Source organism: Salmo salar, chromosome 06 (assembly GCF_965601325.2).
Source record: "Salmo salar chromosome 06, fSalSal1, whole genome shotgun sequence".
NCBI lineage: Eukaryota > Metazoa > Chordata > Actinopteri > Salmoniformes > Salmonidae > Salmo > Salmo salar.
The window spans coordinates 27,044,264-27,180,965 of NC_138296.1; the positions used below are offsets into that span (position 1 = coordinate 27,044,264).

General features: G+C 43.2%; 10 protein-coding genes across 15 annotated transcripts; 6 read left to right on the plus strand and 4 right to left on the minus strand.

Annotated features, from left to right (window-relative positions):
* Window positions 1–14,236: 14,236 nt before the first annotated feature.
* Window positions 14,237–16,617, minus strand: smim10l3 (small integral membrane protein 10 like 3). Its single transcript, XM_014203098.1, has 2 exons — window positions 16,147–16,617; window positions 14,237–15,769 (listed from the first exon to the last, which is right to left on the minus strand). Exons 1-2 carry the CDS (start codon window positions 16,324–16,326, stop codon window positions 15,749–15,751), a joined length of 201 nt encoding a protein of 66 aa, XP_014058573.1. The 5' UTR covers window positions 16,327–16,617; the 3' UTR covers window positions 14,237–15,748.
* Window positions 14,237–25,946, minus strand: LOC106606734 (winged helix repair factor 1). Its single transcript, XM_045720011.2, has 6 exons — window positions 25,574–25,946; window positions 25,334–25,479; window positions 24,767–25,002; window positions 24,310–24,407; window positions 24,079–24,226; window positions 14,237–15,769 (listed from the first exon to the last, which is right to left on the minus strand). The coding sequence occupies exons 1-6, from the start codon at window positions 25,668–25,670 to the stop codon at window positions 15,745–15,747; spliced, it is 750 nt and encodes a 249-aa protein (XP_045575967.2). The 5' UTR covers window positions 25,671–25,946; the 3' UTR covers window positions 14,237–15,744.
* Window positions 17,019–23,632, plus strand: LOC106606735 (ras-related C3 botulinum toxin substrate 1). Of its 2 annotated transcripts, none has more exons than XM_045720012.2 (6): window positions 17,019–17,329; window positions 19,477–19,548; window positions 20,848–20,965; window positions 21,222–21,284; window positions 21,566–21,729; window positions 22,019–23,632. In XM_045720012.2, the coding sequence occupies exons 1-6, from the start codon at window positions 17,295–17,297 to the stop codon at window positions 22,077–22,079; spliced, it is 513 nt and encodes a 170-aa protein (XP_045575968.1). In that variant the 5' UTR covers window positions 17,019–17,294; the 3' UTR covers window positions 22,080–23,632. The 2 variants fall into 2 exon arrangements, with proteins under 2 accessions (XP_045575968.1, XP_014058572.1); XM_014203097.3 differs by having other exon boundaries at window positions 17,021–17,329; window positions 21,566–21,725.
* A 70-nt stretch (window positions 25,947–26,016) lies between the features above and the next one.
* LOC106606733 (decapping and exoribonuclease protein) lies at window positions 26,017–36,875 on the plus strand. Of its 3 annotated transcripts, XM_014203093.3 has the most exons (8): window positions 26,027–26,107; window positions 26,943–26,998; window positions 31,029–31,525; window positions 31,813–32,039; window positions 33,808–34,027; window positions 35,338–35,473; window positions 35,641–35,735; window positions 35,911–36,875. In XM_014203093.3, exons 3-8 carry the CDS (start codon window positions 31,035–31,037, stop codon window positions 36,059–36,061), a joined length of 1,320 nt encoding a protein of 439 aa, XP_014058568.1. In that variant the 5' UTR covers window positions 26,027–26,107; window positions 26,943–26,998; window positions 31,029–31,034; the 3' UTR covers window positions 36,062–36,875. The 3 variants fall into 3 exon arrangements, with proteins under 3 accessions (XP_014058567.1, XP_014058568.1, XP_014058569.1); XM_014203092.3 differs by lacking the exon at window positions 26,943–26,998 and having other exon boundaries at window positions 26,017–26,107; XM_014203094.3 differs by lacking the exons at window positions 26,027–26,107; window positions 26,943–26,998 and adding an exon at window positions 30,490–30,713.
* LOC106606740 (peroxisomal membrane protein PMP34) lies at window positions 36,646–45,612 on the minus strand. The gene is made up of 9 exons (XM_045720013.2): window positions 45,254–45,612; window positions 44,969–45,029; window positions 44,634–44,700; window positions 44,139–44,293; window positions 43,801–43,917; window positions 43,573–43,718; window positions 43,370–43,465; window positions 43,087–43,169; window positions 36,646–42,939 (listed from the first exon to the last, which is right to left on the minus strand). Exons 1-9 carry the CDS (start codon window positions 45,326–45,328, stop codon window positions 42,792–42,794), a joined length of 948 nt encoding a protein of 315 aa, XP_045575969.1. The 5' UTR covers window positions 45,329–45,612; the 3' UTR covers window positions 36,646–42,791.
* Window positions 45,613–45,980: 368 nt separating this feature from the next.
* LOC106606738 (ankyrin repeat and SAM domain-containing protein 4B) lies at window positions 45,981–54,529 on the plus strand. Its single transcript, XM_014203100.2, has 2 exons — window positions 45,981–46,288; window positions 52,670–54,529. Exons 1-2 carry the CDS (start codon window positions 46,128–46,130, stop codon window positions 53,829–53,831), a joined length of 1,323 nt encoding a protein of 440 aa, XP_014058575.1. The 5' UTR covers window positions 45,981–46,127; the 3' UTR covers window positions 53,832–54,529.
* Window positions 54,530–55,411: 882 nt separating this feature from the next.
* LOC106606729 (kelch-like protein 24) lies at window positions 55,412–69,484 on the plus strand. 2 transcript variants are annotated; one of them, XM_045720014.2, is made up of 12 exons: window positions 55,412–55,556; window positions 56,835–57,123; window positions 59,012–59,146; window positions 59,354–59,545; window positions 59,989–60,132; window positions 66,481–66,667; window positions 66,940–67,086; window positions 67,294–67,422; window positions 67,689–67,865; window positions 68,112–68,258; window positions 68,493–68,658; window positions 69,019–69,484. In XM_045720014.2, exons 2-12 carry the CDS (start codon window positions 56,854–56,856, stop codon window positions 69,188–69,190), a joined length of 1,866 nt encoding a protein of 621 aa, XP_045575970.1. In that variant the 5' UTR covers window positions 55,412–55,556; window positions 56,835–56,853; the 3' UTR covers window positions 69,191–69,484. The 2 variants fall into 2 exon arrangements, with proteins under 2 accessions (XP_045575970.1, XP_045575971.1); XM_045720015.2 differs by lacking the exon at window positions 59,989–60,132.
* A 1,640-nt stretch (window positions 69,485–71,124) lies between these two features.
* LOC106606728 (NHP2-like protein 1) lies at window positions 71,125–74,553 on the minus strand. Its single transcript, XM_045721283.2, has 3 exons — window positions 74,470–74,553; window positions 73,421–73,541; window positions 71,125–71,381 (listed from the first exon to the last, which is right to left on the minus strand). Exons 1-3 carry the CDS (start codon window positions 74,551–74,553, stop codon window positions 71,125–71,127), a joined length of 462 nt encoding a protein of 153 aa, XP_045577239.1.
* Window positions 74,554–76,558: 2,005 nt separating this feature from the next.
* LOC106606732 (cytochrome b-c1 complex subunit 2, mitochondrial) lies at window positions 76,559–94,925 on the plus strand. Its single transcript, XM_045720016.1, has 14 exons — window positions 76,559–76,678; window positions 80,631–80,723; window positions 81,135–81,284; window positions 81,428–81,492; window positions 82,419–82,475; window positions 85,930–86,054; window positions 86,278–86,375; window positions 86,477–86,534; window positions 88,776–88,871; window positions 89,027–89,226; window positions 89,464–89,544; window positions 89,645–89,721; window positions 89,905–90,058; window positions 94,579–94,925. The coding sequence occupies exons 1-14, from the start codon at window positions 76,646–76,648 to the stop codon at window positions 94,660–94,662; spliced, it is 1,371 nt and encodes a 456-aa protein (XP_045575972.1). The 5' UTR covers window positions 76,559–76,645; the 3' UTR covers window positions 94,663–94,925.
* A 3,889-nt stretch (window positions 94,926–98,814) lies between these two features.
* LOC106606731 (uncharacterized protein C16orf52 homolog B) lies at window positions 98,815–133,812 on the plus strand. 2 transcript variants are annotated; one of them, XM_045720017.2, is made up of 3 exons: window positions 98,815–99,902; window positions 119,888–120,100; window positions 131,955–133,812. In XM_045720017.2, the coding sequence occupies exons 1-3, from the start codon at window positions 99,797–99,799 to the stop codon at window positions 132,137–132,139; spliced, it is 504 nt and encodes a 167-aa protein (XP_045575973.1). In that variant the 5' UTR covers window positions 98,815–99,796; the 3' UTR covers window positions 132,140–133,812. The 2 variants fall into 2 exon arrangements, with proteins under 2 accessions (XP_045575973.1, XP_082832528.1); XM_082976402.1 differs by lacking the exon at window positions 98,815–99,902 and adding an exon at window positions 118,465–119,613.
* Window positions 133,813–136,702: the final 2,890 nt, after the last annotated feature.

The window sequence follows — 136,702 nt, forward strand, 5'->3', positions numbered from 1 at the left end:
TATTGAACCAGAGCATGGTGAATTGGTGAGCATGCTGTTGTTATTGAACCAGAGCATGGTGAATTGGTGTGTGTGTGGGTGTGATGTGTTTTGTGTGTGTGTGTGTGTGTGTGTGTGTGTGTGTGTGTGTGTGTGTGTGTGTGTGTGTGTGTGTGTGTGTGTGTGTGTGTGTGTGTGTGTGTGTGTGTGTGTGTGTATGTGTGCTGACAATGTTAGAAACTAGACTATTATATCATATTATCCTCTCCAATGTAGGCTATACTGCAGGACCTCTGCTTGGTCCAGTAATAAAAATACAGAACATAAGGATGCCTCTATGAGACAGGGAATGGTACTGGGTAGTGAATTGGTATCTGATTCCAAGCCCAGAACAAACACTCACACAAGCAGTGGGAACCAGCCAGTGTGTAGGCCAATAGCTGGGAAAAGACACACACACACACACACACACACACACACTCTCTCTGCGGCTGTGTTTCTACAACACACACGGTTTCAATTATCGCATTCCTGCCTCTTCAGAGAAAGAAGGGGGTCTCTCTTCCTGTACACATTACTCCAGGGGTCAAGAATGAACAGATGTTTTAATGTATTCATTCATTCTTTCATTTGTTTATTCATTGTGTCTTACAAAAATGTTCCAGAATTGAATGCTTCTTCTTATACAGAGAGACAATTGCGAAGACAAACCCCTATGTAGGCTATCTCTATAAACTAAAACGTATGGAGTGTGAAGCATCCAACAGTGAAGCTGATTTTCCTATAGTCTACATACTGTAGTTTATGTTTGAACAACATGTGAAACACAAAGGAATAAATGCAATTGTGTGTGAATATTCCTCACATCACAGATCCACCCTTCCACTTTGAGTGGTTCTAGAAGTCCTCTGCAGTCTAAACATTACATCAGCATGACACTACTGGGATATTATGACAACTAAAACCAGAACCAGAACTAGCTCAATCCAGAATGATCCAGAATGATCTAGTGTAGTCTGGTTGGGATGGAGTACTTGTTGGTTCACATGGCACATGATAAACTCTAATACCTCTCTGTTTGCTGGTTCTGTAAGTCATCCTTAATTCAACTGATATATACGCTCTTTGAAAAAAGGTGCTATCTACAACCTAAAAGGGTTCTTCAGCTGTCCCCATAGGAGAACCCTTTGAAGAACCGTTGTTGATTCCAGGTAGAACCTTTCTAGTTCCAAGTTGAACCGTTTTGGGTTCCTGGAACCAAATAGGGTTTAAGTTGAAACTAAAAATGGTTATCCAATGGGGACAGCCGAGAACCCTTTTGGAAGAGTCTACACAACGTTTTGAGCAGCATACTCTTTGTCACCTTTGACTTATTTCTGTGGTTGTTTATTTTCTCCAGCTCTTGTGTTAAATTGACGTTGATCAACACTCTCTTTTCAACCTTTAACACCACAGCAACTGAAACTGGAGCAACTGGGTTTAGAACTACGGTATAAACAGGGCCCTGAAGTTCCACCTGGATAACCCCACAACTCCTGGTGGATACCAAGTAGACCTGAGGGGGTGGTGGGAATGTAAACCATGGTCCAGTGGATACACATCCAGACATTGTTTGCTTTTTCTGCACTCGGACCTTCTGCGTACCCTGTGATGATCTAGACATGTTTTAATAGGAACATAATGCTGGGGGATCATGTCACTTAGCTTGGAGAGAGGAGAAGAAAGAGGAGGGGTGGGTCCTGGGAGAGCTGGGAAACGTGTGTGTTCCTGTGTTTAGTAGGAGTTTAGGGGAATGATTTGAAAAAAAGGGCACGCACAGGGAGATGGGGGACTTTTGGAAGGGGGGGCTCCCGACCAGGCTCTCAGTTTGGTGTGTGTGTGTGTGGGGGGGGGGGGGGGGGGGGGGTCCTGTTTGGGGCCCAGATGTCCAGACCAGGAAACTGTGTTTTCTTAGTTTTTCTCTCTTTCTCCATTTTCCACCGGGCGGACCAGTAGTTTTACATAGGTGGCGGATTCAAGCAAAGTATTCAACAACGCACAGCACACAGGCATGATTTGAATATTTTCTGTGCTACAGAAAATAGGCCATATGCATAATCTTAGTCAGTTTCTGTCATTGGTTAGCATGCTGTTGTTATTGAACCAGAGCATGGTGAATTGGTTAGCATGCTGTTGTTATTGAACCAGAGCATGGTGAATTGGTTAGCATGCTGTTGTTATTGAACCAGAGCATGGTGAATTGATTAGCATGCTGTTGTTATTGAACCAGAGCATGGTGAATTGGTTAGCATGCTGTTGTTATTGAACCAGAGCATGGTGAATTGGTTAGCATGCTGTTGTTATTGAACCAGAGCATGGTGAATTGATTAGCATGCTGTTGTTATTGAACCAGAGCATGGTGAATTGGTTAGCATGCTGTTGTTATTGAACCAGAGCATGGTGAATTGATTAGCATGCTGTTGTTATTGAACCAGAGCATGGTGAATTGGTTAGCATGCTGTTGTTATTGAACCAGAGCATGGTGAATTGATTAGCATGCTGTTGTTATTGAACCAGAGCATGGTGAATTGGTTAGCATGCTGTTGTTATTGAACCAGAGCATGGTGAATTGGTTAGCATGCTGTTGTTATTGAACCAGAGCATGGTGAATTGGTTAGCATGCTGTTGTTATTGAACCAGAGCATGGTGAATTGGTTGTTTTCTCCATCAAGTACAATTTATAGTAGATGTGGAGTAAATGTTTCTCTCCATCTCTCTTTCTCTCTTACCATATCTTTCACTCTTTCTCTTTTTCGGTCTACCTCTCTTTCTTCATCCACTCCTACCCTCTCTGTCACCCTCCCTCTCTCTGCCCCCGCTGTCTTTCTCCCTCTCTCTCACCATTTTTTTGCTCACTCTTTCTCTCCATCTCCCTCTCTCAGGTTGTGTTCCTCTCTATATAAATGTAATGTTTAACCCAAGCATGTGTGTGTGTGTGTGTGTGTGTGTGCACTCAAATGTGTGCATGCGATGTGTGTGCGTTCGTTTGTGTGTATGTTGTGTGTGTTGGAGCATGGGAGTCACCATAACGCTGGTATTTATTTGCATTCTTCACTTCTAGAATAATGGTGAATGAATCCACCCCAAACTGAAAGGCACCACATTTATTGGAACAAAAGCCAAAATGTCACCCAAGCCTGTTTGACTTCTTAAAACCCAACATGTGCTGGCCTTTCTGGCTGACTACCAGGGCCTCTCTCTCTCTCTCTCTCTCTCTCTCTCTCTCTCTCTCTCTCTCTGCCACTGCGGGCTGATGGCGGTTGCCGTATGCCCCGAAGGTGCCCATGGCAGTGCATCTGGCAGATTACGCTCTCCCTCACGTCAGACGAGAGGGCTGCGGCGCCCGGCGCTCCTGACCGACTTCACGTGACCTGATTGAGCAGTCAGAGAAACAGCACGACTTCATATGCTCCAGTCTCCACGGTAACACCAGGGGGCAGGTTAGTGGTTACCTCCCCCTTCAGCCGCCAACTCCCTAACTGTCGAACGACCCCCACACCCAAATTACCCCCTAGAACCCATTCACCTCATAATCCAGTCAGGCGGCAGCTGCATTACATACAGTATAGCTGTACAGTAGCTTCACACTGGCTTTCTATGGGGATTGTAGGGCAACATCTTTTCAATATTTATATAAACCCAGAATATATGATTTATAAAGCAAATGGGTGCATTGGATTAGTATTTGGGATGTTTGAGTACACACCACCAGTTGGACCAAGAATTCTGAAAGAGTCTTCACTGTAGGGGGTGCTGATAGCTGTCCTGGTTCACACATGTACCAGTGTATAGTGTGAAAGAGTGGAAAGACTGAGAAAGTCTTCACTGTGTAAATCAGATTGAGATGTAGTCCACAGTGTATAGACACATACTGTATATCCTAAATCTATATCATATCTATATCATATATATCATCTATATCATACCATTTGACTGATCAGAAAGTAACCAAACTACACGTCTTACACCAAACTGACCATAAGTCAGTGACGGAGTAGCTTCCTTTACATTGGAGAATGGAAGGAGGGCTTTCAGGAGGTCTGATACTCTCCCCGTTGGTCAGGGTTTGAATTGGCTTGTGGGTGCCCTAAAAATAGCAGTCTAGAACAACATCAATATCCTTTCATGCTTGGAGATGCCCTCATTTATTTTGGGAGTGTCCATTATACTCTCATGATTTGACCCGACACAGGGCCCGGGCAACACAATGGATAGACAGCAGTAGAACAGGTTGGTATGCTGTATTAGAGTGTTTCAATTGTGTGAATTTCTATGCTGACCTCACAGAGTGAATTTCCATGAAAATGAACTATATAAAGTTATCAAGTCAAGGGTTTCCATCATAACTAGGTTGATGATTCTCCTTCTTCATATAGGCTATAGCTTGTGGGCATAGACTGAGACAAGGGATATGGGTGGGGGATGGTGGAGTGATGGGGGATTTGGGTATGGGTGGGGGATGGTGAGGGGTGGTGATGGGGGATTTGGATATGGGTGGGGGATGGTGGGGGGTGGTGATGGGGGATTTGGGTATGGGTGGGGGATGGTGATGGGGGATTTGGGTATGGGTGGGGGATGGTGGTGGTAGTGATGGGTGGTTGTGGTTGTGGTTGGGAGTGGGGTCTGGGGTGAAGGTTGAAGGGGCGACTTCCTATCTTGTAAGTGGGGCGAGGGGAGTTCAGATACTCAATCCCAAATTGACCTTCAGCCACAACCCCTACATGCTTCATGTATATTTGAAAAGACTGGATAAGTATACTTATTGTCATTGTAAATAAGAATTTGTTCTTAACTGACTTGCCTAGTTAAATAAAGGTTAAATAAAACATTTATAAATAAAAATACTTATTCTGGTAATAACTCCATCTTGCCATATATTTACTATGGTAATACTGTAGCTTCATCTTGCCATATATTTACTATGGTAATACTGTAGCTTCATCTTGCCATATATTTACTATGGTAATACTGTAGCTCCATCTTGCCATATATTTACTATCGTAATACTGTAGCATTATCTTGCCGTATGAGGGGTATACTATAAAGCAAGAGCAATGACTTAGCCAGCTATACCAGGCGGTGTCAGAGGAAGGCCCTAAACATTGTCAAAGACTCCAGCTACCCTAGTCATAGACTGTTCTCTCTGCTACCACACGGCAAGCGGTACTGGAGCGCCAAGTCTAGGTCCAAGAGGCTTCTAAACAGCTTCTACCCCCAAGCCATAAGACTCCTGAACATCTAATCAAATGGCTACCCTGACTATTTGCATTGCCCCCCCTTTTACACTGCTGCTACTCTGTTATTATGTATGCATAGTCACTTTAATAACTCTACCTACATGTACATATTATTTCAATTACCTTGACTAACCGGTGCCCCCACACATTGACTCTGTACCGGTACCCCCTGTATATAGCCTCGCTATTGTTATTTTACTGCTGCTCTTTAATTATTTGTAACTTTTATTCCTTATCCGTATTTGTTTTTATTTTTTAAACTGCATTGTTGGTTAGGGCTTGTAAGTAAGCATTTCACTGTAAGGTCTACACCTGTTGTATTCGGCACATGTGACAAATAACATTTGATTTGATTTGATTAATACTCCTTAAACCACAGGCTAGACTACCGGACTGAGGTAGGAGTTGAGGAGGGTGGAGGAGAGGGGGGTCTGGTTTGGGCCTGGAAGGGGGATAGGGTGACAAATACTTCCTTCCTTATGGGGGGTGAAAGGGGATTGGGGGCGGGGGTCAGTCCATGGGTAGCAAGAAGGAAGGGAGTCCAAGGGGGGGCAGGGGGGAAAGTGGCTTAACAGAGGCCACAGGAAGCTCTGTGCGGCAGGACTTCCTCTTTATGCGTTGTTGCTATCCGACTCCAATCTCTTTCCACTTCTTTTCCAGCCATGGCCATCAGATCTGCCTGAAGTTTGGATCTCATCTGTCAAGGGCCCAAATGAGTCCCATGGTCTCTGTTGTTACTCTGTCTGGGTCTGGGTGGTCTGGGGGTATACAGAGACAGTACCGTGTCCAGGAACCAGAAACGTGTCAGTAAGTAAACCAGGTTCCTGTCATTGGTTATGTAACTACTGTACAAGTAGGTGTCAACGACTGCCTCCAAACACCTCTGGAATTTCCTCTTAATATTTATCTTCTCGTGATGCAGAATGCAGCTGTCTACCAGTTCTACCTGTTGTATGTGTTCATTAACACAAAGTACTGACAGATAGATATTGATACAGATGATCAGCCTGATTTAATGAGTTTTATTTTGACAATCTGTCTGTCTGTCTGTCTGTCTGTCTGTCTGTCTGTCTGTCTGTCTGTCTGTCTGTCTGTCTGTCTGTCTGTCTGTCTGTCTGTCTGTCTGTCTGTCTGTCTGTCTGTCTGTCTGTCTGTCTGTCTGTCTGTCTGTCTGTCTGTCTGTCTGTCTGTCTGTCTGTCTATCTATCTATCTATCTATATTGTTGTTGGTTCTCTATGCATGCTGTGTGTCAAAAATCAGCCAATCTTTGCCATCTAAACCATATCAGTCCTAATCAGGAAAGTAGCTCAAGGGGAATCAGCTCCGTGGCAGAGTATTTGACTAACGGAAAAAGGATATTACTATCATATGAAACAATAGTGTGATAGGTATACAAACACATTTAGATTCATTATGATCCCTCTAAAACCAATATATCTCTACCTGTTGTGGGGGTATGTTGGAACAAAAGCCAAAAAGCTGCAACATTGAATGCATTATGTTGGTGCAGTTTTTCATTAGTAGACTTCTGAGTGAGCCAAACATTTACAGTGTTTGTCACAGTCAAATGATGTGTACTACTAATAAATCAACTGTGTCATTATTGATAGCCATATTAACTTTTACAATATTGCATCATTCACCACTTCAGCTATGGGGTCAATTTAGGGACTATAGAAACAGAAACACACAAACGCATGATGAAACGTGATTATAAAAAACCCTCAAATGTAATACTAATACACACACTGATAAGATTGAAATGCTCTTTTGTGCTTATGGCCCATTTTAATCCCAACATGTTGGCAGGAGTAGAAGTAACATCACCAATCTCTCTCTCTCACTCTCTGCCTCCCTCACACACACACACACACCCACACACACACACACCACACACACAGACAGACACCGACACAGACACAAACAACTTTAATTCAGTTGCGAGGTCAGGTTACATGCAAAGTACCTGTCACCTGTTCTCATCCTTGTTCATACTTTGCACACTTTCATGCAAAAAGCTGGTATCATTTGCTTAACCATCAAGTGGACCCATATACTGTAACCAGCCTTGGTGCCAACGCATGGGCATGTTCAGCAGGAAACCGTTGTGGAGCATTTAAGATAGAAATGTCATGAATAGAGATGGCTTATTCTAATCTACATGGTTGCGCTACATAATATTTGTATTTCCACAATGCTGTGGCCTGCTCTGCTGAACGCAGCCAGCAGTACATTCATTCTACTGCCTCAAATAACATCAGTAATCTCATACTCATATCATTATTACCAATTCTCAATGTCCAACCCAGAAGGATCATGTGCAATCACAGTTTTTTACTAATGCATTTGAGATTACATGAACTGGATTCATGTTTGATTACATTTAGAATGGCTAATCCATTTTCCATGCATGGTGAACTTGGAATAGTAATGTAGGACTGTATCCTTTACAAATGCACATGAGAGTGAGTGAGTGACTGCCACTCTTGTTGATGATGTAGTAGTGTCCCTACAAGAAACGGACATATTTGAGGTGTTTTGTTAAGTAAACCAACAACAATGTCAGATTCTGATGTGAGGAAATCCAGTTCAGAGCATCCTATTATCAGCTTTCCCCCCTTCCCTTCACAAAGGGTCTGAATACTTACGTAAATAAAGCATTTATGTTTTTTATTTTTAATACATTTGCAAAAATGTATAAAAACCTGCTTTCGCATTGTCATTATGGGGTATTGTGTGTAGATTGATGTGGACATTTGCTGTAACGTAACAAAATGTGGAAAAAGTTAAGGGGTCTGAATACTTTCCGAATGCACCGCACCTACAGTCTACACCTACAGCAAGTTTACAGTACACATAAAAATACATAATTATCACATCTAAACAAAGTTCATTATCACCCTGTATTAAACACATGGAAAGCAGCATATGGACACACTCAGATACTCATGCACGGACTCACATGCCCCAATGCACAGAGACTATGCACCTGTGTGACCATGTATGAACAAACACACACACACACACCCCTCTGTAGCAGAATTATCACTTAGACACACACACACATCATCATCAGGCCAAATCACACAGAGAAGTAGCCTAAAGCTCACATCCTTGTTGCTATAGAACACATAGGACTTGCCTGGTTGCTATAGGACTTGCTTAGTTAAATAAAATAAATAAAAATAGAAGCCAGAGGCTAAATAGACGAGCTTCATGTTGCATCCTCCATGTTTTTGAGTGTAGCCTGTATACAAATGGTGGTTGACTGTATTTGAGGGGAAAGATTAATCTACTTCTTTATTTTTAAAATGTTTAATATAACCTTTATTTAACTAGGCAAGTCAGTTAAGAACAAATTCTTATTTACAGTAACAGCCTACCGAAGGGCAAAAGGCCTCCTGCGGGGACATGGGGATTAAAAATACAAATATAGGATAAAACACACATCACGACAAGGGAGACACCACAACACTACATAAAGAGAGACCTAGGACAACAACATAGTATGGCAGCAACACATGACAACACCGCATGCTAGCAACACAACATAACAACAACATGGTAGAAACACAAAATGGTAGTAGCACAAAATATGGTCCAAACATTATTGGGCACAGACAACAGCACAAAGTCATGAAGGTAGAGACAACAATACATCACGTGAAGCAGCCACAACTGTCAGTAAGAGTGACCATGATTGAGTCTGAATGAAGAGATAAAACGGTCCAGTTTGAGTGTTTGTTGCAGCTCGTTCCAGTCGCTAGCTGCAGCGAACTGAAAAGAGGAGCGACCCAGGGATGTGTTTGCTTTGGGTACCTTTAACAGAATATGACTGGCAGAACTGGTGTTGTATGTGGAGGATGAGGGCTGCAGTAGGAATCTCAGATAGGGGGGAGTGAGGCCTAAGACGGTTTTATAAATAAGCATAGACCAGTGGATCTTGCGACAGGTATACAGAGATGACCAGTTTACAGAGGAGTATAGAGTGCAGTGTCCTATAAGGAGCATTGGTGGCAAATCTGATGACCGAATGGTAAAGAACATCTAGCTGCTCGAGAGCACCCTTACCCCAATGTATAAATGACATCTCTGTAATCTATCATGGGTAGGATGGTCATCTGAATCAGGGTTAGTTTGGCAGCTGGGATGAAAGAGGAGCAATTACAATAGAGGAAACCAAGTCTAGATTTAACCTTAGCCTGCAGCTTTGATATGTGCTGAGAGAAGGACAGTGTACTGTCTAGCCATACTGCCAAGTACTTGTATGAGGTGACTACCTCAAACTCTAAACCCTCAGAGGTAGTAATAACACCTGTAGGAGAGGGGCATTCTTCTTACCAAACCACATGACCTTTGTTTTGGAGGTGTTCAGAACAAGTTTAAGGGCAGAGAAAGCTTGTTGGACACTCCGGGGAGGGGCCAGCTGAGTATAAGACTGTATCATCTGCATATAAATGAATGAGAGAGCTTCCTACTGCCTGAGCTATGTTGCTGATGTAAATTGAGAAGAGCGTGGGACCTAGGATCGAGCTTTGGGGTACTCCCTTGGTGACAGGCAGCGGCTGAGACAGCAGATGTTCTAACTTAATACACTGCACTCTTTGAGAGAGGTAGTTAACGAACCAGGCCAAAGACCCCTCAGAGACACCAATACTCCTTATCCGGCCCACAAGAATGGAATGGTCTACTGTATCAAAAGCTTTGGCCAAGTCAATAAAAAATAGCAGCACAACATTGCTTAGAATCAAGGGCAATGGTGACATCATTTAGGACCTTTAAGGTTGCAGTGACACATCCATAACCTGAGGGGAAACCAGATTGCATACCAGAGAGAATACTATAGACATCAAGAAAGCCAGTCAGTTGATTGATAAACAGGGCAAAATAGAAATTGGCCAATAACAGTTAGGATCAGCTTGTTCCACTCACTCTCTCTCTCATTCTGTTTCTGTCAGTCCATTATGTTAACCCTATTATTAAAATATTTTCATGTGGCAAATCCCAGAGAAATGAATCCATGTTCTTTTCCAAAGAGGAGGTGGAGGGTTCAGGGTTGCCACATGGAGAATTATAATGCAGTTGCCTTAGCAACCTTATGGTTTTTACATGTGCCTGCCATTGAAATACTCGGTCGGAAGTTTTCGTCCGGGTACAGTTTGCACTGTGCGAGGTATCCGCATTTTGCAGATGTACAAATCCAGAGTGCAAGCCATAGCAAAGGAAAGTGCCAAATTAGCCGTCTAAACTCAACTCCAGGATTTACGATGGAGTTGGCGGACTGTGTGGGCGGACTGGAGCGCCAACATTTTTATAAAAAACTACTGATTTCAGCACACAACAATGTCGTGTGTATTTGCGGTCTATTCTTTGGGTGCTGAAATCAGCAGGGGTTTTTTTTACAAACAAAATCACGTGATGTGATGTCGGAGGTCCAGTCCGCCAATATTAGTCATCACTCGTAAATCGTGGAGTTGAGTTTAATCGGCGAGTGCAAAGTAGGGCTGTTGGTGGGTTTACAGCATAATGTTTGTTTCACTGCACATTGACACTTTTACGTTACAAGTACATCTAGTTAAAGAGTTTTGGGGAGATTGTATCTGAGATGAGAAAAGAGGAGAATCAGAGAGCTGTTCGCTGCTAAAATGATGGTAGGACTAAGTCACCAGTGATAAACATTACTATTCACCAAAAAGCAAATTACTTATTTCGTCTCACTTCTATATTTTCCATTTATACTAGGTCTAGGGGGCATGAGTGATGTACTTTCAGCAAGAGTTGGGAAGGTGCTAAACTACCAGTGAGGAGCTGCTGCCACCGTGTGGACAAGCATAGAACAACAGCTGAGTCACTTGTAGTAAAGTCAAGATAAAGTATACCCTACCAAACAATTCTCCTATAAAGGATGTACTACCCAACAATTCTCACAAATTCTTAGCTCTTGGTGAGCTATAGGACAACTGCCATTATGAATATTCAATCCATATTCTGTTATGCATATTTAATACAGTATTATTGTTCCATTAGGGCAGGATCCACATTTACATAATGGGTACCTGGAAGAAAATGGAGGGTCATGCTTTTCCAATTTCAGTCAAGGGGAGGGTTAAGTTTTTTAAATCTAGTCCAGGGGAGGGTCGTGTAATTTTTAAATGATGAAATTTCAATATTTCTCAGTGTTTTAGAATTAGTTGCTTATTAGGCAATGTGTGTCCTGTGCCGCCCTTCATCTCTGATTCTCCACTGGGCGTGCAATTTCAAGTGTGCCTATAGGCTATTTAGTGTGGTCTCAATCAAATGATCCATAGCCTATAGGCTATTTAGTGTGGTCTCAATCAAATGATCCACAGCCTATTTAGTGTGGTCTCAATCAAATGATCCACAGCCTATTTAGTGTGGTCTCAATCAAATGATCCACAGCCTATAGGCTACAAAGTGCATGCTTGGAGAAGCACAGAGCAAAGTTATATTTCTATGATAGCTGCTGGGATGGTGTAAATAAAACTAGGCAGCATTACACACTGCCATGGATATTCCAACCCTGAGCCCTGGTCTGCTCTGCTCTTGCTGATCAAACACGTTTTTGTGTGCTGCCTAACCAATGGCTGTGCTGTTTAGGCCTATGGTGGCAGGTCAGGAGGAGTGTCAAAGGCTTCTTCCGAAAATAATTTTTGATTAGGCCTAGTCCAAAAAACTCACTATCTTGCGTGCGGACTAGCCTATAGTTTATTTTCTGTTCAGTTCGAGAAGGAGAGCGTGAAGATGAGAAGGAGGACAGGAGGTCAACTTTGATACCTTGCTACTACTATAATTGATTTGATTTAAAACAATATGTTTCTTGCCCATGATGTAGGCCTATTTATCAGAGTTATTGACCTCACAATAAGACAGATTCGAGTAACTTACATTGTGGTGCTGAAACTTGAAGCTGCAGCTGCAGCACAAGCAATCTAAAATGGACAGCTCATGGTGCTGAAAGTAGGCAAATTTGAGTAGGCATAATTCATTTCAACATCTTCATTTTAATTATACTTCATTTTCCTGACAACAATAGGGCTTTGTGTTGGAGCCTATTTCTACCTATTTAAGAAATAAGAGGTAGGCTTCCTGTTCGACAGACAAAATTAGGCTATAGGCTGCTATATCCATAAGCTATTAAGTTAAAACCGAGACTCGAAATTAAGGGGTATGAGAGGGTTTATCATAGGCCTAATTTTTATGAAAAAAAATGGCAAAAAGCACAGACCTACCTCTTGTTTTCTTAAGATTTTGAAGAAAATAAAATGGATCCGGTTATATAAAGTGATCTATAACAGCGATTTGGTCCGCAATGCTTTATGCTAGAAACAAGCTGTAAAATACCAAGGAAAGAATCCGATGCATATGGGGATATTATTGTTTCATTTCTTTGACATTCAGATGCTGAGCTACAATCTTCTATAGCCCAGGAGACCATTTTTTAAACTTTAATTCTGTCACTATCAATTGATTAAGCTATTCTATTTATGTACAATAGAAGATTGTGGCTCAGTTGGTAGAGCATGGTGTTTGCAATGCCAGGGTTGTGGGTTTGATTCCCACGGGGGGCAAGTACAACAAAAACTAAAAAATGCATGAAATGAAATGTATGTATTCACTACTGTAAGTCGCTCTGGATAAGAGCGTCTGCTAAATGACTAAAATGTAAAATGTTTAAACCCAGACAGATTTTAGGGAAACCCTAGCCAGCAGCTTACATTTTTCTGCGTCGGTAGCAGGTCTACTCTGTCTGGGGTGGAAAGGTAGACCTAACTTTTGAAAGTACTATGCTCAGATTCCTAATGGCGTCTCAGATTTTATTATTTGCAAATAGGAACAGTTCAGTTGCAAACAAGACACTGATTTGGCATTGGAGAAATATGTTAAGATGAACACATAGGACTATCTCTCTATCCATTCTTAGCTTGTAATTTCGGGAATTTAAGCGGTATTAAAACGATTCTGCTAATATGTACATTTTTTATAAAAAGCCATTTTTTCTTGGCCCTGCAAATACGATGAAAGATTCATGCAATGCCTTCACAATAAAGGAGATCTTTCCACCCCTACTCTTGCTATCAAAATTCCTGAGTTGCCATATAATGCTTACAGGATGAAGAACAGTTTCTAAAACTGCAAATCTAAGGTTCTGGTCTGTCCAGGAAGTGAGGGTAAACGGTAGGCATGTTCTCTGCTATTCACTTTGTTTAAATTATCATTTGGGTATAGAGGGTCACTTGTTTTTTTTCTAGCATTCAGGGAGGGTTTAGGTCAAATATGTTTTACTGAAGGAAGGGTGAACTATTTTCATTTCATAGGTCTGATTTTCTCCATGTAACCCTTATTATAAATAACGTTCACTCCCTTACAATATGGTTTCTAAGACAATCTTTAACAGATCAGCACCAGCTTTACCAATGGGTCATCTTGATTGCAGAGACAATGTCCTGCTTCATCATTAAGGGGATATGTTGAATTGACTGTAATGAAATTGTCTGAAATCCACTTTTAATTAAATTAATTGATCCACATTGTAAATTATCTGTGGGCTATGTAATCCATCTTGGGAGGATGAATGAATGACCTCAATAGTCACACTGTTCTCCTTTGAAATGGTATCTCTGCTATGCCCTCTGGTCACTCTCTAATAATAGATTGGATGAGATATACGGGTTAAATAACAGATTTAACACAAAAATCCTTACTATAGATCTTACCCACTTAAGTAAACATTACCATGAGGGTGTAGATCTTACCCACTTAAGTAAACATTACCATGAGGGTGTAGATCTTACCCACTTAAGTAAACATTACCATGAGGGTGTAGATCTTACCCACTTAAGTAAACATTACCATGAGGGTGTAGAAGGGTAGAGGGCAGAGGTTAGTGTTTTGTGTATGAATCCAAGATGAAGATTATAACCTAAAAGTAATTTCATAGAATATAAAATGACAGAAATAGTTGATTGTTTAATAATTTATTGTTTCCAAGGAGGTACAACCATATTAAATTCCTTACCCTTTTAATACAGTGACTCAAATGACAAAACCCACAAACACTTTACTGAGAGATAAGGACGAGTGCATACCAAAGACAAAATCATAAACCATTTATTTCAAATCTAAAATGCCACCTCGTTAGCTCCATTGACCAATACAGAGAAGTGGGTGACGTGTGTGTGTGTGTGTCATCAATCATTCCTTTCCTGGATCCTTCCTCTTTGCCTGACACCTACACTGCAACATTCCATTCCAAATCAGTGAGAAGAAGTGACACTAAGGATAGATGTACATTACACAACAAGCACCTTGCCATTTCTCTAACTGAAAGGTGACCGTACCCACACTGAAAGGTGACCGTACCCACACTGAAAGGTGACCGTACCCACACTGAAAGGTGACCGTACCCACACTGAAAGGTGACCGTACCCACACTGAAAGGTGACAATTTCTACACTGAAAGGTTGTAACAGTAGCCCTGCTGAGCTACACTGAAAGGTTGTAACAGTAGCCCTGCTGAGCTACACTGAAAGGTTGTAACAGTAGCCCTGCTGAGCTACACTGAAAGGTTGTAACAGTAGCCCTGCTGAGCTACACTGAAAGGTTGTAACAGTAGCCCTGCTGAGCTACACTGAAAGGTTGTAACAGTAACCCTGCTGAGCTACACTGAAAGGTTGTAACAGTAGCCCTGCTGAGCTACACTGAAAGGTTGTAACAGTAGCCCTGCTGAGCTACACTGAAATTTCTCCTCTTCCACTTTCCAACTCACTGCACCATCCTTCCATTTGCAAACAAACTTTACCAAAACCGCTCAAAAGAAATGCCCAAACCACTGAGAATAGAAAACATGCACTGGTTTATGTCATGCGGTGGAGATGCAAGCTAGTGGATACTTATGTTTCATTATGAGGGGAACTATATGACAAGTTTCCAGTTTTTCCTTCGGAGACAACAACAGATGAGCACTAATGAACACATCAAACAGAACTCTAAGAGGAAGAAGAAATAAGAAAGGTTCCAAAAACTTTCATTCCATTGTTGTCATTGTAATTTTTGTTTCTCAGTCCTCCTTGTGGTCTGCGACAAAAAGGCAGTGTTGAATTCCACTGGTCATCCTTTCCTATGTCTCCTCTGACCAGATGGGTAGCTCAAGAATCTCTGGTGGCGAGTGGCTGTGAGAGATATATCCCAGTACAACCTCACAGATCTCTGCACACCCCGGCGGCCATTGTTAATGACATCATCATGGTGTCCTTCCCAAGCAAAGACACTGGGTTCCTATGACAAGGGGTGGCTGAGACAACGGTCGTGTAACATTGCGCATTGTCATACTGGCCCCTGATACTAGTGCCCTCTTCCACATTGTTGATTGTGTGAGGTCTGCAGGGTCTCTTTGGGAAGTTGCGACTGAGGATGCCCACTAATGCGCAGAGTCAGGGGTGTTGGGTCCTCAATTGTGGAAGTTGTAACTCACTCAGTGAATCTCAATATGGACCTGCAAATAGGAAAAGACAAAGACAGTTAGCTAAAAATTGGAAATCTGACATATGGTGAATGTATGAAAACAAGAAATGACACTGAACAAAGCATGACGTGTCAAAGTGGGCAGTGGCTTTCTAAATCTGCCTCCTTTATGGTCGTGATACTGTACTTCAAACTTGCATTGCCAAACCTTATGCTGTGGCTTCTTAGACTAGCTAGCAAACTAGCAAATTACCTTTATTTTTTATTTAGCTGTAGCGTTAACAAACGTTAGCTAGCAAGCGAGCTAGCTGCTAAAATAGCTCAGTCAATCTGTGAAGATAAAATAATGTTCGCTCTAGCTAATTGTATGCACCGTTTAGGTGCAAGGTTAGCCAGGAATATGTTTACCTGTAATCGCACATTGAACATCATCGAAGCGATGAGGTAGAGGTATGGGAATCTGATTCGCAGTCGCCAAGCGAGATCAAAAAATATCAACAAAGTCCTCGTCAATCCTTTTGAAAACACCCCGTAAGTCCGACCAGCGGACCCCGAAAAACGGAACACTAAATAAGACAGACCCGCCATAAGACAATGTCTGCAACGGCGATTATCCACCGGAATCTTATTTACAAGTTAAGAAGATACAACAGTGCATACTGCCATCGTTGTCTGGAGTTTTTAACATTCATATTTTCGTCTTTTGACGAGGTACCCCACCCCAACCGATAAATCCACCCTTCCTTTCCCGTTTTGGTCAAACGGAACATTAACAGTGTGACTCACGGAAGTTGCAATGCAATGATATCCGGCAACGTCATCATTGTGTAACTGTCTATGGTGTCCGTAAATACGCTGTTTTTTTTTTTTAGAATATAATCATTTGGATAAATTAGTCTCTCTTATACTGTTCTGGTTACTAAGTATACCAGATACCTCTGCATACCATACAGTATAGCAATATATTATCTTCTGATAACTCCACACTACCTGAACACTGAAAAAGTTGTTCACACTTCTCAAATGTGTATTTTGGTACACGTTTTCAAACGGCTAACTTCTAAATAATTGTATGTATGTTGTGTGAAAGATACAAGTTCAAATCCCTTTTCTTAATGTGATGCTTCTTTCGTTTTATCACAATGTACTGTCTTTTGTTTTAGGATTAAACTACTGGACATCAGTGATTTCAATCCGTGCGTGGGCGTCTAAAGCAACCGGAAGTGACCCGGTGAACTGATAGTTCCGCACGGTTTTGCGACGTAAAACGCGGCTCTGTTTTTTCCTCAATGGGTGGTAGCAGCTGTTTGCTCCATAATTTCCAGTTGAGAAAGTATGGGAATGTAGCAAGATCACTTCAAAAAAATATATCTTATCGGACACTTTCGAAAAGACACACATTAACCTTGCCAATCAGTCTTATTTTGACCAAATAATTCCAGACATTTCAAGTTTGAACAAGTTCAGACAAAAGAGTGGGTAACTAAGCTAGCACCTAAGCTAGTAAACGGACTTAGCGACGCATCTGGACCAGTCTGGTAGTACGGTCCGGAACAATGCAGGCCATAAAGTGTGTCGTGGTTGGGGACGGGTAAGTTTATTAACGTTTACTAACTATAAATACACGATGTACCATTATAGCTAAGTAACTATCTATATTTGGTGTGAAAGTCAATAAATAAATAATATATCTAGCAAATGTGTTAACTTGCTAGCTAATGTTAGTTAGTTGAAAAGTTAGCTAAAGGCTAGGTAACTACCAAACTAACAGGTTCAACAATGACAATCCAACATTACGTAAGCAAATACATGCTTATTCTCACATTTGTTATTTGTGCAAATCAGCTGGTTTAGTCCCCGTCAATGGGACTAAATTAAGTTGGTGTGTTAACTTTATGAATTAAATCACTGCTCTACCATAGCTGTGTACATTCAGATGCTGAAACATGTCTATATTCTAGCCAAGTATCTCAACTCCGCTAACAATTATTATTTTGTTATTTACAATTCGATACTTGGAGTAAAATACGGATATAATGTTGCCCAAAAATTACTATCGATTTTCCCCCATCACTAGTAACTATACTTCGATACTTAAAAATGTAAATTATTAAACACTTACCGTGTACCTGTGTTTGTCCTTTGTTGTTGCAGGCCATTTGTTTGCTGAAATCATATTTTTTTAAATAAAATACAACCACCGACTGTTTCCCTGTTGCTGTATGATGGAAACTCCGGCCAATGCGCCAATTTAATCAACATGGAAACAGTCAGCGATTGTATTTCATGAATATTTTAATAAAAAGTAGGGCTTAAAGCAAACCAATAAAGGTACGCAACAGTGGACAAACATAGATACATGTAAACGTTTACAAATGTATATTTTTGAAGTATTGAAGTCGGAGGTTCCTTGCAAAAACTCCAGTCTGCACTCTGCTTCATGGAGGAGTTGAGGTACTTGGCAAGCTGTATTTGAAGCTTTTGTATTTTTTTGGGCTCAAGTAAACCTCGTCTCCAGTTTATTTCTGTCATTGTTTACTTGGTCATTTCATTGAATCTAAATTGTGAAAACAGCTAACCGGTATTCATCATCTTTGCCAGCAAGCTAATGTTTCCGTAGAAACATTTTCCAGGTGTGAAGTAAAGAGAGGGAAAGGGGATACCTAGTCACTTACCCACTGAATACATTCAACTATCCCAGACCATTACAGGTGGACTGACTCACTCTATATATGAATATTAATATCTGGATCATAGGGAGTATTTCATCTAGACTGTATAACTCCTTGATGTTTGCAGTTCCCAACCAAGTTAAATGGCCTCAGGTTAAACCTGAGGTGTGAGCGTGGTAATAAGACGTGGTGACTCACTGCACTTCACCGACCTCTGTTTGCTAACCAGGTAGATACAATGCCTTAACTAGTGGTTGGTAGGTAGGTATTACCCAACAATTAGGTAACAAACTTGGTAACATATTTTAGTTACCCTTGTGGTGCTTGGTCAAACCTGTTCCTCACCTGGCTGGTAGTTCGCCACTCAAATAACTGCACCTTTGGATGACCGTATCAGAAAAACTCTGATCTGTTTGGGCACTCCACTCATAATGTGTAGGAGGGAGGGGAGGGTGTACACAACAGAGTATGCAGCCTCTGGGCTGGGTGTGGTGGATATTGTAGGCAGCAGGAGAAATTAAAGCCCACACGTCATAGATGGAACCACGGCTGAACTGTTCTATTCTTTGATTTAAGGAGGTAATATAACTGTCCACTCCCATTTGTCGGCTAGCCTTTTATCTTTTGAAATAGTGACTAGGCCACATTTCAAAGAGTTACGGACTTGAGTTGGTTTTACTGAACCTCAGATCATTGAAAAAAAAGCAGGTGATCCTCTGAAATGTGTGATCATCAATGTATTAATGTGTAGAGGATGGCATTGCATGGCATCAGACATCTTGGCCGAGGCTAGGCCTACTCTCAACCTTACTCATTTGAACCAAGTCTCTGAGTTCCTGGCTGCAGGGCATACAATCGTTCAAGGTAGATTTTGAAGTGTGTGTTGTCCATCCACCCAGTTTCAAGTTCGGTAGGGACCTCAATGCCCTCTATAATAGACCATAGCCATGTCTTTAGCATGGTTCTTTCAGAGGATTGACATCGTGCTATAAAATTGGCATGTGGCATGCCCGCCTATGATTTGTTCCATAACATTGACATGTGCCTTTATTTTCTCCTCTTCCAGAGCTGTGGGTAAGACATGTCTGCTGATCAGCTACACGACCAACGCCTTCCCTGGAGAGTACATCCCCACAGTGTGAGTACCTCTACAGCCCCCGGCTGGGAGGCCTGGCCTGGGAACCCCCTGGAGCCAGACACCCCCAGCACCACACCCCTCTAATTCTCCCCTTGTCTCAGTCTCCACAACCATTATTCAGGCTAGGCAGGGAGGGCATCTCTACATAGCTGTCATTTGCCCCCCACCTAAACCTGCAAATAGGATTTCAATTGGATTTGGTGGGAAAATGTTTGTTGGCTGCTTGGGATGCTTATCATGCTAACCTGTGGGCCTTAGCATTACACCAGTAGTGTTTGCCAGCCAAGAGTACTTAGCATCTCTGAACAGGGTGCCAGGTGTAATTTGCTAAACAATTCTACATGTAGAATCACATGAAAATGTTGGCAGTCAGACGTCCTCTGGCGGGTTGGTCCCTAAAACATACTGCGCCGAACAAATGGCAGATGACCAGCAGATCAACATTCGGTGGGGTGTGTGCGCTCCCTTAGGGGAAGAAATACCTGGGGAAAACACGGCGATGTAAATTACCAGAAGGGTTTTTAGGTCTTATCAGACCTGGCACTAACTTATGTTGATCTGTATCAGTGACATAAACTGGTTTAGATAAGTGACCAGATGTTTTATTATTGATGGTCACTGGTCAGATTTACCAAGAGGTTTTCACCAGTTTGAACCAGTTCTTCATAAGAGGGACTACTGTAAAACATTCAAATGATAATATTAAAGGGGAAATCTGCAGCTGCTACTTCCATTTTTGGATTTATAAATGAATGAGAGAGACCCGTTGATTCTTAAAGAATATAACTGATTAATGCACTATGAGCTTAGTTTAACTGTCATACCCCAGCATAACCCAAAATGTATGCTTGTTTAACTCCAATGTTTGTAATTATTGTAAATGTATTCAACTCTTACCCCATGAGGTTTGGTGCCTGCTGGTTTTCTGTTCTACCTGATAATTAATTGCCCCCACTTGGTGTCACAGGTCTAAATTGGTCTGTAATTTTGATATCTTGGATGGTCAGTCCTTGCATCTATAGGTCAGTCTATGAATTTCAGTGGTTACATTTCTCCAGGGCCATCCTTCAACTTTCTACCAAAAGAGGTGGGGAGACGCTTTATTGTTTCACCTGTTGATTGTCCCTTTAAATAAGGATTACGAGCTTATGTAAAAATATCTAGAGACGTTCTTCTATTCCCTTATAGCACTTTAGGTTTTCACATCAAGGTAAATAGGATACACTTCTCTCTCCTTTGTTGTCTGCAGTTGATTATTAGCCTATACCCAAACTCATAGCGGTTGACTGATCCCTACAGGTTTGACAACTACTCTGCCAATGTGATGGTGGATGGAAAACCAGTCAACCTGGGCCTGTGGGATACAGCAGGACAGGAAGACTACGACAGACTCCGCCCCCTCTCCTACCCACAGACGGTAAGATTGACAGACCAGACATGCATTGCCATGGGAACAGCTGAAACTTACTATTGTTTTGTTTGAAATGAAGCCTTTGTGTACTTACAGGACATTCTGTCAAAAATATCCTAGTCCTCGTCTCTGTGGGTAGTAATAATAAGGACGTTTTAGATATAAGGAAACACACACCTTTGTATGTAAGGAACACTGTGATTACGGAAGTGATTATCACAGGTACTGACTGAGATTATTCCTCCTTTCTCTCTCGCTCCAGGATGTGTTCCTTATCTGTTTCTCCCTCGTGAGTCCTGCCTCGTTTGAAAACGTCCGTGCCAAGGTGGGTGCCCTGTTTGAAGCAACTCATCATAGCTCTTAAGAATTCAATACAAGGAGCTTGTCTACAACACAGGACATGATGTTCAGTTCAAACACATTTATATTGTTTAGCTCTATTTTTCAGAGTCATTTTGGAAAAGACAGTCCATTTTGATTCTTCATAAGATTACAGATTTTTACTGGTTATATTGATCAATATTTTGAAAAGTCATGGAAACTGTAATGACAAATTGAATGGGAACCCTATGAAAGTGATATGCCCGATGTGGTCTCTCTTCATAGTGGTACCCAGAGGTCAGGCACCACTGCCCCAACACGCCCATCATCCTAGTGGGCACCAAGTTGGATCTGAGGGACGATAAGGACACCATCGAGAAGCTCAGGGAGAAGAAGCTCACCCCTATCACCTACCCCCAGGGCCTGGCCATGGCCAAAGAGATCGGTACGTGTTCAGTGTCTATCAGTGACAATGAATGCAGGTTGAGGGAGTGTGTTTACTGTTAGGGACAGTTCATGCTTTGAATGCAGATGACCTTCTCAACCAGGAGAAAGTGGTTGTACTCATGCATTACTTAGGATGTAGTCATGCTTTCTGAGTAAGACTTTAGAAAGTGATGTCTCAAAGGGAGTGGGTGAAGAGTAACTGGCTTCTCTCCTGCTAGGACAGCACATGCACACCCTTCAGAGCCATGCATTAGTAGTAACAGTCTCCTCATACTCTCTCCTGTCGCTCAGGTGCGGTGAAGTACCTGGAGTGCTCGGCCCTGACCCAGCGCGGCCTGAAGACTGTGTTTGACGAGGCCATCCGGGCGGTCCTCTGCCCCCCGCCCGTCAAGAAGAGGAGAAGGAAGTGCTCCCTGCTCTAGAACCCCGCAGACAGGAAGTGTCAGGAAGTGTGCACTCGCCATGCGGGGCGGGGAGACGCAGACACAAAAGCATTTTACTTCCGAATCTTTCCTTCCTTTATATATTAGTCGCTACTAGTACAGCACTGGGACAAACTGTTCCTTTGTTAAAAGAAACTGAACATACAGATAGGTTTAGGAATGGGTTTTGATGACAATCTGAACCCAGTCCTTTTCTTTACATAGACACACATCACTGAAGTGTAAGAGATTCGAGAGGCCTTCTACAAATGGATTTAAACTTCTGTGAAAAGGATGCTGAAATGTTTTCTATTTGTTGCTCTTACACTCATAGTCCATATTGTTTGTTTACAGTCTTTAGAGGTTGTTTTGGGTGGAGCGTGAATTTGCCAAACTGCGTACTGCAGATATTAGAGCTGTACAGCAGACAGACACTAAACTTGTTGATCATTTTTTAGGTTTACCTCCTAACAGTACAGCTAATAATTTGGCATGATGCACTGCAGTTAATGGTTACATGGATAAGATGGCATTCTATTTGTGGGGTGGCATTCTTTATAACATGGAAATCCACAACTAGCCAAGTTAATAGCATCACCAGTTTTATTTTCACATCCAACTACTAATTAATGTACCATAAATCTAATTTGACTAGGACTGAGTTTGGGAAACACTGGTCTAGCTAACAGTGCTTTTTGTCGATTGGAAAAGGCGTGATCCTAAAGTATTTAATGGGAGAGCTGGTGTGCCTCGTTGCACGGTTGGACCTGTCAGTCAAAAATGTTGTATCCCCCGATCCCGCTCCTGCTGTGTTCTCCCTGTACTGTCTGAACCAAATCGTTGCCTGACAAAAACAAAGCTTGCGACTTTATATGAGAAGATTGGATGTGAGGACTGTTTTGGGTGTCGATGTGAGATAAAAGCACCTCTTATATTAGTCTTTGGCCATTTATCAGAAACCATTCATGCAGTGATTTCTTCTGTGTATTCTTTGTGAATAGCCCATTTGATTCACAGTAGCCACAACTACTTGGAAGGCAAAGGAGAGAGCATTTAAATGACTGAGGAATGTTCTAACGGTAACTAAGCTACAGTCAGTAATGACGTAGTGTGTATATATATATTCATCTTTGGTTATAATCATTTGCATTCAATTGGCTATTTTGTATTAAAAACATTCCACTGAAGTTAATCACTCACTGTATTTTTAAACAAACTATGAACGCTATATTGTTTACCAACTACAAATAAACCTTTAATTTTACTACAAGTCTAGCCTTTTGTAATTAATGCAGATGGCATGAAATGTGCTGCAAACACTGATACATATACATTTTTAGCATTTACATATTTGAACTACAAGATATGTAACTGTTGTTCAGGCATCAAGCTGCGCTCCAAATGAGCCAATGTGGCCCTTTGGTTTTATGGATAAAGCAATTTGTAACTTTTTTTGAGAACCATTAAATTTGAATTAAACATACCGTGTGTATTTACTTTGCCTTTACATTTGAGGTATTCATATTTGTCACAGTACTTTGCTTCTCAAGTGAGGTATTCATATTTACAGTAGTTACAGCACTTAGTGTTTAAGCTTTTTCTTAAGGACTGACATGCTATTGTACTTCCTCCTTTGAGGACTCTGAGTATGAGTATAGCTGGATAGTATAACTTAAAAGCCACGAGAAAAGAAAGGAACATGTAAGCTGTATACAGGGTTAGTGCCAGATGTACAATGTGCAGGGATACTGGATTAGTTGAGGTAGATATGTACATTACATGTAGGCAGGGATTAGGAGAAAGTGACTGGTATCAGGACAGATAATAACAGTAAACAATATGGCAGCAGCATTAGTGGTGGATGTGTGCAAGAGTGTCATGATGTTCAGGGAAAACTCTTGGTCCTACTGACATGAAAACCAGTCTCACCATTCTACTAGCTCGGCACCAATGATGTCATGGATGTGGTACTTGATCTGGAATTTAACCTGTGAGTTGGTCTGCCTCTCCTCCAGTTCTGCCTTTAAGACTTCGTTATATTTGGACTTCTTAACCATGCCCAGCACAGCTTTACGACCTGGGTCTGGGGGAGGAAGATAGTAAACAGTCAACACTCCATTAGCAAAGTAGTGCTAATAACTTCTTTGTTTGGTAGCTGACCCTGTATTAGGTACTTGGTGAATCTGCCAGAGTTGGGGATGGAGAGCCACCAGCTGCCAGCGTCCCTCACAGTCAGAACCCCCGACTTCACCAGTTGCCTGGGTGGGGGTGAGATATAGCACAAGTTATTAGTGACTCATTTACAATGGAGCAAATGAATCCAAGCAGAGTCTTTCAGATACATGAAAAGGATAAGATGCAGCATAGATGACCACCCTCTCAAACAATTTATTTTTATCTTACACACACAGTGCCGGTTTCTTGGACAGAGATCAAGCCTAGACCAGGACTAAAAATCATGTATAATAGAGAATCTCCATTGACATAGCCTTTTAGTCCAGGACTAGGCTTAATCTGTGTCTGGCAAACAAGCTATAGTAGAAACGCATTCAAACAAAGACTTTCAATACATGAAGAGACCAAGATAAATTTTTAAAAAAAGCATTTTTCCTCATACGTTATCTCTGAGTCTGTGAAGCGAAACTCCTTCAGCATTTTGTCTTTGTTGAAGCTCAGGTCATTGCAGGAGGGCAGCACTTTCTCCAGGAATTTATCCACTGTGCCCCGTGTCCCTCTCCCCTCCTCCCCAGCCAGGACTTTAGCCTTGTAGTCTGCAGAGAACACCAACCCAAAGGCCTCGGAGTCAAAGCCCAGCTGGAACATCAACAGCTCTCCCTGTTCCCTCAAGTCACTCTAACAAAGAGATGATGAAAATGAAGATGTTGGACATTAACATAGATGGATCAACCAAGGCAATGGTCTAAATTGACAAATTTGAATATTTCTCTAGGACTAGTAGTGTTCTTCAAACCCGGTCCTGGAGACCAACAAAGTGTGGAGGTTTTTGTTAGTAACCAGTACAGCGTCGTCCGGGTTTGGCCGGTGTAGGCCGTCATTGTAAATAAGAATTTGTTCTTAACTGACTTGCCTAGTTAAATAAAGGTTAAATAAAAATAAACAAAAACATTTGATTGAGACCACCAGGATTAAAGAACACTGCTCCAGCAATATTCATTGGGCTTACAAGCTGCCTGTCCACTTGGGTCCTATCATTGTGTATGCTGTAGAGTTGGTGTTTTAGGACAATTTGTGGAAGGGCGTCATTGAAGAGTTTGCGTGGGAATAATGTCATACGGTCCTGCAGGGTGGTTTTGACGTCCAGTGGTCCCTCTGGGAAAAGAAAGGGACAAGAAAGGAGACGGACAACAAGTCAAACACTGACACATTTAGCTAGCTAGCTACATTTAAGTTTGAGAAAAGGCACCTTCTCCATTGTTGACAGCTCCAAACTGCTTCTCATTGCCAACTCTTCGTTTGTTCACTTTAAACGTGTCTGATATAAGGGCCCGTTTTCTGTTCATAACTGAGGCATGAAAAACATTAACAATCGTTGTGGACTGCTAACGTTAGTGGCTAGCTACAGTAACTAGTTGTTATTATGAAGATAGACAGCAGCATGCTAACGTTCAAATAAACGAGCTTCTAGCCATTTGTCTACTAGGGTAACGTTAAACTTTATAATAACGGTATTATTACAAAACATTGGTTTGTTTTCCATAAGTATTTTCACTAGCAATAAAATGGATGTCCACACCTGACTTAAAGTAAGCATTGCTGTAGCAACTCCTTGTCAAACAAGATTTTCCAATCGTTTAAACATTCACCGGACAAAATGATTGTGTCAGAATGACAAGACAGCACCCGACTCCGAAACACACCGCCACCTATCCGTCAGCATCAACTATTACACATCCTGCAAAACAGAAGTAACGTTAGCTAGCTAGCTAATAAGACGGTGGTGAGTAAATTCACATTTAGCAAAATGAGTTGCATCTGCTTTGCTTGATCAAAACATAGAAAGTAGCATGCATAACATAATGTAGCATGCATGCATGCAGTTTGTGTTGAAGGGAACTGCTACTAAGTTAATACCATTGTGCATTTACATCAACTGTTAGTTAGCTAGCTAACTAGCTCGCTAGCCATGCATTTTCAATGCTGAACTTACATTGACTGGAGGGTAATGTAATTTAAAAAAAAATCTGTTATTACGTCTGATGTAACATATTACAGTATTTATGTAATAACCAATACAGTGATATTATCTATCTAGTCCACATAGCTACCTAATTTAGTTACGCTTGCTTTCAGCCAGTCATATGAGACAGCAGTGGCAGAAGCCGAAGGTTTGGGTCCGGTGTCTGTGTTATTGTTGTATACTGTATGTTAGTCGCTAGTTAGCTAGCCAGCCTACTTCTGTGGTTTGCATCCCAAAGGAGAGCGATGTCTAAAGATTTTCTAGAAAGAATGCAGTGTCCATGAATAAATAGGAAGAAGCAATGTGATTGACCCATTCTGGCTCTCCATCTATCCATCCTGTTCTGCCAGATCAGTTAAAGGTCCAATGCAGACATTATAAATTAAAAAAATGATAATATCAAATCATTTCTGGGTAACAATCAAGTACATTACAGTGATTGTTTTTGAATTAAAATGGTAAAAAAAAAACTGAAATAGCTTATTACCAAAGAGCAATTTCTCAAACAAGAATTTTGCTAGGAGTGGGGAGGGGAAAACCAAGCTCTTGGCAGAGAGGTTTGCAACTTCTTCTTCTTCTGTGGGTTTTATGGCAGACTGGAACCCCGAAAGGTGTTTTGCCGCCACCAACTGGATGGGTTGAAAAACCAAGGTAAAAACCAAAACCATACATGACATCGAAAACTAACTTAATCCACCCAAATAAAAATAGTACATTGACAAAAACAAAACAAAACAAAACTTGACCAGGCCAGGCACGACTCCAACACCACCATTAACTTTGCCGATGACACAATGGTGGTAGGCCTGATCACCGACAACGAGACAGCCTATAGGGAGGAGGTCAGAGACCTGGCCGTGTGGTGCCAGGACAACAATCTCTACCTCAACGTGATCAAGACAAAGGAGATGATTGTGGACTACAGGAGCAAGCACGCCCTCATTCTCATTGAGGGGCTGCAGTGGAGCAGGTTGAGAGCTTCAAGTTCCTTGGTGTCCACATCACCAACAAACTAACATGGTCCAAGCACACCAAGACAGTCGTGATGAGGGCACGACAAAACCTATTCCCCCTCAGGAGACTGAAAAGATTTGGCATGGGTCCTCAGATCCTCAAAAGGTTCTACTGCTGCACCATCGCGAGCATCCTGACTGGTTGCATCACTGCCTGGTATGGCAACTGCTCGGCCTCCGACCACAAGGTACTACAGAGGGTAGTGCGAACGTCCCAGTACATCACTGGGGCCAAGCTTCCTGCCATCCAGGACCTCTATACCAGGTGGTGTCAGAGGAAGGCCCTAAAAAGTGTCAAGACTCCAGCCACCCTAGTCATAGACTGTTCTCTCTGCTACTGCACAGCAAGCGGTACCGGAGCGCCAAGTCTAGGTCCAAGAGGCTTCTAAACAGCTTCTACCCCCAAGCCATAAGACTCCCGAACAACTAATCAAATTGCTACCCAGACTATTTGCATTGCTCCCTCCTCTTTTACACCGCTGCTACTCTCTGTTGTTATCATCTATGGATAGTCACTTTAATAACTCTACCTACATGTACATATTACCCCAACTAACCGGTGCCCCTGCACATTGACTCTGTACCGGAAGTAAGCATTTCACTGTAAGGTTGTATTCGGCGCGTGTGACTAATAAAATGTTATTTGACTTCCTTCCTTCAAATCTCAATATCTCCCTTCACAGGCTCTAGGGCCTGAGAGGGTGGTACGGCTTGTGACAATACTCCATCCTCCGCTGAGAAATATTTCAATCCCAGGAACCGCTCCGCCGCATCCACAATGATATCTATTTTCCTGGACTTTCTCTCCACCTTGGCAGTACCATTAATCACCATAGCTATAAAGGCCACAAAGTCCACCTTCTTAACCTTCAAAATATTTGGGTCCTGCTGGTGAAAGGCAACCGCTGCAGCCTGCAGTGAAGGCCTATCCACCACCATGGACTCAGCAGGAGCACCATTCGAACACTCAACCCTTTTAACAGCTGCTGCATATGAAATGCTCTGGACAGCCCTGACTTTGGCCACCTCATTCTCTTTCACCCTTGTCGGGCATTCCAAAGACCTGGCTTCATGGTTCCTACTACAATTGCAACATTTTCATCACTTTTAAAACACAACATGATCTTTTACACAACTTGGACATCTCGGGTTCTCCCTTCTGAAAACACTTGAAACATGTCCAAAAGCTTTACAGTGATCACACTGCATTGTTCTTGGGATAAATACTCTGACTCTGTAGTTTATATACCCCAACTGCACTTGAGTAGGGAGAGACTCCACAAAAGAACAGATAGACTTCACCTTTTCATCATTCACCACACGATTCATCCGACGTGCATCGACTTCCCACGAGACGCCAGATATTACCCCCTTGAGGAGTGCCCTGTTCTAAGAGACACACACGACATGTCAAACTTATCAACTCGGGTGAGACGCAACACACGCTCCTTCTGATCAGCAGAAGTACAAAAAAATCAAAACAAGCCCGCCTCTCGTGATCATCACAGCCTTCACTTTACCCAGCACTCTCCACCAGTTCGGATATAGTCAGGCCCATAAATATTTGGGCATTGACCAAGCTATTTTCATTTTGGCTCTGTATGCCAACACAAAGGATTTGAAAGGAAACAATCAAGATGAGCTGAAAGTGCAGACTTTCAGCTTTAATTTGAGGGTATTTACATCCAAATCGTGTGAACGGTGTAGGAATTACAGCATTTTTTATGTGGTCCCCCCCAATTTTAGGGGCTCAAAAGTAATTGGACAAACTAACAATCATAAATTAAATTGTGAGTTTTAATACTTGGTTGCAAATGACTGCCTGAAGTCTGGAACACATAGACATAACCAGATGCTGGGTTTCTTTCCTGGTGATGCTTTGCCAGGCCTTTACTGCAGCTGTCTTCAGTTCCTGCTTGTTCTTGTGGCGTTTTGCCTTCAGCAAGTGAAATGCATGCTCAATTGGATTCAGGTCAGGTGATTGACTTGGCCATTGCAGAACATTCCACTTCTTTTCCTTAAAAAGGTATTGGGTTGCTTTTTCAGTATGCTTTGGGTCATTGTCCATTTGCACTGTGAAGCACCATCCAATGAGTTTTGAAGCATTTGGCTGAATCTGAGCAGATAATATAGCCCTAAACACTTCAGAATTCATCCTGTTGCTTTTGTCAGCAGTCACAATATCAATAAATACAGGGGAACCAGTTCCATTGGCAGCCATACATGCCCTCGCCATGCTTCACAGATAAAGTGGTATGCTTCGAATCATGAGCAGTTCCTTCCCTTCTCCATGCTCTTCTCTTTCCATCATTCTGTTGATTTTTGTCTCATCTGTCCATAGGCTGTTGTTCCAGAACTGTACAGGCTTTTTTAGATGTTGTTTGGCAAACTCTAATCTGGTCTTCCAGATGGTTTACATCTTGTGGTAAACCGTCTGTATTTACTCTGGTGTTCTCTTGATTGTTAACTCTGACACAGATATACCTACCTCCTGGAGGGTGTTCTTGATCTGGCCAACTGTGGTGAAGGGTTTTTTCTTCACCAGGGAAATAATTCTCCTGTCATCCACCACCGTTGTTTTGCGTAGTTTGTCTGGCCTTTTGGTGTTCCTGAGCTCACCAGTGCGTTCTTTCTTTTAAAGAATGTACTAAATAGTTGATTCGGCCACACCTAATGTTTTTGCTATCTCTCCGATGGGTTTGTTTAGATTTTTCAGCCTAAGGATGGCTTGCTTCACTGGCAGTGACTGCTCTTTGGACATATTGAGGGTTAACAGCAATAGATTCCAAATGCAAATGCCACACTTGAAATAAACTCTGAACCTTTTATCTGCTTACTTGTAAATTAACTAATGAGGGAATAACACACACCTGGCCATGGAACAGCTGAGCAGCCAATTGTCCAATTACTTTTGGTCCCTTAAAAACGGGGGGACCACATATAAAAAGTGCTGTAATTCCTACACAGTTCACCCGCTTTGGATGTAAATACCCTCAAATGAAAGCTCATATTCATTATTTAATTTTAACTCCAATATGCTGTGGTAGACAGCTAAAATAACAATAATACCTTGGTCAATGTCCAAATATTTATGGACCTGACTGTATCAAATGGATTCTTCAAGATTAGTAATCCGATCAGCTGCTCGTCATTAACAAACCGCACTGCTACAAGATACGAAGGGTCTTTCTCAGCCCTGTACGCTATCTTGCTCCATTTTCCATTATTTTGGACAATATTCAAGTTCTCCTTGATTCTACCGCCATTAGATTCCCAATCCACATCAGTGTGTCCGCTTCCGCCATCCTTCCTCCTGTCAACAATCTAAGCCAACCCCGTCTGTTTTGCCCCAGGTTTGGAACTCCCTTTTTTATTGGTCTATTAATTAATCTACACCAGGCAGGCTAAAACTCCATCCCACCTAAATAGACTGACATTTCAGGCAGTCTTTTCAAACAGCTAAAAGGGCATTATCATTTTTTTATTTCACACACTTCAAAGTGTGGAAATATGTAAAAAAACAAACAGGAAAGTCACATTTGGACTGCTTTGGGCTTTTAATTAGGAGTAGTATACAAAAAGGAAAGATTGGAAGAGATTGAGTCAGACACAGACTATCAGATTGTTATTTGAATGATTATTAACCAGATATATTTGTCTCTTCCTAGATCACCATGGACCAACGCCACCAGTCCCACCACAGACCACAACATCCAAACTCCAATCACCACGACAACCACCAGTCAACATTCAAGAGAGACATGGATGACAGTGGGAGAGGTCATTTCCAACACAAGCGCTTCAGACCCGGTCAGAACCATCACCCGGCTGGCCCTTCAACACCCCCATCTAGCCCCCCAACCCAGAGCCTGAGCATACAACGACAGCTGTACGAGAGAGACTTCCCCTTATACAAACAGCCTGTGGAGGTGGGACATTTCTCCCTGGACTCTGAGCGCAGGTTTTTCAATGATGCCCGGCAGCTGCGTTACTACGTGGAGCCGGAGAAGAGTTGTCCTAACTTCGACCTGAGGGACGGGTACAGGAGCCGCTTCGTCAAGAGGGACGACAGGGTGAAGGAGAAATTGGACCACATCCTCAGATGGATCCTGGCAAACAGGTCCAAGCTGCAGTCGAAGGACACAGCTGCTTCTTCTTCCCCATGGTAAGCACCACTAGTGTCAGTTTAAGAGATGTTATTTTGATTGATACATTATTCATCAATAGCAACACCTTTCTGTGTAGTTATACAGATATAGGCCCACTAATTGTCAGTCATCAAGGCCATAAACATTTCAGAATGGGATCAGTTGTGATGGACACAATATTCAATATACACACACTCAATGTCCTCAGTCAATTCTGTGATTCCTAGTCACAAGGAATGACTGTGACTATATTAACCTGTGTGTTCTGACAGACATGTATTCTTTGATCGACCTCTCCTACCAGTGCATTAGGTGTAGACATTGTAACATGGCGCGGCCACCTAACCAAGCTGTTGACCACGCCTTATGAGACCCGGGAGGGCTGGCTGCTGGCTGTGACCAGGATGGGGGGGACACTGTACATCAGTGAGGTGGAGACGGAGGCTGCACGCCGGGACCGGGAGAACCGCACCGAGAGGCACGAGGAGATGATGTACTGGGGGTACAAATTTGAACAGTACACCTGTGCAGGTAGAGGATGGCTTCTTGTATTCCTCTTTTGCTGTATGCACTGAGTTGTTACAGTACCTTGCAAAAGTATTCATCCCCCTTGGTATTTTTCCTATTTTGTTGCATTACAACCTGTAATTTAAATAGATTTTTATTTGGATTTCATGTAATGGACATACACAAAATAGTCCAAATTGGTGAATTGAAATTTTAAAAATAACGGAAAGTGGTGTGTGCATATATATTCACCCCCTTTGCTATGAAGCCCCTAAATAAGATCTGGTGCAACCAATTACCTTCCGAAGTAACATAATTAGTTAAATAAAGTCCACCTGTGTACAATCTAAGTGTCACATGATCTGTTGCATGATCTCAGTATATATACACCTGTTCTGATAGGCCCCAGAGTCTGCAACACCACTAAGCAAGGGGCACCATGAAGACCAAGGAGCACGCCAAACAGGTCAGGGACAAAGTTGTGAAGAAGTACAGATCAGGGTTGGGTTATAAAAAAGATAAGAAACTTTGAACATCCCATGGAGCACCATTAAATCCATTATTAAAAAATGTAAAGAATTTGGCACCACAACAAACCTGCCAAGAGAGGGCCGCCCACCCAAACTCACGGACCAGGCAAGGAGGGCATTAATCAGAGAGGCAACAAAGAGACCAAAGACAACCCTGAAGGAGCTGCAAAGCTCCACAGCGGAGATTGGAGTATCTGGCCGTAGGACCACTTTAAGCCGTACACTCCACAGTGCTGGGCTTTATGGAAGAGTGGCCAGAAAAAAAGACATTGCTTAAGAAAAATATAAGCCAACAAGTTTGGTGTTCGCCAAAAGGCATGTGGGAGACTCCCCAAACAACATATGGAAGAAGGTACTCTGGTCAGATAAGACTAAAATGTAGCTTTTTGGCCATCAAGGAAAACGCTATGCCTGGCCAAACACAACACCTCTCATCACACCGAGAACACCATCCCCACAGTGAAGCATGGTGGTGGCAGCATCATGCTGTGGGGATGTTTTTCATCGGCAGGGACTGGGAAACTGGTCAGAATTGAAGGAATGATGGATGGTGCTAAATACAGGGAAATTCTTGAGGGAAACCTGTTGGTCTTACAGAGATTTGAGACTGGGACGGAGGTTCACCTTCCAGCAGGACAATGACCCTAAGCATACTGCTGAAGCAACACTTGAGTGGTTTAAGGGGAAACATTTAAATGTCTTGGAATGGCCTATTGAAAGCCCAGACCTCAATCCAATTGAGATTCTGTGGTATGAATTAAAGATTGCTGTACACCAGCGGAACCCATCCATGAAGGAGCTGGAGCAGTTTCGCCTTGAAAAATGGGCAAAAATCCCAGTGGCTAGATGTGCCAAGCTTATAGAGACATACCCCAAGAGACTTGCAACTGTAATTGCTGCAAAAGGTGGCTCTACAAAGTATAGACTTTGGGGGGGGGTGAATATTTATGCATGCTCAAGTGGTAGGCATGTTGTGTAAATCAAATGATACAAACCCCCAAAAAATGATTTTAATTCCAGGTTGTAAGGCAACATAATAGGAAAAATAGGGGGTGAATACTTTCACAAGCCACTGTATGTTGTGGTGGACTTTCAGATGATTGATTGCTGATGGTTTTTATTGATGGTTTTATATCAATATGACTTGAGATTGGTGTACAGTTCCTGGAAAGCCTACACCTAGAAATGCATAACATTTCTCATACTTGAGATGGTAGTTGGAGGCCTTGGATGGTTTTGATATGTCTGTAATCTTTTTTTAGATGACGCCCAGAGTCTTCCAGATCCAGGTGGGGTTGTAAACACCAACGAGGCCTTCTGCACTGTAGTCCAGACCCGGCTAGCCGAGCACAGACTGCTGTTCTCTGGCGAGGTGGACTGTCGGGACAAAGACCCCAAGGCCCCGTCTCCTCCAGCCAACTACATCGAGATGAAGACCTCACTGGAAATCTCCACCCCCAAACAACGCAGCAACTTCCACAGGTAAACTATCCCCAGATACGCTCTGCACCAGCCCCCTATTATGGAGACGGATTGCACATCTGCATATCCATATCTTATATCTCTGGATATCTGAAGTTGGGAAATTCCATGTTAACGGAATTTCGCTGAGACTCATATTTTTCTTTAAACTGTATGCCAAACAAAAGCCATTGATTTCAAAGTTTAACAATCCATACAACTCTATGCACACTGACTATGTTGAACAATTTAGACAATAAAAAAAAAACATTTACTTGAAAAATTGTGCAGGTGCAAAGTTTGGTAACAGAATTACGTTACAATCTCCTTCAGTTTTATTCTCTTACCAAACTTTGTATCTGCACAGTTCTTCCTGTATTTGTAAAATTCTCAGTGTAAATTGTTAAAAGTACCATAATTTCCGGACTATTGAGCGCACCTGAATATAAGCCGCACCCACTGAATTTAAAAAATAAATAATATTTTGAACATAAATAAGCCGCACATGTCTATAAGCCGCAGGTGCCTACCGGTATATTGAAACAAATGAACTTTACACAGGCTTTAATGAAACACGGCTTGTAACAAAAATAAATAGGCTTTAACGAAACACGGCTTGTAACAAAATTATAAAAAATTAGCAGTAAGCTTTAGTTGTCTTTTTGCACTGAGTCGATTCCTAACGCCTTATCATCGACTCATTAAGACCAAGCTCCCGTGCAGCAGCTCTATTTCCTTTTCCAACAGCCAGATCAATCACCTTCAACTTGAAAGCTGCATCATATGCATTTCTCCGTGTCTTTGCCATGATGAGGGTGACAAAATGACTACCGTAATCAGAATGATGGGAAGTTTGAGAGCGCTCGATTTAATCTAAACAGTAAACAAAAAAGTTGTTTGACCTTAACCCGTTCGGCAATTTCATTGGTCTAATGAAGGCTTCATGCCGCCAAAAAACTGAGCGGGAAAAATCCATATATTAGCCGCGTCATTGTTTAAGCCGCGAGGTTCAGAGCGTGGGAAAAAAGTTGCGGCTTATAGTCCGGAAATTACGGTAGTCTCTGTGCATAGAGTTATATGGTTTGTTAAACTCTTAAATGTTTTTTTAGACATACATTTTAAAGTGAAAAATCTGAGTCTCAGCGTAATTCCATTATCATGGTATTGCCCAGTAACCAGCTCTGTTGTCACTGTCTGGTAAAGACATGTTTTGCTGATGAATATACACAGAATGAAACTGGAACCAAGGCTAGCTCCTCATGTCTTCAGTTGGAACATTTTCCCAAGAGAGTGAAAATGTGCGTTTTCTCTTGTGTATGTTCTCCATCCAGGTTTAAACTACTAAAGTGGTGGGCCCAGTCCTTTCTTCCTGGGGTACCGCGAATCGTAGCTGGTTTCCGTGATCATGACGGAGTGGTTGTGTCTGTGGAGACTTACCACATCTCCAAGATATCTCAGCTTATCAAGGTACGGTTCGTGTTTTATTTTCTTCTGAAAAAGAAAATACACATTTGTAACAGGTCTCATACCAGAAACCCAGTAGGTCTGTGTAATATAGGATGCCTATTTTGTGAGGTTAAAAACAATGTGCGTGATTGTTTGTCCTAAGTGGTTGACTCTATTCTCTCACACAGAATGAAACCAACTGCTGGAAGCCAACTGTCTGCATGAACTTCTGCTGTGAATTCCTGTCCTTCGTGAAGAGTGTGGTCACAGAAGACAATCCAAGGTGATGCTTGATATGGTTAAGATTCTTTTTAAAGTACTTATTTTATTACAGTGCTCATAACCTTTACTTTCTGCTCCCATTAAAAAAAGCTTAAGAGAACTTGCTATTGCATACAGTCAAGGGTTTCCCTAGAAACGTGCTGACTCTAGTTAACTGTGTTATTTCTTTCTGTCAGGGTGGTGCACCTGTTCTCATGGGATCCACACCGAGACGTCACCTACTCCATCCACAGAGACTCTCAGTACTCCTTCCTACCAGACTGGTACGTCAGGGAGATGACCAGTTCAACCAGTCGTGAGACACACCACCACCCACCTCAGACCTGATTAAGAACAAACCTGACAATGGCCCATATTCACAAAGCGTCTCAGAGTAAGAGTGCTGATCTAGAATCAGGTCCCTCATCCTATTCATTCTGATTTAGTAGGCAAAACTGAGCCTGGATCAGCACTCCTACTCTATGCGTACAGGCCAAGGTTTTCACCTTACACCAGTATGGACTTGAAGCAATACTTTAACGCTGAAACCTGTTATTTGATAATGAAGTAGAAACACACCAAGCGCCCTGAAGGAGTAGGCGGGTTCTGACGGGTCGGTTTTTGACGATAAAGAAAGCCGTTTTATTGAACTTCCATTTTCCTTCCAGAGTGGCTGAGTTATATAGTGTGGATCAGCATGGACTTTAGCATTCACAAACCAGCTTTTGGGACTTCCTCACAAATGGTGTCCAGGTTTACAGAAAACATGTCTTTCCTAATGGTTTGTGGTGTCTTTTTTTTAATGTGTAGTATTTACGTTTTTCACCTCAGATTTGTATTTTATTTTATTACAAAATTCAGTGATTTGAATGTAACAGTTGCGGTTTGAAGTGTCTGCTCTGAAACTGTCGAACAATAGTACCATAACAAGATTTCATTTCCCAATCAAACCTTTTTATTATTAACCCCATGGGCATATCGATCACTTATGTTATTTTCTGGAGTACATTAATTCAAATATGCCACATAAAAAAAACGAAAAACATATGCACTGTAAGAACATCAATATTGCATAAGCAGTTTTAACCAAAGTTTTCATGGAAACTGTCCAGTGTCAGAATGCATTATCCTTTGTCCTATAATAAATTACACCTTCATTGAATGAAGCATTGACAATGTCGCAGATGGTAGAAAACATCCCAGGTAAAAGTTTGATTCTACAATGCAGTTGTGCTGAATGGAATTAACTAAAAAAAAAAAAAAAAAAAAATTCTCTGAAGATGTTAATCTGTCATAGATTTCATTTATTTCAATGCAATTTACAGAATTATTATTAATTTAAAATCTGCAGGGTGCATACTAGTCCCAGAGTTCTCCATGAATTCCAAGGCACATCTTGTCATGTCCTACTGTACGTCCTTAATCATTCAAGTCAGAAGTGGAAATACTGTTATAACCACATACAGTGCATTCTGAAATTACTCAGACCCCTTGGAATTTTTCCACATTTTGTTACAGCCTTATTCTAAAATTGATTCAATTGTTTTTTCCTCCCTCAAGCTACACACAACCGTACAATGACAAAGCAAAAACAGGTTTAGAAATGTATAACTAATGAAAAAATGTCACATTTAAATAAGTATTCAGACCCTTTATTCAGTACTTTGTTGAAGCACCTTTGGCAGCGATTACAGCCTCGATTCTTATTGGGTATGACGCTACAAACTTGGCACACCTGCATTTGGGGAGTTTCTCCCATTCTTCTCTGCAGATCCTCTCAAGCTCTGTCAGGTTGGATGGGGAGCGTTGCTGCATAGCTATTTTCAGGTCTCTCCAGAGATGTTCATCCAGGCTCTGGCTGGGCCACTTGAGGACATTCAGAGACTTGTCTCAAAGCCACTCCTGCATTGTCTTGGCTGTGTGCTTATGGTCATTGTCCTGTTGGAATGTAAACCTTCTCCCCAGTCTGAGGTCCTGAGCGCTCTGGAGCAGGTTTTCATCAAAGATCTCTCTGTACTTTGCTCCGTTCATCTTTCCCTTGATCCCGACTAGTCTCCCAGTCCCTGCCACTGAAAAACATCCCTACAGCATGATGCTGCCACCACCATGCTTCACCGTAGGGATGCCAGGTTTCCTCCAGACTGAACTCTTTGGCCTGAATGCCAAGTGTCACATCTTGGTTTCATCAGACCAGAGAATCTTGTTTCTCATGGTCTGAGAGTCCTTTAGGTGCCTTTTGGCAAACTCCGAGCAGGCTGTGCCTTTTATTGAGGAGTGGCTTCTGTCTAGCCACTCTACCATAAAGGCCTGACTGGTGGAGTGCTGCAGAGATGGTTGTCCTTCTGGAAGGTTCTCGCATCTCCACAGAGGAAGTCTGGAGCTCTGTCAGAGTGACCATCGGGTTCTTGGTCACCTCCCTGACCAAGGCCCTTCTCCCCCGATTGCTCAGTTTGGCCGGAAGGCCAGCTCTAGGAAGAGTCTTGGTGGTTCCAAACTTTTTCCATTTAAAAATGATGGAGGCCACTGTGTTCTTGGGGACCTTCAATGCTGCAGACATTTTTTAGTACCCTTCCCCAGATCTGTGCCTCGACACAATCCTATCTTGGTGCTCTACAGACAATTCTTTCAACCTCATGGCTTGGTTTTTGCTCTGACATGCAATGTCAACTGTGACAGGCGTGTGCCTTTCCAAATCATGTCCAATCAATTGACTTTACCACAGGTGGACTCCAATCAGGTTATAGAAACATCTCAAGGATGATCAATGGAAACAGGATGCACCTGAGCTCAATTCCAGGTCTCATAGCAAAGGGTCTGAATACTTACGTAATTTTTTTTTTTTTTTTAATACATTTGCAGAAACTTCTAAACCTGTTTTCGCTTTGTCATTATGGGGTATTGTGTGTAGATTGAGGGGGAAAAAAATATTTAATACATTTTAGAATAAGGCTCCTGATTGGCGCAGCCGTCTGAGGCACTGCATCTCTGTGCAAGAGGCGTCACTGCAGTCTCTGGTTCGAATCCAGGCTGCATCACATTCGGCCGTGATTGTGAGTCCCATAGGGCGGCGCACAATTGGCCCAGCGTCCGGTTTTGGCCAGGGGAGGCCGTCATGGTAAATAAGAATTTGTTCTTAACTGACTTGCCTAGTTAAATAGATTTTAAAAAATAACATAAAAAGTGTAAAGCGTCAAGGGGTCTGAATACCTTCCGAATGCACTGTAAGTCAGAATTTCTGTGCAACAAAGATATAGTAAAATGTAGAGAAGCAGTTATTATAACTTGTAGAATTTATTGCTGTGAAAGACAGTCAGCTTTCTTAGTACAGGTCACATACTGTTCATATCATTCTGAACATCCAATCTCTACATACATAGCCTACTGTCTAGGCTAAGCAAGGCAGCAGATTATGGGTTGTATGAACTACTAATTTTAAGACATAACAGATTTGACTACTGATCAGCACAGTCAGTACGTGATGTGTCAACAGTCTTTACAGTGCTATCAACAGATCTGGTCCATCACCATCGCTAGTCCCTAGGTTTGGAGGCACTTAGCATTAAAAAGTACAGGCTCAAGAATTCCAGTGAACAATGACAACAACATTACATAGATTGCAAAATGCTGCAGTGAAATTATAATTATCACCGCCAAATGTACATGTATTGATTCTTCTAGTTGGCCCATTTTCATTTAACTAGTTTAGATTTTAATATAAACCCCTTCACATGTTCTATGCAAGTTAAGTAGACAAGACATATTCCAAGATAGCATAGAAAATGTATACTATGCGTTTCAATTTGGAAAAATGTTCATCCAATCTAGAGATTAAGATTTATCTAAATGTAAAAAATTTAAAAGTATTTATCCGATTTCTCTATAGACTGGCCCAACCAACTCTCCTTTTCATCTTGGTTATGTTCATTAGGGCACAAAACAGAAAACGTTAGTGCAACGTAAAGTGAAAATGAGGGTTTCTTATTGGACTAGTTCATGTAATGCCTCCCTGTTTCAGTCCGGGTGGTGCCTAATGAAGACAAACCTGTTGAGCAGCAATGAGGTTAAACTGACTGAACATTCCTGGCTACAGTTTTGTGAAACATGACGTAACGCTCATCTTATACCGACACCCTAAATAAATAAAAGTAGCCTTTTGTCTTGCAGACATTCTTCTAAAGTTAACTGGTTTACCATAAGAGTTTTTAATAATAACTAGGGCCCAGAGTTGTTCCTTGTTAGGTGGTTGGGGAAAACTTGTTTTAAATAAGAGAAGCATTTAGAATAATCATTATTGTATTTTGAATTAAATCATAAGACTGAGAAATGGTTGACTGGCTTCATTAAAAGGCAATACAAGGTAAATATTTCAGGAGTAAAAATAAAATAAAAATGGGATCCACTTCTAGTACGTAATTGAAGCCAAGATATGTTTGTTGTATTGGACGCGAATGTACATTATGTATGACGACTCAGAAAACTCAAGTCATACAAAACACTGATAGCATCCTGTGTTTTTTCTGTCCTGTGCCAATAGTGCGTACCGCAGATGGCCAAGCAGATCAAACATAGGCTATTCAGCACATACAGTTGAAGTCGGAAGTTTACATACTTAGGAGTCATTAAAACTTGTTTTTCAACCACTCCACAAATTTCTTGTTAACAAACTAGTTTTGGCAAGTCAGTTAGGACATCTACTTTGTGCATGACATGTAATTTTTCCAACAATTGTTCGCAGACAGATTATTTCACTAATTCACTGTATCACAATTCCAGTGGGTCAGAAGTTTACATACACTAAGTTGACTGTGCCTTTAAACAGCTTGGAAAATTCCATAAAATTATGTCATGGCTTTAGAAGCTTCTGATAGGCTAATTTACATCATTTGAGTTAATTGGAGGGGTACCTGTGGATGTATTTCAAGGCCTATCTTCAAACTCAGTGCCTCTTTGCTTGACATCATGGGAAAATCAAAAGAAACATCAGCCAGAACAAAAAGACCTCAGAACAAAAAAATTGTAGACCTCCACAAGTCTGGTTCATCCTTGGGAGCAATTTCCAAATGCCTGAAGGTACCACGTTCGTCTGTACAAACAATAGTACGCAAGTATAAACACCATGGGACCACGCAGCCGTCATACCGCTCAGGAAGGAGACGCGTTCTGTCTCCTAGAGATGAACGTATTTTGGTGCGAAAAGTGCAAATCAATCCCAGAACAACAGCAAAGGACTTTGTCAAGATGCTGGAGGAAACTGGTACAAAAGTACCAATATCCACAGTAAAACGAGTCCTATATCGACAAAACCTGAAAGGCCGCTCAGCAAGGAAGAAGCCACTGCTCCAAAACCGTCATAAAAAAGCCAGACTATGGTTTGCATCTGCACATGGGGACAAAGATCATACTTTTTGGAGAAATGTCCTCTGGTCTGATGAAACAAAAATATAACTGTTTGGCCATAATGACCATCGTTATGTTTGGAGGAAAAAAGGGGAGGCTTGCCAGCCGAAGAACACCATCCCAACCATGAAGCACGGGGGTGGCAGCATCATGTTGTGGGGGTGCTTTGCTGCAGGAGGGACTGGTGCACTTCACAAAATAGATGGCATCATGAGGATGGAAAATTATATATATTGAAGCAACATCTCAAGACATCAGTCAGGAAGTTAAAGCTTGGTCGCAAATGGGTCTTCTGAATGGACAATGACCCCAAGCATACTTCCAAAGTTGTGGCAAAATGGCTTACGGACAACCAAGTCAAGGTATCGGAGTGGCCATCATAAAGCCCTGACCTCAATCCTATAGAACATTTGTGGGCAGAACTGAAAAAGCGTGTGCGAGCGAGGCGGCCTACAAACCTGACTCAGTTACATCAGCTCTGTCAGGAGAAATGGGCCAAAATTCACCCAACTTATTGTGGGAAGCTTGTGGAAGGCTACTCGAAACATTTGACCCAAGTTAAACAAAAAGGCAATAGTACCAAATACTAATTGAGTGTATCTAAACTTCTGACCCACTGGGAATGTGATGAAAGAAATAAAAGCTGAAATAAATCTCTCTCTACTATTATTCTGACATTTCACATTCTTATTCTGACATTTCACATTCTTAAAATAAAGTGGTGATCCTAACTGACCTAATACAGGGAATTTTAAGATTAAATGTCAGGAATTGTGAGTTTAAAATATATTTGGCTAAGGTGTATGTAAACTTCCAACTTCAACTGTAGGCACCAAACTGTCACAGCCAGCTGAGAAATAAACACCTACTTTTCAAGAGCAGTAACATCTCTCCGGAAAGGGTTTGCAGTGGGCTTAACGAAGGGCTGAAGGAGCACTGTGAAATATACAGACTTTTAAATAGAATACAGATATGTTTGCAAATGCCTTGATGCTTCACTCAAGCCCTCAACGTTCTTCAGAATATTGCTCTTCACTAGCTTGGGCATTGTCCAAGCTTGTTAAGCAAATAGTTGTTTGGCATCATCTTTCTGAACAACTATTTGGAAAGACAACGTCTAAGCCAAAAGGAGTTGGCTAGTAAAACTGCTAGTTGTTATCAGCACTCCAAAGTAATAGGGCTGGAGAAAGCATAACAAGCTTCAAATGTAATGCCATTCAGTCAGGTATAATACAATTGCCACAGAATGCATATGCTAGACAGTTATGACACATAAGACCATGTACAACCATTTCCAGAGAGATTCACCCATATTGGCATCGTAGGGAAGACATATGAATACTGTATGTGGAATAACCCCCTGAGTGTAAGGGGAAAAGAGAGGAGACACCATCTCTGGTTGAGGTGTATGTTGGGATTGAGGAAAGGGAAGTTGGGATGGGGTGTCAGTAGCCCAGTGGTCACCAACCCTCATCTTGGAGACAGGTGTGTAGGGTTTTGTCATATCCCAGTGCTAAACACACCTGAATCAAGTTCCAGATATGTGGTAATATCTATAGGTCAATCTGAACGTTGAACCAGGGGTTTCGTCGCTGGGCAGGAACAAAACCCGGGACCAGGGTGGGTGGTGACCACTGTTGTATAGCCTGTGCAGGTTGAGGTCTAGGGGCTAGCTCACACCTCAGTGCTTCAGTTTCTTGTTGATGCCCATGACCTTGAAGGTGGCTGCGGTGATCTTCTCGTACACCACAAACATGAGGGCTGCCGTTAGTACTGTCTGGAGCAGTTTGGCCTCCAGGCCTTTGTATAAGCCCAGCACACCATGCCTCCTGCAGGGGAGAGGACAGTGAGGGAACACGTCGATGGATCAACACAAGATGAACTCATTGGCACAAGACGGTCTGAAAAATGTCCCACCACATTGCAGTAGTCAGACTTGAGACGCAAGAGTTCCATTGTGTGTGTGATCTACTCACTTGATTCTGTCCATAAGTAGGTAGACTATGTTTCGGAGACTGCCCAGTAGACCTCCCTTGCCCTCAGCTTTGTGCTGCCCAAACTGGGGGGAGAGAAAGACCGTAATTTAATCAACAAAATGAGCTGTGAGTACAGGAAATATGGACTTATTTTACTGAGCAGTACAAAATCATGATATCAGACACAGTTTGATGGGTAACTTTGGGGAAACACTGCAATGAGTGTTCAGTTAGCAGGTGTGTGCGTTTATAGATACACACGTTTTCATGTGTATTTGTTTACCCTTAGAATGGCCTGGACGGTCTGCAGGGGATACGTCGCCGTGGTAGCGATGGCCTTGGCCACAGCTCCAATGAGAAAGATCTCTGCTGATGTAATCTAGGAGCAGACAAAAACAAAACAAAGGCTTAAAAACTTTCAGCATGACTGACGCTCAGACACGCCACAGAGGTGTGAAAGCTGGCTCCCTCCTCTCCTTCCCTCACCTTCCTCCCTCCTCGGCCTGCTCTCCTCTTCATGGCTTCATAGAACATGAACACGACTGCAGGGTTGAAGACCAGCAACAGAGAAGGCAGTGTACCGTTCCAAAGAGTCCCCACTCCCTCGCTGGCTATGATCTGCGAGAAAGCATCTGTAATCGAAAACACATTGTATGATGATAGTAAGTCACATTTTATTAGTACTGAAAAGAGACAACAGTGAATAACACACACCAAAGATGCCTCTGTAGTGGGTCTGCTGGAGGTCTTCGTTCCTGAACTTTGCCCCCTGCAGCTTGAGCCGGGTGTTGACCACCCACATGGGCGTGGTCAGGAGCACGTTCACTGCCCCTGGGGGAGAAACACACAACACGGGCAACAGAAAGACATTTAAATACATTTCAATATGGAGGTCAAATCTACTTTCTTCAATGAATCTCTGTTAACCACCTCTCAGACTCCCCTTCCCTAATATAACTACATCAATGACTTAGACTCCATCAAAATAGGTGGCAGTAGGTTGATAGTGACTTAGCCATTACCACTAAAAGGTCCCTGTTTGGTCCTCCTACCTGAGATGAAGCCCATGAGGAGGTCTTTTCCTGGTCTGGACCGGCCCTGATTACCCACCATGACTTTCTTCAGTGTGTTGAAGGTGTAGAAGTAGACGAAGTTGGAGCAGCACAGACTGGAGATGACTGGGAACCAGCCTCTGTACAGAGACAACCTGGGAGGGGAGAGGAGAGAGACCAGGGAAATACGCAAAGTAAGTCATTGGGCCATGGGAACCCAGGACTAGGAGTTTTTCCTGTGCATGTGATCTGACTGGGGAAAACTCCTGGCCCAACACATAAAAGTAGTCATAGAATGGACATATCATGGAACATTGCTTTGAACTGAAAGGAATGGCCATTCTACTACTCTAGATCTATGGGTACAACAGCACAGTGAAAGCCCTGTATGCGGTGATACAAGGCCAGCTTTCCTTTCCAGTCAATTGATTTGAGCAATCAAAGGTGGATTATAAATTGTAGTAAAGTATGTGTACAGTTCCATACAATACTCACAGGCCTTCCTCCTTTGCTATTTCAGCCAGGAGAATGGCAGTCGATTTGGACTTCCGATTCTCATCCACTGCAACAGAAAAGGAAGGCAGAAAAGGGATTGTCATTTTCTTACATTATTGTAACATTGTAAGTAGTCTGCAGCTCTGGTATGCTCATGCAATGGTAAGGTCTCTCTTGTCAATGTTTCCACTTCTATATATCCATCACTCATTTCCTTGTGAACTCACTGACCCTTGGGTGCAGAGACCAACGTTATAGCAGACAAGTATGGCCACACTGACAACAAAGATGGTGGTATATAGTGACTGCTGATAACCAATTACTCTACAACTCACCCTGAAGTCTGATCCTCGCTGTATCCAAAGGAAAGAAGACGGACATCGCCGTCATGCTACCCTAGAAGCAAATGCATTATGATATATAGGAGATAGACGGGTAGTTAAACCTAAGTTACACGACGAATTCACAAAGTTGATACAATCTGACACAGTATGCTAACTAACAAACTAACTACAGGCACCGGTTGTAACATTTCAGTGTAGTTATTCGAAAGTTTTGGCATTGTCTTTATTATTAAAGGACTGTTCATGCATAGGCAAACTACGTTGAGATGTCCTTACCACTGCACCTGCCACGGCGTGTACCAGTGTCTCGTAAGACAAAAGGTTGATCGCTGAGGCACCATTGTCGGACATCTCTGATTCTTCAGGGCCGCAGATCTTCGATCTGACGATATTAGCCAAATGCCAAATCTATCGTCGGTCAGCAACTGCAGAGCACCCTGGTTGAGTTTCTTGCGGTGTGACTGGTTGTGGTGGAGTAAGTTTACCTGCTGTCATTCCATTATGAGTGGCTGAGTGACTTTTGTGTACTCCGACAGTGCCATAAATAAGGCAAATTTCGTTGTGGAGATTTCTGATTCCTAATAACTCATTTTGGTGGTGCAGTCAGTCAGAGTTCAGAAACGCTCTAAAGGGCGATACTGCCATCTACTGGAATGGAGTACTATAGGGCACCTGAGATTAGTGCGGCTTTCTTTTTGCTCATGAGTTCAAAAGCGCGCCCAGCCAGGTATGGCCACTGTTCTATGACCTCATGACATTTTATAAATAAAAGCCTACTGATATATATGCACAATTCATTTAACATATTTTGACTATATATTGTCTCTGTCATTGCCATTCCATCATTTGGCAACTTGTAACCTAGGCCTATACAGTAGCTTAATAACTTCTCTCAGCATATCAATTGTAGATTCTTGAATTTCCTCAATGGGACAGCATGACAAATCGCATATGGACTTTGCTTTTGTTTTATGGCAGTGAGTTCCACCGATATGATGACGCCCAGCGCTCTGACCAAACCACTCACATCTCCAGTGCGCAATTGTGGCGCTCCAACGCGCTGGAAGGAAGAACAAAATGCCAGATTTCTGCTAAAATACGTGCCTTTTTATTTCATTTCACAGTGTAGTGTTCTAAACACAGAGTAAACATGTCTAGGTACCACAAAGCAGCGATCGATGGCTACCTGGACCTCTTGAAAGAGACCACCAGGAAAGACCTGAATTCTCCGGACGAGGACGGGATGACACCTACGCTATGGGCTGCTTTTCATGGACACGTCGAGGCCCTTCAACTTATATGTAGCCGAGGGTGAGTGCAATTGATATTCAGAAGTCATAGCCTACCTTCCCATACCTAACATCCCAAAATATTTTAAGTGGCATATTAGCAATATATACCAATTGTGACGTTTTTACAATCACTAATTACAATAAATTGAAACCTAATTTAGAAATGATTTTTCTCATATTAGTTAACTGATTTAACTAAGTCTAAACTATTAGAATGTGAATTTATTTGGACCTCTTTTGATGTAATTTACCCTATGTATGTTTAGATCAATTAACTTCTAATCCAATGAAAAAATAGCAGAAACTCTGCCTGACATGAGGAGGAAGGATAGAAGCTATAGGTTATGGTTGACCTTTTGACCTCTTCCTAGTCCTTGTCCATTACTGTCAGTAACTTGATGAATTATTCCTCGTATGAGGACTAATATTTCCAATCTACATTGATGAGTTGCTAAAACACAACAATAAAGGCATCCTCCAGTAACCTACAAAATAGTCACAAAACCTATAGTACCAATCCAATGAATACTGTAATATTTTATCTCCTTTAATATTGATGACACATGTTTTGTTGGGAGGGATGCAGTTGGAGGATAAAAGTCCGGAAGTGGCCTAATGCTGATCCTATTCCCAGCACTGCTGCTCGTTTCCAAAACAAATACTTGAACGAAGAGCAAAGGTGTACTTTATTGTTCATTCATGTGATAGAAGGAATGCCCATCACCTCATTCCTGATGCCCATAAATCGACTATAGACTATCCTCATTAAGGATTTATAGGTGAGAGAGGTGCAGTTAGCTGTGTCACATTAGTTTCAACCTTACAGGTTTCTCTATCAACTTAAACCACCGTCCTCAAATGGTGACTGAATGCCTCTGATATTTTAACTATATTCTCAATGTACTGTATGTCCATGTCACATTTCACCCATGTTATTTTTGTGCATTAGACATGCATGCCACTCTGAAACTGTCCCCCCAGAGCCTTTTAGACCACATTTTCCCATGAGCAGAGCCAAATATTTAATCAGCCAAGGGGAATTATGTAATTAATGACAAACAATAGAGCCCTTCATTCCCCTAACAGCTTCCCCCTGCTTTCATACTGCAGGAAAAAAACAGACCTGATTTTCATCTCTTATTTATTTCTGTCAAGATGACAACCGACCAATTGCTTGATTATTTAATTGAAGCACACTAACAATGGATTACTAAGTTTTCACAACATTGAACTCAATGTATTTTTATAAAATGTTTGGAATGATGTCTACCATACCTTTGTGATCATAGTTGCCTATTTCCACGTTGGGCGTTAGCAGTAGGATGTACTGCAACAAACTTGGTTTTATGATCACCTGTTGCTAAGATACTGCAATCGGGAGTTTTATAGAGGTAGTGATGGAACAAAGAAGGACTTTCATTCTTAATGGCTTACCAATTAACCCATAAGGAAGGGTTAGTTTGTACTTCATGAGTATAGCGTTGGTGACAGTCCTTTTTCATTCATTTATTATAGGAATGCTATTATACAACATCAATTAAGACTCATTATTTAGTTTTCAAGTGTTGTTCATTATATTGTATTGTTAGATTCATGTTGATATGGACATATGTGTTAATATGTATACATGTCTATAGACACTGAGTGTACAAAACATTAGGAGCACCTGCTCTTTCCATGACATATACTGACCAGGTGAATCCAGGTGAAAGCTATGATCCCTTATTGATGTCACCTGTTAAATCCACTTCAATCAGTGTAGATGAAGGGGAGAAGACAGGTTAAAGAAGGATTTTTAAACCTTGAGACAATTAGCCATGGATTGTGTGTGTGTGCCATTCAGATAGTGAATGGGCAAGACAAAATATTTAAATACCTTTTAACAGGGTATGATAGTAGGTTCCAGGTGCACCAATTTAAGTGTGTCAAGAACTGCAACGCTGCTCGGTTTTTCACGCTCAGTAGTTTCCCATGTGTATCAAGAATGGTCCACCACCCAAAGGATATCCAGCCAATTTGACGCAACTGTGGGAAGCATTGGAGTCAACACGGGCCAGCATCCATGTGGAACGCTTTTGACACCTTGTAGAGTCCATGCCCTGACGAAATGAGGATGTTCTGAGGGCAAATGGGGTGCAACTCAAGATTAGGACGGTGTTCCTAATGTTTTGTACACTGTGTTGATAAAGGTTTTTCACAATATATGCAATATACCTTAAAAATACAGAAAACACGTTATTCATTTTACGTTATTCACTGTGACAAATAATACAGTTTGGATTTACATTTCTCCCGAAGTTGTAAACCTCCATGCAAAATATAGAATGATAAACAAATTACAGGTCACTCAAACTGAAAAGCAAAAGATATCACTCTCAAAACATTTAATTTGCATTGCTTTGTTTAAAACGGTCAGGCAGTGACATCCATTATAGAATCAGTCAGTGTCAGTATTGTCTACAGGAGAGATGATCAGTGGGTTTATGTTTTTTACCGCCATCTTTTCAACAGAGGCTAGAGATAGGATATTGTTTCTCAGTGAAGGTGGAGCCGGTGAAAGAGTAGATAGGAGACCTGGCCTCCACATTGTAGATGAAGACCTGACCCTTCTCATGATCCACAAATACCCCCACCTTCTGGGGGCTTCTCTCTCAGGGAGAGCGAGACAGGAAGATTAGTGAGAATCATGTACTCATTCCCATTCCGCAGCCACAAAATCCAGGATCCATCGTCAGTGTTCTCATCCCCTTCCTGTTGATGGGCTCTCTGGCCACTCCTAAATCCAATTCAGTCTTCCCCTTAACCTGCACCTCATAGTAAAATTTTCCAGAGGAAAAGCCTCCTTTTCTCAGGACACTGAGAAAAGTATCAAACCTCTCTGGTTTGGCAGTGTCTGATGTATATTTCCATGTTCCACTTGTTTCCATCCTCAGATAGAATGAGATGGTGATGTGCCGTATCAGGGTCTAGAGTCACATCCACTGAATGGTTTTGGATGGTTTCAAGATCTTGACCACTTCCTGTTCACAAGTCTAACTGATTAATGAGTACAATCAGCTGACGATTGAGGTCATCTTTGATCTGATCCTGCTCCTCAGTTAGGTTTTTCAGCTGACAGTTGAGGTCTTCTTTGACGCGATCCCTCTCCTGAATGAGACCCCTTCACTCACCATGAGCTAAAATGTATTAATCTGTGACTAGAAGTAGTTCCTTGGTGAGGTTTTAATTTTCCTGAGTGAGGTCATCCCACTGCTGTTTAACTTGATCCTTTATATTTTAGACGGCAGATGGTCACAGATAGTCCAATCACAGTAGAAGCAACCAGCAAGAGAAACACTAGAGAGCACCCCCAAAATATCCCTTCATGATTTTCATCTTCACATATGTACAGTCGTGGCCAAAAGTTTTGAGAATGACACAAATATTAAGTTCCGTAAAGTTTGCTGCTTCAGTGTCTTTAGATATTTTTGCCAGATGTTACTATGGAATACTGAAGTATAATTACAAGCATTTCATAAGTGTCAAAGGCTTTTATTGACAATTACATGAAGTTGATGCAAAGAGTCAATATTTGCAGTGTTGACCCTTCTTTTTCAAGACCTCTGCAATCCGCCCTGGCATGCTGTCAATTAACTTCTGGGCCACATCCTGACTGATGGCAGCCCATTCTTGCATAATCAATGATTGGAGTTTGTCAGAATTTGTGGGGTTTTGTTTGTCCACCTGCCTCTTGAGGATTTGACCACAAGTTCTCAATGGGATTAAGGTCTGGGGAGTTTCCTGGCCATGGACCCAAAATATCGATGTTTTGTTCCCCGAGCCACTTAGTTATCACTTTTGCCTTATGGCAAGGTGCTCCATCATGCTGGAAAATGCATTGTTCATTACCAAACGGTTCCTGGATGGTTGGGGGAAGTTGCCCTTGGGGGATGTGTTGGTACCATTCTTTATTCATGGCTGTGTTCTTAGGCAAAATTGTGAGTGAGCCCACTCCCTTGGCTGAGAAGCAATCCCACATATGAATGGTCTCAGGATGCTTTACTGTTGGCATGACACAAGACGGATGGTAGCGATCACCTTGTCTCTCCGGACAAGCTTTTTTCCGGATGCCCCAAACAATCGGAAAGGGGATTCATCAGAGAAAATGACTTTACCCCAGTCCTCAGCAGTCCAATCCCTGTACCTTTTGCAGAATATCAGTCTGTCCCTGATGTTTTTCCTGGAAAGAAGTGGCTTCTTTGCTGCCCTTCTTGACACCAGGCCATCCTCCAAAAGTCTTCGCCTCACTGTGCGTGCAGATGCACTCACACCTGCCTGCTGCCATTCCTGAGCAAGCGCTGTAACGGTGGTGCCCCGATCCCGCAGCTGAATCAACTTTAGGAGATGGTCCTGGCGCTTGCTGGACTTTCTTGGGCGCCCTGAAGCCTTCTTCACAACAATTGAACCGCTCTCCTTGAAGTTCTTGATGATCCGATAAATGGTTGATTTAGGTGCAATCTTACTGGCAGCAATATCCTTGCCTGTGAAGCCCTTTTTGTGCAAAGCAATGATGACGGCACGTGTTTCCTTGGCGGTAACCATGGTTGACAGAGGAAGAACAATGATTCCAAGCACCACCCTCCTTTTGAAGCTTCCAGTCTGTTATTCAAACTCAATCAGCATGACAGAGTAATCTCCAGCCTTGTCCTTGTCAACACTCACACCTGTGTTAATGAGAGAATCACTGACATGAGATCAGCTGGTCCTTTTGTGGCAGGGCTGAAATGCAGTGGAAATGTTTTTTGGGATTCAGTTCATTTGCATGGCAAAGAGGGACTTTGCAATTAATTGCAATTCATCTGATCACTCTTCATAGCATTCTGGAGTATATGCAAATTGCCATCATACAAACTGAGGCAGCAGACTTTGTGAAAATTAATATTTGCGGCATTCTCAAAACTTTTGGCCACAACTGTACTTAACACACTGGAACAGCTGACTAGGGATGTGACATTCTGTCTTCCTCACTTCATTGAGCAGGCTCTGTTGAACAATACATATCAAATCGGTTTCTGTTTGTCTCCTGTTGAGTGACCTTTAGTTTGGCAGAGTAGAATCCCTCAGTGTTCCTTTGTATTTCTGAATACCAACCATACAATTTGGCTCCCTTGGTTCCCTCACTGTCCTGGATACCAGCCTTTAGATTTACACCTCAGAATGATGGCTACCCTTGTCAGCTCCTCAATTGAGATCACTGGCTGGGATCCAACAGCTACAGACACAAAGGTATACAGGATTTAAAATAAGTGAGGTTTTGAGAAAATGAATACATGTTATAAGGCAAACTGTATAGGTTATTGCATTTGACAGAAAATGTAACCTTGCCTTTAATACGGACTTCAACGGTGAGATCATCATACCCGGACTTTGTAACAATCCATCAAGTACTTGCTACAATCCATCATCATTGCCTTGTACCCTGGTCAGTTTCATGGAGGTGTTGCATCTTTTCAGTTTGTCTTTAAACAGTGCTGTACTTCCCCTGTAGGAGACCATCTGATCCTTATAGTTGTCTCTTCAGTATTGGTAAAGATTAACAGCAGAGCCTGGGTGGGGCAGTCTAAACCACTCCACTCTCATATCCTCAGCATTGATACCGGGTTTGAGGTAGAGGTCTTCACAGGTCTAAAAAGTTGCACAATGGATCTGTGGCTTTCCCACCCAATCTGAAATGCATCATCAACAAACAAAAAAACAGATACCCATTCTGAATGGAACCCAGGACAGTCAGACCAGTTCCGAAAAAGGCCTGTGGAAAAACAGACCCAAACAGACACGTGCCGGTTCGGATCCTAGAGACCCGTTCAGATCCGAGAGTAAAAAGAGAAAGAAACCTCAGACTGGGCGCTGTCAATAAATGAACACACACACACAGTGAAGGTGTAGGGTAGGCCTACTGTACCCGAGACTGCTCTGTGGAGGAGAAGCAGGAGAGGGACAAAGACAATCTGGTAGCATCACCATCATTCCAGAAAGCGATGATTACACAAATGATCAAGATGAATTCCATAACTTCAAATCAGGGAGTCAATAATGACATTTCAGTGTTTAGAAAGAAATACACACAGAAAAACGGTGGAATAATCTAAAAGCAAATATACCAAAGTCAGTTTTCCTATTTGAACAAAGGCTTTCCTTCAGTGCAGCCTTGTCCATGTACTCATCTGGTGTGACTTTTTTACTTACAACATAAAACTTGTCCAACTGCCTACCTTTCACACCTACAATGATGAGCCAAAGCTGAACAGAAATCACAGAGATAAAACATATTTTATCTAATCTTGTGTCATAGAAATGTATGATTGGTTTGTTAATGAATTGGTTTGTTGATTGATTGACAGATGTTTCTGTGTTCTTTCAGAGGGGACCCCAACAGGAGCGACATCTGGGGCAACACGCCGCTGCACCACGCCGCCACCAACGGTCACATGCACATCCTCAGCTTCCTGGTCAACTTCGGCGCCAACCTCTTCTCCCAGGACAACGACTTCCACACAGCTATGGACGTGGCAGCGTCGGGCGACCGCATGGACTGCGTGCGATTCCTGGACAATGCCGCATCACAGCAGACCATCCAGAATGCCAAGAAAGTGGCCAGGCTGAAGAAGGAAGCCACCAAAGAGGCTGAAACACGGGTGAAGCTGTGTGAGAGGGTCAAAAAAAGGCACAAGAGCAAGATGGATAAGATGTACCAAGGGTCAGTGTCAGAGGCCAGCACGGCATCTCCGTCGTTCTCCAAGATGGGCACCATCAACAGTGTGAACGAGCAGTTCTCCAAGCTGATCGCCTCCGATACCTCAGGCTCGCTTACGGCCCGGTCAAAGGGGACCCTCCAGAGGATATTCGGGAAAAAGGATAAAGGAACGACAGAGAAGGTGGGAAGAGACGGGAACGTCATCTTCGTCAAGCAGGAGAACGGCACCCTCTCTGGGAAGCCTGAGTTCATGGGTGTTTTCTCCGAGCAGGATGAGATCGATGAGGAAGAGGACGGAGGAATGAGAAGATTCACGGATGATGAAGTTAATGACGATGACGAAGGAGGAGATGGCCCAGGAGCCAAGGAGTCCATCTTCAAACGGCCCGGCCTGGGGAACATGGTCTTCAGGAAGAACTTCTCCATGGAGATGGGGATAGAGCCCGATGACTTCCCCAGTGGGAACAATGAAAACCTGGGCTTCCTCATCCGCAGGGAGGGGTTCGACACAGAAGGGGAGGACACAGGCTTTGTTGAGGACGAGGAGGACGGCGACCTGCCCTGGAACCAGGAGGAGATCGGCCTGGATGACGACCAGGATGAGGAGACCTCCCCGCTGGATGCCTTCCTCTCATCCATCTCCCTGCCAGACTTCTCCCCAGCCTTCACCCGCGAACAGCTGGACCTGGAGGCGTTGATGCTCTGTTCCGACGACGACCTCAAGGGCATCCGCATCCAACTGGGGCCCCGCAAGAAGATCCTGGAAGCTGCCGCTCGCCGGAAAAGTGCACTGGAGAAACCTGGCGCCATCAAGGACAGCTTCTTGTGATGAAATGATGATATTGGAGGTGGTTGAAAGTAGGATGGATGCAAGTAGGAGGATGTAGAGTGACAATACTTTTGAATGAAAAGAACACTGATGCAAAGTTGAGAGTTTGAAGTGGAAATACATATCCTGGTTTTCTATCCTTTAAAGACAAATTCTTTAATCTTTCTCTTACCTTGGACTAGGAGTGACAGCAGCCCTTCGTTACTTTGCTATAGCCGCCACAGGCTAAAGTTAGCATTGATTCACCCAAAACAGTGGGGGGTTCAACAGGCTGGATAAGTCTGGCACTGTGACGAGATAATCGGCGATGGTTGAACTGAGCAGGAATGTCATTTAGATTAATGGAGTGGCAATAACACCACCACAACCACTACCAATCACCATCTTGCAATACCAATTCATGAAGGAAGAAACACTGTCAGATTTCAAACATAATTTGAGCTGCATGCTCTTTTTGGCATGTCTCTGAGAAGCACACAACTCATTTTGAGTAATGATGTAATGTAAGAGCCTATTAAGTGGAAACTGTTCTGTTCTGATCTTGATTTTCTTGTTCCCTCCTTTGATGATTGATTGAAAGGAGACGATATTGTGATGAATTCAGTTGTGCCATTTTGTATGGGAATTTTAATTGTTGTGATTTGTACATTGATAAAAAAAAACGTATGACAACCAAAATAAATAACGTTTTTAAATCAGTTGATCAATTCTTCCATGTGAGTTGCATGCATACATTTTCTCTGACTGGATTTTTTGGCACTTGAAAGTTCTGAATCACTGGTGAAGTAGATAAATACCATGCAAAACTGTAGCGAGCCATGAGTTTCTCCTTACCAGGTGACCTAACCAGGAAAATCTCTGAGCCCTAGTAGTGTGAATCTAGCCAATTAAAAAAATATCTTAAATGTTTATTAGACACACAGCTCATTTGATAGAGAGGCAGACAGAAGGAATCCTAGCAGGCCATGGTCAGGAGATCCTTCTGACCCAGTCAACCAGGAAATGAAGGGAGGAGGAGTCCCATGCACCAGCAGTCTTCTTAGACGGAAAGCTTTTGATTCTGGCTTCAATGGAGAGGACACAGAGAGAGGGAGAAGACAAGTTCAAGCCAGTTAATCTACATGGGTTGTGTCTGGTGGACAACTTGTCATGGTCATAATGAAGTATCGCTTAAAAGTCTAAACTGTATTCCGTATGAAACTTTATAGCAAAGCCATCCAAATAGTTGATTTTATCTAAACTGTAAGTGACTACAACCAGTCTTGTATGTGCCAGTATGCAGAGTTTGGTCATTATATGAAATCTGACCATATCATACATTGCATAGGATCACCACTGACATTTACAAAGTCTATCTCTGATGTAACCATGAGTCACTGGAGTGGTATTATGGCTATTGGTGATAATATGTGGAGTTACACCTAGGTGGAGCTTCAAATTAGATAAATAATACACTGTGACTAACTGATATACACAAAATGTGTTTTATTACATTATACTTTGAACAGGTACATACATGATGGATCAACCTTTTAGGGTGTAACCAAGCAAGGACCTTCGGGGACATAAACAGCAGGGGGCGATAAGGAGCTCTGTTTCACTTTGCTGAAAAAGTAAAACAGAGAGAAAAGAAGACATGGCGTCTGGTGGTCACGACTCTTAACAATTTTTCGGTCGAGACCTGACAAATTTGGATTGTTCTATTGATGCCGCAATGTTTATCAGGTATTGGAACATATTATCACGATGTCAGGGTAGAAGTGTATGGTGCAGTCTTAGATTTTGGGCAATAAATAACCATTTTAGGAGGCAAGTGTCGGTCATCATTTAACTTAGCAGTTGTCAGCAGTGTCAGTCAGTCTGAGCGCTTTCCAGAAATCTTCGGCAATAACAAACTAGCTTGTTAGTGTTTTAATTACATTCATTGCATATGTAGTGTTGTAATTTCAGTTTCAATGCACTATTTCAATCGAAGGAATCAGTTTGCGTCCTCAAAATTATTGCATTGGTTGAAAATTGTGTAATTGCCATAACAAGGGGGAAATGTAATTACTACAATATTATGTTGTGTGAACTGGAATGGCATTATCTGGTCTTGGAATTGTACTAGACACTTGTGATGCTGCTATGAATTCCCTCACTAACCTTACTTCTTTTTTTATTTTGTATTATTGTATTTGCTATGGAGAGGCCAGTATATGAGAGGAGACTGTTGCCCCAGTGGACTGAAAATATTCTTGACAGGCAAGCTGGGGAAAAATAGACTGTAGCCAGCAGATTCGACCGGCTTGCTTAAAGCTGCTCTAGGGTTGGACAGCATTCCTGTGTCGATGTTAAAGGCTCTGCATGCTCAGTCAAACACAGCATTTACTCTGATGTGGCTCTACAGAAGTCAAGGCATGCATACTTCTTGCAATTCGCAGACCTGTTGTCAAGTAAGGGAGTTTGTGTTTATACAGGACATACTGCCAACCAGTCATGTCAATGCAGAGCTATACAGAGTTGTTATTCACATTATTACAACATTTTGGAGTCGAATGGCATTGCAGTGCGGAGCTTGATTTGGCCTCTGCAGACCTGGGGGGATGAGAAATGCGTTGTACTCCGAATTTTCCCATTATCCCAACTGTTACACCGAGAAGATTGAATGACTGCTAGTTTTTCTGGAAAAGTGTCATTTTTGTTCTCATGCTAGATAGCAGAAGACATAGCAGCCATTTTGTTGTTCAATGCGCCATGCCATTCCATAATGGTTGCTGTGTCTACCTATAACTAGCATGACGTCAGTGTAACAGTTGGGATAATGGGACAATTCGTAGTACAACACATTTCTCATCCCTGGATTGAGGTATGTTTTCTGAGCCAAATCTCGCGCCAGGTCCACGGTTTCTTAATCTACACAGGAATGCTGTCTGACCCTAGTGCAGCTGTAAGCAAGTGGGTCAGATCTGCTGGGTAAAGAGGCTGTAGCCTACAGTCTATCTGCCTCTTCCTCCCCTACAGGCTTGACTAAAGTGAAAGGATGGCCGAAATCATTGCTGTGAACATCTCGGCCACATCCGCCACCTTCTTCCTGCCCCCATCTCCTGTCCTTGAGGACTCTGGCTTTCCCCTGGCCTCGCTGGACAGTGAGGACTATGTGTTTGTAGAGGCCAGGCACCCCAACAAGGTCCTGGAGGGCCTGAACAGCCTGCGTCTCAACAATGCCTTCTGTGATGTGACACTGTGCTGTGGGGGGCAGGAGTTCCCCTGTCACCGCATCGTACTGGCTTCCTTTAGCTCCTACTTCCAGGTATGGACAGTGGTGTACGGTACAATACAACTTTATTAATCCCCACAGGGAGTGTTGAAGTTATCATTGGGACAAGAGTACAAAAAACATACATTGTCCAAGAGCAGACAGAGAATGCATACACTACTTCTCCATACACTACAAGGGCATTAGGTAGCCTAGTGGTTAAGAGCTTTGGGCCAGTAACCGAAAGGTCACTGGTTTGAATCACCGAACCAACTAGGTGAAAAATCTGCCGATGTGCCCTTGAGCAAGGCACTTAACCCTAATTACTCCTGTAAGTCGCTTTGGATAAGAGCGTCTACTAAATGACTAAGATGTATATGTAAATTAAATTGTGGGTAGATATTCGGGGGGACAAACAGTAGACGTTGGATCTGGGAGTCGTCTCCCAGGATTTTGGGGGAAATTGTAAAAGGCATTTCCTGCAATTGTGCACAGTTTGACATTACTTTATAATGCCTCTCTTGAATGGTATTTTGAAAACAGTACAAGTGGAAGGATAAGTCAGCACCATCATGAATTAAGGTATTTCAAGGCAAATATTAACACAAAAAAGATCAAGACTGAGTTTTATTATAATTGTGAATATTTACATATAAAAAGAAAGTTCCTGCAATTCTACAGTTTGACATGAATTTATGCCCTCTCTTGAGGGGTACTTTGAAAACGGTATAAGTGAAAGGATCAGTCACCATCAATGAAAGTATTTAAAATATTAATAATACAAAAAAGATGAAGACTGAGTACTATTATAATGATGATGCACATTCATATTTACATAGGATATCATCTACTAAATTGATCATACATTGACTATCAAGTTTTCTAGTTTTCATTGTTTTAGCTCAACCTCCACCTGTAAACTTACCTTGAACTAAGGACTGGCTGAATGCCTGTTAGAGGGGGAGAGTCTTCATTGAAACTGTAAATTAGTAATATTTCACTTACTGGTACTGAAGCAGGATGCGCACAAATATATTGTGCACCTGTATAGACAGCGGAGGAGGCTCAGTGCATCCGAACAGGACTGGACTAATGCAGTGCAGTTTTATAAATGCTAATCTACACATTTTGTCATGAGGCTGAGAGAAAATGTTGCGGTTTTAAAGCATTTTTTTTGCAGTTCTACACATTTTCCATGGGGTAGAGAGAAACGTGCTGTTTTATAGCTCATCTCATGCTATTCACATTTTGCCATGAGGATGAGAAATAATTTAGCAGTTTTAAATCAAATGTCCGGGTATTCTACAATTTCCTATTATTCTACAATCAACCTGTTCGGAATATTGGGGGAGGGGACATGTCCCTCTCATCTCCCATGGCAATTTTGCGTATGATACACTAACACTTACCAACTCATACCGGACAGTCAGACTGTGCGTTAATATAAGTCGGTGGCCTCGAGGTTTGAGCGTTGGACTTCCGGAGCCGACAAGGTAAAAATAAATCTGTTGCTGTGCCCTTGAGCACAGGGTCTTTGCCCCTGAGGCACTTAACCCTAATTGCTCCAGGGGCACTGTACAATGGTGACCCTGGCCGTGACCCCACTCTATATGGGTGTCTCAGGGGGAGTTGGGATATGCAAACTACACACTTGTGTATAACAGGACAAATGTAAGCACCCCCCCCAAATGATTATTCTAACTACTATACGACATAGACTCAGAGTGCAATACAGTGGTGCAGCAGGGATGAGCAAGCTGACGGTGCCCCTGCTCCTGAACTATTCCATTTACTGAATGGATACAGTTTACTGATGACCGTGCATCTTTTATATTGTCACTCACTGCAGACCTGAAGTACTTAAATGTGGTCATTTGCTGTTGGCGCTTTTCCATTGGCAGGAGTCTGCTTCTCTCTTGTCCTAATGCTCTGCCCTCCCCAGGCCATGTTCTCCACAGACCTGATGGAGTCCAGACAGGAGCGGGTGGCCATCAACGGAGTGGAGTCCCAGATGATTGGCATGCTGGTCAGCTACGCCTACACGGCTGAGGTGGTCATCTCCAAGGCCAACGTGCAGGTGAGGTCGAACCGTTGTCTTCCTGTCTCACTTTGTAGTCAGCTTCTGGTTTAGCATTGCAGTTGTTAAATTAAAGTTGAACTACCCCAGAGTTGAAGTCAGTTTCATTCCTAGTTATAAATACAGTAAATGGCACTTCTCATTTCCTAAATAAATGTCCTGAGTTGACTGTCTTGAAATCAAATGTCATTGACCTGTGACCCCCAGGCCCTGCTGGCTGCGGCCAACCTCTTGGACGTGATGGCAGTGCGTGAAGCCTGCTGCCGCTTCATGGAGCGCCAGATGGATGAGATGAACTGTGTGGGCATCCACTGCTTCGCTGAGGCCCACTCCTGCAGGGAGCTGGAGAAACGCAGCATGGACTACATCCTCCAGCACTTCGGCAGTGTCTGCCAACAGGTGAGATAGGAAGGAAGTCTGGGTTGTGTAGTCCAAACCTGGGGCGTCTCAATAGTTTCAAATGTATTTTTCACCTCTGTTCAATGCAGCACAGATGAAGGAGAACACAATGATCCCAGAGAGGTATTCGGTTTCACCCGTGTTGTTCCTTCAGAACAGTGCAGACGAAGGAGAGGACATTTCTCATGTCTCATTGTTTAGACATTCCCATTCTTTGTGTATGTGAGAAAGGGGAAGTGACATCATAGTCAACTGTCTTTTGTTCCCCTAAACAAAACTGTCTGGCCCCTTGCCAGCCCTGGATCATGTTCATTAGGCACCAAAAGGAAGAAACTAGACTAAAACAGGGAGGGACTACCTGGACTTGTTCCAATAAGAAATGCTAATTTTTGCTTAAAATTTCAAAATCTTTTGAACACTGCCCCCCCCCCCCACACCCCCAGGAGGAGTTCCTGTCTCTGTGTGCAGACAAGCTGACGGAGATCATCGCCAGCGACCACCTGAACGTAGCCAAGGAGGAGACTGTGTTCGAGGCCACCATGCTGTGGCTGGACAAGAGCGCCACCCGTAGGCAGAGCTTTGAAAAGGTCAGCGTGGAAACAACAGTCAATGCAGTGGTCCCCCATTTGTCTGTGTGTTGAGCAGTATCTAGGCAACAGATTGTGTCCAGCTCTGTGCTACGCTCCCCTCCCTACAGTTGACTGTGGTGTGTGGGGTTTTAAGCTCTGGAATCCCCAGTAGATCTGACAGTCTGAAACCCCAGCTGTCAGTCACTCAGCGTTACATAAACGTTAGGGGTGTTAGAAATTTGTTATTCTTCAATAACACAAACTCCAAAGCAAATCAGGGGGAGAAAAATAGGTTTATTCAGAGAGGACAAATCAAGATGTTATGCTGGGAGTCAGATGTTCAGTCTCCCCTGTCCTCAGCTTTTCCCCACCGAACAAAGGAACAGGATGCCATTTATAACCCCCCACCCTAGCCTGGGGTTGACCAATCAGAAGTCCTTGCAGTACAACTTGGCCAATGGCCAAATAACCAGTATCCTTCTCCCGACTCCATGTACAGACCAATGAAAAGGTGACACATGTAGCCCACGTCGCTCTGAGTTCAGGAGTGACTTTCCACAGATTCTGAACAGATGTTGAACTGAACCAACTCCTATTTACAATTCGCTATTGACCATTAGTACTCTCGTCTTCTCATCCTCTGCGTTGTGTATTTATCTTCAAAATATTCTTATATTCCCCCTAGGCCATTTTTTAAAAATAAATATAGTTAAAATGTCATTTTAGAAGACAACATTAGAAAACATGAAAAAATTTACGGAATAGAAAAACATTAGCAGTAAAGCATAAAATCATTTACATTATTAAACACCTTGCATTTTTCTCTAAAACACAAAGGGCATATTGTACCTGCCGTTGCCATAAGAAATAGATTTCACACAAAGTTATAGAAAAGAGGACTTAACAAGTGTGCCAGCACATCTGAGAGAGCATGGTTCACTACAGCACCGAGGACAGTTACCACGGGCACATTGACCACAATCATGAGGCTTGGTGTGATGATGAAGACCCTTATGATCCCCAGCACATTCTGGTGAACACCACTGATACCATCTCCAAAAGGCACAGTTGATGAATCTTATGATATCTCCTATCACGTAACCATCGGATTTTAGCAGACAAACATCGGGCAATAGCACATTGCCGGGGCGGCAGGGTAGCCTAGTGGTTAGAGCGTTGGACTAGTAACCGAAAGGTTGCAAGTTTGAATCCCCGAGCTGACAAGGTATAAATCTGTTGTTCTGCCCCTGAACAAGGCAGTTAACCCACTGTTCCTAGGCTGTCATTGAAAATAAGAATTTGTTCTTAACTGACTTGCCTAGTTAAATAAAGATACATTAAAAAATAACCTGGATGAGGATAAGAGAAATATCCACAACTCCCACTATTGGAAGTATCATGCCCACCAAAAAAACCTCCCCATGTACCACATGTGGAAGAACCACATGACTAAGCCTAAATCATCTGGATTGTAATCATGATATTTAGCACCCTCAGTCCTGATCTTTTGGAATAGGTCAGTTATTTCCTCAGAATTATCAGGAATGTAAGTACAGCATTCAGCACCAATCACAGCACATGTACCCCCTTGTGCAGACAGAAGATAATCAAGGACCAAACTATTTTGCATCGCCACAGTCCAAATGGCAACCATCTCAGCTGTAATTAACTCAAGACTCTCAACTGTACTATGAGCTAGGATTTCCAAAGAGTTATCCATATTAATAACTTCCTGTGCTATTTTAGAAATACCATAAGAGGAAAACACAATTGTAAAGTATCTCCCCGTTTCTGTAATCACACGTTTATGACGATGTGAAAAAGGAGAATTCACCGAATGTCTTACACGGGGTACAACATATACCAAATAACACGACCCTTAATAACACGACCCTTAATAACACGACCCTTAATAACACGACCCTTAATAACACGACCCTTAATAACACGACCCTTAATAACACGACCCTTAATAACACGACCCTTGCCACAACTTTGGTAACCAGGAATAGGCATAGGATCCACAGATAAAATAAGTCCCATTAGGAGCTATCATACCATTATTGATGATATTACCCAAGGTATTGAGAGACCTATTAAAACATAACCACCCAACAGGGGCATGTGTAATAACTAGGTAAGGTGGTCGCTGATTAGTGTCATTGGTAATCTCAAATGACGGAAGGTACTGCAGAACTAGGTACTCTCGCATGTTGATACTCAACATTCTCACCCAAATTAGTAGCAATAATCGTCTTATACCAATGAACATCTCTCCATATACCCAACATTTCACTCTGGTTAAAAGGAATAGCCCTTAAAGGAATACCTGCCCTTGATGTGAATGGACCATACGTACAAACCCAACAACTACTTTGATTGACTACTGTGGCATAATGTAGAGAGAGAGCTAGAAACGTATTGACTCCCAAGTGTCCCTCATCCTGCTGATGCATCTCTGTGTTAGTTCTAGAATCGAAGGATATTACTTCAGCTTCAGACAGTAGATTCTCATAACCTGTAATGAAGGAAACAAAAAAGTGAAAGTAATTTGTCCTGGTTTCAAGAGAAATTGATATTTCACATAGATTTCCCTAAGTAAGCATGTCCAGATATGTTTTGTGCAAGGTGGGGCATCACCTGTGAAGCACACTGGTTCCATATCCAAAGTTCCACACTTAGTCCAAATAGGATGGTTCTGAACTATAGATTTCTGGAGTTGTCTAATTTGCCACGTCACCTTCCCTTCAGAAATGTTCAATGTAGAGTCAAGTTGCATAATAACATCAAGGCCTAAAATAGGTTGTTCAAAGGAGCTTATCCAAACCCCTGCATCAGTCTTCATTGGACCAATAGAAATTGATAATGGTTTGGTCTGTTTCATATCTGCCCACCCCCCCCCCCCCCCCCACACACACACACACACACACACACTCCTGTTGCTCTCATCTTCTTTCCCATGTACTGAGGACATACCTGTTTTGCATAAGCTATGGGCAATACAGTGACTTCATCACCCGTTTCAACTAAAGAAAGTTGTTATCCATCATGTTCAAATATTCCATCCGATTTCATATGTACACCAGCTGAGATGGAACGTAAGAGGGGTCTGTTAGTTTACCTCCACAGCATCCAGCAACCTCTGCTGCTGAGTATTGTGTCGTTGGGACTGTTGTCTTGTTTCCATTTTCCCTTAGATGGACCCTGCTTCTCCTGGCCACTTCTCATAAAATAACATTTTCTTTTCCAACAGTCTCGTTGCCAGTGACCAGAAATCCCGCAATAATGACATACACCAGGTTTCTGTTGTTGTGAACGGATAATGTTGTTGGTTTCACTCGGAACCTGCATAATTCTGATAACCACGTCTCGTGGATGCTTAAATGCTGATTTATGTGTGATCACTGTCCTCTGGAAGTTTATCTTTACTCCCTTTTACAGCCTAAGACATCGTTTGTCACTGCTGTCAGAATCTGTTGACTCAAAGACAGACAGTGCCGACCAGCTTGAAACCTGATCTGCCTTGCACAACTCGGTGTAAGGATAGATTAGGAGAAAACCGAGAGGCCACAGGTGGGGGTCACGTCTGACCTTTTCATCTGTGTCTCCTGCTCTACTTTGAAATGGTTCTAGAGAGTGAATTTAAAATCTGTTTCATGTTCACATCCGAAAGAGCTGTTCCACCCTTTTCCAGAGTGGTTTTCTCACTTAACATTAACGTCAAAAGTTGTATAATATATATAGCTCTATGTTTATATTTATTTATCCCCAAAATATATATCTCTGTGTGTATATGTGTGTGTGTGTGTGTGTGTGTGTGTGTGTGTATATGTGTGTACATGCACACGTATGTATGTATGTATGTATGTATGTGTATATACACACACACACACACACACACCACACACACACACACACACACACACACACACACACACAGAGTGGGGGGGGGAAGTATTTGATCCCCTGCTGATTTTGTACGTTTGCCCACTGACAAAGAAAGGATCAGTCTATAATTTTAATGGTAGGTTTATTTGAACAGTGAGAGACAAAATAACAACAAAAATATCCAGAAAAACGCATGTCAAAAATGTTATAAAATGATTTGCATTTTAAAGAGGGAAATAAGTATTTGACCCCCTCTCAATCAGAAACATTTCTGGCTCCCAGGTGTCTTTTATACAGGTAATGAGCTGAGATTAGGAGCACACTCTTAAAGGGAGTGCTCCTAACCGCAGCTTGCTACCTACGCCGTGAAGGACTGAAATCACTACGCCGTGAAGGACTGAAATCCCACAGCGCCCGCAAGGTCCCCCTGCTCAAGAATACATATACATGCCCATCTGAAGTTTGCCAATGAGCATCTGAATGACTCAGAGGACAACTGGTGAAAGTGTTGTCGTCAGATGAGATCAAAATGGAGCTCTTTGGCATCAACTCAACTCGCCGTGTTTGGAGGAGGGATGCTGCCTATGACCCCAAGAACACCATCTCCACCGTCAAACATGGAGGTGGAAACCTCATGCTTTGGGGGTGTTTTTCTGCTAAGGGGACAGGACAACTTCACCGCATCAAAGGGACGATGGACGGGGCCATGTACCGTCAAATCTTGGGTGAGAACCTCCTTCCCTCAGCCAGGGCATTGAAAATGGGTCGGGGATGGGTATTCCAGCATGACAATGACCCAAAACACATGGCCATGGCAACAAAGGAGTGGCTCAAGAAGAAGCACATTAAGGTCCTGGAGTGGCCTAGCCAGTCTCCAGACCTTAATCCCATAGAAAATCTGTGGAGGGAGCTGAAGGTTCGAGTTGCCAAACGTCAGCCTCGAAACCTTAATGACTTGGAGAATATCTGCAAAGAGGAGTGGGACAAAATCCCTCCTGAGATGTGTGCAAACCTGGTGGCCAACTACAAGAAACGTCTGACCTCTGTGATTGCCAACAAGGGTTTTGCCACCAAATACTAAGTCATGTTTTGCAGAGGGGTCAAATACTTATTTCCCTCATTAAAATGCAAATCATTTTATAACATTTTTGACATGTGTTTTTCTGGATTTTTGTGTTGTTATTCTGTCTCTCACTGTTCAAATAAACCTACCATTAAAATTATAGACTGATCATTTCTTTGTCAGTGGGCAAACGTACAAAATCAGCAGGGGATCAAATACTTTTTTCCCCCACTGTGTGTGTGTGCATAACCCCTTTTGAGGACCCAACCCTTTTCCAGAACACATTGTTTCTGTAGGGCCTGGCTACCGATAACTTATCTTCACTCAAAGCTTGTTGAATGCTTACAAGGCTTACATTTACCACACGTGTAAAAATTGGTACTCAATTATGCAACAAGGTTCTATGCAACAAGGTTTCACAAAAACAGAGGACTCCAACCTTTTGATAGAGTAAACAAAGGACTTGAACACTTATACATCGCAGATACATGTCACTCATTGCATACACTATTTGAACCTGATTTGGTTCTTTAAAAATGATATTTGTCTAGACTCACCCAGCAATTATGCCATCAATCAGGAGATTAAGAGTTAACTGCGCTCAGCCTCTTTCTTCTGGATAAACACACAGTTGATAAGTTCTTGTTGTTGTTCAGACCAATTCATCCGGAACACGGCACCAAGTGTTAGCAATTTTTTTTATTCTTCAGTAACACAAACTCCAAAGCAAATCAGGGGAAGAAAAATAGGTTTATTCAGAGAGGACAAATCAAGATGTTATGCTGGGAGTCAGATGTTCAGTCTCCCCTGTCCTCAGCTTTTCCCCACCGAACAAAGGAACAGGATGCCATTTATAACCGACTCGTACAGACCAATGAAAAGGTGACATGTAGCCCACGTCGCTCTGAGTTCAGGAGTGACTTTCCACAGATTCTGAACAGATGTTGAACTGAACCAACTCCTATTTACAATTCGCTATTGACCATTAGTACTCTAGTACTCTCGTCTTCTCATCCTCTGCGTTGTATATTTATCTTCAAAATATTCTTATAGGGGTTAGAACCCCATTGTATGGTCCTGTAGTAACCATGGGCCCTGGAAGGTGTCACCCTGGCCTGGCACCAATAGGATTTAGAGCCTCTCAGATGTGAGTCGGTGTCATTTTGCATAGGTCAGGGGTCAGCGATCCTATCATGTTAAGTGGAAGTTGGAGGTATCAAGGTCGCTCTGGTAAAATGGAATAGGACCTAACCTTTTCAATTAAAATAACTAAATTGAAGGTTAGGTCCTATGGCCTTGTTTTAATGTGTATATAAAACTGTAGAGGTCGGATGGAGATGCCTGCCTGTGTCCAGTGAGTGCAGGTGTGTTTGTTTTCAGTGTATGTCGTCATTCTAACCCACGTCTCCCTGCAGGTCTTGGAGCACATCCGCCTGCCCCTGATCAGCCCGTACTACATCCACGATGTGATTGAGTCCCTGGAGGTGGTCCGGGAGTCCCAGCGCTGTCAGAGGCTCATCTCTGAGGCCAAGGACTACCTGCTGCTACAGGACCGACGAGGAGAGCTCTACTGCCCCCGAGCACGCCCACGTAGGTCCACAGGTAGGTACCAGACGCATGGCTACATGCACATAAACACACTCCAAATACACCCTGTCACCCTGACTCACACAAGGACTTTAACACACACACATTTAACCTCCCACTTGCCAAACTCCTCTACACGCCTAGCGCTTTAATTAGCTTTCTGAAGCGCAAACCCTGGTATGCCTGGAGGATTGTTCTGCCTTTAATACAATGACCAGCTCTCTGAAGGGACTAGTCTCTGTGGCTCCCCAGTCACATCCTTCTCTGCTGGCCTCTCTCTGTGACAGGGACAGCTGAGGTGATTGTGACGGTGGGGGGAGAGGATGATAAGGTGGTGCTGCGTAGCGTGGAGAGTTTTGACCCCCTTACCAGCCAGTGGAAGAGTCTGGCCTGCCTGCCCTTCGCTGTCAGTAAACACGGCCTGGTGGTTTCAGGTGAGGATCATTTGGTTTAGTTTGTATATTAACACCTAGTGATAAGATGGATCCTACTACTGTATGTTATAGAACCTTTGTTACATTTGACCTAATGCTTGAGAATGAGATGAAGAAAAGAGATGTCAGTTTCTCACAAAATACACACATTTGTGAGGAATTGTATTATTTTCTAATGTATTCCCATCTCCATGTTCTCTCCCCCAGGCTCCACTCTGTACCTGGCTGGAGGGGAGTTCCCTGATGGCTCGGCCAGCAGAGAGATGTGGCGCTATGACCCCTGCTTCGACTCCTGGCTGGAGATGGCCCCCATGAACGTAGCCCGCTCAGAGCTAGGTAAAAATCAGTCAATTCTAGCCATTTATTTATCCATTTTAACATACTGTCTGACATGTCAGCGTTAAAATTAGTTTTATTCCATAACACTGGTTAGAAGGACAGCCGGAGACTTTGTGTCAGGTTAACAATAGCCAATACAGTTCATCATTTGTGACTGCCGACAGACTTCTGATTGAAGATAGACTTCCATTGGATAACTCCTCTCTGTTTAAAGTTGAGCAGGCCGAATCTTCCATGAATATGTCCCCCTCCCTCCCCTCCAGGTTTGGTGATGCTGGATGGCTATGTGTTTGCGGTGGGGGGCTGGGAGGGCCGTTCCCGCCTGGACTCGGTAGAGTGTTACAACCCCCACACCAACACCTGGCAGTTCATGGAGTCGGTCAAGATGGCCGTCACCAGCCCTGCTGTGGTGGCACTGGATGGACTGCTCTATGTCACAGGTAGGGGAGATCAGCTCTGAAAAAGATCTGATGTGATTGGTCAAAAGACCTATTTGTGGGAAAAATATGAATTGGGATGACTGTATAAACGCAGGCAAAGTATTTACTGTGGACAGTCACAGCAACTCTATAGGTTCAGCTTGGTTTATATAATTTTTCTGAAATTGCTTTATGCGGTAGTTTGAATTGTCTACAGGTCATCTTTAATATTAGATAGTAACTTATCGGTGTCCTCCTGGCTCCTAGGTGGTGCTGTTCTAGAGGATGGTGACGGCACAGACCTGGCCCAGGTGTACAACCCTAAAACGTCTGTATGGACTGAGGTGGCCCCCATGCAGATCGCTCGCTCCGGCTCTGCTGCCTGCACCCTGAAGGGGAAAATCTACGTCATAGGTATCAGGGATCAGTTTTGACTTTTGGATCACAATGAATACAATTACATGGACATGGGGGACCTGATCCTAGATCAGCACACCTACTCTAAGATGCTTGATACATAGTGACTTTTCCCTGAACACGTGACCTGATCAGGAAAAAAGTAGTAAGGCCCTAGTTTGAAGCCAGAGGATATTTCCACATTGTCTGTGGAAAAATACATTAGGATTTTCTTCTGTATTCCATTCCTAGGTGGCTGGCATGCGTCCACAGAGAACACAGACAAGGTGGAGTGTTACGACCCCAAGAGTAACCAGTGGACCATGTGTGCCCATATGAGGGAGAGGCGCTACCGGCCCGGTGTGGCCGTGGTGGACGGCAAGATCTACGTGCTGGGTGGAGAGGAGGGCTGGGACAGGTAAAAGACAGCTCCATGTCAAGCCTTTCTAATTATATTCAGCTTGATTGTATTTATTAGGACACACCTGAGCAAAATGGTTTTCAACAGAAAATGAAAGCAAGCGTTTCTTATTGAACAAGTTGACGTATTCTCTCCCTATTTCAGTCGGTTTTCTCGGGTTTGGTGCCTACTGAATACGACCCTGATTTGGCAGGTGCAAGGCCTATCAAATATATTTTTAAGGAGAATATGAAAAGTATCTGGGGTGCCTATGGCACCCTATTCATAGCACTACTTTTGATGAAATGGCACCTTATTCCATATGTAGTGCACTACTTTTGACCAGAGCCTACGCAACCTGTCCCATCTGTCCGCCAGGTACCACGACACCATCGAGCGGTACTGTGAGGAGACAGACAGCTGGGAGATCGTGGGGGAGATGCCCACCAGCCGGAGCTGGCTGAGCTGTGTCTCTCTGCAGCTGAGGAAGGACGCCCATGGGGGCAGCCGTCCCGGCACTGCCTCTGAGACCGAGTTCTCTGTGGACTGAGGAGGGAAAGAGAGACGGATGGAGGGAGAACTCCAGACCATTCATTTATATTGCTCCAGACTGCCACCTTTTGGAGAGCTCTGACTATGCATCTCTGCCAAACTGTCAACCTGACCCTGGCTGTTCAGGTGAACAGAAGTCACTCTGTGCCAGAGGGCAGCTAACTACCTTAGTAGGGCTGCTATTCTGTCTCATCGTGAGTCTTGACCTTGCCAAGTCACTGCGCCTCAAGGCTTAACTCATGGAGGACAGTTGTGTGACTGCCTCAATGGCAAGCCTGACAAAAGTGGTCTTTATTTCACCATGAAAGCCTGTTCTCTTACTCAATGGCATGGTTCCATTCTGTTGCCATGGCAATATGTCACTGTGTACATGGTAAGGGTATCATTTAGGATGGATGACCCTCCTCACCCACTTATGGAACCCTCTCTCTTGTAATGTTACGTAAACGTTTGGGGTCAGGCTGTTTCATTAGAACTGTCACCTTACAACGGTGACTTAGCGAGATGTTCTCTCCACAACCATCGTAGTGTATTTTTGTATTATTTTTATGTGATGTTTCTTTAGTTGTGGATGGCCCATTTTATTACAATTGGAAGATCATTATTTTTCCCCGTTTATAAAAGATGCTCTTTATTGGCCAAAGAATCCATTGTGAACCAATATTTGAGACAAATTAGTGAAGAAAAGCCAAACATGTTTGAAGTGTTTTGTCATGCAAATTTGGAAGGTCTGTTCACAATTGCCTTTTGATTGCCTGTTATATGGTTTAGGTTATATTTGTCTAATCGGTATGCTTAGTAAATGTTGCTTTCCAGTAGTCATTTTAATTCTGTAAAAGTGGAAATGTGAAATTAATAAAAAGCATATGGATGCCAATATGGTTATTACTGAATCTGACTAGCATGCCACTCTAGGCTGAGATGCACCCAGAATAATTTTGTCCCCCTGTAGATGCCAGGATCTAAACCCATTTTACCGCATGGCTTTTACCCAAGTTTCCATCCATCTGCCCATATAGGTTCCTTTGATTACAATGCTGAAACAGGATCATTTTAATTGAGACATAATTATACATTATCACCTACACAGTGACTTGCCCAATGTATTTAATCAAATTATAATTTAAAACCAAATGTAGGAATGTTTCCCAAATGAAACACTACAAATACTGGAATGAACATGTCCACCTTTAACTGTACCAAAACTAAGTGTAATTGCATTTATCATTTTACCAAGTAAGTTGACTGAACACATTCTCATTTACAGCAACAACCTGGGGAATAGTTTCAGGGGATGAATGAGCCAATTGTAAACTGGAGATGATTAGGTGGCCATGATGGTATGAGAGCCAGATTGGGAATTTAGCCAGGACACCAGGGTTAACACCCCTACTCTTACAATAAGTGCAATGGGATCTTTAATGACCTCAGGGAGTCAGGACACCCCATCCAAAAGACAGCACCCTACACAGGGCAGTGTCTCCAATCACAGCCCTGGGGCATTGGGATATTTTTTAGACCAGAGGAAAGGGTGCCTGCTACTGGCCCTCCAACACCACTTTCGGCAGCATCTGGTCTCCCACCCAGGGACTGACCAGGACCAACCCTGCTTAGCTTCAGAAGCAAGCCAGCAGTGGGATGCAGGGTGGTATGCTGCTGGCAATGATTCTACTATGCTTAGTTTGACATCCCGTATACTCTTTATATATAATTGCCACATTTACAACATAGTAATGTTAAAAACAAGTTAAGCCATTTTTGTTCCAGCGCTTCAGATAGACCTATTCTGTCCCAACATTTCAAAATGGACACAGCCCTACAAAATAGAATCTTCTATACATGAGTCTGACAGGACATGAAACAGAGCAGGACAACATTAAATCATAGCCCGTCCCATCGTTAACCCTACAACCCCCATCCTGAGCTCTCTGCTCACACCAGCAGTCTCTCAATGGCCATCTGGGTAGACTGGATCTGGGGCTTGAGCTGCGAGCCCTCCTTGATGGTGACCGAAGTGGCAATGACTGGGCGTGAGACCCCGCAGGCGCGTCCCAGGGCCTGCTTGGAGCGCACAAACACATAGGGCACGTTCTTGTCCTCGCAGAGCAGTGGCAGGTGGAGGATGATCTCCAGGAGCTCTGCGTCCATCACGATGAACTCAGCAATACCGCAGTTAAGTGTTTTAGTGGCTGGGGGAGAGAGGACAAGCAGAGGTCAGAGAGTGACAAATCTGAAGCTGTTAGGTGAGGTGGTACTTTTCCAGAGGCATGTCAATTGTATTACTGGTCTGGATGAAATGCTGGTCTTCCTCCGAACACGTTAGGTGCAAGAGAGTAGCGAGTTAATGTCACATGCACAGTGAAATGCCTTTTTTACAAACTCAAAACCCAACAATGCAATAATCAATGTATTACTAAGAAAAAAATAAAGAACGAGATATACAAAGTATACTATATACAGGAAATATTTAAAAAGTCAGTTCCAATACCATATTTACATGTGCAGGGATACTGGAGTGATGGAGGTAGATATATATATATATATATAGGGGTAAGGTGACTAGGCGATGGGATATAAGTTAAGAGTAGCAGCAGCTTGCATGTGAGTGGGTGTGCAGGTCTGTACAGTCAGTATAAATGCATGTGCATATTATGTGCGAACGACCAAATGGAGTAAGTGTGTTGGAGTGACAGTGCGTGTGCTTAGCGAGTGCAAATACTGATATATAAGGCCAATGAAGATACATGGTAAACTCGGTCCGTGTAGCTATTTTGTTAGCTGTTGTTTTGCTTGGGGATAGAAGCTGTTCAAGAGCCTGTTGGTGTCAGACTTGATGCACCGGTACCTCTTGCCATATGGCAGCTGAGAAAATAGTCTATGGCTTGGGTGGTTGGGGTCTTTGACGATTTTCCGGGCCATCTTTTCACACCGCCTGATATAGAGGTCCTGGATGGCAGGGAGCTCTGCCCCCGTAATGTACTGGGCTGTCCGCAGAACCCTCTGTAGCGCCATGCGATCGAGGGCGGTGCTACTGCCATACCAAGCAGTGATGCAGCCAGTCAACATGCTCTCAGTGGTACAGCTGTAGAACCGTTTTACCCCCCTGAGGGGACGAGGCACTGTCGCGCCTTCTTCACAACAGATTCTTCGCGCCTGCTTTTCGACCATTTTAAGTCTTTAGTGATTTGGACACGAGGAACTTGAAGCCATCTACCTGCTCCACTGCCGCCCCATTGATGTAGTCCGCAATCAGCTCCTTGGTCTTGCTGACATTAAAGGAGAGGTTGTTGCTCCGGCACCACACTGTCATGTCACTGACCTCCTCCCTGTAGGCTGACTCATCGTCGCTGGTGATCAGGCCAACCACTGTTGTGCCGTCAGCAAACTTGATAATGGTATTACAGTCGTGGGTGAACAGGGAATACAGGAGGGACTAAGCATGGGCCCCTGTGTTAAGGGTCAGCGTGGTGGAGGTAAATGTTGCCTACCCTCACCACCTGGGGTTGGCCCGTCAGAAAGTCCAGGATCCAGGTGCAGAGGGAGGTGTTCAGACCTAGAGTCCTAAGCTTGGTGATGAGCGTGGAGGGAATAATGGTGTTGAACGCTGAGCTGTAATCAATGAACAGCATTCTCACATAGGTATTCCTCTTATCTAGGTGGGTGAGGGCAGTGTGGAGAGCAATTGAGATTGCGTCATCTATGGATCTGTTGGGGGTGTATGCAAATTGCAGTGGGTCTACGGTGGCTGGGATGGTGGAGTTAATGTGTGCCATAACCAGCCTCTCAAAAGCACTTCATGATTACAGAAGTGAGTGCTACAGGGCGGTAGTCATTGTGGCATGAAGCCTTAGAGTTCTTAGGGACAGGAATGATGGTGGTCATCTTAAAACATGTGGGGATTACAGACTGGGACATGGAGAGGTTGAAAATGACTGAATATGCCTGCCAGCTGTTTTGTGCATGCTGAGAACGCGCCCTGGAATACCGGCGGGGCCCGCGGCCTTGCGGGTGTTGACCTAATTAAAGACCCTTCTCACGTCGGCCTCAGAGAGCGAGATCCCCCCCAGACCTTGGGTCGGTGACGACCCTCACACCCGGCTCTATGTTGTTGTCGTCAAAGCGTGCGTAAAATGCATAGAGTTCGTCACCTTGTTGGAGTAAACATATTGTGCGTTTCCAACCCTGCAACCAAAACAATGTAGTTCCACTACAGATAGGTTTGTCTCACCTACATTGGCCCCTTTGCGGAGCTGCTTGTAATTAGCAGCTTGCTGCATAAGGTCCAGGATGGTTTTGCTCAGTGTGGCATCAGCCAGAGGGTAGGCCTTGGGGTTGACTTCTGCATCAGCCTAATAGGGTTAAATATATTGTGGTTAGAATTAATATGGTGACCAGGCCACACATATCAACACAGCGTGGACAGCCGCTGGGGGGTCTCGTTTTATCGGTCTTTTGACGGATCGACTCAAAGGACAGGTCAATAGCGACCACTGGCGGTTATCCAGAGTGCATAGCTAATGTTAGCTAGTTACTACAGTGAATGTTGTAAACACATGTGGCTTTTAATCTTCTTCCCATTAAGCTTTTCCATTTGCAGAATCTTCCCTTGCTGAGCCTGTCTACCACAAAATATTGTACCATGTACCAAAAATGTACCATTTCCAATTAACCGGACTGACTTAACTTTACCTATCTCTTTCTCCACGGCATTAGTTATGTGCCGATTGTCTATGGTGGAAGCTACCGGCGACCCGGGAGGAGGAACTTTAATCGCGCAGTAGAAATAGTATTCTATCGAGATACGAAACTCTCAGCTGTTGTAATGAATTTAGGGATAGTGCACATTCTGAATATAGTTTTTTTTTAAGTCAGTGAGAATCCCCATACCTCAAATTTCAAAATCCAACAGCTAATGGCTGCAAGACACAAAGACTTGCATTAGCTCCCTTAAATAATGCCTAGGCTTTTAGGATAGAATACCAGTTTTGTATTGCGCAGATGGATTCAAATCCATTTGCAGTCAGTCTCACTTGTGTGAGTAACCTTGCATGAGACCTGAAGACTTGCGCTAGTTCCCCAAGCTAATGTATAGGCTTTAGCTCTGTGGGCTAAGACAGTCTTGTGGTGGGTTTGATGACAACCCCGTTGATCACACCAGACCTGCCCACTCTCTTCAGCTGAGCTGTTTCTCCTTCAGTCACCACAACTGTTTTGTTTTATTGTAGTGTATTTAACACATACCCTTATGGCAAAGGTTCCAATATGAAAATGCATTACAGTCGACTCAGCCTGTCCATACAACTTCTGAATCTGATCCATGTTAATCTTGTTAAAGGGGCAGTCTGCAGTTGCTACTTCCATTTTGCACTTATAAATGAATGGTATATACCCTAACTATCGTACCCAATGATGTCATTTGTCATACCTCATCAGAACCCCAAATATTAGCTTGTATTATTCCAATGGTTGTAAACAAGGTTAATGTAAACAAACACTGTATCAGTGGAGGCTGGTGGAAGGAGCTATAGGATGATGGGCTCATTGTAATGGCTGGAATGGAACGATATCAAACACATGGAAACCACATGTTTTACTCCGTTCCATTGATTCCATTCCATCCATTACAATGAGCCCGCTCCTCCCTCCAGTCTCCTCTGCATTGTATAGCCTCAAACCATGGTTACAACTTTCATTTGGATATCATGGATGGTCAGTCCTTGCATCCAGGGGCGGAAATCCCGGGGGGGACGGGGGACACACGACCCCCCCCATCCTGGGAAAAATATGATTTGTCCCCCCCAATATATCACTGAAACATAACTATGTAATTTAAATAATATTAATAATACGCAATGAAAGCAATTGTGCTGATTATAGACACTTAATAGCGCGTTTTTAAGTTTCAAAAGATTGCGACCCCCCCACCCTTTGCCTCACAATGGTTTGATCCACTGCCAGTTCCTTAGTTGGCAAGGTAACAGAGGGGTGGTATCCACTGTCTGAAAGGCACTCAATGAACGTAACTGATGTGAGGTTAATCCAGTCAATCGCGCACACACACTAGCTGAATATGCAGAGCTAGCGTGCGAATATTAACTATTAAGCTAGCTAGTACCTATTCCATTTATGTGGCCTCGTCAAAGATGGAATCTTTGCTATCGTCAATTTATTCCAAGATCAGCATGCAGATGATGTAAATTAGTGCTTCAAAGTCCCTGTGATAAGGTTAGCGATAAACTGAAGTCCAAACTGGTCTCGGTACAAAAGCTAAATTGTCGCAAGGGAACTTTTATTTATTTATTTTATTTCACCTTTATTTAACCCAGGTAGGAAAGATTATAGCAAACACCACTGAAACGGAATTGGTGCTCGCTAGCTTTGCAAATTCAGCTATTGTTGGAAGCCAGCCAATATGAAACAAACTATTAAAATTACAAAAGGTTGCAGCATATGTTGTGTAAATGGTGAACTCATACAGCTGTCAACTCTTGTCATTTTAATCCGTTTCACATTTGCTAGCTACCTTTTAGATCGAAGCCCAAATAGAATGATAAAAGATAAGATGATAGAAGCCCATCTCCTACTGTAAATAACCTACACACTGTGTGTGTGTATGTAGCCAGCCAGCCAGCCAGGTAGAAAAATGTGAGTATTTTTCAGTACACCAAAACGCAAAGTAAGAACCCTACTAGCCTAATATCTCAAAGACTAGTTGATAAAATGTTCATAAGAAAGAAATGAAATTCTAATGGAAATGTTTCACAATGATGTCATTAGGCAGAGCAGGCAACAGATGGCACACAGACAGCAGAGTTGGGGACAGATATGCAGGGACAGACTGGCAGAGACAGGGAGTCTCAGGTAAGTTTGTTGAGTCTTTGTTTGGCAACATTATGAAAGGTTCTCAATTTTTTTGACTTGTAAAATAGGAACATAATTGGAAAATGCCATGGATACCCCCACTCTCAACTTAAACTGGTGACTGAACTAAGATTTGTTAAAGGCAATGGTATTGCTGTTGTGATTAGTTGTGTAGTTTTGGGTACCGGTAGTTAGGAGTACGGCAAACACCTTATTTCTTTGGTTCCTCAATATAAATTTACCATATTACAATGTAGGCTATGTGTTACAGCACTACTTTTGGTGTCCCCCTCAGGAATTGCTCTTGAGAAAATTTCATGTAATTGTCCCCTCCAAAGTTGATATCAGATTTTCGCCCCTGCTTGCATCCATAGCTCTGTCTATGAATTTAAGTGGTAACATTTCTACAGGCTCATCCCTCAGATTTTTACCAAAACAGTATTGTTTCAACTACCGATTGGCCCTTTAAAGTGAAATATCTTTGACGAATCTTTTTACCATTTTTGGATTGTGAAGAGCGGTGCATTGTGGGTAGGACGTCAGGGCGTCCATATCTGTATTTTACTGCGGCTGAAGGAGAGAAACGGGAGTCATGAAAGGGATCCGAACTCTAAATAAATTATCCGTGAGTCTCGTTACTCTATCCTATTAAACGTGTATTTTACAACGATTTATCATGAGGTTTCGTGCATTCTTTCCGTTGGGGAGTCAATTGGAACCCACCCCGTGGACTCACCGGCAAAGTAGCCAAGGTTGGCTAGTGGAAACGGATGGTTAATTAGCCTGTCGGTTACCCTAGCTAAAGTTAACTAGGCGCGCTTACTTCTATAATCTTGACCGAGATAATGTATCCAATCGGTTTCATGAACCTATAATAGCCATTCTTACTTACAAATGAGGCTATGTACAACATTTTACAATGGCATGTTCACTACTGGCGAATCGCTGGCAGGCTGTCACGCTAGCTGTCACGTAGCCCATAGTTCCACTCCAGCTCAACCCATTGAAGGTCATTGCGGGTCTGCTGGTTTTTCAGATCAATCCCGCACTGACAATCCAAGCCAGGTGACATGTCATGGAACAGTCAATGTCTCAATTCACCTATCAAGTAATCTCATTGCAATGTTAATTGGTAGTGATGGGATTTAGTAACTGGCAGCTTTAGCTACGACAGTCTGACAATAAGCCACCGTTTTGCCCTAGCCCTCAACCTCCGATCCAACAGGTCCCAGACGTGCTCAATGGGATTGAGATCCGGGCTCTTGGCTGGCCATGGCAGAACACTGACATTCCTGTCTTGCAGGAAATCACGCACAGAACGAGCAGTATGGATGGTGGCATTGTCATGCTGGAGGGTCATGTCAGGATAAGCCTGCAGGAAGGGTACCACATGAGGGAGGAGGATGTCTTCCCTGTAACGCACAGCATTGAGATTGCCTGCAATAACAATAAGCTCAGTCCGATGATGCTGTGACACACTGCCCCAGACCATGACAGACCCTCCACCTCCAAGTCGATGCCGCTCCGGAGTACAAGCCTCGGTGTAACGCTCATTCCTTCGACGATAGACGCAAATCCGACCATCACCCCTGGCGAGATAAAACCACAACTTTTTGCCAGTCCTGTCTGGTCCAGCGACAGTGGGTTTGTGCCTATAAGTGATGTCGCCAGTGATGTCTGGTGAGGACCTGCCTTACAACAGGCCTACAGCCCTCAGTCCAGCCTCTCTCAGCCTATTGCGGACAGTTTGAGCACTGATGGAGGGATTGTGCGTTCCTGGTGTAACTCGGGCAGTTGTTGTTGACATCCTGTACCTGTCCCGCAGGTGTGATGTTCGGAAGTTCGAAGTTATTTGGATTTTTACTAATTATTTTTGAAAGACAGGGTCCTGAAAAAGGGACGTTTCTTTTTTTTTTCTGAGTTTATTAGCTTTTCAGATATCAGGTTCTAGATTGGTTTAGGTCCGAGGTCTCCAACAGGTCGATTAGCTCGCAGCCCACCTATGAGATGCTCGCCAAACAATTCTGAAAGTACATACAATTTGACAAGTATCAAGTATCAGACACAGCAAGCTCCCAGTTACTATCTAATCAACGCAACATTGACATTATCCAACTCCTGGTTAGCCACTATTGTCTTAAAAAGCCAAACCTAACACTATCTGCCTATTCATTTCCAGCAATATTGCGTTTGTCTGTGTGGTGCGCGCGTTTCTCCTTCACACTATGTGTAGCCAGTTGATATGATAACCATTTTGTGGGTTGACAGATAGTTTCCCCAAAACCTTCTCAATTAAATGTTAACTGCAAAGTTGGTTCTTCTTCTTTGGTATAATGGCGTTCGCATTCCGCCACCTACTGTACAAGTTGATGATAATAAGGCTCAAAAAAGGACAGGGAAAAAATGGGGTAAAAAATACATTACAAAAATTCCATACAAACTACCTGTAACGAAATGTTAATTCAACTAAATGAAACTAAAGCTTTTCTGTTTTAAGCAGGTCCCTACACAGGCTCAGAAGGATCCTGTGATGCAGGAACATAGCCTGGTGATAGTAGTCCTTGCAGTGCTTCTGCCATTAAGTCTTGGAGGCCCAAAAACTTATCGGCTGCAGATATGATGTCCAGCTTCTTGGACACTTGTGCAGTACAATTAATAACTGTGGCTATAAATGCTACAAAATACACCTTTTTCACAATAAGTGTATTCAACATTTGCAACTGGTTGTGGCATATCCCCCGCCACATCTTCTTCAGAACTGTGGCCTCTTGCCCCTTCAAAGCTCTTCACCTCCTACATCCCTGATCTTTGACACCTCAACCTCTTTCACCCTAACAGGGCACTCAGGGAATTCGGAAATACAATCCCCACCACAGTTTCAACATTTTACATTAAGACTCTTCAATAACATTCCTTCCGTCTGCAAAGACTTGACACATGGCCAACCTTTTTACACTTCTTGCATTGCATCGGGTTTTGGACGAACGCTTTTACGGCGTATCTTAGGGTGGTATATACTAATTAATCAATAATACAGATAAACTGCTCCTTTTTCCCATTATCCATGTGTGTCAAGCGACGTGCATTAACTACTCCTGGAATTTTTGGCCTAAGATAACGATTATCAATGTCCAATAGGACGCCAGAAATAACATTTTACCGGTGCCCTGCTCCGAAAATCAAAGCTGTTCACTTCATGCGTCGATATTTTCGTGAGCCACAATGCACGCTCCTTTTGCTCTTTAGATACACACAATATCAACACCATACCACTTCTGGTTACTTTGACTGCATCCACTTTTACCAACGCCGCCTTCACCATCCTCATGACTTCAAAAGGGTTTCCCAAATAAACATCTTTATCCAAAAAAGTACTCCAACAAGGAACGATACATCAGACTCATTTTCCACAACAACTTCAGCCCATTTTGTTCCATTCTTGTTCCATTCTTCACTGTTGTCCACTAATCTTTCTCGCTAACTGTATTCAACGCACTTTCAGCTTTAAACGACACTTCTGCTTCAGCCATATCACGGTCTTAGCACATTCCTCACTCACTAGATACGCAATTAAATGGCCAGATGCGCAACTTAAGGGGAATTACACAAAAAATACATGTATTTTTACATACCTAAGTTTTCTTACATACCTAAAAAAATGTATTTTTCTGATGTGATTTAACCATTGACATGGACTCAGAACATCCAATTTTGTTGTTTTTCTATGAACAATTATACTTTTGAAAGTGAAAAACTTTAACAAATCTAAAACCAGGAAAAATAAACAGAAAACATAGTGTACAAGAGTAAGTAGTTCAATAAGAACCCAGAGAAGAGAAGAAAAATGGGCCTATTTGAAAGCTAGAAAAAAAAGTAGCTTGCTACACTTGGAGACACCTGTTTTGGTCATTTCTGTGGAAATAACATGAAAATGCTTTAATGTGGAAAATTATCTGTAAGACTGCATACTGCAAAAAAATGAGTAGCTCCTATTTCTCTCTTTCATATTGTTGTTGGGTTGTCTTGTCAAGCATACACCATAATCTGTTCTGACATAAGATGTTTGACTGGGGGTTGGATCATATCAGGTCTTTAGGATTTAGCTTTACTACCGATTGAGTTTCCCTACACCTCACCCTCATCTTAGCCAAGGTGCTACAGCCAATGTATGATGTGTCTTCTTGGAAGGACAAATAAGAAGAAGGCTTAACATACTACATATTTCAGGTTGGCCTGGCACCCAGTGAGTCTACCCTCAGAGTGGACTAAATATCATCAAGAATACCCACTGCTCTAGTCTAGACCAGGCTCAGAATTCATCTCCCGTCTTTAGGTCTAGAGGAAGCTGCTCGTATCACAAAACATCCTCCTAAACAAAACCTGTTATGATGGTTTGGTTTAATCCACCTGTAGTATTATTTTCAGCCATAAGACGTCATTTGACTGGGGTCATTTGAGGACAGAAGGAAATCTAGATCCCTCCACATGAATTGAATAGTGTATCATATTGTAATTCCCTAGCTGAGGAAGTGCTGGTGAGTGTTTGTTGACATGGTTTTTATAATTTCCCTCCCCAGATACGATGCTATGCCACCAGGAGGAGTGATGTCCTCACTGAGCCCTTGGCTGGCCTGAAGGCTGGGGCGGCCCTGCCCCCCCAGAGTGTACAGGTATGTCATAGAGGCCAAGACGTTTTCACATGGGATCACAGGAAAAACTCTGGGCCCTAGTTGTAGCCCAAACTGGGGTGTGGAGTTTTTCTTGGTGGGTCCTTCCGTGGCGTGTCAGGGATGAGGATGTGCTCTACTCTATGGCTAAGCATTGTGACTATGTTCATGTGTAGACTTGTTTTAGGCACTACCATGCACACACTTTTACTTACTGTGCAGCCATATTTTTCCCTCCATATTGGAAAATGAACTTTTGGTTGTGTAGTTGATCACAAGAACTTTACCTCGGTTGAACAGAATGGAATGTTTACTCTCTTATTCACTCTGCAGTTTCCAAAACAACAATGCTGCCAGTCTCACGTGTGTTCCAGCTGTGACATCATGACTCTCCCTCCCTGTGTTCTCTACTAGATGTCCAAGCTGCCCAACGGTCTAGTGATCGCGTCGTTGGAGAACTACTCTCCCGTGTCCAGTGTGGGTGTGTTTGTGAAAGCAGGCACTCGTTATGAGACTGTGGAGAACCAGGGAGTCAGTCATGTCCTGCGGTTGGCAGCCAACCTGGTAAGTCCCAGTGGTTTTATGAATGGATTGATCTCTTTGACTTGTGAATGACTTCAACAATAAGGGCAATTTCCATCACAACTACACTGTTTTTTTAAGTCCTTAAGTTAATGAATGAACACTGTCACTGTTGTTGTTTTCAGACTACTAAGGGAGCGTCTGCGTTCAGGATCTGTCGTGGTGTGGAGGCAGTGGGGGGTAGTCTGAGGTCAGTGAGTATGGAGAGTACAGCACTATGTCCCCTCCCTCCCTGTCCCCTAACCCCATTTCCGTCCTCATGCAGAGTATACATTATACTGTTCCCTATCACCCTATCTCCACATACACAGTGTATGCTACAATATACCCTCTGTTACCCTGTATGGCTCAGTTGGCAGAGCATGGCGCTTGTACTGCCAGGGTTGTGGGTTCGATTCTCGGGGCCAACCATAAGTAAAATGTATGCACGCATGACTGTAAGTCACTTTGGATAAAAGCTTCTGCTAAATGGAATATTATTATTATTATTATATTATACACTTGTTGTGTACCCCTTACCTCCTTGTCCCTTATTCCTTCTGTTTCCCCGCCTGACTTGCTGTAAATAAACGTAAATGTAGGAGGCAGTGCAACATTAACACCAACTTCAACACCCATACCTCACACAAGCTATAGCTTCACTACATTATAGATGCACACACATACAGTTGCCCTCGAGTCAACGGGGGGCTCACGTTTTAGGATGGAGTAGAATGAACAAGATGAGAGAAGCACAGAGTCACATGCAGGTTGACATTTATTGGGATGAATCTTGTCCTGGGGGCAAAGCTCAGTGTTCCGCTAGATGGGCCAGCTGCAAAGTCAAAATTGGCTATATCGTAAAAGTTATGAAAACAAAAATGTGGTTTTTTTTCGTCTCAATTTAAGGTTAGCAGTATGGTTAGGTTTAAAATCAGATTTTATGACTTTGTGGCTGTGCCAGCTAGTGACCACCCTGTAGAGCTGCCTCCAGTACATGAATCATCCCAGTAAATGCCAACCTGCACACACAGCACAAGAATGTTCCAATTTTCACCTCATTGCAAAGCAATGTGCATCATAGCTAGTCTAGTCTGGAGGATGTAGCTAAGATGTCTGTTTTCTGTGTGTCTGCAGGGTAACGTCATCGAGGGAGACCATGGTTTACTCTGTGGAGTGTTTGAGAGACCACTTGTAAGTACCCTTACTACCGCAGCCAGACTCCCTCATAGTGTGTGGGTTTAGTTTGGTGTTGAATTGATGGATGGGGAAACTTGAATTACGGGCACGTTGTATGCGAGGACAGGGTTGATTCATAGTGTAATTAGCCCCTGTATTTCTTACCTATTTATCATAGAGGCTTTCCACAGGGCCACTTCGAGATCATCTTGATTCATCATCTACAGTGCGCAAGAAACAGTATGTGAACCCTTTGGAATTACCTGGGTTTCTGCATAAATTGATCATCAAATTTGATCTGATCTTCATCTAAGTCACAACAATAGACAAACATAGTGTGCTTAAACGAATAACACACAAATTATTGTATTTTTCTTGTCTATACTGAATACATAATTTAAACATTCACAGTGTAGGTTGGAAAAAGTTTGTGAACCCCTAGGTTAATGACTTCTCCAAAAGCTAATTGGAGTCAGGAGTCAGCTAACCTGGAGTCCAATCAATGAGACGAGATTGGAGATGTTGGTTAGAGCTGGCCTGCCCTATAAAAAACACTCACAAAATGTGAGTTTCCTATTCACAAGAAGCATTGCCTGATGTGACCCATGCCTCAAACAAAAGAGATCTCAGAAGACCTAAGATAAAAAATGGTTGGCTTGCATAAAGCTGGAAAGGGTTACAAAAGTATCTCTAAAAGCCTTGATGTTCATCAGTCCACGGTAAGACAAATTGTCTATAAATGGAGAAAGTTCAGCACTGTTGCTGCTCTCCCTAGGAGTGGCCGTCCTGCAAAGATGACTGCAAGAGCACAGTGCAGAATGCTCAATGAGGTTAAGAAGAATCCTAGAGTGTCAGCTAAAGACTTGCAGAAATCTCTGGATCATCCTAACATCTCTGATGAGTCTAAGATACGTAAAACACTAAACAAGAATGGTGTTCATGGGAGGACACCACGGAAGAAGCCACTGCTGTCCAAAAAAAACACTGCTGCACGTCTGAAGTTTGCAAAAGTGCACCTGGATGTTCCACAGCGCTACTGGCAAAATAGTCTGTGCACAGATGAAACTACAGTTGAGTTGTTTGGAAGGAACACACAACACTGTGTGGAGAAAAAAAGGCACAGCACACCAACATCAAAACCTCATCCCAACTGTAAAGTATGGTGGAGGGAGCATCATGGTTTGGGGCTGCTTTGGTGCCTCAGAGCCTGGACAGCTTGCTATAATCGACGGAAAAATAAATTCCCAAGTTTATCAAGACATTTTGCAGGAGAATATTAGGCTATCTGTCCGTCAATTGAAGCTCAACAGAAGTTGGGTGATGCAACAGGACAACAACCCAAAACACAGAAGTAAATCAACAACAAAATGGCTTCAACAGAAGAAAATATGCCTTCTGGAATGGCCCAGTCAGAGTCCTGACCTCAACCCGATTGAGATGCTGTGGCATGACCTCAAGAGAGCAGTTCACACCAGACATAGCAAGAATATTGCTGAACTGAAACAGTTTTGCAAAGAGGAATGGTCCAAAATTCCTCCTGACCGTTGTGCAGATCTGATCCGCAACTACAGTCGTGGCCAAAAGTTTTGAGGATGACACAAATATTAATTTCCACCAAGTTTGCTGCTTCAGTGTCTTTAGATATTTTTGGCAGATGTTACTATGGAATACTGAAGTATAATTACAAGCATTTCATAAGTCTCAAAGGCTTTTATTGACACTTACATGAAGTTGATGCAAAGAGTCAATATTTGCAGTGTTGACCCTTCTTTTTCAAGACCTCTGCAATCCGCCCTGGCATGCTGTCAATTAACTTCTTGGGCACATCCTGACTGATGGCAGCCCATTCTTGCATAATCAATGCTTGGAGTTTGTCAGAATTTGTGGGGTTTTGTTTGTCCACCCGCCTCTTGAGGATTGACCACAAGTTCTCAATGGGATTAAGGTCTGGGGAGTTTCCTGTCCATGGACCCAAAATATTGATGTTTTGTTCCCCGAGCCACTTAGTTATCAAGGTGCCCCATCATGCTGGAAAAGGCATTGTTTGTCACCAAACTGTTCCTGGATGGTTGGGAGAAGTTGCTCTCGGAGGATGTGTTGGTACCATTCTTTATTCATGGCTGTGTTCTTAGGCAAAATTGTGAGTGAGCCCACTCCCTTGGCTGAGAAGCAACCCCACACATGAATGGTCTTAAGATCATTTACTGTTGGCATGACACAGGACTGATGGTAGCGCTCACCTTGTCTTCTCCGGACAAGCTTTTTTCCGGATGCCCCAAACAATCGGAAAGGGGATTCATCAGAGAAAATGACTTTACCCCAGTCCTCAGCAGTCCAATCCCTGTACCTTTTGCAGAATATCAGTCTGTCCCTGATGTTTTTCCTGGAGAGAAGTGGCTTCTTTGCTGCCCTTCTTGACACCAGGCCATCTTCCAAAAGTCTTCGCCTCACTGTGCGTGCAGATGCACTCACACCTGCCTGCTGCCATTCCTGAGCAAGCTCTGTACTGGTGGTGCCTCGATCCCGCAGCTGAATCAACTTTAGGAGACGGTCCTGGCACTTGCTGGACTTTCTTGGGCGCCCTGAAGCCTTCTTCACGACATTTGAACTGCTCTCCTTGAAGTTCTTGATGATCCGATAAATGGTTGATTTAGGTGCAATCTTACTGGCAGCAATATCTTTGCCTGTGAAGCCCTTTTTGTGCAAAGCAATGATGATGGCACGTGTTTCCTTGCAGGTAACCATGGTTGACAGAGGAAGAACAATGATTCCAAGCACCACCCTCCTTTTGAAGCTTCCAGTCTGTTATTCGAACTTAATCAGCATGACAGAGTGATCTCCAGCCTTGTCCTCGTCAACACTCACACCTGTGTTAACGAGAGAATCACTGACATGATGTTGGCTGGTCCTTTTGTGGCAGGGCTGAAATGCAGTGGAAATGTTTTTTGGGATTCAGTTAATTTGCATGGCAAAGAGGGACTTTGCAATTCATCTGATCACTCTTCATAACATTCTGGAGTATGTGCAAATTGCCATCATACAAACTGAGGCAACAGACTCTGTGAAAATTAATATTTGTGTCATTCACAAAACCTTTGGCCGCGACTGTACAGAAAATGTTTGGTTGAGGTTATTGCTGCCAAAGGAGGGTCAACCAGTCATTAAATCCAAGGGTTCACAAACTTTTTCCACCCTGCACTGTGAATGTTTACACGGTGTGTTCAGTAAAGACATGAAAACTTCTAATTGTTTGTGTGTTATTAGTTTAAGCAGACTGTGTTTGTCTATTGTTGTGACTTAGATGAAGATCAGATCAAATTTGATGACCAATTTAGGCAGAAATCCAGGTATTTCCAAAGGGTTCACATACTTTTTCTTGCCACTGTATGTTGAGAGTTATGACTGTTGCATTGTCCGTGTGAGTCCGTGTGTTTGTGTCTGCCCATCCAATGTCCATCCTTCTCCTCAGAGACACAGTGATGGAGTACCTGATCAACGTGACCACGACCCCAGAGTTCCGGCCATGGGAAGTGGACGACCTGACCTCCAGGGTCAAGGTAGACCGGGCCCTGGCCCACCAGTGTTCACAGATAGGTCAGCAACACTTCCCCTCTGTACACTTTACTTGTCCAGCACGATTGCTCCTTGTTGAATTAATATGTTTTATTGAATTACCAGTAGCATTTTGGTTTAGTATATATTTGTATGCTGCAGATGAATTTTTTGTCTATAGTCATTTGTCTAGCATCCTGTTATTAGTTCTCCTTGCCAACACACTGACTGAAGTCTTTTGTATATGGGGTTTATTTCTCTGAAGGTGTTATTGAGAAGTTGCATGAAGCTGCTTACAAAAACGCTCTATCCAACTCCCTGTACTGTCCTGACTACATGGTTGGCAAAGTCAGTGGTGAACAGGTAAGACTGTGTTAATAGCTGTGTTGTTCACTATAGTGCTACCTTGTGTTTGTCACAGCTTAGCTCTCTCAAACTCTCTCCTACTTCCTTATCCCCCTTAGCTGCAGTCCTTTGTCCAGAACAATTTCACCAGTGCCAGAATGGCTCTTGTAGGACTAGGTGAGTGTGTCTGGCGGTTAGTCTTTTTGATCCAATGGCACCCTGGGTTCTCCTTTCTACATGTTGCAGCTCCTTCAGCATGTCTCCGGGGCTGTTCTGATTCCTTGCCCTACCTTTTCCCTGAAGTGTACAGCCCCTCATGGATTGAAAAGGATTATGGTGGAAACTCACTCTAGCCAATGTATTACTTTTAAATCCGTGAGGGGACATTGAGCAAGTGCACACTTCAGGAAGAAGGGTAGGGAATCGGAACAACCCTATTGATTGGGTCACTATGAGGGTCATATCCTTTGAATTAGGCCGACGTAAACACTCTCTCCCTCTGTGTGTGCGTGCGTACTGTGTACACATCACATTTCCTTTGGCCTCTGTCCAAACGCTAGAGTTAAAAGCTGTCTAAAGATATGTGGAGTAGAGGTCAGCTGTTCTGCTCTAGTATGACGCACTGTGTGTGTGTGTGACATGACTGCTCTCTGCTATGTACAAGTGATAGGAAATAAATCGCTAGTTACATATTGAGATATTATTTTTGCCGATATCGTATTCTTTTGATAATATCGCAATATTGTTTTTGCACTAGTTGGCTGTACCTGCCCCAAAACTTGTTCTCAATCTTCTTTTTAAATAGGGAGCCAATTTATTTTCAGCACTTACACTACATGGTCTTAAGTATGTGGACACCTACCTGTCGAACATCTCATTCCAGAATCATGGTTAATAATATGGAGATGGTCCCCCCCTTTGCTGCTATAACAGCCTCCACTCTTCTGGGAAGGCTTTCCACTAGATGTTGGAACATTGCTGCGGGGACTTGCTTCCATTAAGCCACAAGAGTATTAGTGAGGTCGGGCACTGATGTTGGGCGATTAAGCCTGGCTCGCAGTTGGCGTTACAAGTCATCCCAAATGTGTTCGATGGGGTTGAGGTCAGGGCTCTGTGCAGGCCATTCAAGTTCTTCCACACCGATCTCGAACAAACTATTTCTGTATGGACCTCGCTTTGTGCATGGGAGCATTGTCATGCTGAAACAGGAAAGGGCCTTCCCCAAACTGTTACCACAAAGTTGGAAGCACAGAATCGTTTGGAATGTCATTGTATGCTGTAGCGTTAAGATTTCCCTTCACTGGAACTAAGGGGCCCGAACTATGAAAAACAGCCCCAGACCATTATTCCTCCTCCATCAAACTTTACAGTTGGTACTATGCATTGGGGCAGGTAGTGTTCTCCTGGCATCCACCAAACCCAGATTCGTCCGTTGGACTACCAGATGGTGAAGCGCAATTCATCACTCCAGAGAACACATTTCCATTGCTCCAGAGTCCAATGGCGGCGAGCTTTACACCACTCCAGCCAACGCATGAACTTAAGCTTGTGTAAGGCTGCTCGGCCATGGAAACCCATTTCATGAAGCTCCTGGTGAGCAGTTATTGTGTTATTGTTGCTTCCAGAGGCAGTTTGGAACTCGGTAGTGAGTGTTGCAACCCGAGGACAAACAATTTTTCCGCGCTTCAGCACTCGGTAGTCCCGTTCCGTGAACTTGTGTGGCCTACCACTTCGCGGCTGAGCTGTTGTTGCTCCGAGACGTTTCCACTTCACATTAGCAGCACTTACAGTTGACTGGGGTAGCTCTAGCAGGGCAGAAATTTGACAAACTGACTTGTTGGAAAGGTGGCATCCTATGACGGTGCCACGTTGAAAGTCACTGAGCTCTTCAGTACAGGCCATTCTACTGCCAATGTTTGTCTATGGAGATTGCATGACGTGGGCTCGATTTTTACACCTGTCAGCAACGGGTGTGGCTGAAGTAGCCAAATCCACTAAGTTGAAGAGGTGTCCACATACTTTTAGCCATGTAGTATATTTCCCTTACTGATCAAAAGTCATGGCTCTCTCTTGTCCGTCGGCAGCAGATATATGGTGAGCAAAATATATATTGAATCGCAATAAAATCACAGTATCGAATCGCAATACATATAGAACAACACTACATATCGCTTCGGCACCTAAGTATGGTGGTAATATTGTGAGGTCCCTGGCAATTCCCGGCCCTAGAATGTACCCCTGTGTGAAACACTGAACTGAGGGCATGTGATGTCTATGTGATGACACTCCACCTGTGGTGTGTGTGTGTGTGTGTGTGTGTGTGTGTGTGTGTGTGTGTGTGTGTGTGTGTGTGTCTCCTGCTGGCTCTCTGGTGTGTCTTCCAGTGACATGACCCCTGTCTGTGCCGTCTCTCCCCAGGTGTGAATCACTCTGTGCTGAGGCAGGTAGGAGAGCAGTTTCTCAGTGTCCGCAGTGGGGCTGGAGTTGCTGGGGCCAAGGCTGTATACCGCGGAGGTAAGACCCATAGAGAGCCTTAGAAGCAATGCACGCCTAACTGCTGAGCTCTAGTCTGGGCCACTGATTCAGTCAACCCCAGTGTGTGAGCCAAGATGGGTTGTGTGTTCGTACCCTGATGGTGGTTAACTGTGTGTGACTGTGTGTCCCTGCAGGTGAGCTGCGGGTGCAGAACGGGGCCGGTCTGGTCCACTCGCTGATCGCCAGCGAGGGCGGTGTGACTGGATCAGCAGAGGCCAATGCCTTTAGTGTACTGCAAAGGGTTCTGGGAGCCGGGCCACACGTAAAGAGAGGCTCCAACGTCACCAGCAAACTGAGCCAGGGCATCGCCAAGGCAACCACACAGCCCTTCGATGTGAGTAACTTCCCTGTTTGTTGCTACAGTTATTCCTGTGTTGTTGGTTGTGGTCACTACAATAGAAATCGATATTCTACATAGCTGAAATTCTACATAACTGGAGTCTTCATTGTATGATTGTCTAAATTACGCACAGAGAAAAATAAAAGGTGTGGAGGTTAGAAAGCACAATGATCTTGGACTATCTTGTGTACAGAAGTTAATCTAATGCTTATTTCTCTGTCTCCTATGCAGGCCACAGCGTTCAATGCCACATACGCTGACTCTGGACTCTTTGGAGTCTACTCCATCGCCCAAGCCGACTCCGCAGGAGAGGTGAGCACACTATAATGCAGTAGTAACATAAGAATATGATAGAACCTGATATATGTTGATAAGTGACTGTCCCTAACAGTGACTGTCCCTCTCTGTACAGGTGATAAAAGCTGCCATCGCCCAGGTGACAGAGGTTGCGAAGGGAGGCGTGTCTGAGGATGATGTCGCCAGAGCAAGGTGAGTTCACTAAACAACATGGCTCATTAAGTGGACATGAAACTTGGGGCTGTCTCTCTGTGGTTTTATTTAACCTTTAACCAAGCCAGTCAGTTAATAACAAATTATTATTTACATTGATGGCCTATAATACCTTTTTGCCCTGATTTGACCTCTGACCCTGTCCCCCCTCTTACCTGGTAGGAAGCAGTTGAAAGCGGAGTACCTGATGTCCATGGAGAGTTCCGAGGGCCTGCTGGAGGAGATGGGGGCCCAGGCTCTGTCCAGCGGAGCCTACCACTCACCAGAGACAGTTACCCAGAGCATCGACTCTGTCAGCCACGCAGACGTCGTCAACGTGAGTACACTTCAACATTCACTACTCCTAGGGCAAGAAGGTATTATAGGCCACCAACGTAAATAATAATTTGTTATTAACTGACTGGCTTGGTTAAAGGTTAAATAAAACCACAGAGAGACAGCCCCAAGTTTCATGTCCACTTAATGAGCCATGTTGTTTAGTGAACTCACCTTGCTCTGGCGACATCATCCTCGGACACGCCTCCCTTCGCAACCCCTGTCACCTGGGTGATGGCAGCTTTTATCACATGTACAGAGAGGGACAGTCACTGTTAGGGACAGTCACTTATCAACATATATCAGGTTCTATCATATTCTTATGTTACTACTGCATTACTGACCTTCATGGCTAAGACATAACAAACATATATATATATATATATATATATATATATATATATATATATATATATATATATATATATATATATATATATATATATATATATATATATATATATATATATATATATACTGCTCAAAAAAATAAAGGGAACACTTAAACAACACATAAACAACACAATGTAACTCCAAGTCAATCACACTTCTGTGAAATCAAACTGTCCAATTAGGAAGCAACACTGATTGACAATAAATGTCACATGCTGTTGTGCAAATGGAATAGACAACAGGTGGAAATTATAGGCAATTAGCAAGACACCCCCAATAAAGGAGTGGTTCTGCAGGTGGGGACCACAAACCACTTCTCAGTTCCTATGCTTCCTGGCTGATGTTTTGGTCACTTTTGAATACTGGCGGTGCTTTCACTCTAGTGGTAGCATGAGACGGAGTCTACAACCCACACAAGTGGCTCAGGTAGTGCAGCTCATCCAGGATGGCACATCAATGCGAGCTGTGGCAAGAAGGTTTGCTGTGTCTGTCAGCGTAGTGTCCAGAGCATGGAGGCGCTACCAGCAGACCGGCCAGTACATCAGGAGACTTGGAGGAGGCCGTAGGAGGGCAACAACCCAGCAGCAGGACCGCTACCTCCGCCTTTGTGCAAGGAGGAGCAGGAGAAGCACTGCCAGAGCCCTGTAAAATGACCTCCAGCAGGCCACAAATGTGCATGTGTCTGCTCAAACGGTCAGAAACAGACTCCATGAGGGTGGTATGAGGGCCCGACGTCCACAGGTGGGGGTTGTGCTTACAGCCCAACACCGTGCAGGACGTTTAGCATTTGCCAGAGAACACCAATATTGGCAAATTCGCCACTGGCGCCCTGTGCTCTTCACAGATGAAAGCAGGTTCACACTGAGCACGTGACAGAGTCTGGAGACGCCGTGGAGAACGTTCTGCTGCCTGCAACATCCTCCAGCATGACTGGTTTGGCGGTGGGTCAGTCATGGTGTGGGGTGGCATTTCTTTGGGGGGCCGCACAGCCCTCCATGTGCTCGCCAGAGGTAGCCTGACTGCCATTAGGTACCGAGATGAGATCCTCAGACCCCTTGTGAGACCATATGCTGGTGCGGTTGGCCCTGGGTTCCTCCTAATGCAAGACAATGCTAGACCTCATGTGGCTGGAGTGTCAGCAGTTCCTGCAAGAGGAAGGCATTGATACTATGGACTGGCCCGCCCGTTCCCCAGACCTGAATCCAATTGAGCACATCTGGGACATCATGTCTCGCTCCATCCACCAACGCCACGTTGCACCACAGACTGTCCAGGAGTTGGCGGATGCTTTAGTCCAGGTCTGGGAGGAGATCCCTCAGGAGACCATCCGCCACCTCATCAGGAGCATGCCCAGGCGTTGTAGGGAGGTCATACAGGCACGTGGAGGCCACACACACTACTGAGCATCATTTTGACTTGTTTTAAGGACATTACATCAAAGTTGGATCAGCCTGTAGTGTGGTTTTCCACTTTAATTTTGAGTGTGACTCCAAATCCAGACCTCCATGGGTTGATAAATTGGATTTCCATTTATTATTTTTGTGTGATTTTGTTGTCAGCACATTCAACTATGTAAAGAAAAAAGTATTTAATAAGATTATTTATTTCATTCAGATCTAGGATGTGTTGTTTAAGTGTTCCCTTTATTTTTTTGAGCAGTATATATATATATATATATATATATATATATATATATATATATATATATATATATATATATATATATATATATATACTGCTCAACTGTATATGTGTATATATATATATATACATATACAGTTGAAGTCGGAAGTTTACATACACTTAAGTTGGAGTCATTAAAACTCGTTTTTCAACCACTCCACAAATTTCTTGTTAACAAACTATAGTTTTGGCAAGTCGGTTAGGACAACTACTTTGTGCATGACAAAGTCATGGCATGGCTTTCCAAGCTTCTGATAGGCTAATTGACATCATTTGAGTAAATTGGAGGTGTACCTGTGGATGTATTTCAAGGCCTACCTTGCTTGACATCATGGGAAAATCAAGACATCAGCCAAGACCTCAGAAAATAAATTGTAGACCTCCACAAGTCTGGTTCATCCTTGGGAGCAATTTCCAAACGCCTGAAGGTACCACGTTCATCTGTACAAACGATAGTACGCAAGTATAAACACCATGGGACCACGCAGCCGTCATACCGCTCAGGAAGGAGACACGTTCTGTCTCCTAGAGATGTATGTACTTTGGTGCGAAAAGTGCAAATCAATCCCAGAACAACAGCAAAGGACCTTGTCAAGATGCTGGAGGAAACAGATACACAAATATCTATATCCACAGTAAAACAAGTCCTATATTGACATAACCTCAAAGGCCGCTCAGCAAGGAAGAAGCCACTGCTCCAAAACCGCCATAAAAAAGCCAGACTATGGTTTGCATCTGCACATGGGGACAAAGATCATACTTTTTGGAGAAAAGTCCTCTGGTCTGATAAAACAGACCAGAGGTCTGATAAAACTTGGAGGAAAAAGGGGGAGGCTTGCAAGCCGAAGAACACCATCCCAACCGTGAAACACAGGGGTGGCAGCATTATTTTGTGGGGGTGCTTTGCTGCAGGAGGGACTGGTGCACATCGCAAAATAGATGGCATCATGAGTATGGAAAATTATGTGGATATATTGAAGCAACATCTCAAGTCATCAGTCAGGAAGTTAAACGCTTGGTTGCAAATGGGTCTTCTGAATGGACAATGACCCCAAGCATACTTCTAAAGTTGTGGCAAAATGGCTTACGGACAACCAAGTCAAGGTATTGGAGTGGCCATCACAAAGCCCTGACCTCAATCCTATAGAACATTTGTGGGCAGAACTGAAAAAGCGTGTGTAAGCGAGGCGGCCTACAAACCTGACTCAGTTACATCAGCTATGTCAGGAGGAATAGGCCAAAATTCACCCAACTTATTGTGGGAAGCTTGTGGAAGGCTACTCGAAACGTTTGACCCAAGTTAAACAATAAAAAGGCAATACTACCAAATACTAATTGAGTGTATCTAAACTTCTGACCCACTGGGAATGTGATTAAAGAAATAAAAGCTGAAATAAATAATTCTCTCTACTATTATTCTGACATTTCACATTCTTAAAATAACGTGGTGATCCTAACTGACCTAAAACAGGGAATTTTTACTAGGATTAAATGTCAGGAATTGTGAAAAACTGAGTTTAAATGTATTTTGCTAAGGTGTATGTAAACTTCCGACTTCAACTGTATCTATTCACATTCGATATACACTAAGTGTGTAAAACATTAGGAACACCTTCCTAATATTGAGTTGCACCCCCCTTTTCCCTCAGAACAGCTTCAATTCATCGGGCATGGACTCCACTAGGTGTCGAAAGCATTCCACAGGGATGCTGGCCCATGTTGACTCCAATGCTTCCCAGAGTTGTGTCAGTTGGCTGGATGTCCTTTGGGTGGTGGACCATTCTTGATACACACAGGAAACTGTTGAGTATGAAAAACACAGCAGCGTTTCAGTTCTTGACACTTAAATTGGTGTGCCTGGAACCTACTACCATATCCTGCTCAAAGACACTTAAATATTTTGTCTTGCCCATTCACCCTCTGAATGGCACGCATACACAATCCATGTCTCAAGGCTTAAAAATCCTTCTTTAACCTGTCTCCTTTCCTTCATATACACTGATTGAAGTGGATTTAACAGGTGACATCAATAAGGGAAATAAGGGATCATTGCTTTCACCTGGTCAGTCTGTCATGGAAAGAACAGGGGTTCCTAATGTTTTGTACACTCAGTGTATGCCTGTGAATATTTATGGTGAATATATTGCCGCCTTGGCTATGGGGGTTGCTGTCTGTATGTGCCCCTAAATCCTTTCTTTCCCTCTTTATGTCTATCTTCCAAACTATACCTCCATCTGTCTTATAAAATAATAATGTTTGGGTAAGGTGATCGGAACGCCATTCTCCAAGTAAAAAAGAAAGGGAAAAAAATAAATATATGAATAACATTTTTGAAGACTGATTTTTGTGTGCCTCCTACATTTACGTTTATTTATAGCAGGTCAGCTGGGGACACAGAAGGGGAATAAGGGACAATGTGATAAGTGTATTATTTTGTTTTTCCAGGCTGCGAGAAAGTTTGTGGACGGCAAGAAATCGATGGCAGCTAGCGGACACCTCGCCAACACACCCTTTGTGGATGAATTGTGAAAAGAAACAAACCATAAACAATGAAACAGTTATTTAACATTTTAACCTGGGCAGGTTGTGCCTGGCTGCTTACTCCAGAAAAAGGAACTTGGTTCTGATATGAAGCCCATGACTTCATCTTACAGCAAACGATAATCCTTTGTTAACAAATCATGTTAAAGTTTGTTCTGCAATAATTGTACACAAGTATCAGGAATAATTATGCTTTTTGTTGTCAATTTCTCTGTATATTTGATGTAAATTCATTAAATGGTCTATCTACAGTAATGGCGGTCTGATTTGATCACCAAGGTGAATGAGTAATGATATATCTTTGATGTTATTCCACCCAGCTGCTGCAGGGGGAGACGAAGAGCCTTGAAAATCTGTTGGAGCTGCCATATCGGCAAAAATGTTGCATCTAGTGTAGCAGCCAGGTATGTTAGAATGAGGGAAAATTGTGGGGGTATTGTTTATATACTGAACAAAAATATAAACGCAACATGTTTCATGAGCTGAAATGAAACATCCCAGAAATGTTCCATATGCACAGAAAGCTTATTTCTCTCATTGTGTGCACAATTTTGTTTACATCCCTGGTATTGAGCATTTCTCATTTGCTAAGATAATTCATCCACCTGACAGGTGTGGCATATCAAGAAGCTGATTAAATAGCATGATCATTACACAGGTGCACCTTGTGCTGGGGACAAAAGTCCACACTAAAATGTGCAGTTTTGTCACACACCACAATGCCACAGATGTCTCAAGTTTTGAGGGAGCGTGCAATTGGTATGCTGAATGCAGGAATGTCCAACAGAGCTGTTGCCAGAGAATTTAATGTTAATTTCTCTACCATAAGCCACCTCCATTTTAGAGAATTTGGCAGTACGTCCAACCAGCCTTTCAACCGCAGACCACGTGTAACCACGTCAGCCCAGGACCTCCACATCCGGCTTCTTCACCTGTAGGATCGTTTGGGGGTAAATTTATTTCAATTGACTGATTTCCTTCTATGAACTGTAACTAAGTAAACATTTTGAAATTGTTGCATTTTAAGTTTACATATTTGGTAAGTATATTGATCGATCTGGAGTTTGGTCAAACACGTTATCAAAAATATGGCACAGCAAAAGCAGCCATTAAGAATAACAGCTATGGCTAGAGAGAGAGGGGCAAAAAAGGCCTTGATGACTAAACATGACAAATCAACACGGATAACGACTGGATGTCAGTGACTCGTATTCAAGGAACGTAGTGAATAATAAAGCTACATATCCATGTGGTTCTATTTAGGTTCAACATGTATTTCCCATTGGAGGTGGTGAAGTGGTGCTTGAATCAGTGATTGACTGACTGTGTGGTAACAGGGAAATGCACTAATATACCTCCTGTGCCATGAAGGCTATAGTGTGGGGTCCGCTGTGAAAATCTAATGTTATTAAACATATTAAGAACTTTTTTTCTCTTCAAATAGATTTTATTTTATTAGGATCTCTTTTAGTCCTTATTTGGACTAACCTTCCAAGAGTCCTTAAACATGAATACAATTCATAATACAAACACATTTTAACATATAACACACTGTCAACTAAGGACCACTTCCACTATTAGAATGTGTGTTCATGTCATTCTGCCTGGTCAGCCAGTGGGACCTACAATTGAGTGAATATGAACACACAGGATATCATTTTTCCAAGTTGGGTCTCCTGCATATTCTAGTGTCAATTTAGGGTCGTGTTCTGTAAAAGCTTAGATCATACAGGCAAGCAATATAAACTCAGCAAAAAAGGAAATGTCCCTTTTTCAGGACCCTGTCTTTCAAAGATAATTCATAAAAATCCAAATAACTTCACAGATCTTCATTGTAAAGGGTTTAAACACTATTTCCCATGCTTGTTCAATGAACCATAAACAATTAAGGACCATGCACCTGTGGAACGGTCGTTAAGACACTAACAGCTTACAAACGGTAGGCAATTAAGGTCACAGTTATAACAATTTAGGACACTAAAGAGGCCTTTTTACTGACTCTGAAAAACACCAAAAGAAAGATGCCCAGGGTCCCTGCTTATCTGCGTGAACGTGGCTTAGGCATGCTGCAAGGAGGCATGAGGACTGCAGAAGTGGCCAGGGCAATAAATTGCTATGTCCGTACTGTGAGTCGCCTAAGACAGCGCTACAGGGAGACAGGACGGACAGCTAATTGTCCTCGCAGTGGCACGTGTAACAACACCTGCATAGGATCGGTACATCCGAACATCACACCTGTGGGACAGGTACAGGATGGCAACAACAACTGCCTGAGTTACACCAGGAACGCACAATCCCTCCAAGGGTGCTAAGACTGTCTGCAATAGGCTGAGAGAGGCCGGACTGGGGGCTTGTAGGCCTGTTGTAAGGCAGGTCCTCACCAGACATCACCGGCAACAACGTCGCCTATGGGCACAAACCCACCGTCGCTGGACCAGACAGGACTGGCAAAAAGTGCTCTTCACTGACGAGTCACGGTTTTGTCTCACCAGGGGTGATGGTCGGATTCGCGTTTATCATCAAAGGAATGAGCATTACACCGAGGCCTGTACTCTGGAGCGGGATCGATTTGGAGGTGGAGGGTCCGTCATGGTCTGGTGCGGTGTGTCACAGCATCATCGGACTGAGCTTGTTGTCATTGCAGGCAATCTCAACGCTGTGCGTTACAGGGAAGACATCCTCCTCCCTCATGTGGTACCCTTCCTGCAGGCTCATCCTGACATGACCCCCAGCATGACAATGCCACCAGCCATACTGCTCGTTCTGTGCGTGATTTCCTGCAAGACAGGAATGTCAGTGTTCTGCCATGGCCAGCGAAGAGCCCGGATCTCAATCCCTTTGAGCACGTCTGGGGCCTGTTGGATCAGAGGGTGAGGGCTAGGGCCATTCCCCCCAGAAATGTCCGGGAACATGCAGGTGCCTTGGTGGAAGAGTGGGGTAACATCTCACAGCAAGAACTGGCAAATCTGGTGCAGTCCATGGGAGGAGATGCACTGCAGTACTTAATGCAGCTGGTGGCCACACAAGATACTGACTGTTACTTTTGATTTTGATCCCTCCTTTGTTTAGGGACACATTATTTCATTTCTGTTAGTCACATGTCTGTGGAACTCGTGTTCAGTTTATGTCTCTGTTGTTGAATCTTATGTTCATACAAATATTTACACGTTAAGTTTGCTGAAAATAAACGCAGTTGACAGTGAGAGGACGTTTCTTTTTTTGCTGAGGTTATGAGAACTGGGTGATCTATAAATTCTCTCCAAAGCAGAAACACATTGGGTAAAAACTGGTTAAATCAAAGTTATTTCCACGTTATTTTAACCAAGAAATGTAATGATGTTGTGGAAAACTGATTGGATTTGCAAAAAGTCATCAACTTAAAGGTATTTTGTATTTTTCACCCTACTTTTAACCTAAATTCAATGACAGGGTGACATTTTTGGTTGATTTCACATTGAATTCACGTTAGTTAACAACTCAACCAAATGTGCATCAAAACTAGACGTTAAACTGACGTGTGCCCAGTGTGAAGACTCACATTGCTGAGACTGCTGTGTTGAGTGGGTGGGTGGTTACGTTCTGCTGATTGCTTTGCTGCTCTAATGGAAATAGTGGAAAGCGCTGACCAGCTAAGTACTGCTATCTGGCACACTCCCTTGATAGATCAGAGGATTTGCTTTGACCTTAACTACAGCATGTGTCAGTGAGAATAAACTAAGGCATCTACAAATGCTTTTGTTGGCAAAAATGTGTCACAAAAAGGTAATCATACAAACATTTCAGATTGTAGTTTTTTCCCCCCATCACTTCCATCTTGGGGACCACTTTTATCTGGTAGAATTGACACTTATTCAAACATGGGATAAGGAGCCTTTGGGTGTTAAAAGGAAAGGCGTTACTTCTTCCTCTGATGAGAATAATAAACGGTTTGATGAATGTCAAGTCCTTCTAAATGAGTGGTCTCATCTACCCCCTATGCATGGTCCCATCTGTCTGAAACGTCTCTCAGGCCAACGATCTCGCGAGACGATAGCGAATGCCCCCGGGGGGGGGGGGGGGGGGGGGGGGGGGGGGGTGTGTGTGTGTGTGTGTGTGTGTGTGTGTGTGTGTGTGTGTGTGTGTGTGTGTGTGTGTGTGTGTGTGTGTGTGTGTGTGTGTGTGAGAGAGAGAGAGAGAGAGTGGGCTGTTGTGTCTGTGGAACGCACTGCGTGAGGGACGGTGTTAGGTTGATAGGGGGCCAAGCTAGTGGGCTAATCGGGGAAAGCATAATCACCATCTTTCCTAGCGGCTTTAATAATATTGTATTTCCATATAAAGATTATGCGAAAGCCGCCGACCCTGCTCGAGCTGCCTTGGTTCCTACTTCGCTTTGTCGGCACCAGAGCTTGCTAGCTAGCGGACTATTTACACTACGGATGCTATTCCAGCAGCGGAGAAGAAGGGGACATGAATAAGCAAGAGGGAGGATGGGTTCTCGTTTTCCTGACGGCTAGCTAGCCTTAGAGCTTCTCAGAAAACAAGGACATACTGAAGGCACAGCATTATTAGATTATTTAGTACCTCTGTCTGACGGAGTTTTGTTCGTAAAATGGTTTAAAGTACTTCTTCAAATGGGGGTTCGGCCGTCAAGCACCCTCTCTGGGTTGTTGTTCGGCACACGGAGTTCGATTGTGGGAAATAGCTAGCTAGGTGGCTAGCTATCCTGCTAGTCTCAATAACCAAATGCTGCTGCTGCTACCGTGCAGATCCGAGCGAGAACACCAGCGACTGGAGACCTGGGCCCTGACGCTGCGCGACCTCCTTTTGCTTTATCGGAGGAAGATTCGGGGCGAAAAGATGGTCGTTTGAGATGTGATTTTTTTTCTCCGTTTGTAGCCATATGTAAGCAGAATGAAGGTTTGTTGATTTGCTGTTGCTGCCATGTCCAAAGGAATAATGACAGGCTGAACCTCAAAACCAGTTGAATCTCATTTGAAAGGGGTGAGGTGGACTGATAACTATCTAACGTAAACATATATCTAAAAACGGTATCTCTGAGGTTTAAACTCCTTGGTCTTACCTGGAACTCTAAACCACGTCTTTCATATCTGCTCATTTAAAGCGCACAGACTTGTCTGCAAATATGGATAAATTAACAATTATATCAGGATGTCTGTTTCTGGCAGCGGATATCTTTGCGATCGCAAGCATTGCAAACCCCGACTGGATCAACACAGGCGAATCTGCAGGTAATTGGTGAATTATTGAACTCTTATCTTTGACATTGACCACTGTATTTTCCTTTTAATGTTACAGCATCACTGATGGAATGATTCCCCTTTGCAGATTGTAGGGCTATACGTTATGCATTCATTTAAGCTTTTCCCTGCTGCTGCGTTCATCATCCACAGAACAAAGATCCACCCGCTAGCAATGTTTACATATCAGCAGGGGTATCTTGTCCCCTCTGCAACTGTCGTTTGTTCTATGTTCCTCTGTGAATTGAAACACTGGGCTACTAATCCAAAATAGTGATGCATAATAAACATATCATTTATTTATCACATTTAGATATTATTTTAGGCCTATATAATGTTTTTGCTGATATATTGGGGACACAGAAATGATTTGATATATGTTATATTCTCTACTACACTTGTTCCCATGTATTACCTAGTGGTAGTGTTGTAATGATTTCATATTTGCAAGACCAAGAAGCACTACTCAGTCATTTCTTGGCAGCGGTTGTTTATTTAGTAGATAGATCTGTCATCAGAGCAATTGGCCACGTCACTTTCAGATCAATCCTGTAGGTCAATCGACAGACTTGATCAACTGTTACAAGTCTTGAATACAGGCTTCCTGCTGGCCTCCCGAATGCCAGTTGGTCTTTTTCTGTTGACAAGCCTCAAAACATATCCACATGCCATTAATAGGCTGATGCTCTTCTTTGTCCCCACCCACGATGATGACGGCTTATAGTAGGAACTGGGTCAGGAAGGGTTCATGCACCAATGTGAAACCAATGTAACCTTTCAGCTGCTGCAGCAGAAGCAATTTGTTTTCATTGCCCTATTTTCTAAGAAGAAAAGGGATGGATGTTTTCAAAACACTGATTTTGATGTGTGTTCACTGTCTTTCTTTCAATTAGACAGTGTCCACACACACTCTCACACATCAACTCATATAAGCCTTCTATGACAATAACATTCATGTTTTGTCTTCAAAAACGACTTGACGATATTGACACCCTTACTGGAAATGAAGAGTAGCTAACTCATGTTCGACCGTAAATAACATTGTAATTACATGTAATTAGAAAGCATGCTGAGTTGCTTCAGTATGCCTACTCAGCAATGGCCTCAGTAACCTATTCCTGGTAGACTGTGCCATCTGCCTCACCCCTGCTTTGTTGATAACGGTCACACCTGCAATTAGCCTACCACAGCAAAGTGCTGGTAAGTGTAGGGTTGCATGCATTGCAAACCACACATCTTAGTGTTTCCCCTTGGATTTTTGTTCAGCAGTGGTGGCAAGGGTAGCGTTAGGGCAATGACATGCAAGCTGTTCCCATAGACTTCCAGTCATTGAGCCAACGACTATTAAAAGCGAGTCTCAGCCGATATTGATTATAAACAACAACATTTTTTGCAGTGGTGGCAATAATTAACAGTGGTGGGCCACCACTGCTAAATGAATATAGGGAAAACAATGTCATAACCGATTCCAATTATATAATGTTTTAATTCTGGACAATTTATTAGACTTTCCAAGGTGCAACTCAGGCTGCAATTGGCCAAAAGGGCTTGTTTTGGTTTGGCTGCTGGTTTTAGTAGAGCGGTGCAAACGACCATCCTCTCATGTCTCCCCCTGTTCTCACTTCCTCTCCCCAGTTTCCCCTGTTGCTTCTTTGATGATGATGGTGGGTCTTTTGTTGGGCTCTGTTTATGAGATGGAAAGACCGTTCTTAACATCCCGTCTCTGAAGGCTAGCACCAGGCTTAGCTTTTCTCACCCAGGGATTTACAGTCACAAAGCCTGTGTTTGGTGTCCTGTGCTTCTCATCATACCCTCCTGGTTTTGTGACAGGCTGCGGGTGCTAGGTGTAATCAGTCCAATTCATTATAGAAGTAACTCAATATAGAGAAGAAAATTGCCAGCACATTGGCAGCCTTTTAATGTATCGCAGAACAAGTATTTTGGTCAGGGTTGGCCTTTGTGACGCATCACAAGAATTTCCCGCTGTAGTCATGGTTTGATTGTGATGGGTTTGTAGACATAGTGGTTAGCCTAATTGCTCACCACAATTTGGGAGGTAATTGTAGATCTTACACTCCCAGCAAGCACATTAATGGAAGTGATAATGTTATTTGTTGGGCTGATTTATTTTGGGATGAAGGGAAAGCAAACATACAAATGCAGTTTGTTTTGTAATCTTTTTTCTTCTTCTGTTCTCAATTTATACTGGCATAATTGGCCTAACACAGCCTCACTTCTGTAATGCCTGTACAGGTAACTAATAGGCTATGCGCTATTTGCCCCCAAACAACATTGCTATAGTAGAAAGATTTGAACATAAAAAACAGAAACAAGCAAAGAGCTCTATCATCAGTCTTCAGCCTCTGCTTTTGATTAAGTCATCTGAAAGTAATTTATGAGACTGAATGTATTATTGGTTGTAAGACATTGTGTGACCAATGTGAATATTGCTTTAATCTTCATCTGTCAGTTTCAGTTTCTCTTAGCGTAGCACAAAGATGCAGACATGGCATTTAGCAAAGCATTAAATCATCCGCTATCCTTTATTTAACTAGGCAAGTCAGTTAAGAACAAATTATTATTTACAATGACGGAATACCCTGGCCAAACCCAGACAATGCTCGGCCAATTGTGCGCTGCCCTATGGGACTCCCAATCACGTCCGGTTGTGATACAGCCTGGAATCAAACCAGGGTCTGTAGTGACGCCTCCAGCACTGAGATGCAGTGCCTTAGACCGCTGCGCCACTCGGTGACAAACAATCTGTGTAATTGTTTGTCACTTGATTACTCTTCAGAGAAGGCATGTTAATTACTAAGTGATGAACAGATATGATTCTACCATGGAAGATGTAAATGTTTGACAGGGTGGAATCTCTCTCTTCATCTTCTACTGATGCTGGCAAGGCTACAGTGGGCTCCCAAGTGGCGCAGCAGTCTAAGGAACTGCATCTCAGTACAAGAGGTGTCACCCTGGTTCGAATCCAGGCTGCATCACATCCAGGCGTGATTGGGAGTCCCATAGGGAGGTGCCCAATTGGCCCAGCGTCGTCTGGGTTTGGCCGGGGTAGGCAGTCAACTGACTTGCCTAGTTAAATAAAAAAATACAGTGGGTGTATCTCAATAGTCTAAAGTGGCTTCCTATCCTCCACCTGTACCGAACAGGTGAATTCCTGGATGGCTGTCTATCCATATGGTTTTAACCTTGCCCAGAGGTTCCCAAAAGTCTTTGGCCCGTGACCCCATTTTGATATAAAAAAAAATAATTATTGCGACCCCACAATGTAAAAAAAAAAAAGTTATGTAATCAACTGCCATTGTTTACTTTTTTAATTTGGACTATGACACTATGAAGTGACTGAAATGCATCAAAGGTATTGGGAAGTTCAGAAGTTCATCAGGCAATAATGTTGGATGATCTTCTGTGTAGAAAAGAACATCATCATTGATGATGTTCTTTCCCCACAGTCTGATTTAGTGCCTGGTCTTGTCCACTCGGTTGGAATGGCTTTTGGGCATAGTACAGGGAAACAATACATTTGTAATGTTGCAACACAACATTGCACTATTTGTTTATCATGGCAAGTGCTTCAATACAGAGTTCTACTAAGTGTTTCATTATAAATGAAAAGAAATTATGCAAGAATCTAGGCAACAATGCAGCAACCTTCTCCTCTGTTTCCAGCTGGCTGAGGATGTTTGTGACTGCCAGGGATGATGACTTTTCTGCCAACAAAATCTCTGTACAGATGAACATGCTCTGCATGGTACTTCACTGCCTCAAATGAGCTTTTCCATCTGGAGCTCACTGCTCCAGGAGGAACCTTGGCCTGCACAAACTCCTTCATAATGAGGAAGCTGACCCGTCTTCTATTTCTGGCAGGCTTCTTGAAGAAGACAGATCTCATCCATGTCCCAAGTGATGCAACTTCAGAGAAGTATTTGTAGTGCTGCCAGGTTTCACCCTCCAGATTGATGACATGGCAGAGACAGGTTACATGGACACTGTTGGGCATCACTCCTTTCAGAACCTCCTTGTATGTCTTCAGGCAGTAGGAGGCATTATCTGTGACCACTGCCCAGGCATCGTTCAGGTTCAGATCGTTGCTGTGGAGGGAGGCTAGTACAGCTTGGGAAAACGTTGAGTAGTTGCATCTGTCCATGAAAATGACATCCACCAGAAAGTACAATTCACATTGCAGAATGTAAATGTATGCTATTGCAACGCTTTATTAATAGGCTGTTAAGTTAACTCCCCAATGACGATGTTTAGAACGCTGCAATCCCTTGCATCTGTTGTCTCGTCAACAACCACCGCAAACTTCTTCCCACGGATCTTCTGTAGAACGGCAGTCATATGTTGGTCGAACACACGAGGCAGGTGAGTTTGGCAGAGGCTCCTTCCTGTTTGCAGTGCTTCACACTAGAAACGGCCATAGCTTTCTTAGCTTTTCTAACGGGATGTCCGACTCGGCGCGCACACAGCCACAAAGTCCTGAATAAATTCTCGTCTTGAATGTGCTGATTAGCTTCCACTAGTAGTGGTTGTTTGAAGAGGCAGGCTCTGGCTAACACAGTGCTTTTCCTTGTTCTACACATGGGCTTTACACTTTAAGTGGTCATCACATGTATTTTTACGGGTCCAATCAATAGTATGCTGACATAATTTGCAGAACAGCTTATCGCCTGACTCATAATAGTCCTCTGGGTATTGCTCTGCTCTGAATTTAGGGGTTAGGGCCACATTTTTTCGTGTTTTTGATGACTTGGCCATCTCAGACGGCCTCCTCGACATGTTTCTCAAAGTGACAGCCAAGTTGTGAGGTGACGTAAGGGTCCCACGCACGACAGACCCCCCCCCCCCCCCCCTCAAAACACCCGAATCGAAAACTGAATTATTGTAATTTTACAATTATGAAATCATTTTCAATTTCAGCCAAATTATGGAAAATTCTGCAATCTTCCATGTTTTACAGTTGATTCCATTTTTCTTACCAAATTCCGCGATTCCGTCTGCGTTTTCAGCGTCGCGGAAATCATAGGGCCCTACAAACCACTCTGTTTATTAAAACCGCATCTAGGTTAATGACGTAACCCTGGTTCTATGAAGCAAGCACACATTTTCTCTCGCGACCCCATTTCCAAGCAGGCGACCCCACATGGGGTCGCAACCCCTAGTTTGGGAAACCCTGACCTAGCCAGTGCACTCGGTAAAGATGGAGTAGAGGAGACCAGCAGAGTTGGTCACTTTAGGCTATTAAAATGCTTCCTTTGTGTGTTACCCACACACATTCCTCATCGCGGGGGATTATGGATTGGGGTGAAATGTCACCCAGACACAATCCTAGTGGAATTTGCCCCTATGCTCAGATCTAGGATCAGACGACCCTACCCCAGCCTTAATCCTGAACCATTACTATATAAAAACAAAAGGCAAACCTGATTTGGGATCAGTGGCGGAGGACCTCATCATGGTGTCTCTCTAAGGTCAAAGTGTAGAGAAACAGAAATGCCTCCCAGGCCAATTAGTAGGGATGCATGAAGATGTTGCCCACAGACACTGATCATAGGTCAGATTTTTGTAACCTCCTAATTAAGTTAGCTGTACCTACATCAGTTATCTGGGTTAGCGTTAATGGAATCAGGATTTTGATTTTGAGCTACTCATTAACTCTTAGGGTGGTGCCCTTATTAACGTGCGTTGATTTCCTACAGGAGAGCTCGGCAGCCCAAGGCACCCTTGTAATTGGAACCTTGAGTCAGATACCTTGAGCGTATAATATACAGAAGAAGGGTTGAGTCTCCTCACTCAACACAATGACACAGCTGTGTTTCCTAAATGGGTTACTGTACACCTGTCTTTGGTCATGGCTAAAGATAATTCCAATGGAGATAACATTATTGATTTGTAGTTGAACAAAACCAATTGAAAAGCCTGGAAGTGAGTAAGTCATAAGTAGAGCCTGGAGTTTCTCCAATCCTGACTACGTGACCTGACTAGGAACAACTCCTGGCCCAGGGCAACACAGAGACGTTTGGGGACCACGACAACCACTGGCACAAAATGAGGAGAATTGTTGCCTCTCCAGCTGAAAATACCCAGTCCTCACCTCTGTGTGACGTTCCCAGGCAATCACAGCTAACTTCATTTCCTGCCTGGGCTCCTACACAAAGTCCATTATTACTGGCAGTGTCAGTGTCACGGAGACAACTGTGAATCTGCCCGCAGCCCTCTGCCCTCCTGTAGATCCTGTTGTCTTCAGAGTGTTTCTGTCACCATCTGAATGAAAATAGACGCACACACAGAGAGAGACAGTGAGATTAGAAAGGGTCACGGTTCAGATATTAAAAAGGGTCACGGTTCAGTATTTAGTGTTTTTTGTTTTCTTGACTGATTAGCAAATGCGATATGCCATCTCTCACCATGCTATCCTACAACTAGACTTGATGATGAGATCCTCGCTTCACCTTCCATCTGTCAGACATACGTAGGACTATCATTTCATGCAGGAAGCATATTGTGTCTTCTATACATTTCTATCCAAGACAAAAAGCGTGGTCAACTTCATGATCATTTCAGCACCGTTTTGATTGGGACAGCACCATCGCGCTGCTTTGAAACAAGCATGGGGGCATTATCTGAATATCTGTTTAGAAAAATAATAGCAATCTATATTTTCTATCGGTATCATGATGAAGATACTCCAAATGTAACAGCCTAACAAAGCGGAGCCAGGGTAGGAAAAAAAGATAAAGGGTGCAGAGGTTCATCCAGGTCAAATGTTTTATTTCTTTACATGATCGGAAAGAGCAGACTCTGTTTTCTAAAGCACATACAGCGCCTTCAGAAAGTATTCACACCCGTTGACTTTTTCTACATTTTGTTGTGTTACAGCCGGAATTTCAAATGTATTAAATTTAGATTTTGTGTCAGTGGCCTACACACAATACTCCATAATGTCAAAGTGGAATTATGTTTTTAGAAATGGACAATTTAATTAAAAATGAAAAGCTGAAATGCCTTGAGTCAATAAGTATTCAACCCCTTTGTTATGGCAAGCCTAAATAAGTTCACGAGTAAAACATTTGCTTAAGTCACAAGTTGCATGGAATCACTCTGTGTGCAATAACAGTGCTTAACAGGATTTTTAAATTACTTCATCTCTGTACCCCACATGTACAATTATCTGTAAGATCCCTCAGTCGAACAGTGAATTTTAAACACAGATTCAACCATAAAGACCAGTGAGTTTTCCAGTGCCTTGCAAAGAAGGGCACTGATGGTAGATACGTAAAAAAAAAGCAGACATTGAATATCCCTTTGAGCATGGTGAAGTTATTAAAAACACTTTGGATGGTGTATCAATACACCTAGTCACTACAAAGATACACACGTCTGTCCTAACTCTGGTGCCAGACAGGAAGGAAACCTCAGGGAATTTACCATGAGGCCAATGGTGACTTTAAAACCGTTATAGAGTTTCTTTTTGGGCTGTGATAGGAGAAAACTGAGGATGGATCAACAACATTGTAGTTACTCCACAATACTGACCTAAATGACAGATTGAAAAGAAGGAAGCCTGTACAGAATACAAATATTCCAAAATATGCATCCTGTTTGTAATAAGGCACTAAAGTAAAACTGCCAAAAATGTGGCAAAGAAATTAACTTTATGTTCTGAATACAAAGTGTTATGTTTGGGGCAAATCTAACACAACACGTTACTGAGTACCACTCTTCATATTTTCAAGCATGGTGGTGGCTGCATCATGTTATGGGTATGCTTGTCGTCGTCAAAAACTAGGGATTTTATGGGGATAAAAGAAATGGAATAGAGCTAATCACAGGCAAAATCCTAGAGTAAAACCTGGTTGTCTGCTTTCCAACAGACACTAGGAGACAAATATATCTTTCAGTAGGACAGTTACTTAAAACACATGGTCAAATATACACAAGTTGCTTACCAAGATGACATTTAATGTTACTGAGTTGCCTAGTTTACAGTTTTGACTTAAATCGGCTTAAATCTATGGCAAGACTTGAAAATGGCTGTCTAGCAATGATCAACAACCAACTTGACTGAGCTTGATGAATTTTAAAAAGAATGTGCAAATATTGTACAATCCAAGTGTGCAAAGGTCTTATAGACTTACCCAGAAAGACTCACAGCTGTAATCGCTGCCAAAGTTGATTCGATCATGTATTTACTCAGGGGTGTGAATACTTACCTAAATTAGATATTTTTGTATTTCATTTTCAATAAATTTGCAGAAATGTCTAAAAACATGTTTTCACTTTGGTATTGTGTGTAGATGGGTGTGAGATTTTTTAAGTCCATTTTCAATTCAGGCTGTAACACAACAATGTAGAATAAGTCAAGGGGTATGAATGCTTTCTGAAGGCACTGTACAGGCACCTACAAACTCTCATGTGCAATAAAACATTTTTTTTTGTGAGATGACAGCTATTTTATTAAAATAGACGCACAAACACATCTGCACACCCCTACTCTCACTCGTCACCTGTGCCGGCATGCGCTAGGAATATATACATGTAAAAGGCTTATGCCGACAAGAATGTGGTAAAAATGGGCCTGTTTGAAAGGGGGTCATGTAAACATTGCAAAAACAAAATACCACATTCCTACAATCCTATGTGAAAGGGATATTACTGACACTTAAGTGAAACAGTTTACTCTACTCCTGCCCAAGTCCTTTTTTCATGGCAAGATTTGAGTGCTACTTTTGGTGATACGAACACACACAACACATATTGATAAGACAACAGATTTTAAAAATTTTCAGATTCTCTGTATTTTCACGCTGCTCAGAGATTCTAAGAGGCATAAAGACATTGGATTAACACCGACATTCCACAAGTCCATGCCTATAACCGAGGGCTACAACATCACCCTGAAAACACAGTGGAAGAGAAGCTTTGACATGAGCTATGAGAGAGAACAAAGTCCACCATAGAAGAAGACCAGAACAAAGTCCACCATAGAAGAAGACCACAAGGTGATAGTCGTGACAATTTCAGAAAAGAGAACAGCCAGCAAGGCCGTCATGGCGTGTATAAATTCTGTGTTTGAGTGTGTGTATGTGTGTTACAGCTGCGAAGGGAGAAAAGTGATTTATCTCTTTTATCTCTCTCCCGCTCTGTCTCTCACACTACCTCTTCGGTTCTATTCATCGGTGTGTTGACATGGACGGCTGATTGTCTCTCTCAGTGATAGGTCGTGTCGGTGGCTGTTTTTAGAGTGATTTCTGGTCTACTTCTAAATGGCAAAGCCAGCAAGCGGTGCCAAGCCCTCCCACTGCTGTGAAAATGTTCTGTTCTGATCGTTGGACGGAACAACCTTTATGCTGAGGTACAATTGAGGAAATAGTTTTTGTTGTTGTTTAAACAAAGCCGTACCATTGAAAATGTGATATTTAAAAGCGTACATCTGGAAATAGCGCTTAATTTGTCCTCATCCTTGTACAGTCAAAGCATCCCTGTTGCTTCCTTGCGTGCTATTGGGCATAAGGTTTGGATAACTGTCTTGGTTAGCCTTGTTTTAGTAGAGCAAGCACAGTTACAGTGGGCATACTGTAGGCTGTATGTGTGAATGTAGCAAGTTAATATTTGATCATTAACCCTTTACCACATAGGTTAACTGAGAACACATTTTCAACACCCTGGCCAGGGAAGAGTTGCAGGGGAGTGTAGAGAGATTGAACGAGCCAGTTGGAGGTGGCCATGCTAGTATCTACAGCCAAGTTGGGACACAGCCACAATAACCACCTGTTTCTCTGTACCAGCTGTACCAGAGAGCAGAATCCTCCTCCACCATCTTTGTCTGCACTGACTGGGCGGCATCCTGTTTTAGTACATGGTCAGGGCATGAGGGACTAGGGGGAGAAAGAAGTGCTTCGCTGTTGAAAAGTATACTACCAGCTTCCTGCCCTCTCCCTTAACAAGCGCTTTTATGTTGTTGTGTTAAGTAAAACTGTGTGTGTAAGCGTCTGTCCTTCTGTCATGGAACGAATATGAAGACACTTGTCTTCTGGAAACGTTGTTTGGAAAACTTATGTAGTGGTAACTACCTTCAGACCGTGGCTATGTGTTTTCCTACCTTTTGAAGTCCACCTTTGAAGACTGTATGTAGTGTTTGTTTGTGTACGGGTATTGAATATGCAAACCAGTTTGTGTGTGTGTTGTTTGTATACGTCTCTGGAATGAATGTTTGTATGTATGCGTGTCTTTACCTGTGTGTGTGTGGCTATGTAGTCTGAATTTGTGTGTGTGGGTGTGTGTAGTCTACTTGTGTTTGTGTGTGTGTCTGGGGACAGTCAACACTACAGTCTACCTTCCCCTGCAGCCCTGTGATGTAAGTACAAGAACGGCCGGGCTGTTAAAACCTGCGGTGGCTGCCTGCCACCTCCACCTCCATACTTCCACCCAGCAGAGTTTAGAGGCCTCCTGCTCCACTCATCCCTCCAGTGCTGCCTGCTGTCTGGCTAACAGCAGCTAACACCTCTCTGCACCTACACTAATGACAGCATTGCCATGCTCAGGACCAACTCACACAGCCCTCATTTCCTCTCGTTTAGACACAGACTGGGCGAGAAGCAGTAATCTAATGGAGATAGAGAGAGGGGGTGAGAAACAGTGATCTCACTCAAAGAAGAGTGAATACGGATGGAGGGAAAGAAGGAACGAACATAGAGAGAGAGAAGCTGTGATAAACAGTGAGACGTCAGGATGGAGAGAATACAGAGGGAGGAGACGGGGATCAGTAGAACACATGCAGGGACACAGAGGGGCAGAGAGAAACAGAAGATGGTGAAAAAACAGACATGGCAGGGAAGAGTGAACACACAGGGAGGGAACACCGGAGAAGAGGAACAGATGTAAGCTGTGTGAATACAGAGAGAATAGAGGAGAGGCACATGGGAGGGAACACAGGAGAAGAGGAACAGATTTGAGCTGTGTGAATACAGAGAGAATAGAGGAGAGGCACATGGGAGGGAACACAGGAGAAGAGGAACAGATGTAAGCTGTGTGAATACAGAGAGAATAGAGGAGAGGCACATGGGAGGGAACACAGGAGAAGAGGAACAGATTTGAGCTGTGTGAATACAGAGAGAATAGAGGAGAGGCACATGGGAGGGAACACAGGAGAAGAGGAACAGATGTAAGCTGTGTGAATACAGAGAGAATAGAGGAGAGGCACATGGGAGGGAACACAGGAGAAGAGGAACAGATTTGAGCTGTGTGAATACAGAGAGAATAGAGGAGAGGCACATGGGAGGGAACACAGGAGAAGAGGAACAGATGTAAGCTGTGTGAATACAGAGAGAATAGAGGAGAGGCACATGGGAGGGAACACAGGAGAAGAGGAACAGATTTGAGCTGTGTGAATACAGAGAGAATAGAGGAGAGGCACATGGGAGGGAACACAGGAGAAGAGGAACAGATGTAAGCTGTGTGAATACAGAGAGAATAGAGGGGAGGCACATGGGAGGGAACACAGGAGAAGAGGAACAGATGTAAGCTGTGTGAATACAGAGAGAATAGAGGAGAGGCACATGGGAGGGAACACAGGAGAAGAGGAACAGATTTGAGCTGTGTGAATACAGAGAGAATAGAGGGGAGGCACATGGGAGGGAACACCGGAGAAGAGGAACAGATTTAAGCTGTGTGAATACAGAGAGAATAGAGGGGAGGCACATGGGAGGGAACACCGGAGAAGAGGAACAGATTTAAGCTGTGTGAATACAGAGAGAATAGAGGGGAGGCACATGGGAGGGAACACCGGAGAAGAGGAACAGATTTAAGCTGTGTGAATACAGAGAAAATAGAGGGGAGGCACATGGGAGATGGTTAGATAGAGACATGGGGATCCATGGAGATTACAACTGTTAGTAATGTTTTTATGGGGACTGTCAGTATCTGTGTGACGAGGCTGTATTACTGTGTGGGACAGTGTATGAGTGTTGTTGTGCTCTGTGTATATCTGGATGTCTGTCTGTACACACCAGCAGCAGCAGTGGTGGGTCTTGCTGTACCCTTCACCAGCTCTGCTCAGCGGTGGGCTGGGGGGAAATGAGGCGTCGCTCCGTTGCTCACACTTTTCATTTTAGATTCCAGGTTTATTTATCCAGATGTGTACTCTCACGGAGTGTGTGTATGTGTACGTTTGTGTAATTTGTGTCAGAGTACCCTGTTTTTGCATGGCGTGTGTGTGTCGTGTCCAGTGGTGTGTGTGCCATGCCGTGCCTGCCTGTTGTAAGGAATTCCACTGAGAGCTAGTGAATCAGCAGGAGGCTGGAGGATCCAGGGGGAAATGGCCATAAAACAAGACTATTAGTGCTATCAGAGCCCGCTGATGTTCCACACATTCACACACACCCACTTCCCGTCCTCAGACAGGTTCAAGGTTACAGTACCCAGGCAGGAACATATGGCCTACTTCACTTCAGAAATAGGCTCTTGGGTAAGCTCTAGTGCTCTGGTGGGCGTTCCAGGTGCCATTTTAGTCTGCCTCGCTCTGACCTCCTTCTTTCTTTAGTCTAAAGGCTGAGTAGCTCCGACTTCTTCCGGTTGACAGAAGAACACGTCGGCCCCAGTGCAGACTGCACAAGGCAAGGAAATAATGGTCTTCTAGAATGTTGTAATTCTTGGATGTAGCCTATTTTAGAATATCCAGGGCTAGAATTCTAGAATATGTTGATTATATAATCTCTAAAATGTTCTCTATTGTTCTAGCACATGAAAGCATTCTCCAGCCGAGGAGCATTAGGCCTACATAGTGTTTGTACGTGTGGTTAGGGAAGGGTTGAGGCTGTGTTTGCTTGTTATTGTAGAGGCGGTGTTGTGCTGGCCTGCTAGCTGTTCTAAAGGGGACAGGATTTCCTCTGGACTGATGGCCAGTGGACTGTTTGGCTCGCTGTGGGATACCAGAGGAGAGGAGACCCGCCCTGCCCCAGTGCAAAAGGAGATTCCCAGGCCAATCTGTCTTTCAGCATCTCCACCATTGGACCACCAATATGTATTGTATCATCTTTTCTACCATGTCTTTCCAAGTTTGCTGTAGAAGAGAACGTATTGTCGATAGCCTACCTGGTAAGATTATGGTGAAGGTGGTAGTAAAACCCACTCTTCATAACCGAGCCCACCTTTCATGAAAAAGACTACAGGTTCCTACCACCTAAACCTTTCATGCATAATATGATACCGTTATGCTTACTCAGGTAGAAATCTCCATGAAGACCAACGCACACGGATTTAGTGTCTCTCCTATGGTTCTCAGTGGTCTGATCAGAGTGTGCGTGTGTGTGTGTGTGTGTGTGTGTGTGTGTGTGTGTGTGTGTGTGTGTGTGTGTGTGTGTGTGCGCTCATGAGCTAGTCTATCTCAGGCAGACGTCATCATGGCTCAGTCCAGAGGCTATAAATCCTCAGTGTGTGTCTGATCAGTGATAGATGGCTCCAGTAGGCTCTCCGCCATAGGCTAGATATTATCTCCTCTCCTCCGTGTTCCAGACCAACAGATGTGCATACTTACTGACTGACTTCAAGATCAGGGAAGGAACTCAACTGGAGAGAGGGAGGGAGAGAAAGAAGCCTCTTCAATTTGAAGTGAGAGAAAGTTAAGTAGGAAAAGAGGAAGAGAGAAGACAGGAAGGTGTGTGTGTGTTTGGTAGATAAATCAAAGGGAGAAATACTATACTATGTCTGATGGGAGAAGTGAGATGAAATATATAGTAGCGATGCAAACTGCTGTCACGTTAGCTAGCAGCATTTTAGACTTATTCAAAGACTCTGCTTCTTAATGAACTGACACATTATACAGGGAATGCTGAGGTGTCAAGACAAACATCCGGATGCAGTGTGTGTACGTGCCTGGGAGTGGATAATTATTTATCTGTTGCTGTGTGTACGTGCACATGTGTGTGAGAAGAACCATTACAATCGGTTGCAGTGTGTGTGGGAGACGTGCATGTATGTGTGTCCTTGTGTGTGTGACAGAGCGACAGCCTCAGCCTCCTCTGACATAATTGGGCCCTGTAGGCTGCAGAGAGGAGCCCCTAGCAGGCATTGATTCACAGACAGATTAAAGGGGGGGGGGGGGGGGGGGGGGGATTCCACAGTAACGGAATTACACTTTGTCTCAGTCTTTTCACTTTAAAATGTATGCCAAACAAAAAACATTGATTTTCAAAGTTTAACAAACAATAGAGCTCTATGCACAATGGCTACTTTTAACAATTTCCACACATTTCTTTTTACAAAAACGAATTTAATGTAAGTACTGTGCAGATGGAAACTTTGGTAACGGAATTACTGTAAAATCTCCCTCAGGTTTTTATGTGACCACGTTTTCCAAAAACAGTTAAATATACGCTCAGAATTAAAGCTACACTATGCAGAACTTGTAACACCATTTCCTGGTTGCTAAAATTCTAATAGTTCGCCTAATTTCAGTTTGTGACAAAACAAGCTCGTATAGTGTAGAGAATCATTGTACCATCTAAATCGCTGTGAAATACTATATTTTCCATAACAAAAATATAGTATTTTCATCTGTTTAAAGCTGTGTACAAACCCGAAGGTAAAATACACAAGAAGAAGCATAGAAATAGTGCTCATAGAACAAATATACCGCTTCTTAGACTTGCTTTCAATGTGAATGGCTGTTCTATAACTCACATTTCTATGTGAATTTGGTCAGGTCGCCCAAAATGTTACATACTGAGAATTAAGATTCAAAGATGTCTGCAGAAAGAATGGGGTGTCAGCTATGGCATCTTGAGTTTAACAAAAATCTATTTTGGTTATTGAAGTGAAGTGGAATTACGGTAACGGAAATACATCATGGGTCCCTGATCTATACTACACAGAAATGCGTAATTATGGATATGAATATCATTCTCCTCATGTTTTATAAGTTTGGACATCGCAGCACAGATGAGTGGAGTTCTGTACAGCGCAGTAGAGTACAGTATAGTTCAGTACAGGACAATATACTGTACTTTACACTTAATTTATTTACTGTCCTCTACTATATTTTACTGTACTATTGTATTGGACTGTACTATACTATGTTCTACTCACTGTGCTGTATAGAGGTCGACCGATTAATCGTAATGGGCAATTAATTAGGGCCGATTTCAAGTTTTCATAACAATCGGAAATCGGTATTTTTGGACGCCGATTTGGCCGATTTTTTTAATTTATTTTTTTTTATTTTTTTTAACACCTTTATTTAACTAGGCAAGTCAGTTAAGAACACATTCTTATTTTCAATGACGGACTAGGAACGGTGGGTTAACTGCCTTGTTCAGGGGCAGAACGACAGATTTTTACCTTGTCAGCTTGGGGATTCAATCTTGCAACCTTACGGTTAACTAGTCCAACACTCTAACCACCTGCTTTACATTGCACTCCACGAAGAGCCTGCCTGTTACGCGAATGCAGTAAGAAGCCAAGGTTGTAACGGGTGTCGTAATGATCAGACCAAAGCGCAGGGGGAACGTGTATACTCATCTTCTTTATTACTCAAAAGAAGGAAAAAACTAACAAATCACGTATACAAAACAAACGAACGACACTAACAGTCCTGTCAGGTGCTCAGACACTAAACAGGAGACAACTACCCACAAATCCCATTACAAAAACACCCCTCTTAAATAAGACCTTCAATTAGAAGCAACGAGAGGCAGCTGCTTCCAATTGAAGGTCAACTCCATTAACTAACATAGACATAGAAAGACTAGAACTAACATAGAAATAAACTAACAAGAACATAGCCCAAAAACCCTGGAACACTCTAAAAAAACACCCCTCTTACATAATACATACCCCAACAAACCCCGAAACACATAAAACAAACACCCCCTGCCACGTCCTGACCAAACTACAATAACAAATAACCCCTTTACTGGTCAGAACGTGACAAAGGTAAGTTGCTAGCTAGCATTAAACTTATCTTATAAAAAACAATCAATCAATCATAATCACTAGTTAACTACACATGGTTGATGATATTACTAGTTTATCTAGCCTGTCCTGCGTTGCATATAATTGCTTAGGTACACGTTGCTCCAACGTGTACCTAACCATAAACATCAATGCCTTTCTTAAAATCAATACACAAGTATATATTTTTAAACCTGCATATTTAGTTAATATTGCCTGCTAACATTAAGTTCTTTTAACTAGGGAAAATGTGTCACTTCTCTTGCAACAGAGTCAGGGTATATGCAGCAGTTTGGGCCGCCTGGCTCGTTGCGAACTGTGAAGACTATTTCTTCCTAACAAAGACAGCCGACTTCGCCAAACGGGGGATGATTTAACAAAAGCGCATTTGCGAAAAAAGCACAATCGTTGCACGACTGTACCTAACCATAAACATCAATGCCTTTCTTAAAATCAATACACAGAAGTATATACTTTTAAACGTGCATATTTAGCTAAAAGAAATCCAGGCTAGCAGGCAATATTAACCAGGTAAAATTGTGTCACTTCTCTTGCGTTCATTGCACGCAGAGTCAGGGTATATGCAACCGTTTGGGCCGCCTGACTCGTTGCGAACTAATTTGCCAGAATTTTACGTAATTATGACATAACATTGAAGGTTGTGCAATGTAACAGGAATATTTAGACTTAGGGATGCCACCCGTTAGATAAAATACGGAACGGTTCCATATTTCACTGAAAGAATAAACGTTTTGTTTTTGAGATGATAGTTTCCGGATTCGACCATATTAATGACCTAAGGCTCGTATTTCTGTGTGTTTATTATATTATAATTAAGTCTATGATTTGATATTTGATTGAGCGGTGGTAGGCACCAGCAGGCTCGTAAGCATTCATTCAAACAGCACTTTCGTGCGTTTTGCCAGCAGCTCTTCGCAATGCTTCAAGCATTGCGCTGTTTATGACTTCAAGCCTATCAACTCCCAAGATTAGGCTGGTGTAACTAGTTAGCGGGTGACTAGCTAGTTAGCGGGTGCGCACTAATATGACTAGCTAGTTAGCGGGTGCGCGCTAATAGCGTTTCAAACGTCACTCGCTCTGAGACTTGGAGTAGTTGTTCCCCTTGCTCTGCATGGGTAACACAGCTTCGAGGGTGGCTGTTGTCGATGTGTTCCTGGTTCGAGCCCAGGTAGGAGCGAGGAGAGGGACGGAAGCTATACTGTTACACTGGCAATACTAAAGTGCCTAAAAGAACATCTAATAGTCAAAGGTATATGAAATACAAATCGTATAGAGAGAAATAGTCCTATAATTCCTATAATAACTACAACCTAAAACTTCTTACCTGGGAATATTGAAGACTCATGTTAAACGGAACCACCAGCTTTCATATGTTCTCATGTTCTGAGCAAGGCACTTAAACGTTAGCTTTCTTACATGGCACATATTGCACTTGTACTTTCTTCTCCAACCCTTTGTTTTTGCGTTATTTAAACCAAATTGAACATGTTTCATTATTTATTTGAGGCTAAATTGATTTTATTGATGTATTATATTAAGTTAAAATAAGTGTTCATTCAGTAACAAAGTAACGGTTTATATGGTGCCTTTCTGTTCCTTTTTAAACTTCTGAAATCAGTGCGGATAGAGCAGCTTGTGGTGGAGCGGGCAAAATATTTACATGCACTGGACAGATGAGTGTAGGGCGTGAGATGTGACTGAAATTTTGCAGTGGGGAGAGAGAGAGAGAGAAGGTTGAGGAGGCTTGGCTTGAAGCGCTGGGAATCTTGTTATGACATGCATTATCTGAATTAGGCTCACAGAATTATACCTACGGAGGAGCGGCTTCTATAAAGGAACTTTGAATGTCTTTGAACGTCATAGTTGGCTTAACGTTGGACCTGCTAGCTAGCTAACAAGCTTGTGTGTGCAGAGCAGCACCGGAATTAAAATAGTCGTTCATTTTGTAGTTAATAAATCCAATGTTATAACTATAGTATCCTTAACTAGCATTGAAAAGGTCAATTAATTATTCTCGAATTAAAATCTCTCCCTAATTTCTGAATCACGCTTGTAATGTCAGTAGGCTACTAGACTATGGTTCAGAGGGGGAGGGGTCTACACATGCACACTTACTGGCAAATATTTCCAGGTGGCAGGCCGGCAGACACTGGAAGAAGTTGATTAGCGACATGGTGAGGGCGTTGCATAGGAACTTTGTTGTGTTTTTTGGGGGGACTGGAAAAAAATGTCCGGAACATAAAGTAACGTTATTAGCCGATTCTCATGCTTTTAAAATAACATTTATGTTCTGGAACAGTATAGATAACTTTCATTCGCGGTTCTGATTATTTTCCTAAAAAAATATCATTATTTTCCGGTTTTCTGTTCTGTTCCCTGAACCGGTTCCAACCCTTGCTCAGTACTGTATTGTATTGGACTCTACTGTGCTCTACTCACTGTACTGTACTGTGCTATCCAAACTGTCTCTGGACATTAACATCAAGGCCAGGGTGGACTGACCAAATTTCAGGTACTTTTCAACGTCCATGGAGGTCTGTTGTCGGTCGGTGCTCAGTGGGTAAGGATGCTGGTTAAATTAAATGGAAAGGGAGGGGGCTCATGGGTAGGTGTCAGCTGGGAGAGGTGACATTAACTGGAAATGAGAGAAAGGAAGAAAGAACGGCAGAGAGGGAAGGGTTGTCTAGACTGACTGTTTTAACACTCTTGGTTTGACCACCAGACGACAGAAAGAAAACTGCTATGAGCTGAACATAACAGTATTCCAGTTGAAAGGAGGACAGTAGCAGGTGACCCTATGAGCTGAACATAACAGTATTCCAGTTGAAAGGAGGACAGTAGCAGGTGACCCTATGAGCTGAACATAACAGTATTCCAGTTGAAAGGAGGACAGTAGCAGGTGACCCTATGAGCTGAACATAACAGTATGCCAGTGTAAGGCAGGTGAACCAACTGGTTTGTGACTACTATGATTTCCCATTGTAGCCAATTTCATTTGCAGTAATTCTGTTACAGATTTGTTGGTAATTCTGTTAACAGTTTGGGAACAATTTGAGTGTTGTGAAACCAGGCAATTTTTTCCTATAAAGAATCTGATTGGTTAGTCGACAGAGTGTGTGTTCCAGCTGCCCTGACATGGATGTAGAGCTGGGCGATATGGACAAAATATATCATCTTTTTGACAGTATGACGGTATTTGACAGTATTTTATATAAAAGTTCTAAATATGCTTTATGAGTTGTGCATGGCCCTAGGGTGGCAACAAATACATTTTAAGTGTTTTTAATGGGGCTTTCTCTCTTCTGATTGTTTTATACGTTTCAATCAAATTTCAATCAAAAATAATGTTCTGCATTTTCATCAGTTTCTGCATTTCTTTCACTCATTTGATGTTATTTCCACACTGTACCACATTTGTTTTGTCTTTGTATGCCTCTATTTTGTGAAAGTCACTTTTTCTTTCCTAGTACCATATATTTTAAATGGATTCAATGGCAGTTATTTTCGCCACAAGGGGCATTGTGCCGATTTGTAGAGTGCTCTTGTCACCCGCACTGCCTCACAGGCAAGATTTGTGGCAAAAAAGTACATTTGCACATCTTTGGCTCCAGTGCTGCCTGTCCAGCACTATTCATAGCAAAAACAAATCACAGGCGCGCACCAGAAGCTCTTGCTAGGAAATTAGCAGTTCTCAGCTGTTCGCAGTCTCTTACTGACGGTAAGAACGGGCGATTGCCATATATTTTTTTGTTACATCACTCAGTTATTACATTTCAATTATATTTAACAAACCAAATACCATTATGTAAGCTAAGGTAAAGTAAAAATGCAAACCGGACTGTGCATCAATACCTGTATATAGTAAAATACGGTTTACTGCCCAGCCCTACAAGGATGTGCCCTAACAGTATGGCTGGTGTGAGTATTTAAATGTGTGTATGATCTAACACCTATTCTCTCTCTCTCTCTCTCATATATATATATATATATAGGTGCCCTGACGGTAGGCCTGGTGCGGCAGTGCCAGACCATCCACGGTCGAGACCGCACCTGTATCCCCCCGCGGCTTCCCCCCGAGTGGGTCACCACGCTCTTCTTCATCATCCTGGGTATCATCTCCCTCACGGTGACCTGTGGCCTGCTGGTGGCATCCCACTGGCGCCGCGAGGCCACCAAATACGCCCGCTGGATTGCCTTCACCGGGAGTAAGTGACTAGTGACCGAAACGACCCTACCTTAATGACGGTGGAGTGTACTTTGACCAATCAAAGCCAAGCTCAACCAGCTGAGTGTACCTTTACTGATAGACGTTACTCAGAGACACACTACACTTCACCACTAAATAGTGGTACTTGGTCACTCAAACGTAAAAAAAATACACCCTCTCTATCACCCTGTTAAGTAGCTTGACCAAACAAGCTGTAGGCCTAGATACAGAGGTCTCAGATATACCCTCTCTCCTACACGGAGGAGGGGTAGGGGTAGAGACAGAGTAAGTTGAGGGAGAGAAGAGGAAAGGGGGAGGCGAGGGAGAGGGGGGCTGTGAAAATATTGGTTTAGCTTTGCATTCATGCCCAGAATTTCAGTGTTGAAACTGATTTCAGGTAAACCAATGGAACCAATGTGTGTGATGTTTGCGTCTTTTGTGTGGGCGGTGTGTGTGTGCGTGCGTGCGTGCGTGCGTACTTGTATGCTGTATGTGTGTCTATCCTCCATGCCTCCAGATCATCCCTTCCCTGCAGCTCTTCGACTGAGAAGTGCATTCTATGGTACCTGTGTGGGCGTCATAGAGTACCACTCAATCGCTTCTTTTTGTCTTTCAACACTCGTCCCCTCTTTTTAGACAGGAATTCAGAGGAGACAGTTCTTAACTCAATACCAACCCAACATTCAGCAGCCCTGCTGAGCTGGGCTGTTTCGTAAGGCTGTGTCGGTGTTCATATTCTGATTGGTTGTTTGGCAAAGAGAAGAGACACCCCCCCTCACTCACTCACTCACCTAGAGGCAGAGTTTTACTAGCACACAGACACAGTTGATTGAATTGGTGCATCACAGTCATTATCTGTTAGTCGTATATAGAGAATAAGAATGATTATATTTTCTATGGTGTGTTTACCCAAGAATCACCCAATAATCAATTTCCCTCCAACCCCTCTAAAAAGATGCGTTGTCAATGTGTTCATTGCAAATCTGTGTCACGTGCTAAATGTGATTTAATTTAGTGATTTTTTGACAATCACACATCGCTCTGAGCCAAGTGATGAGGTTGCCTTGGCAACAGGGATGATATAGTCCCAATCATCCAGGGTTTTGTTGGCTGTATCAGGTCCTCAGTGATACTCTCTCACTTTCTCTTTCTCTCTCTCTCATGCTTTCACACTCTCTGTCTCTGCCGCTCTCCCTCTTGTGCTTTCACATTCTATCGCTTTCTCTCCCACTCTGTCACTGCAGTGAAGACTACCATTGATGGCTTCTTTCAGACAAAGAGATGCATTTTAAAGGGAAAGGGGAAACCTAGTCAGTTGCACAAGTGAATGCATTCAACCGAAATTTGTCTTCCGTATTTAATCCCTCTGAATCAGAGAGGTGAGGGGGCCTGCCTTACTTGATGTCCATGTCATCGGCGCCTGGGGAGCAGGTGGTGTTGCGGGGGTTAACTGCCTTGCTCAAGGACAGAACGGCAGATTTTTCCACCTTGCCGGCTCGAGGATTCGAACCATCAACCTTTCGGTTACTGGCCCAACGCTCTTAACCGCTAGGCTACCTGGCGCCAGAAAGAAATAGATTGAGAGGGAAGGAACGGGAGAATGTTTGTAGGTAGGGGTAGAGATTGAGATGTGTGAAGGGGAGACTACAGAATGACACTGAGCTACACTGGACCAGGAAGAGTGAGAGAGGGAGATGAAGAGAAAATGAGAGTGGGATTGAGAGACTGGAGAGGTAGAAAAGCATCACTTGTAATCTGAGAGCCAGCTATGGGAGGAGGAAAGGGGGAGGAGGAGAGAGGGGTTCTAAACGGGGTAGAAAGTAAGAGGGCCTTGAGTATTTCCCTGACAGTGCTGAGCACTGCACCTCACAGGGTTGCTGTTGCTGCTGTGTAATGGGCAGGCTGGGCTTTCTCCTTTCAGGAAAGAGGGAGAGGGGAGGGAGAGGTAGAGTGAGGAGAAGTGGTAGACTAAAAGGGGATTAAAAGAGAGGTAGAGTTAAAGTGGGGGAGAGATTGAGTATGTGAGAGAGCGAGAGTGAGGGGGCTGGGGATAAGGGGCATATGTGATTGGTGCTCTGTGTTACAGAATGAAAGGTGCAGGCCCCCTATTAGCTAGGGGGGGTAGCTAATAGGGGGCTAACAGGTGATGATTGCTGGCTGGGGAAAGGAAGCTACCAGTAGGCGTAGCTGGCCCAGGGCCACTGCCACCTGAAAGGATCCCTTTGTACAGCCAGTACAGGCCCTCTTCTGTCCCCTGTACACTACAGTCTTTACACTAAGCCCTAGCCAGGCCCCCGTCTGTCCCCTGTGCACTACAGTCTTTACACTAGGCCCTAGCCAGGCCCCCTTCTGTCCCCTGTGCACTACAGTCTTTACACTAGGCCCTAGCCAAGCCACCTTCTGTCCCCTGTACACTACAGTCTTTACACTAGGCCCTATCCAGGCCCCCTTCTGTCCTCTGTGCACTACAGTCTTTACACTACGCCCTAGCCAAGCCCCCTTCTGTCCCCTGTGCACTACAATCTTTACACTAGGCCCTAGCCAGGCCCCCTTCTGTCCCCTGTGCACTACAGTCTTTACACTAGGCCCTAGCCAGGCCCCCTTTTGTCCCCTGTGCACTACAGTCTTTACACTAGGCCCTAGCCAAGCCCCCTTCTGTCCCCTGTGCACTACAGTCTTTACACTAGGCCCTAGCCAGGCCCCCTTTTGTCCCCTGTGCACTACAGTCTTTACACTAGGCCCTAGCCAGGCCCCCTTCTGTCCCCTGTGCACTACAGTCTTTACACTAGGCCCTAGCCAGGCCCCCTTTTGTCCCCTGTGCACTACAGTCTTTACACTAGGCCCTAGCTAGTAGTCTTGGGCGGTATACCTTATATACCGGGGTATTTGTAAATAGCTGCGGGATGGTTTTTCAGTACCAATACAGGTACTGGTACAGTATCAATACAGTTGGAACAATTTCTTTGAAGTGTTTTTTAATAAATTATAATATTTGTTGCTACTTTTTAAGTAAATACCTGCAGTCAACTTCAAATCAAATGTTATTTGTCACGTGTCGAATACAACAGGTGTAGACTTACAGTGAAATGCTTACTTACAAGCCCTAACCAACAATGCAGTTTTAAGAAAAAAAAGAGAGGAAAAAATGAAATAAAATTAACAAATAATTAAAGAGCAGCAGTAAAATAACAATAGCGAGGCTATATACAGGGGGTACCGGTACAGAGTCAATGTGCGGGGGCACCGGTTAGTTGAGGTAATTAGTACATGTAGGTAGAGTTGTTAAAGTGAGTATGCATAGATAATTAACAGAGAGTAGCAGCAGTGTAAAAGAGGGGAGGGGGGGGGGCAATGGAAATAGTCTGGGTAGCCATTTCATTAGATGTTCATGAGTCTTATGGCTTGAGGGTAGAAGCTTTTTAGAAGCCTCTTGGGTCTAGACTTGGCGATCCAGTACCGCTTGCCGTGCGGTAGCAGAGAGAACAGTCTATGACTAGGGTGGCTGGAGTCTTGACACTTTTTAGGGCCTTCCTCTGGCACCGCCTGGTATAGAGGTCCTGGATGGCAGGAAGCTTGGCCCCAGTGATGTACTGGGCCGTTCGCACTACCCTCTGTAGTGCCTTGTGGTCGGAGGCCGAGCAGTTGCCATACCAGGCAGTGATGCAACCAGTCAGGATGCTCTCGATGGTGCAGCTGTAAAACCTTTTGAGGATCTGAGGACCCATGCCAAATCTTTTTAGTTTCCTGAGGGGGAATAGGTTTTGTTATGCCCTCTTCACAACTGTCTTTGTGTGCTTGGACCATGTTCGTTTGTTGGCGATGTGGACACTCAACCTGCTCCAATACAGCCCCGTCGATGAGAATGGGGGCATGCTCGGTCCTCCTTTTCCTGTAGTCCACAATCATCTCCTTTGTCTTGATCACATTGAGGAAGAGGCTGTTGTCCTGGCACCACACAGCCAGGTCTCTGTCCTCCTCTCTATAGGCCGTCTCGTCATTGTCAGTGATCAGGCCTACCACTGTTGTGTTATTGACAAATCTAATGATGGTGTTGGAATTGTGCTTGGCCGTGCAGTCATGAGTGAACAGGTAGTACAGGAGGCGACTGAGCACGCACCCCTGAGGGGCCCCAGTGTTGAGGATCAGCGTGGCAGATGTGTTGTTACCTACCCTCACCACCTGGGGGCGGCCCATCAGGAAGTCCAGGATCCAGTTGCAGAGGGAGGTGTTTAGTACCAGGGTCCTTAGCTTAGTGATGGACTTTGAGGGCACAATGGTGTTGAACGCTGAGCTGTAGTCAATGAATAGCATTCTCACATAGGTGTTATTTTTGTCCAGGTGGGAAAGGGCAGTGTGGACTACAATAGAGATTGCATCATTCTGTGGAACTGTTGGGGCAGTATACAAATTGGAGTGGGTCTATGGTTTCTGGGATAATGGTGTTAATGTGAGCTATGACCAGCCTTTCAAAGCACTTCATGGCTACAGACGTGAGTGCTACGAGTCGGTAGTGATTTAGGCAGGTTACCTTAGTGTTCTTGGGCACAGGGACTATGGTGGTCTGCTTGAAACATGTTGGTATTACAGACTCAGACAGGGAGAGGTTGAAAATGTCAGTGAAGGCTCGTGTCACTGGACAACTCCTTTTGTTGTCTGTAAAAGTTTGCAAGCCATGCCACATCCGACGAGTATCCGAGCCGGTGTAGTACGATTCGATCTTAGTCCTGTATTGACTCTTTGCCTGTTTGATGGTTCGCCAGAGGATATAGAAGGATTTCTTATATGCTTCCAGGTTAGAGTCCCGCTCCTTGAAAGCGGCAGCTCTACCCTTTAGCTCAGTGCGGATGTTGCCTGTAATCCATGGCTTCTGGTTGGGGTATGTACAGTGAGGGGAAAAAGTATTTGATCCCCTGATGATTTTGTACGTTTGCCCACTGACAAAGAAATGATCAGTCTATAATTTTAATGGTAGGTTTATGTGAGAGGCAGAATAACAACAAAGAAATCCAGAAAAAACGCATGTCAAAAATGTTATAAAATGATTTGCATTTTAATGAGGGAAATAAGTATTTGACCCCTCTGCAAAACATGACTTAGTACTTGGTGGCAAAACCCTTGTTGGCAATCACAGAGGTCAGACGTTTCTTGTAGTTGGCCACCAGGTTTGCACACATCTCAGGAGGATTTTGTCCCACTCCTCTTTGCAGATCTTCTCCAAGTCATTAAGGTTTCGAGGCTGACGTTTGGCAACTCGAACCTTCAGCTCCCTCCACAGATTTTCTATGGGATTACGGTCTGGAGACTGGCTAGGCTACTCCAGGACCTTAATGTGCTTCTTCTTGAGCCACTCCTTTGTTGCCTTAGCCGTGTGTTTTGGGTCCTTGTCATGCTGGAATACCCATCCACGACCCATTTTCAATGCCCTGGCTGAGGGAAGGAGGTTCTCACCCAAGATTTGACGGTACATGGCCCCGTCCATCGTCCCTTTGATGCGGTGAAGTTGTCCTGTCCCCTTAGCAGAAAAACACCCCCAAAGCATAATGTTTCCACCTCCATGTTTGACGGTGGGGATGGTGTTCTTGGGGTCATAGGCAGCATTCCTCCTCCTCCAAACACAGCGAGTTGAGTTGATGCCAAAGAGCTCCAATTTGGTCTCATCTGACCACAACACTTTCACCCAGTTGTCCTCTGAATCATTCAGATGTTCATTGGCAAACTTCAGACGGGCATGTATATGTGCTTTCTTGAGCAGGGGGACCTTGCGGGCGCTGCAGGATTTCAGTCCTTCACGGCGTAGTGTGTTACCAATTGTTTTCTTGGTGACTATGGTCCCAGCTGCCTTGAGATCATTGACAAGATCCTCCCGTGTAGTTCTGGGCTGATTCCTCAACGTTCTCATGATCATTGCAACTCCACGAGGTGAGATCTTGCATGGAGCCCCAGGCCGAGGGAGATTGACAGTTCTTTTGTGTTTCTTCCATTTGCGAATAATCGCACCAACTGTTGTCACCTTCTCACCAAGCTGCTTGGCGATGGTCTTGTAGCCCATTCCAGCCTTGTGTAGGTCTACAATCTTGTCCCTGACATCCTTGGAGAGCTCTTTGGTCTTGGCCATCGTGGAGAGTTTGGAATCTGATTGATTGATTGCTTCTGTGGACAGGTGTCTTTTATACAGGTAACAAGCTGCGGTTAGGAGCACTCCCTTTAAGAGTGTGCTCCTAATCTCAGCTCATTACCTGTATAAAAGACACCTGGGAGCCAGAAATCTTTCTGATTGAGAGGGGGTTAAATACTTATTTCCCTCATTAAAATGCAAACAATTTAGAACATTTTTGACATGCGTTTTTCTGGATTTTTTTGTTGTAATTCTGTCTAATGATTTTTTTTGTCAGTGGGCAATCGTACAAAATCAGCAGGGGATCAAATACTTTTTTCCCTCACTGTACGTACAGTCACTGTGGGGACGGAGTCATCAATGCACTTATTGATTAACTTCTTTTGGATAGGGGGCGGTATTTTGACGTCCGGATGAAAAGCGCGCCCAAAGTAAACTGCCTGCTACTCAGGCCCAGAAGCTAGAATAAGCATATAATTGGTAGATTTGGATAGAAAACACTAAAGTTTATAAAACTGTTAAAAATAATGTCCACTAGTCTTTACACTAGGCCCTAGCTAGGCCCCCTTCTGTCCCCTGTACACTACAGTCTTTACACTAGGCCCTAGCTATTCCCCCTTCTATCCCCTGTACACTACAGTATTTACACTAGGTCCTAGCCAGGCCCCCTTCTGTCCCCTGTACACTACAGTATTTACACTAGGCCCTAGCCAGGCCCCCTTCTGTCCCCTGTACACTACAGTATTTACACTAGGTCCTAGCCAGGCCCCCTTCTGTCCCCTGTACACTACAGTATTTACACTAGGCCCTAGCCAGGCCCCCTTCTGTCCCCTGTACACTACAGTATTTACACTGACCCTAGCTATTCCCCCTTCTGTCCCCTGTACACTACAGTATTTACACTAGGCCCTAGCTATTCCCCCGTCTGGTCCCTGTACACTACTCTTTACACTAGGCCCTAGCCAGACACTACTATGCCCTAGCAAACCCCGCTGTCTGACTTCGCTGTACACTACTCCCCAGGTACAGTGAGGTACAGTATTCTGACAGGCACTAGTCTAAGAATCTGTAACGTATCAGCTAAGGTAGTTTGAAAAACACTGAGGTTCTGGCTTGCGGTGGGTAAACACATGGCCGCGGCAGTGAGGACAGACATAAATATTAGCTGTGTCTGCCCAGTCCGGGGGGGGGGGGTTAGCCAGACAACACTCTGCTCGCTAGCTGGCAGCACAGACAGGACACATTCAGCCAGCCAGCCTGCCTGCTAGCGTAGAGAGAGCCATAGAGAACCAGCTGCATCATCTGAGCTGTTTTAGCTAGGCTAAATCAGTCCCTTTCTGAGGGGGAAAATAGCCTGTGTGGGTTTGGGCTGGAGGACATGATGTGTAGCTGTAGTGTTGTGGAAGCATATGAGGAGTTATTGCCCCAAGCCTCTTTTGATTTCCATCTACGTGCGTTTGGAAAATCAGCCCTATGATTGAAGCTTTAGTTAGGGCACTCAGTGTGAATGGAAGAACGTTTAATCTGTAAGCCTTTGATTGTGTCTGGCGAAGCAACATGATTTGATTTAGTCCGTTTCCAGTTTGTCTGTTCAGTGGTAATTCACAGGAATCAGAGAATTATCTTGTTTGACTTTCGATTGACAGTTGCACTTATCGACAAGACCCAGCGAACACTTCCCTAAACGTTCTCCTTTGGTTATTTGACATACAGTGCCTTCAGAAAGTATTCACACCCTTTGACATTTTACCGATTTTGTTGTATTACTGCCTGACTTTAAAATCGATTAAATTGAGATTTTTTTGTCACTTGCCTTTTTTTTGTACCTCATAATGTCAAAGTAGAGTTCTCTTTTCCCCAAAAATCATAATTTCTAAACATTTTAAAGCTGAAATGTCTTGAGTCAATAAGTATTCAACCCCTTTTGTTATGGCATGCCTAAATAAGTTCAGTAGTAAACGTTTGCTTAACACATAATAAGTTGCATGGGCTCTGTGTGCAATAATAGTGCTTAACATGGTTTTTGAATGACTACCTCATCTCTGTACCCCACACATACAATTATCTGTAAGGTCCCTAAGACAAGCAGTGAATTGCTAACACAGATTCAACCAGTGAGATTTTCCAATGCCTCACAAAGAAGGGCACCTATTGGTAGATTGGTCAAAAGAAATAAAAAGCAGACATTGAATATCCCTTTGAGTATGGTGAAGTTATTAAATACACTTTGGGTGGTGTATCAACACACCCAGTCACTACAAAGATACAGGCGTCCTTCCTAACTCTGTTGCCGGAGAGGAGGGAAACCACTCAGGGATTTCACCATGAGGGCAATGGTGATTTTTAAACGGTTTGTTTTCTCCTATCACACTCTGAGGATGGATCAACAACATCGTAGTTACTCCACAATACTAACCTAATTTACAGAGTGAAAAAAAGGAAGCCTGTACAGAATACATGCATCCTGTTTGCAACAAGGTAATAAAGTAATACTGCAAAAAATGTGGCAAAGCAATTCACTTTTTGTCCTAAATACAAAGTGTTATGTTTGTGGCAAATCCAAAACAACACTTCACTGAGTATTACTCCCCACATTTTCAAGCATAGTCATGGCTGCATCATGTTATGGGTGTGCTTGTAAGGACTGGGGAGTTTTTCAGGATAAAAAAATAACTAAAGAGAGCTAAGCACAGGCAAAATCCTAGAAGAAAACCTGGTTCAGTCTGCTTTCCACCAGACACTGGGAGATTAATTCACCTTTCAGCAGGGCAATAACCCAAAACACAAGGCCAAATCTACACTGGAGTTACTTACCAAGAAGACAGTGAATGTTCCTGAGTGGCCGAGTTACAGTTTTGACTTATCTGCTTGAAAATCTATGGCAAGACCTCAAATTGGTTGTCTAGCAATGATCAACAACCAATTTTACAGAGCTTGAAGAATTTGGGGCAAATGTTGCTCAATCCATGTGTGATAATCTCTTAGAGATTTACCCAGAAAGACTCACAGCTGTAATTGCTGCCAAAGGTGATTCTAATATGTATTGATTCAGGTGGTTGAATACTTATCTAATCAAGATATATTAGTGTTTTATTTTTTCAGAATATTTTACAATTGAGTATTTTGTGTAGATCGTCCTGGGATCTAACATTTGGTAGCTGGGGAGGCTGCAATATCTTCAAATAAATATTCTGAAAGCCCCAAAATAAAACCAAACATGAGGAGTTTCATGATGCTAATTAACAATGGCTTTTATAATTAACTGGTCCTACCAAGAGGCTGATCACTTGGATTAAGACCGATAACTACCCTAATGATTTTACTCCTGACCTTGCCCCTGTGCCCAGTCACTGCTTACACACACACACTGAACACACACACACAAACCGTATTGTGCCCCATCAGGACTGGTGTGTCACTCCACTTTGTTGGGTGCCAGAGCAGTGACGTATTATCAGTGTTATCACTTCTCTCAGCAGGAAGTCTAACACACTAATTGGTGTCTTGAAATGGACGCCAAGTGCTTGTCTCTTCAGAAATACATATTTATGGCCTCCCGAGTGGCGCAGCGGTCTAATGCACTGCATCGCAGTGTTTTGCGGTGTCACTACAGCCTTTGGTTCGAATCCCAGGCTGTGTCACAATCGGCTGTGACCGGACACAATTGGCCCAGCGTCGTCCAGGTTTGGGAAGGGTTTGGCCAGGGGGGCTTTACTTGGCTCATCACGCTCTAGCGACTACTTGTGGCGGGCTGGGCGCCTGCAGGCTGACTTCGGTCGTCAGTTGAACGGTGTTTCCTCCGAAACATGGGTTAAGCGAGCGGGTGTTAAGGAGCACAGTTTGGCGGGTCATGTTTAGGAGGACGCGTGACTCTCCCGAGCCCGTTGGGGAGTTGCAGCGATGAGACAAGATCGTAATCACGAAATTGGGGAGAAAAAGGGGGGCACATTTTGGACACACCTACTCATTCCAGAATTGTTCTTAATTTTTACTATTTTCTACATTGTAGAATAATAGCGAAGACATCAAAACTATGAAATAACGCATATAGAAAACACAAAATAGTAAAAATAAAGAAAAACCCTTGAATGAGTAGGTGTCCAAACTTTTGACTGGTACTGTATATATTTCTTTATTTTTACTTGTTGGTTTTTTATCTAATGATACTTGTTGCTTTTTTCGACACAGAGTAGGATGCCACATTAAGTGGTGGCCTATTTTCATGGTCCATACGTCTGTAATGACTGTCAAGCTCTCGGCTATCTTTGGGTAGCCTCTATCGCACTGTAGCTAGTTTTCAGTAGGACATGCCTGGGGAACATGTCTGCAGTCTCTCTCCTATAGCTCCTGGTATGTCTCATACGGCCCTGTCATGATGTGACAGTGTTTGTGATGGGGTGGCCCTTCTATTGCTGCTGACAGGGAGAGAACACGGATACTCTACCATGTAGGAGAGAGGAGAGCAGAAGTTATTTGACGGCAGACCACCACATGTCCACTGAATTAGCATTAGCCTAAGTGATTAAGTTACACTATATCGAATTAGCTTTTAAAGTAATCTTTTAAAGTAATTCAACTCTATATTTATACTACCTTTTGAGTACGTTTTATAGAGTATGTGTAAGTCCTTGGCTCTGCCTTTTCAGATTAGTAACACTGCTTCAGATGGACAGATTCACTCAAAGCCCACAGAATCTATGTTGTGCGTACATGTGTGGGTGTTCAGTTGGTGTTGGTGTCTCTTGATCAGGACCTGAGTCCCTCTCTATCCGCTGCCCTGACTGTCTGAAGAGAGAGAGATGCTCCCTGGTCTCGGCTCCCTCTAGCTGAGTGGATTATAAAATTGCCTCAGTTTGTTACAACGCCAACTCACTTTTCTCTCTCTCTCTCCTACTCTCTCTCGCGCACGCACACACACACACACACACACACACACACACACACAGTCTTGTGTAACTAACCTTGTGGGGACACAATTCAGTCCCATTCAAAATCCTATTTTCCCTAACACTAATTCTAACCTTAACCCTAAACCCCCTAGAAATTAACATTTTACCTTGTGGGGACTGTCCCAAGTTGTTACATTTTTTTTTTAAATTACTATTCTTGTGGGGACTTCTGGTCCCCACAAATATAGTTAAACACGTCCACACACATACACACACACTCTTTCTCTCTCCTCTCTCCATTCCTCCATCTCTCTCTCTCTCTCTCCCTCTGATCATTGATCTGCTTGGACGCCCACTGAAAGGCCCTATTATCCTATGCCGAAGAGCGTCCCGTCTGCCTGCCTGTTTTGGAGCTCTTCTGAAAGCCTGCATGGTCTGGTTGGTGTGTTCGTGGCCTTGGTACATTCACGGTGGTGAGACTGGAGTGTGTCTCCTTCACAGCTAAGGTCTATTTATGTAAAAGGATTGAGGCGTGATGATGTCTGGGGCCTTGGACGAGTGTTTTGGTTCTGTAGTGTGTGTGACATTGTGCGGTAGGTAGTATATAGGCCTACTGAGGACGAGTGACGATTCAGTCATTAAATTCATCAATTAATTAGTCAGTCACTCAATCAATTAACAAATCAAGTCGATCTTTATTATCCCAGAGGGAGATTTGGTTGACAAGCATCCAATCCATCCCAGGTTTCATCCTAATTGAAAGCGGAGCGGTCTCCAGTGTAGCAAACACCACAGGAAATAGTAAAACAATTCCAACATGTCTAACATTATCTCTCTCTCCCCCTCAGTGATCCTGTTCTGTATGGCGGCGCTCATCTTCCCCATCGGTTTCTACATCAACGAGGTGGGTGGCCAGCCATACAAGCTGCCCAACAACACGGTGGTGGGCTCCTCCTACGTCCTCTTTGTCCTCTCCATCTTCTTCACCATAGTGGGACTGCTGTTCGCAGGCAAGGTGTGCCTGCCCGGCTGACTGCGGCTACCGCTCTGCCACCTGGAATTTAAGCTGGGGCTGAGGAAAAACATACAAAGGAGATAAATAAAATGGAGGAGAAGAAAAATGGACGACTGAAAAGAAAAACACTGGCCAGAAAGCAGGGATGGGATGTCTCTGACGGACGGTGTGACGATATGCAGCTGGGACGGTTAACGCGGAGTAACAAACTAACTGAGATGAATAGACACGGACGAATATGGACGCTGTCGAACTGACTCAGGCTTTTTTTCCCTCTCTGCCTTTGCTTATTTAAAACATGTCATTTTTACATTGTTGTTGTTGCACTTTGGAGAGCGATGCGGGAGACACACGTCCGGTCCATGGGGGGGGTGAATAGGGGTGGGGAGGGGTTCTTTCCCCAAACCCCCTGCCGTTGTCATGGCGACAGTAACTATGACGTCACACCTTTCGGAGGATCTCCACTTCACCCTTCGTGCCCAGCGAGAAAACAAACCGTTGTCATCTCAACCTTTCCTGTTGCTATTTTTGGCTTCTTACACTATTTCAGTTGTTTTGGATTCTTCCATTTAGTGTTTTTTGGGTTGTTGCTTTCTCCTTTCCCCCTTTTTCACTGAGGTGGTTTGAGGGGAAGTTTGGGCCAACAAACCTCTGGAGGAGCTGTAAGGGTATATTAAGAGGCTGCTGATGGGGTCATTGTCTCTCTGCCTCCCCATGTGTGGCCTGGGACAAGAGTCACTTCAGCCATGGTTAGGCAGTAACTAGGGAGGGGGCTATTTGGGGTAGAGGGGGAAGGTTGGTTGAGATGACATCCTAGGTGGCATCCTAGCTTGCTGGGCATGAGCAAGTCCCCTTTGGAAGAGGTAGGGTGGACTGCTACATTGGCCTTTCGATCTTCACCCTAACCTTAACCCCAGCACCATGACCCATATAATCCAGGGGATTTAGACAGGTGCGCTGTTCCAGAGAGGGGAGGGTAGGACCCCAGGCCCTGACGACCAAGGTTCCTTAATTGGCCAGGCACCACACAGTAAGTCAAGCACCTACCAGCTGCTCTACAGGAAAGGAAAAAGGGAATGAAGACTGAGAGCACCTGGATTATTATGAAACATGGATGGGATCAGGCAGGAGTGATGTTTTGCTTTGTAAAATAGTAATAAAAAAGCATCAGGCACTGCAGGTCAGGTCGTTGTGGGGCTGTGCCTCACTACTTACTGTGCTGTGCCCGATGCCTGTGAAACACACGCACACACACATTAACAGATGCACAAAAGACTTGCACACAAACACACACACACGTGTTTCGGGCTCAATCTCTAAGTCATGGTGAAGTATTTGTTGTCCATTTCCATTCCTGCTCAGCTTTTCTTTGTGTTGGTCTGTATAATATGGATTGTGAAGAAGCCCTTTCTGGTTCCTAGTTTGATTTGTTGTTGTGCCATGATCAGAATTTCTGTTTTAGGAAGCACTGTGCATTCAACGGTATAGCTAATAGCAGAAGAGGCACCACAAATGTATAAAACAATAACTTCTTACCTCATTTTTTTCTTATTCAAACTACTACTATTATGTTTTCCAAACCATGACGATGAGTTCCCTAGAAATTGTATTGTCTTGATCAGGCGGCTAGGCATAAAGCTTGTGATCAACGCAAATGATTTATCTTTCACTGAATAAAAAGAGAAAAAAGACGGATGTGTTTGAGTCTGACACAATCACTCTACATACTGTATAATGTTTATTCTGTTTCAACATGTTAGTGTTCAGCTGCAGGCCTCGAGGGTGGTTTGTAATTTATCAACTAGTGTCTGACTGGCTAGGGAGTAGCCAATCACACCGGTCTTTGAAAAAAAGGCAATGACAAAAACCAGGGCGACGTTCAGTAGGAGAAAACATTTGAAACAGGGAGGTTATGTAAAACGTATATATACAATAATCCAGAGGACTTCTTTATTTTACCACAAAAACTTTTAATTTGGGGGGGTTCAGTTATATATTTTTCAGTTTCTTATGGGATAATCTGTAGAACAATGTGCCATCTCCAAATGGTCTTCCCATCTGAACGTTTTAAGACATTGCACTTTTTTCAACACAAACCTATGTAGAAGACAGGGGCAACCAAGGTGCATCTCAGTTGAAGGGCTATATGTTTTCAGTCAGCCTGTAAAGTGCTTATTGTTCATCTGGAAATGAGCACCAGTGAAGTTAGTGAAGAACAAAACGTACAGTACCCTCCCAACCACGCCACTATTGATTCAAGTTGTTTCTTTGAAGACTTTAACAGTGCTTGCCATATTCACCTTTGAATTGACTTAATCTCTGGTTAAGTTTTACAGTCAAACCTATGAGTGACCTTTCATTCGTGTTCATACTGCATTCATGATTCTGTTAAATGTGGATTTTGTTCAGAAGTCTGTGTGCTCAGTGTCCAGCCAAGAATGGACAAAGATTTACATAATGCAACTGATTAAATTTTTCCTTCCATCATTTACAAACACTAATTATTTACAGTGCAAAAAGGAATGATGTATCCACAGCAAAATGCTAATCTGATTATATGGAAGTGCACGTTGACTGTTTGGGTAAGTGATTAGCAAGACACTAGTCACTAACATCTGACTGTATAGAATAAAAGGCACCAACTATGCAAATAAAGACATGAGCTCTACAGGGGTAATAGTCAAGGCTCCTCTTCCATCTAATTACAGCATCTTGTCTGTCAACCATCTTGAAACTAATCAATGCCTGTGATGTGATCCATACTCAATTAAATCCAAAAGAAAGGAAATAAAGGGCCACATTTACCAATCACTTCCACCAGTCCAAAGTTTGCACCAGTTCTTTTCTGAGAGAAATAAATTAATATTTTAAAATGAAGTTAAACCATGAAAATGTCTTTAGTAACACCTGCTTCACTCTCCTTGGATAACAACAGATGGAGCGAACTTCATACCAGAGCAAAACATTTAGGTGGCACCCTATTCCCTATCAAATGGCACCCTCTTCCCTGATCTGTTGGTATATAGTGAATAGTGGGCCATTTTATAATGAGGAATGCCCCAAATCTGGTTGTTTGGATAAAGAGAGCTGGTTCTTATTTGGGTATTAGGTGAAGTCTGCCATTTTGCCATTCAAATGAATTTACCAGCTAGATTGACCCCCTAGAGTCTATGTCCGTGCCCCTGTGGAAATGTAATTAGCATAATAAACAAATCCCCATCAAAATCTGTCTAAGATGAAGCATTTGCGGTGGAAGTTGGCCGAGCTACACCGGTGTTTGTCAGACAATGACACATCCCGGTCTTCTCACGAAAATGTCTGTAGTGTCCAAATGGTTTGGCCTCCAAACTAATAGAGCCCCACAGTGGAGGTGTCATAATACCCGTAAAACCTAGCGGTCAAACAAGGAAATGGTTCCAATCATTTTTCCCAAATTAATTTTTCCTATAGGGAATGTTAGAAACACTTAAATAAGGGCTGGGTTTCTTGTAGGCTTACCCTGGCGTGACGTTTTGATAACCGTGTAAATCTCTCTCTTACAAGGTAACTTTTATCAATATATTTACTCTCAGATTCGAAAATGCTAATTAGCATCAAAGTAGACACCATACAAGACTACAAATCCCTGCAAGCTCCTGCGCGTCATCTTTAGCTGACACTTTTGCTAACAGGTATACTGTCAAAGAAATGTAACCAATTTATTCATTACTAAATTTATCTAACATTAGATAGTTAATCTAGAGATTCTTACCTTTGCCTTGATTTGGCAGTTTTGTCCAGATCATCATGGCATTTGTAGTTATTTGACAGCCAAATTAGCAGCTAATTAGCATTTCATTTTTGTGGGGGTGAGGGGGGGTAAATACAGGCGAATATATTGATAAAAGTCACCTTGTCCTAGAGAGATTTACACGGTTATCAAAATGTCACGCCAGGGTAAGCCTATACGAAACAGCCCTTATTTTAAGTGTTTCTAAAATCTCCAAGGGGCAAAATGAATGGTAGATAAACGATTGCAACCATTTCCTTGTTTGACTGCTAGGTTTTATGGGTATTATGACTCATACTGTGGTACTCTATATGACCACTCTATGGAAAGATGAGACTCTCACGATGGTGTTTTCCGTTTTGTGTTCTCTACGACCCCCACAATCGTCACGGGACTCGTCAGAAGTCGGTACCGCCAATCTGCCAACTTCTGTCTGTAGCGTCCAAACAGTTTTGGCTACACACTAACATGACCCCTCTATGGAAAGTTGAGACTCTCACGAACACGGAGAGGTGAGAATCTCATAAACAGGTCGGTTGTTTTGCTCTATGACCCTCACAAGACGCATCTGAGGGGAGCCCGGTACCAGTTAAAAGTTTAGTGCCCCCAAAAAAAGGTTAAATATGGGCTTAAACTCTTAAGGATTAAATTCAGTCAACCAGAGACAGGAAGCTTTTCCTGACCATGTGACCTGACCAGTAACAACTCTTGGCCTAGTCTACACTCTTAGCAAAAAGGGTTCTTTGTCTGTCAACATAAGATAACCCTTTTTTGGTTCCAGGTAGAACCTTTTTGAGTTCCATGTAGAACCC

Coding starts and splice junctions, on each gene's coding strand:
- LOC106606738 (XM_014203100.2), top strand. CDS start 46,128: ATGTCTAGGTACCACAAAGCAGCGATCGATGGCTACCTGGACCTCTTG. Junction 46,289..52,669: donor CAACTTATATGTAGCCGAGG/GTGAGTGCAATT, acceptor GTGTTCTTTCAG/AGGGGACCCCAACAGGAGCG.
- LOC106606729 (XM_045720014.2), top strand. CDS start 56,854: ATGGCCGAAATCATTGCTGTGAACATCTCGGCCACATCCGCCACCTTC. Junction 59,147..59,353: donor TCTCCAAGGCCAACGTGCAG/GTGAGGTCGAAC, acceptor TGTGACCCCCAG/GCCCTGCTGGCTGCGGCCAA. Junction 59,546..59,988: donor TCGGCAGTGTCTGCCAACAG/GTGAGATAGGAA, acceptor CCACACCCCCAG/GAGGAGTTCCTGTCTCTGTG.
- LOC106606732 (XM_045720016.1), top strand. CDS start 76,646: ATGAAAGGGATCCGAACTCTAAATAAATTATCC. Junction 86,376..86,476: donor GCAAAGTCAGTGGTGAACAG/GTAAGACTGTGT, acceptor TATCCCCCTTAG/CTGCAGTCCTTTGTCCAGAA. Junction 89,545..89,644: donor AAGCCGACTCCGCAGGAGAG/GTGAGCACACTA, acceptor CTCTCTGTACAG/GTGATAAAAGCTGCCATCGC.
- LOC106606734 (XM_045720011.2), bottom strand. CDS start 25,670: ATGAACAGAAAACGGGCCCTTATATCAGACACGTTTAAAGTGAACAAA. Junction 25,003..25,333: donor CCCAAGTGGACAGGCAGCTT/GTAAGCCCAATG, acceptor TCTCTTTGTTAG/AGTGACTTGAGGGAACAGGG. Junction 24,408..24,766: donor TTCACAGACTCAGAGATAAC/GTATGAGGAAAA, acceptor ACCCCCACCCAG/GCAACTGGTGAAGTCGGGGG.
- LOC106606735 (XM_014203097.3), top strand. CDS start 17,295: ATGCAGGCCATAAAGTGTGTCGTGGTTGGGGACGG. Junction 17,330..19,476: donor TGTGTCGTGGTTGGGGACGG/GTAAGTTTATTA, acceptor CTCCTCTTCCAG/AGCTGTGGGTAAGACATGTC. Junction 20,966..21,221: donor CCCTCTCCTACCCACAGACG/GTAAGATTGACA, acceptor CTCTCGCTCCAG/GATGTGTTCCTTATCTGTTT.
- LOC106606731 (XM_082976402.1), top strand. CDS start 119,325: ATGCCTCTATTTTGTGAAAGTCACTTTTTCTTTCCTAGTACCATATAT. Junction 119,614..119,887: donor TTCGCAGTCTCTTACTGACG/GTAAGAACGGGC, acceptor ATATATATATAG/GTGCCCTGACGGTAGGCCTG. Junction 120,101..131,954: donor CTGGATTGCCTTCACCGGGA/GTAAGTGACTAG, acceptor TCTCCCCCTCAG/TGATCCTGTTCTGTATGGCG.
- LOC106606733 (XM_014203092.3), top strand. CDS start 31,035: ATGGACCAACGCCACCAGTCCCACCACAGACCACAACATCCAAACTCC. Junction 34,028..35,337: donor CAACGCAGCAACTTCCACAG/GTAAACTATCCC, acceptor TTCTCCATCCAG/GTTTAAACTACTAAAGTGGT. Junction 35,474..35,640: donor AGATATCTCAGCTTATCAAG/GTACGGTTCGTG, acceptor TCTCTCACACAG/AATGAAACCAACTGCTGGAA.
- LOC106606728 (XM_045721283.2), bottom strand. CDS start 74,553: ATGGAAGTAGCAACTGCAGACTGCCCCTTTAACAAGATTAACATGGAT. Junction 73,542..74,469: donor ATGGACAGGCTGAGTCGACT/GTAATGCATTTT, acceptor TAACCCTATTAG/GCTGATGCAGAAGTCAACCC. Junction 71,382..73,420: donor CCGCAAAGGGGCCAATGTAG/GTGAGACAAACC, acceptor TCTCTCCCCCAG/CCACTAAAACACTTAACTGC.
- smim10l3 (XM_014203098.1), bottom strand. CDS start 16,326: ATGGCGGGTCTGTCTTATTTAGTGTTCCGTTTTTCGGGGTCCGCTGGT. Junction 15,770..16,146: donor TGTTCAATGTGCGATTACAG/GTAAACATATTC, acceptor TCCTATTTGCAG/GTCCATATTGAGATTCACTG.
- LOC106606740 (XM_045720013.2), bottom strand. CDS start 45,328: ATGTCCGACAATGGTGCCTCAGCGATCAACCTTTTGTCTTACGAGACA. Junction 45,030..45,253: donor ACGCCGTGGCAGGTGCAGTG/GTAAGGACATCT, acceptor ATTTGCTTCTAG/GGTAGCATGACGGCGATGTC. Junction 43,170..43,369: donor CCGTCCAGGCCATTCTAAGG/GTAAACAAATAC, acceptor CTCTCCCCCCAG/TTTGGGCAGCACAAAGCTGA.